The sequence below is a fragment of the Falco rusticolus genome, chromosome 13 (genome assembly GCF_015220075.1).
Source record: "Falco rusticolus isolate bFalRus1 chromosome 13, bFalRus1.pri, whole genome shotgun sequence".
Classification (NCBI taxonomy): Eukaryota; Metazoa; Chordata; class Aves; order Falconiformes; family Falconidae; genus Falco; species Falco rusticolus.
The window spans coordinates 21,043,974-21,188,152 of record NC_051199.1 but is presented as its reverse complement, the minus strand read 5'-3'; the positions used below and the strand labels follow the sequence as shown (position 1 = coordinate 21,188,152).

The window sequence follows — 144,179 nt, the reverse complement described above, 5'->3', positions numbered from 1 at the left end:
GTCAAAATGCCATTCCCCCACCCCCCGCATTTTTTCTTTCTTTGAGACAAAACCCGTTCAGCTTTGGTAAAAGTATGCTATTTTAATGGGAAAGAAAAGAAGTTACAGAACTGGTGGGTGACACAAGATTTTCTGCAGGAAACATTTAGCCACAGAATTTACTCTTCTGAATTTAATAATCTGGAGAATTTCATCTGGATTGTAAATTGCTTGACAAACAGAAAGATTACTAAGTAGGCTTTATGTTAAGGAAACAGAGAGTTAGAGACTAAAGACTGTTTGAACAAGATTGAATTTGCTTACAGACCCTGAAGAAGTACTTCAGTGTTACTTGAAGATGAGGTAAAATTCAATAGTGTTGTGAAAGAATGAAAACTGTAGGTAGAATGAACCAGTAAGAATGCAGTATGTAGGTATGCTCTAGATCTAAATAAAACTCAGGAAGAATGAAATTTTGCTGAAAAAAATGATCATTTAAATATAGTGATAAAGATGATTCATTAATGAATATTCCTTGGGAGAGAGAACCTTGGAAATGAAACCAGAGAAAATTATGCATGGATACCAAAGAAACATAATGGTCAGCAATAATTATTAGATAGTGTAGTGCAGTAGTCATATGTAGTGGTCATCAGAAGAAAGCCCCTTGACATAGTGTATGTAAAGCTGTAACATCTAAAACTCTCAAAAATATAAAGAAGTAATCCATCTCTTTCTTTTAAATATTTTTTTTACCCATCTGTATTTTTAATCTGCTTTATCATAAATTATTTTGTTCTTGTATCGGTTTTGTATTTCTCTGTGAACTGCATTACTTGAAGTGAGCTTGTCTTATTCTGGTCTTCATCATAGATATCTGATTGCACTAGCTTCTCTTCTCATGAGGTGTAGAGGGAGGAAGCCCTCTACCCCATGATTAATCCAATACTGACTTCATAGCTCTAGTAGGGCCAGCCCTATTTCCATCATTCTTATGTGTATACAAAATGCTAACTTTGTAACTCTTTTTCCTTTAGTGGATGAATTGCAATCACTCCATTTCTTCCTGTAAATTCCTCATATTTAGAGTCTTTCTTGCAGTCCCGTTCAAAAAGAAACTAATGTATGTATTATATGCAGAATGGGGGGCTTAAAATAATTTATGTTCACTGACAGTAGGGATCAAGTAAAGGCTTTGTTTTGGTTTCGGGTTTTTTACTATAAATTATTTTGCATTGGTAACATGCGAATTGCAAGCTGGGTAGTGAAAAAGGTTGCAGTGAAGTCTGGACTTGGGTAAAGGGAATTAAAGAATACTGACATTTAATAGTTCACATGCATTGCCATTAACACATCCTTTCTTTTTGGCAATAACATGTGACCAGGAGAAAGAACGTCTCCTGTCTGATACAGCTGTTCTCTTTAAAAGAGGCAGGAGGAGTGTTCTTTCCCACATCCAAATGGCCACTATATGGCATGGAGTAAATGACAGCCATAAGATATGGGCTGCCCACTTGCCTGAAAACAGGTACAGACTTACAGCTTACATTGGCTAGAGGCAACTATTAGTCCTTCAGCTGTGGAAGTGCCCAAGAACTAAGAAACCTCTGAAAACCAAAGTTACCTAGTTTATGGAACTTAATTACGTGTTTTGTTTCTTTTTTTTAGTAAATGCCCAATACATATTTCCTAAATTATACAAAATCATTAATAGAAAGAATTTTCCTTAATCTCCTCTAATCTTTTACAGTCCTGTGAGGTATCAATTCAATTCCTTCAGTTGCCTATATCTTTGTAAAGAGACTTCACTGAGCCTGATAACTTCAGAGCGTTTATACCTTAACGCATCTGGAAACGATAATTTGTTTCCTTATGAGTTGCTCCCATGGGTCACTTTAGTACATCTCCAGGGAATAAGCCTTTTCAGCTGCCAGTGAGGTCAACAGAAGCTGAGGCAGTCCAATGTTATTAGCCATGCCCTCCTGGACCGAGACTGTTGGCACCTTCAGGTAATAGTGATTCAGAGCACCTTGGCAATTTGGAACCAAATTCCACTTTCACATTCAACACCTTACTGATACGTAAAAGAGTTTCAAGTACATACCTGAGGGCATAAGCTGACTCTGTGTGATTAATGCATACAGGTTATTCACAGAACCTATTTGAAAATTTTCATAATCAGTATCAGAAAGTTTGGATAAGTGTATACTCTGCAGTATCTTTACCACAGAAATTTTCTGTTGCAAGCTGTGATGCTCAAGTATGCATTTCTTTTATGAATGAAGGTCTTTTGTGCATCAAGATTAAAATCCTCTGCCTCTCTGCTATGAAGGGGAAAAAAAATCTCTTTGAGAGTGCAGTTCATGTAAACCATTTCTTTAAAAATGGAGCCCTTAAATAGCTCCAAGTACATTTCTGTGTATGACACATAAATGTCCACTAATTGCATGAAGGGAGAACTGAGATTCCAATAGCAAATTCTGTAAAAAGTAGATATACAAAGAAAAGTGGAAGCATCTGTTTAATATATACGACATTAGAATTTAATTTTACCTCTGTGATGCTTTTGTGTAGCTGCAGTGTTACAGAGGAGCACATAAGCATAGTAGTGCAGTGTCAGCAGGTGCATGCCACCAAATTACTGCTTTTAATTTGCATATTCATCTGCTAAGAAGCATGTCATTATCATATCAAAGGGATACTAAGCAACATCTAGCTTCGAGAGATGTGGCATAGTTTCAATACGAGCAATTAATGCAAGATGAGGACTCTCTTTTTGTCATGTCTCCTAGGGCTAGCTGTAATCGGGCTTATTATTGGATACCAATAAGACTGAGGTACCAGTTGGCAGAGAATGAGAGAAGTACAGAAAAACAGAGCTGTATGAGGCATCTTAACTATACACTTGATAGCAAACCAATTCTCTGGTCACTTTTAAAAAACAAAAGCTGCTGCTATCTGATGAATAAGTCTGATCAAAGATAAACATTATATGTAACATATCTTTAAAGGGAGACAAGAGAAAAAGTTAAACCAAAATAGGCTATATTTTCTGGGAAATGAATAAGTAAAGCTGACTAATGAAATGTAGAATCAGGGTTCTTAGAATTCTGTGCTCTTAGAGAAACAGATTTATAAGTAAGCTTTTATTTCTAAGATCCTTGTTGCAATAGGTCACTATTCCGTGAGACAAAGGAGGTAGACGCATATCATATGTTCAAGAAGGATGGAAGGTTTTGTGTCACTGTTTTCTGTGAGGCATTGTGCTTTGTCAGCTCTCACAAATAACAGCAGGAAAGTAGATGGAATCTTAAGTGTTGGACAAATTAGTATTCAAAAACAGTTTCCTGTGGGTGAAGATCACTTTCTCTGGTGGACTGTTTTTAGAAAATGTGCCAGGAAAAAAAAAAATACTTCCTCTAAGGTGAATGAAGTGATGTACGTAAAGATACCTTTGGCCAGTCTAGGGCCTGCTGTGCCCAATATGTATGGAGAAATAGACGAGCAGGGCAAATGTGCAAAGATATTTGCAGGCGTATGTTTTGAGCTTTCACCATTTTGCAGGGTCCTCCTAAGACTGATTTGACATCTGTGTTCAAAAGCTGTGGGTAAACTTTGGGTAACAGCTTATAGTCTGGGAGAGACAAATGGGTCCTGAAATGTGATTGATGGAAGATTCCTCAGAGTGGAAGGGTTCTCAGACTGGTATTTCAGAGGGACAACTTTATCCATGAACTGGGTAATAACATTTCTGATTTTGTTCAAGAATATTTCTGCCATCATCTGTCTCTTGTAGTTTAGCTCTTTTGAGGAACCTAAGCTCCACAGCTGTCAAAATGTGATCAGTTTTCATCTCCACCGTTTGAGAACCTGATCCATAAATATGGAGAGTTTGAATTTTGGTTTTGCCTGTGTACAAAGAAACCTGAACTACACTGACCAACTTCACTTTTTCATGGAGGGGGAATCTTCTGATACATACGAGGTGTATAGGAAGTCCTCCTTTACATCTTTTAGTACTTTTAACTTCATGCTTACCTCTGAGATATATCAATTTGCATGGATTATTTCCAATAATTTCAGTAAAACTGGGATTTTTACCCTCTTTAGGCATTATTAAATTGGATTCATGGCAGTAGCTGCCCCAGTCTCATGATAATAATCAGTTGCTAGTGGCAGTTAGTCATTATATTGTGGGAATGAGAAAGCAGCTGTAATGTTTAAATATCATGATTATAAGGTTAGTAGTAGTCTTTCACGATTTATGCAATTACGTATAGGTACAATGACATGTGCTTCATGTCGGCACTATGCAGATAAACAAATAGATGTGTCACATACAGGCTATAATGGCTATTGTTAACTTTTCTAAACAACTTTTTTTGTATTTCAGAGGAGGTGTTAATAGTCAGCATTTTATGAAATATCTTGGTACACTTCATAGAAGATAACTTCATAGTCCTTACTGTCTCACTGAAAAAAATGGATAATCTTAATATTGGTATTTCCCTGCATTTTGAACACTTGGGAATTGGCTGTTAAAAACATTTTCTGGTTTTTATATCTATATATTTATTTCTGTCTATTATATCTATAGTAGTGCTTGTTGTGTTGATTCACATAATGTTTGACTAATGGAAACTAAAACTTAAAACTTGTATTTAATAACCTTTGTGATATCTCGTATACTGTTTCAGTGTATTTCAATGGTTTCAAAATCTCATAAGCAAAGCTTAACAAAAATTTCTAAAACACTTCCAGTGTTTTCATTTTTTTTTATCATTATACCATTTACCATTCTGGTGGAGAAAAATAGAAACTAAAGATTTAGATATTTTGAAATAATCATAAGAATTCAACCTGAAATGACAAAAGGAAAAAGAAAATCCAGAGGATGTTTAGTGGTCTCTACTTCACTGGAGTTCACCAAAAACAACATCTCGCTTTCTTTTTACAAAAGAATCTCTGAGGGAACTCTGGTGAAAAAATCAAACCAAATAAAACCCTAATTTTTCTAAACTATTTTAACCAACACCAGTTGGTGGTATACAGCCAAGCTAAAGGAAAATTCTAGGGGTCTGTTCATCTTCTCAGAGACTGATATCTTCCAACAGAGAAATAACCCTGCAAAAATTTTTAAAGAACTGGAAGTTGCCACTGCCATCAATCGTGACTTTGGAATAAATATTGATGCTTCATAGTGAGGAGTGGAAGAGGCATTTGAAGTTATTTCAGTATGTATTTTTTTCCAAAGCAAAGTTCTGTTTTATTATAAATCCTAATTTTCTCAGCAAATTATTAAAAAGCTTTATTAAAATGAAAAATTAACATTGCCCTCATTAAAATGTATGGGCTTTTCATGAAGTGCTAAACTTTTATCAAGCTTTTAGAGGTGTGAATCATATGCTATAGTCTTAACCTAGCTGTTTTCATTCCAGCAAAACTTTTTGTAATAAAAGAAAATTGTATTGATGGAAAAACCACATAACTGGGTTTTCTTGTTAAAATCTGCAGCAATAATTGTTGTTTTGGGAAAGGATAGATTAATAATATACTGGATTGTTACTCTTCAGACTTTGCAGTTAAGGATTTATAAAGTGATGTTGAATACTTGATTGTCCTTGTAGCCTGTTTCCTCATCTGTAAAATGAAGTGATTATATTCTCAACTTCTGTGAAGTGTTATAAGCTGTTATTATTTACTATAATGCTAAATAACATAAATTTGAGAAGTTGCTATACTTTTATTGACATAACATCTACAGAAATCAGGCAATTGTAACTGATACTTTGTCTTCAAGAGGTGACTCAAGAATGGGCTCTACATTTTGTGAAATTATCTGGTTTTGGTAGCACTAAAAGAGATACTGCAGTAGTTAGGAACAAAGACCTTTTTGAACGACTATTACTTATTTAATTTCTTGGGGTTTAATGCAGTGGAAACCCTATGTAGTAAATTTTTACAAGGTAAAATAGAGATAGTAAAGAAGAATGAAAATATTGGGGGTTTTCCTTGATATAATAGTATATAATTTTTAATTCTGCTTATCATTTGGCAAACTCCTCTCTATAATGCTAAACCTTTATAGCACAGGTAAATAACAACTCTCTGTACTCAAAAACTCTCAGATTATTTAATAAAATTAATCTAAACCATATTACATTATGCTTAGAAGGTATTCACTATGTAAAGGTAAAAAGTATTCAAAGTCTTACAGAACAAAACTAGACAGCCTCTTCCAGTCTCCTACGCTGAGCCATGTTTGCATACATACATTCAGTCTTGCCTCTCAGGTCACTCGTTTACTGGATGTAAAGAAACTGGTTTATTTTACTTTAGTAAAACATTAATTAGATGATACATTAGTAACATTCTCAAGTTTATTAGTTGGTCGGTGATGTTGTTTCTAATGTCACTGTTGTAAACAATGTTACACATGAATTTCATTCCTAAAATTAAATGGAGCATTGGTACAGGTCATGCCTTTACCAGCATTTCTTTCCAAGACTAAAGGTATGGTGCAAAATATATGTTTAATTTTAGCATAGTGTGTTTTTACTGATATGTAAGTATAATATCAATGTACAGTTAAAAGCAGTCAGCTTTAATGCAGGCTGTACCATGGCATCATACATGCAATTTGCTGAGGAAAAGTAACAGATTATGAAATGCATCTATGAATTGTAATAGATTATTTGTGCACATTTTTTTTGATGCATACTGTGATAGAAGGACCAAATTAGCTAAACTCATTTTTCCAATGACATTCTAGACTTGGAGTTTGAAAGGGGAGAGTCCTGACTTAAAAGTCCAAAACCCTATCACTGCAATAATCCCTGAGGTTATAGAGTAAGATTTAAGCTAGCTCTGTTACTGCAAGAAATGTTCACTGGTTGTGGAGCATTTTCCTTACAATCCCAGAAATCCCAGATCTATGTATCTCTCTGATGTCAGTAACAGGGTCTTATTGTTTAGACTGCTGGTTGGCTAAAGCCAGCCCATGCTTACACGCGGCTTTCTGCTCTCTTGGGGTCCAGTCCTGCCTGGCAGTGAGTACCCTTAGCTCCTTTTGATGATTTCAGTGGAAGCTGGAGGACCTCACAGGAGGGTGCTTGATACCTTGCAAGATCAGACACTGATAATTGAATCAGGCAGGACAGCGGTACAAGAAAATTATTTTCTTTCCAATTTTACTCTGCTGAAGTCAGAGAGACTTTCCACAGCATGTTTGTAAGTGCCTGGGGCCAGATTCTACAAGATGATACTGAATATTTGCAGTTCCCAATTGCTTCATTAGGAACTGAGGGCCCTTAGCCTGTCACTGGGTTGGACCTTTCTTAACATACTTCATTATTTCTTACCATGAGCAAAACTGCTATTTCTCTCCAAATCTATTGAAGGCAAGTATTGTTTCCAGCAGAGACTACAGATCATCCTCAAAGGATGAGAATGGAACAGAAATGACACTACAGACTGTGTAGTATTAGGTATTATTTTTTATAAATAAAGTTTAACGTGCATTTAGAAAGAAGCAGAACTTAAGTAAATTATAGCCCAAACTTTTTTACAGATTTATTTAAAACACATGGATGTTAAATGGTTTGAAATAATAATTTGCTGGTTAAAATGAAAAGGTTGATGTAAGAGTGAATTAAATGACATAATTTTAAACATGATCTTTCTAATACGAATAGAATTCCTATAAATAGACTGTGGTTATATTGTCAAGTAATGCGTTCAGTTATGCTAGGCTAATAACTCCTCAGCTATGTATTTAATCTACATTTTTTTAATGTCAGTAAATGTTCTAATCAGCTCAGTTGTAGCATGTAGCTTCTATCACAATGGCTAACTATGAAAAGTACATTTTAACTTACCAGTTTTCATTTAATGTTTACGTTTTTATCCTCTATATAAGACATATCAGTACTTCTAATAACTTTTTTCCTGTAACGTATCTCTAATAATTCTGTACAGTAGAAGCATCTGATTTTTCTACGTCAAATTGTTTTGCTTAGTCTTTCATGTATGAACTTGTCAGTTAATAACTGAGAACTTGGTGATGATTAATAGTTTCATATTTTCAGTCCTCCATATTGTCTTTTCTCTTTAACCAAGACTCAGCAGGTGAGACTGCATATTTTACTTCAGTCCACCAATACAGGGCTCTTTTTCACCAAGAATTACTACCTTCCTGCTGGCTGTGTCCTGCTTTCAAAAGAGATGTGAAGCCATTCTGGAACTTGAGACATGAGTAATTCCAAGGAGAAGAAGAAAACAGAAACTGCCTCTGCTGTGATCATTATAAATCACTCACAAATGAATGCTCAGAGATACTTAACCCCTATATGACTTCATCAGTTGTTCCAAATGTTAATTCTGCTAGTGCACTGATGACTTTATTCGCAGTTTGTGGAGAGCATATTGAAGCGCTTAGTTGAAGTGATTTAATCAATGCTGTACATTAGACCATGCCAGAGCTAGTGTTAGATCCCGGGAGTTCCTGATTCTTACATGTAGACATTTATAGTTCTGGAAAAAAGGACTACTGACTGAATAGGTATGTGGAAGACTTGCAGCCTTCTAGGAGAGAGTTGAATATAATGTAATACAGACCATTATGAGTCCATACTGAATAGAATAGTTATACAACAAGATCTTTTTCCCTGCTGGCACCATAAATGCTAGCAAAGATGTTGGCACTGGCATGCATTTCTCTGCTGGCGCTAGGTGTGGTAAATCTTGTAAAGAATCACAGCTTGAAAGCATCTTGCTATGCCTTTCATAGGAGGGCTAAGACTACCTACTTCCTCATAGAAACCAGAGGGTCTGGAGACTTCTAAGGACTTTTTTTTTTTCTTCTTTTTTTCTTTCTTTCTGGGTTTTTTTGTTTTGTTTTGTTGTTGTTGTTGTTGAAAATGTGGTCAACTGAATGTAAAGGCTCCATACAAGAAGTGATGAAAAATGAAGATCGGATTCTTCTGTATGAGAAAATTACAAGATTGGAAAGGAGTGAATCATATCTATCATTACATGTGAACAGGAAAAATTGCTTAGCTATTAATGTGTATGTTAGGTATTAATGTATACGGCTTGAGCCAACAATAACTTACTGGATTTTCCAGAAATACAATCTTCTCCTTCCTCCCTCCCTTTCCAAATTTCAGAACAATGCCATCAGTATCGGAGCCCAGAGGCAATGGAGGAATGTTAGCTAAAGTTCTTCTAAGTGAGCCAGCAGAGCCCATTGATGAGGTATCTCTCATCATTTAGCAGTCTGACAGAGGTGACATAGCATTAAGATGTCCCCAGGTAACTGAGAGGCCATATTATCTGTTCATATGATCCAAAGTTTTGTGATTAACTATGAATTCTGAATGTATGTAATCCTTCCTCTGTATCACTTTTGCAGTTAAATATGATTTTGGCCCCAGCTAATAATGCCTATCAGGTTTTTCATATTATCATAAACTAAAGCTGCTTACATTTTCGTTTGTGAATGGGTCCCACACTCTTCTCCCTCCCTATTTACCAAACAAGTGGTCCATTGCAACAGAAAATAAAATAAAAACCCAAAACAGAAAATCCCAATCCTCTCCCATGTGTTATCCATACAATTGTAACAGTGACTTAGACATATAACAAGAGAACAAGAATTTCTAGACCCCATGGGGGGTCAATTGCAATTATTTTTTTCATATTTTTGGGTAGTGAAAAGAAATAATAGCACTAATGCTATAAAATTGATCAGTGCTGCCATGATGTGCAGCTGCTCTGTGCACATCTCAAGGAGCCAGCTCTGTGGTGGATTACCTTGGCAATACACTACCTCACCTTTGAAATGCTGTCCATATCTACACATAGTTTCTTTGTCCCCACCTTAAAATAAACTTTCATGAAATTGTCAAGAAACTGCCGTTATTAGGCTCAATAAGGAAAAATACCTTTGTAAATATTCTTATGATACTAATGATTATATAAACACACCTGTCAATGCTTAGGTGAGCTACTTATTTATGTCTAGTCAACAGAGAATTACATCTTTACAAGCAATTCCCTTTTTTGGGGTCTTCATAACTTTTTGAAAGATAAACTGAACTATTCTAAGCACAGAATAACATGCCATTATTCACTGTAAAACTGTACTTGGTGTTCCTTTGATTTTGTTTTACACTATATCAAGGATTTTCACTGTTGAAATTACCTCTGAGTTATTTGCATCCTTGGCTTTTAGTCCACACAGAATCCAGATGGCAGTGTTTGCGTTTCCTGTCTGTTTGACTTGGAGTTATTGTTGAGATTACTGAAAGGAGAAATTTGAGTTCATTCTACTCCAGTGTATAGTAGAGTTGAAAGTAAAATCCTAAACATGGCACATGGTAGCCTCAAATACTGTAACTACTGGGATTAAATTGGTACTTTGGAATTGGATGCTAGCATTTTCAGCATTTACTTGTGAAACAGTAGCTTTCTTTTTTAATATTTTCTTTCATGATATAATCATTGACAGACAGAGAATATGAGCTACTTGACCTTTCAGCAAAATATGCTTCTTCTACTGTGAAGGGTTTTGAGATTTATTGAGTTATTTTCTCTAATCACTGGGAATAGGATCCCATGTAAATTTCTTACAATGTTGATGCAGCAAAGATGAGGGCAAAAGTGGTTAGCTTCTGCGTATTGAAAGCATATGGAAAAGTCTCTGAATGTATGTATGTGGATGAGTAGACTCTAAAATGTCCAGCACCCATGAACTGGGGTTCATTTGTGTTCCCTGTGCATCAGAAGTAAAGATCTATAGTCCGTCTGCCAGCAAACAAATGCATTTCTTACTTTGCACTGACATACTGTTTCTCTGATAATAGGTCTCTTAATAGCATGAATTTGTAAATCAAAACTACAGTAAATATATCAACTGTACAATACTTTCCATGTCTAAATAAACAGAGTTTTTTCACTTTCACTTTTATCTTCAGGATGTTAAGCAAGAGATTAGAAGGCAATTTTCAAACTGAAGGGGGGGAGGGGAACCATGATGTTATTCTGTAGAAGTTATTTGATTGCTCTTCATAGTCTTTTCATTACAATTGGCATTTAGAAACTCAACCACACATGCCGCTCCACACCTTTCTACATGATACTGTTTCTTCCTGTTCTCCTTATCTGTAACTGTGATGATGCACAGCTTTCTCCTATTTCTTTCTTGTGGGTTTGTGCAGTTTCTTGATGTTTGTGACAGGCCACGATAGGGGAAGCTTTTATCACTGTGGGGTTTGGAGGCCTCAGTAAATTGAAAATTGCAAATGAAATCCACTGGGCTTGAATTCATCAGCTATTATGTCAGATGACCTTTGGCAGCTGCTGATAAAAATGAGAGAATGTTAGCTCTGATCCAATTTTCAGCACTAACCATTCCTTTTCAAATCCATTCACAGTCAGGCAGCAGACACATGGGAAGTGAAAATGATAGGGTTTCAAGAGAGCTGCATTGTGTTGCAGATTAAGATTTTCTCCCCCTATTTCTAGAGGTCGGCCCCCAGGCCCCTGTCTGGTATCTACCTATTGTCCAATCAGTTTCAATATCTGCTTCAGAGGACATGTTAGCCATCCTTACAGATAAGTGCTTACAGGAGAAAATGTTGGACTTAATAGTTTTGCTTAGGAGGCATCAAGGGTCACAGTGTACCAATATTGACTGGCACATGTTAGTTTAATCTGACATTCTTAGGAATGCAACGCTAGATTCTTTCAGAGTTGTTGATCTCTGAGATTTTTGTTCCCAGGTCTAGGTTTTATAAATTTTCTTTTCCTGTAACTGTTTATATTCATGAGCTACTGGTATTCATAAAAAAGTTTGCCATACCTGGGCCCAGGTGGCCCTTACCTTATATCCCTACCTTATGGGTTGCATAAATTATGAAACCATGCATGTTGGTACAATGCTTTCTCTTGTTAGAGAATACTGGTGAGATGTAGCCATTTTGGCTGCACTTTCAAACTATGCACAGAGGAAAATTAAACACTTAAGTAAGCTTTCAAACCAAAATTAATGTAATACTTATTTTTAACTTGGACAGACTTGAATTTTGCCTTCAAAGACCTCAGAGTGTGTGCAGCCCCTCCCTCTGCCTTTGGCTTCCTGAAGAATGAAGGCATTCAGCACCTCCAGAAGTTGCTCATGAGCTCAAGGGCTGAACCCTAGTTCAAAATGACCTTTTTAAACCAGTATGATGTTCATGTGCGCATCCGATTCCCTATCAGCTTTTTTCTACCTAATTTAATAAGGAAAAGAATGAAACTCTGGACCATTACCTTGGAAAAATAATGTATGTCATTAAAATTTCAAAGTTTTAGAATAGTACCTTCTACTGCTTAGTTCTTCAGTTTTTACAGAGGCATAGCTCCCATTGAATTCTGTTTTTAGAAGGCAATAATGATATGTAGATTGGACTTGTTTGGACAAGAATTCAAAAATCACATTCCTTGACTGATCACACTGTCATTCTTCAAAACATTGCTATTAGGTCTTCATTGGAAAAGATATTCCTAATATTCTTACTAAAATGTTTCAAAAGCACAATGCCATCTTAAAATTACTTACGTTTTATATTTAACACTTCTACTGATTCCTTTAGCTAGAATGTGAGAAAATACTCAGTGGCTCAGCTTAATAAATAGATTAAGCTTCATTTATATGGTAGGGAAAAACATGCCTGAGAAAATTGGTATTAATATTGTTAAAATCTAAGTGCTAATTTTTAAAATAACTCCTATTGTACTAATTTTTCTAAATGTATTAAATAGTGGAAAAAAGATACTTGCTTCTGTGTAACTGTTAGTGTTTGAACAATAAGGAGCAAACTCACTGTTTTTGAAGGTTAATCTGGAATATACACATGCATTGAGTTTGTTCTTCATAAAATTAAGGCTAAAATCAAAGTTAATATAATTACATTTTTTTTATTTCTCTATATAACATAGAAAATAATTTCAGTCAGTTATAAGTCCAGCTGTACCCTTTTACCGTGGGCAAAATTTGTAGTTGCCTCAAAGTAATCACCTATTTTGCATTAGTACATTGTCATATTTTACACGTCGTCATCTTAAGATACAAAAATTTGCATAATAATCACTATTATCCTTAGATCTCTTCATGTCTGAATCTTTAGGAAATCTAGCTGCAGATCCAAACTTTTTCTCTTCTCTCTGTCTCTACAGATAAAAGAATAAAAAAGTTCTGTCTCAGTTTTCTTGTCCATTCACATGAATTCCTGACCTCTGCAACAGTATCACTAAACCTTTTGTGGTTTTTTCCTACCATGAATAAGGAATTTTCATGAAATGTTAGCAAAGCTGAAGCATCTATCTGTTAAAGATGTGCTTATTTGAAATTGTGATGTTGATTCAAGCGATATTATAATTAGATTTCTTAAAAATAAAATTCCCATGGAAGCAGCCATTTAGCAAGCCAGCAAGCAAAAAGGGCTGGAGCTGGCAATAAAAGATGCAAGGACCAGGCTGGCTGGTGGTGTGGAGAGTGCTTTAATTTCATTGGTTTTGGTGGCTTTCCCTGGGAGCAATATGGTTGTGTCTGTTCACACTGTCCAGGAGACTGACTTTTCTTCTAGGAGTCCAAAAGTATAAGGAGCTGCTGTTGTTCATTCATTTGTTTGCTTTTAAGCATCATTGTAATACTTTCTGTTTACCTTCCTTTGTGGGGAAAAACTGCAATTTGTTTGGGTAGAGGAAAATACTCATCATAGGTGAGATTTGGCTAACTTCTTACGTATCCTTCAATTGAACCTTATTACTCACGTTTTAGTTTTACTCTTTAATAAGTCAATGAATATTGCAATTAAAAACAGTTACTTGGAATTGCAGCAAGAAAAAACAATTTCAGATCATGCTGACAAAGCATGTATTAGTTCAACTTGATTTAAACATGACTACGCCTACTATTCAAAACAGATACTAAATTGTGAAAGGTATTAAACAATATTCTAACAAAATTTAGCATGATTCTTTGTAAGTTGTTCCAGAAAACAGAGAATGCAATAATAAAAGCAGTTATTTTTTTACAAGGGTTTTTGAATCTTACTTTTGGATCTGTATTTTCTATTAAACGTTCCAGGACATCTTAAAGTGTTTAATATTTTATTAAACTATATGACATTTTAATTGCTGTTTTCTACTGCTTAGAACAGAATGCTATTTTGTACCAAACTTTTACAGCTTTTATTCTGATTGTTAGGCAATTAAACAGTATTAAAGGAACTTTCCTTTAAATCCTTTAAACCTGTTCCAGCAGTATGTTTAAAAGGTGGCGTTAATGACTATGACACCTTTAAAACAGTTTCTATGAAAGTGAAAACAGTTCACAGCAAGCATCTGGTGAAATGCAGTCCAAAATGTGTCCATAATCCATTATGTTTCTGAAATACTTGAAGGGCTTGAAGTGCCTGGAGTGACAGAACAAATGGATTTCTCTTTGAATAAGCAGTGGTTTCTGTGCAGTTGTCTAAGGGCTGTCTTCCCTATTTGGCGCCTCCCTGCCCAGCAAAGTGCAAGGGCTCACCCAGGGACCACCACCTCTGTAACGTCCAGTTTCTCTTAACGTCCTTGTGGCCGTAATTCGGCTCCTCATGTTTCCAAAGCTTTTTAAGTCTCAATACTAAAAAGTTATATCCGTTAAAATGTTTTAGAATTTAACTTCCTGTGGTTTACATATATTAGTGATTTTTAACAAATGTTTAGTAATTAGCTGTCTAATTATAATCTAAGCAAGCACAGTTTGCTGATTTCTTTGGTATGTGTCCCTTTTATAGTGTGATTGTAAATTAGGTTAAAACCTGATGCTGAACATGTATTAGGGAAACTATTAAAATTCTGTATTAATATCCTTTTTTTATTACAACAAATTTTGAGGAATCATTGGTCAAAATGAAGACCAAGTTCCCCAATGCTATTTTCTCAAGAGATATGTGATGAGAAAGAACAGAACGTTGGTCCTGCTCAGCTTACAGTTTCATTAAGCAGAATAAAAAGGAGCGGCCAAGAGTCTTGGTGGAGAGGAGAAACACATATAAACTTTTTTTTACACTTCCATATAAGTATTGTTATTCTAAGAAAGTGCTGTGGACAGGAGAATAGGTGAAGAACATGTGTTAGAATAGGAAAAGCCCATATTTTTGTCTTATCCATCTTACTGATTTGTTAAAGGACCTATTTGATTTGCTATTTGATTTTGTATTGTGTTTGTGTGTCATCTCCTAAACATAAACACCAACTGTGTAGCAGATAAGTACTATTTTATTTTGGTTTTCTCAGCTTCTGTTGATCCATGTATTGATTTTCATAAAAATATTGTTTCTTAAAAATGGATGCATAATCAATGTTTATTATGGTTAAGATAGTTTTTCAAACTGTTAGTCATTTTCCCAGATGACTTTTTCCTACAGTGTCCAACATGACTCACTTCTGGAAAACCCATTTTATAAACAATGCTTTTCTCATCCTGCTATTGAAAAAAGGAAGTGTGAAGAATTATAAAGAATAAATAAAGTATCATTTGGAGAAGATTTATCATATGGAGGTTGATATTTGTCTCCTTAGGCTGTTTACTGCTTAGGAGAAAAACTCTAGATGTGTGGATGAAAATCCAGTATAACTTCACCGAAATCAGTGGAGCTATTCCAGTGCATGTTGGTGTAACTTAGATTGAATTTTGGTCATTTACTGCTTCCTGTATTTTTCACAATGTGAGATAGGCAGTTACCATTTTAGTAATCATGCATACATTCACCAGGAATTTTACCAGTGCCGTGTCATGTAAGCAGTCTGTCTGCTGTATTATTCCTTGCTGTAGTGTGTTTAACTGCTGACTCCATCGATGAGCCTTTCATGTGTTCATGTCTTTTTTGAATGATGCATCAATGATGACACTTATACTGAAGCTTGTAGAGTAATTAATGTTGCTGCTGTTAAAGAAAATGTATTTGCATCTCTTTAATGAAGACATCTGGGGGAAATGCTGATCCTTCTGTTTAAAAATCTTTCTTTGAATGTTCAACTTTGAAGGGTTATAGATAACATTCCTGGATGTGCAGATGGAAGATACACAGGAAAAGACTAAAACATGCCAAAATCTTATTTCACCTTGGAAGTGACCACTCACTCAAAATTTGATAATACAGTTGACTTTGTCTCTTCAATTAGTTAGGAGTTACTAAATTGGACATTAATGTACACAGAACAATCCTTTCTTATGGAAAAATCGCAAAGGGAAAAAAAGCAGTTGGCTTCCTGAATATTTATTCCTTTGTAGAAAGTATATTACTCTTAAGATGGAAACTAGATGGATTCTTTAAGAAGTCCAAGATGCTCGTAAGTTATGCAGAGAAAGTAGGCAGCTATCTGACAAATATGGTAGTTTGGCAAAGTTTTGCCCCAACATTATTCCCTTGGCTACCTTTCCACCATGGTATCATGTATTCCTGAAATGTTTACTTTCTGTGGGTTTTGGGTGCATCTACCCATTCAGATTTTCTGAGATGCAGAAGGTAGAACTTATTCATGTACATGTACTTGCAAAATTGCTGTTGACAATGAAGTGGACCAGTGGGCTCACACCACTCAAAGGCTTCAGCCTATATGGAGTATCAGAAAGGTCTTGAGAAAAGGAATGCGTATATCAAATCTGCTGTTTCTTCTTCCTCTTCCCTGTGCAGTTGTGCACCACAGGCACACGTAACATAGTGCAGCTCTATATTATTTTATAAACTAACTTACATAGTTTTCAGCAAGCTGTCTTACTGAAATTATAAAAATTGTTGGATGATCTATAATTATAATTTCCTATCTTCATCAGGTGAATTGCAAATTTTTTTCTTTTAGAGGATGCAGATGCTTTGCAAATGACTTCTGAAAAGGAATTGTACAAAGGAATCAAGTTAATAACTTAGAAGTCTTATGTGTATGTGATGCTGATATGCTGGTAAATTTACATGGTTAACAGTGTAGGAAGAAGTGCAAAAAGCCAAGATGTCCCAGAATACAGTTCAACAATCAGTATTTGTAATTGCTTTTTTTAAAGTGGTAAAGGCAGATACCTGAACAAAAGAGAATGAGAGAGATGCTTGTTCCTTCTGCTCTGATTTGATGCTGGTTGTCCTTGCTCTGTTGTGCTAGAAATACCTATAAAAGCAAGTAAGATTTCTAAAAGATTTATAAGATTTGTGACACCAACCTTTGACAGGTGTTTTTCTTCATATTAGGAAATGAGTGAAAGGAGAGCAGTTTGGGTCAAGATCATCTGCAGCTGACTTTAGTTTTTTTGGTTAATTCTTTGTTGCTCTTGTGTGATTTACAAGACAAGAAAAGACTTGCTTTTGAATTCAGTATTTTTGCTTCATTTACACATTCATACACACATTCATTTACACCTGAAATTCAGTGATGTACATTCTTTAGATCAGTGAATAATCTGCAATACTCTTACAAAATTTGCTACTCTAAAAATGTTGGCGAACTGTTGCAAAACATAGGGATGTCTATCTTGAAGCCTATCTACAGAGGATTCGTAGGCCAAACAGCATGAGTTACAGTCATATTGAATTTTAATCCCAAATTTATTTTAGTTAAATTGAGTGAGATAGTTCATAATGACTGCTTTTCGAAATTTGCTTAGGTTTTTTATCTTTTGTTACCTTAAAGAATGGATGAGCATTACTTGATGAATCAGATTTGCAACATATTAAGTGAACAGTAATAACAAGGTTTATTATTTACAGAGAAATCAATAATTCCTCTTACCCTGGTCTCAGGCCTTATTAATTTGCTATACTATTGTCTTTTGGCAGTTTCCATTATTTTTTTTTAATCGTTTTTCAGATTATGAATTGTTCCAAAGCACAGTAAAAAGCTAATTGATCCCTTCGCTTGAATTTTATATCCAAACTTCATTTTAAAGAATGAACTTAGATTTCTGCATATATAACAGGGAATGTATTCAGTTTAATAAAATTAGATTAAAACGTAGTATTGAAGCATGCAAAATCACCTTAAAAAGTTGGTAACAAATGCAGCGTAAATTTTGAGAATGTATTGGCTCTGTCTTTGGTTCAATACAGTGATAATGCAATTTCCAGATAGCTAGCAATTGCTAGTAGGAAAATGTTTATTTTAAGATATCTTTTATTGTTAGATTTTTATACTCACTGGAATTGTTTCTGTGTGTTATTATTATTTACCAGTAGAGAGCTCTTCAAGGTTTCATTCTGCTACAGTCAAATGTTGTAAAAATGCATGGTGAGCCTGGCAGCTGGGAGCATTGATGCCACACAGTGTCTCTATCAGTGGCATCTGGATGTGAGATTGGCCTCCTTCCTAGGCTGTTGGCTAGCTGCACTGATGCCTATTCAGATGTATCTGTACTAAAGCATAACAAATTTACATACGTTTTGCATAAAGCTTTAATCTTTCAAGCTATTACTTCTGTGTTTCAGGCTGCAGACTGCTACATTGAAGATTAATCAGTAAACAGAAGTATTATACCAATCAAACTATTATTTACGACATATATTTCAATTTCTGTGCATTTTTTATAAATGGATCCCTTGGGACTTTTATATTTCTGGTGCAGGAATAAATGAAAATGGGGAATGGAATGACACATTGGTAAACAAATTTAGAGATAATGTTTCCATGAATTGTAGACTGGAGGCTGTTCCCATCTTCTTTTATTATTAAAGGGCAAATATTAGATGTACTTAAACTGTTATTCAAATGGGTGGGGTTTGTGGAGCTAGTGCTCATATTGTTTTCTCTAAGTTCCTTCACTGTCTTCCTTTCAGCTGTAGAAGAATGACTAGAAAGTTCATGGGATGTTGTTTCATATGGAGAGCTTATCAGGTGGCCTAAACACCACCCATTTATGAAGTCCTTTCCCACAGTTGTCCACATCTGAAAGAAGAGCCCATGCAACAGTTTATGCTCAAACACAGGTTTCTGATCAATCAGGACCAAGAAATTAAATCTTTTTTTTTCTGCTGTTATTAGAAAATATTGAATCCAGTTCGTTGATACAGGTGTATGGCTGTGAGGCTGGTAGGAGGAAAAACAGGCCAGTTTCATGTGCTCAGGGTTTTCCTTTAAAGGTTCAAATGACTGGAATTTTTTGTGCTGTAGGCAAGGATGTATTTTGTAATTTCTCTCCAGGAGCTGATATAAGCAGTAATTTCTTTGCCTTTTTTTCCCTCCCATGTCTTCTGATGTGCTAAATGATACAGGTAAATCTCTTCACGTACAAGATATTTAATTTTATCTATTTATTTGCTGCTGGGTATATCCAGAAGTTGTTCTGAGGAGATATTGGGCTTTATTTTTCTAACAGACCAGTCAATGTACAACATATCTGAGCTCTTGCGTGGACAGAGTGATGCATTAGGTGTGGCTGACCAACTCTTAGGTTCTTTCACATGCACATGGGAAAGTCTGAAGTCACGACTTCTGTTTTGTTTCATTTTTATTTGGCCCAGTAAGGCATTTGTTAGAAGATGACAGAGATATTACTTCATGTTTAGGGTTTGAGAATGACATTGGATTCGTGGCAAAATCTGCGTTTACTGGCTTTTCTGAGTCTGTGTTCATGTCTTTTCACTTGCTGTGCATAAGCTTTCTAATACATGTCTTTTTGCATAAGAATATATATTTTACCTAATCAGCATATCTGTAACTGTGCATGAGGATGAAAAATGTGTTTTATGCTATCCAGAGAGTAATCTGATATATCTCTAGTTGTATCTGGGGACTGATTAGATCCTACTGTGCTGAGCACAGACCAATCCCATAAATGGATAACTTTCATGCTCCATTATTATATATTACAGAAATTTTGTAAGTCTAAAACTAATGAGATCCAAATTGTCCTTCAGAAGAAATCCATGCATCTTTGGTGATGGAATGAAAGAAATACTGATTTCCCATAGCATTCAGGTATATGTTATAACCACTGACATAAGAAATAAAACTGAGTTGACTCTGAGAGTTACAGACTGAAAATGAATCTATATAAATATATATATGTATATTTAGACAATATTTATGTTTTTATCTATGTAGGCTTGTATATGTATATACTTTAAGTTCCTTAAAATAATATTTGGGAGCATTTCTATGAGCCAGACATGGAACAAAGTATTTATGACTATTATAAATTGGTCTGCAGTTTTGAACTCTGCTAGGTCATCTTGTCAAAACACAGTTTTGAGCTCTGAAATAAATTAACAGAAAAGAAACAAATATACTGAATTAAAACACTCTTCCAGTGTTGTCAGATAATTACCAAAATGAAAGTGCCTACACTGGAAATATCAATAACTGTAATGTGCAAGATTTGTTAAAACACGCAAACTCGCTCTCCACTGACTGTCACTAATATTTATTCGTCCAGTGACTGTTAATCACACCAAGTTTACAGTCCCGTATAGCACCTGTCACAGGTGTTGATCATTAATCAGCTATTACAGCAGTTTATTCTGCTGCTGACAACTTGCAATTTTCTACTGATTCAGCTAGTTTGTCAGGTGGGAATTATGGCATAGCACATGTGACAAAACACATCACACACTTCTCTCTCTCTCTCTCCCCTCTCTCTCTCCCCCCTTCTTTTTTTTTTTCCTTTTTTTTTTTTTTAATTTTCAGGCTTCTCTCTCTTCCTCTCTCTCCCCCTTTTTAGACAAACAATATCTGGGAACTCAGAAGTAATAAGGCGGAATGTATAATTAATTACCCAGCTTGCTCTAATTAGGGATGAATAAGTTGTGTCCCTCTCATCATCACAAATGTGGTGATGGGTAATACCAGTTTATGCTGTATTAACTGCAAATATGCAATCCTTCTGAGAGCACTTTTGTTGATGAATTTGATGAATGTGACAATAATTAGCAGAGACAGATGAGAGCTAAATTACTACTGACAATGTAATGCTATCCCGCTCGAGGGTCTGAGAACGTGGCAGGCTAACATGGCAGGGACCAGGGCCTCGTTTCTAATTAATAGTCGTCTTTTTTTTCTTTTTTTTTTCTTTTTTTTTTTCTTTTTTTTGCCAGTGGGGAAAAAAAAAGGAGGAACAGTAATTGTTTTCGTCAAAGGCTGCAGGGAGTTATCAGGGTAATAAAGTTAATTAGCAGAACAAACATCCTTTCACTGCCTTACCAGATTGAGGAAAAGAGGGTAATTCAAACTGCAGAAAGATATGACTAGATGAGATGATAAGGAGAAAAATTTTACACAGGAGGCTAACAGAGAAGAATCAATTTTTTTTTCATTTCTTTTGGCTTAGTCCATGGAAAGGAATTATACATTCTCTTCTTTCAGCTCATAAAGTTGCTTATGTATAAAACTTTATTGTTATGATTTCTGCAATGGATGGGAAATGAAGTTAAGAAAGATCATATTACATTGTTCAATTTTTCCAGGGCCTTCCAAATAACGATTGTTTTGTTACATTATGTGCAATTTCCTTTTTATTAAAGTGACTTTTCCTAATATCCACGGTACAGTATTGATCTTGTAATGTTCTTCAAAAAGAAACCTGTTTTTACTTCGTCTCCAGGTCTTCAATGGACTCATTGAGTGTGGCCATTGTACTTGGGTTCTGAAGTAGCTAGCTCAGAGTTTGAATTAGTTGATGGATTTCTTTGAGCAGCATTTCTTTTACTATCCTCTAGTGTAAGTATGAAAAGAAAGTCCTTGTTCCTGGCAGCATTAATGCATGTGACTAGCTTTATGCATGAGTAGTCCTATTACATTTGCCTCCATTCAGTTACTTGTACTCATAGGCAGGGCCAAGGTCCAAAAGGAAAGACTCTTTCAAAAGTAGTAACATTGAGATTTTTAGGTTGCTTTGGATGGCAATTCTTATTCTCGTATATATTCAGTGATGTTACCATTTCTCTTGCAAGATTTTGGCCTACCTCCATGATATGACTAGCATCATGCTGTACTATGTTAGCACAAACTATTGATAAATACAGGCTTCCAACAGGTTTTGTAAACCCAGAAGGATCAATCAAAGCAAAAATTAATTCACAAGTTAAGGTACTGGAAATATTACTGCAGAATACCAAATCAGGGTGTCTGACCATGTTACATGCTTTACTGTGCACAATAAATACAAGGTCACTCAAGGTAGTCTACTGTCCAGGGAAACATAAGCAATCTACTGTGAATTTACTGCAAAATAAAAGTGAAAGTGTGAGTAGTGACTGAAGACCAGCTAATATCCTGTAAGTTTACACCCTAGGTTACCCAGTGATATAATGTGCTTCTGTGTGTACCTTTTGGTTATAGCTGTTGAATTGTCCTCTTAAACCATTGTGAAATAACTTCTGACAGAGATGGTTAGCCTCCTCCTGGCTTGTGTGGTGGATGCAGTGTTGGAAGTTTATGCAAGGACTCTGTGGGTCACAGTGAGCTGCTGGGCTCACTCTTCCAAAGAGGAGATTCAACTTAGACTGTGCAACATTGAAACAGGATGGAAGTCTGGCATTTTGGTACAGGTGATAGCCACAGTGCATCCAACACTGAGTGCTCCATATTTCTACTGCTACGCAGCCTCTTCCTTCAACACAAGGAGAATGATCCAGAGATAAGGACTAGGCTAGGAAAACTCTTTGTGAAATTTAGTTATTTGTTAGAGTTTTCCTGTGTGACTGCACCCAAGTTCCTTGGGTTGACTTTCTGAACCCCATGTAACACAATTGAACTTAACATCAGTAAAGCAGGATTTTCAGCCTTTGTCTCTCTCTGGATCTCTCTCCCCTTTAATAGGTATTAATACACCCTGCCTTTATCTACATCTACTGAATGTAAATACACAAAGACTGTGAGGCTCTCAGCAGTGGAAACATGTCATATAACTACTTACAGTAGACAGGGACATAATCCTAAGGTTTCCCATGAACTTTTCTCATAACTGAAGAAGCCTCAACTTCTGTAATTGGTTACTGTCTCTTCTGTGGCACTTCCTGTCTCTCGGGCTGACCCGAGCTAACCCTTTCTCAACCATTTCAGGCAGTGTGATCTTTCTGTCCTTTTTCTCTGTGCTCATCTCTCTCCTGTTTTAACTTTCTTCTTCCTTTTTCTTTATTCTGGCAGCTATCAGGTGGCAACTTGTGCTATGTCAACAGTGGTGGCAAATGCAATTATTGTCATTGGAACAGCAGAACAGTTTCATTTGTAATCATGTTGGTGACACTTTTTCTATATTTGTTAACAGAACTTGTAAAGAAGAGATAAAATGTAGAATAGAGATTAGATAATGTTTTTTCATGGTTCGTTAAGCATGTGTTGGCTACTGCAAAGGGCTTCATATTTTAATAGATGCAGAATTGGAATACTGGGACTCTAGCAGAGTGGGTGAGGCAGTTAGTATGGAGCTGCTCAGGACCAGGTGCTTTTCCACAGTCCTGTTCCTAATTAACAGTCTATGCAGGCAAAATTCTCTATCACGAGGTAAAAGCAACAAACTATGAATGAAGTATAACCAAATTATTAAGAATGAACTATGGATTGATTATCTCCTTTAATAACTCTTCACTGTAAAGATAATGTATTAGTTATAGCACTGTAGAGTCGTGTATTCCATATGTTTGCTTTCTGTCTTCAAACTAAATGATTGGTGGAGAAAAATGTAGAACTCCAGTGGCCATGTTATTTTACAGTCCCGTAGTTTAAGGCTGACTTGAACATTATCCAAGTAATTTAAAATAGCCTCTTTACAGAAGACATTTTACTTCTGTCAGAGAGCTCTGTTACTGCAGGATCAATGCTAAAGGCATTACTGAATGCAGTACCAGAATACTGTAGTGAGGAGTGTGTTCATTTCACATTTAGCTGCTTACTCAGTGGAGCTTCCTGGACACATCTGCACCTGACCTGAGTCTCTCCTGTCTGTGCAAACCCACTGTTAAGATCATCCAGTTGTTTTGCCTATCCTTGAAACCCTCCAAGCATTGTCCTACACTAGTGAAGCTTTCTGTCCATGTGCTGTCCCGCATGACTGTGCCTTGCCCTTTTCACCTGTTGTTGCCCAGTCACATCCAGTTGCTTCCCCTGTCCATTCTTCTCTTTGCCCAGTTCTCAGCTTCTCATATGCAGAGTGCAGCCTCTTCTCTCCCAGTCTCTATACATGGAATATTTTTTCCTGATATCATGTGAAAAGTCCCTTCCTCCTCTGCATTCATGCTTCTTCCCTCAAAGATTAGAGAAAACAGAATTAACACAGTTTTAACATGAAACTATTATCAGAATAGCCAGCCACCACCTCAACCACTCTTAGTGTATATTGTCTCTCTCTTTTCAATACTCCCATGTCTTCCCATTATAATGATCTGGAGAAAAGGGACCGTGTGCTTTTCTTTCTGAAAAGTGCCCAGAGAGCGCCACTGTGTGTGCTAGCAGGTCAGCAATAACTGAGAGAATATTTTCGCTCAGTAAGGCTAATGTTCTCTTATAGAATTTTTCATATGAGAGTGGGAAACTGCCCTTTTATTTCTTTCTTGTTTTTCTTCTCTGGCTACCACACTTGAACCTAACTCTGGTTTTCTACCTGAAAAGGGATAAAAAAAACATCCTGTCTAAATCAGCTTGATATTATGGGGTTCTTTGGTTAGTATTTATATGCCTTATAGCTGTACCTTTTTTCATCTGGCTCAGGAATGGAGTATCTCATCATGCTTATTGACTCAGGGGTGCCTTCTAGCCATGGATGAGCTGAATTTATGCTTTCAAAATCAGGTGTGTTGAATGTGAGGAAATGTGAGGAAGTTGGAAGTCCCCCTAAATGTAACAATCCATGGTTTCTCAAAAGAGTCTTTAATTAGAAAAGATGCTTTAGAAATTAGCTGAACATACTTCATTTATGAATCTTACCTTAATTAGTACTTTTGGAAATATATTTACCACTGCTGAAATCCTCTTCTGTTGATTTTTGGCTGTTTGCTCTGGTAAATAGTGTTTGTCCACAGTGTGTAGAAGCTTGCTGTTAATCTTAACTCAGATGAGAATAAGAATATAGCAAAACAAACTCAAAGGGCTCAAAGTAAAAAGATTTTTTAATGATAAAATTATTTAAATGTTCTTTTGTGCAGCTGAAGTTCTGTAGTGCTGTCTAATGAAATTACAACACTGCCTGAAATGATTAAAAACTGCATGCGAACAAGTATTTGTACACAAGGTGGTGATGTTAGCAACCAGCTTCTTTTTATTAACAACCCACAATAAATAACAACAGATTGTTTTGCTCTGAGGTGCCTTGAGCTAACTTTGGGTACTTATATAAGGACAGATCTTAAATATCAGCAAGAAACTGTGAATTGGTCTCAAAGTATCAATGAAAAATAACTGTGGAGCTTGAAAAGTCTTCATATCTTTCAGGGCTTCTCATTTTCTTATGACATAATTGCACCATAAGAGTCATATAAAACTTCAAATATAGCAACATGTATCAGAAAAGGTAGGTAATGCAACCTTTTATTAAAGATATCTCTCATATTTAAAATATTTCTTGTTCTACAGCTAACTGATTTAAAAATAGCAGCAGTTAAGACTAGCTGGGAAGAAATGAAAGTCTCTTTTTAAACTGACATAGAACAAGGATAGAGCTAAAACTAAGGAAAGGGGTAATAAATAATGACAACAGATGTTTGTAAACCTTTTGCTCCTGTGTTCACTGTTTCCATGTGTTTTCTTGTCTTGATGTGCTGTCAGCCTCCTCTCACCTGGGACTAGTGATATCTTATCAAAGCCCAAGCAGTTCCTCTTCACAACAGGCAGATAATAGTGCCTTTCAATTTATCATACTAGAAGTCTAAAAGAACCATGGGAACGATTGGTCAGGTGACAGTTTGATGGACAGTTTGACAGCCCTTAAAGCATCATGGGAAATGGTTGTCACCTGATTTTTCAGAGCAACTGGGGAGATAACCTTCAGCATGACAGGAAAAACAAAAATCTGAATATTTGTGTAGGGTTTGCTAACAGCCGTAATGTTCACTTAAGTGATAATGGGGATGAATTTAGATTACTTGAAATGAAGTTATCTGAGCTGGGATCTGTTTAGCCTGTAGATGGTTTTGACATCTTTAGCTGCTTTTCAACACTTTTACTGAATGTGTAATCCTTCAAACAGAGGTAACGTAAGGAGTGCAGATAATTTGTTTTGTATTTTGTCAAACTCTCCACATATCATGTATATTGTCTGCTGAATGACATAAGAAAAAATCAAACTCCTAAAAAATTTTTCTTTTTGCTTTGTACATTATTGTTCTGACTATCCAAAAATCAGTCCTTACTGTGAAATTTATCTCTCTTCCTGGCCTTATTTTAATGTAAACCAGACAGATGTTTCCACCTGAAATCACCCTCGCAATGGTTACCGCTGTGGACTCCTGCTGAGATTAACAAACAGGTCAAATATTGACCCGACAAAGACAATATCCTACTCTTAGGTCACAACTGGGCCTTTTGAAAAGAAAGCATGTACGTGCTGGCATTGCTGCCACCCTGGTTTTACTGCTGCGGATAAATGCAAGATGCAGTTTTCTTGATAATGTAGTTCTGGTACTTCTCAGGAACACTGAAAATAAAAAGGTTTTGAAAAATAAGATCACAGCTGTAGGTTTTTAAGCAGAAATTGAATGGAAAAAATGGTTAAGCATTTGTGTTTATCTCCAAAACCTGGATATATGTTGCATCTGTGATACATGAAATCAATGTAGAGGTCTTACCATTGTCCTCCGAGAGGAACAGAGGAGGTTGATGTGATGGGTGGACTCCACTTGGGAAAAGCTTATAATGCAACTCAACTGATCAGTGCAATGAGGAGGAGATGCTTTGGAAACCATTGCTATACTTAATTTAAAACTACACGGTTAGTCTGAGAAAGTTATGGAAGTTTCTCACCTTTTTTTTAATCATATTTTATTGCACATTACAGACTATTTCTGTTTGATTCTCCCCCCATCAATCTAACCAAGATGCCATTACATTATTTCACTCTTCTCTTTGTGTTAATGATGCCCACACCACCTTCAGCTATGTTTGTAGTCTTCAACTTACCTTCTGTCAATAAGTCTTTGGTTTCAAGGTCCTGAACCGAGCTCTTCTTGCAGCTCTTATCTTTTTTTCTCCTGTTCCCTCATCTCTGTTTTCTCTGTTGCATGAAAAATGACAAATGCAATGCCTTCGGTCTGCAGAGCCTTGTTCCATGCAACTCTCATCTAGTATCCTCCCGTATTTCCACTTTAGATTCCCTTCTTTAAAACAGGCTTGAATGCTTTTTCTAGTGAAATCTGTAAACTGTGTATTAGTTCCACAAGAAGTCATAATGGCAATATTGTTATTCACTCTCTCTCCCCTGCTGAGGGAGAAACCACATAGACATATATTTATGGTCACTGACTGACACAGAATAACAGATAAATTAAGTAAATAAGAGGGTTTTTTCAGCATTAAATACATATTCTCTTCTTCTTGTCTTGCCAGAGGCAAATCTTAACGTATTGTCAAAAGTTTTAACAAGCTGCAGACACTGTTGGAGTTCTACCATTAGAAATTTCAAAATTTCATTCAAAGCATATTTAGTATTTTTAATGCTATGTAGAATCTATTCTTAATTAAATTATAGATGGAAACACTGTTGTCCAGATAATTTAACATTTCCTACTATAAACTATAACTACTATTTTTCAGTAAAAATTACATATTTCATAACCTGAAGCCAGCTTATTATTGAGATTGCAGTTTAAAAATAGTAGTTTTCAATGTGACTGTGTGAAAGCATGCGTAATATGTCTACACACACATCCCACTCTACACTGACTGAATATCAGTATAGCAAGGTACAAGATAATTGCATGCTGGTTGTGTCTGTGGATGTCCACAATACTCAGTGATACACTGGCTTTGGGCAGGCCATGGCAGATGGTGTGTTTGGATGTGCGGTTTTCCAGATGAAGGTAGAGAAATCTCTCTTTAGGCTTTCACAGCTTGCCATGTAAATACTATTGTTCCAGTCAGCTCTGATTTATATCCAAGGCTATGGTAAGATAAAAAAGGGCCCTTACCCTTCTGTCACAAACTCCTCTTTGTTGAAGTTTCTTTTGTCAAATAGCTCATACTCTGACTCATCTTTTTTCAATACTGTGTTTAGTTTCAAGACTCAGTACTGTTTTACTCAAAATATACTTTAATTGCAAAGTTAGTATTTCCTGAGTAAAAATTGCAGACTTGCTATTTGCTTTAGATTTAGTATTTTAAACAGTTTTGATGTCATTTTTGCATATTGGTACTGAAAGAATCATCTTCAGTTGGGCTTTTCTACATTGCTTTTTTTAAAAGAACAGTAAAAACTCTTACTGTAAATGAGTTTAACAAAATATCTGAGTGTATCCAGAGCTTCCACAGAATGCAAGTTGCAACTGAAGGTTTTTCCCTCTGCATTTTCACAAACAAACAATGTGGTTGTCAGAGAACCTAATCAGTATTTGAGCTGACAAACAACCAAACAAAAAAGGTATTTAGCAGGGCCTCTGATTTCCCTAATGACAGAATATACCCATCAAGGAAACTCAGTAACAGCTGCTCCATTGTGTTAAAGATTTGAAGATGTCTTCGTTTTGAAAAAAGTTTGGAGGGTTTTCTTTACTTTCACCAGAGAATATGTAAAGAGGCGTTTTTCTTTTTGGTGTGGGAAGAGAGAAATCAGCTGATTAGCTAGCTTAATACTGCTTTCTATGACTGTATGTGCCGAGTTTTTCAGTTTCAAAATTACATCTTGCATGTCAATTGTGATCAGATAATTGCTGATAAGGAATACGACTTGCTCACTGGGCTCTCACATAATGTCCACGTGGAAAGATTCCAGTGTGCACCTTGGAGGAAAGAGGAGAACCCTCATCTGGTTATGGGTGACAGCTTATTTCTTGTACTTTTAACTCACATTCCCCTTGAATATTAATTATTTTATTGTGTCTGCTTTTATAATTTAAATCCATAGCATCCATTGCCATAATGTAATGAGGCTCCCAGATAGTTCTAATGAAATATATATAATATTTGCATGATTGGGTGAGCAGTTAGAACTCTTTCCCCTTGAGGTGGGAAATTGATCTTGTATTTAAGAAGATAGATATTGGTAAGAACATCGATATTGAGCTCAGCTTAAATCAATGTTTTCTCATAACTGATTACAGAATTCTGTGAGTAGCAGCTAAAGGAATTCAGTAATAAAAATGTGAAGACTTTAATCATCTGGATAAAGAGATGAAGTAGAGAGAAGTGGTGAATTGTTAAAATCAGAGTGAATGATTTGAACAAGACAGGGAATGCAGGATAAACCAAGAGTAGTCAATAAAACTGACACAGGGGAAATAAGAAGTGGTCAATGAGAATGAAACAGAAGATTAGAATGGCTTCAGTGGAGAACAGGTGTGTTGGAAATAATAAGAATAAAGATTTCCAGGCAAAATCTGGGAGTTTCACTGGGACAGAAAAGCATGCTTGTCTGTCATAGCCTTCATCCTGGAATTTTAGTGTTCTAGTTACACTGACTTCATGATTTCCATGTATTATGGAGATACGGACAGAGACTCCAGAGGTCCATTTATGCCTCTCTCAAACGGGCAGCAGTATTTCGTATCCAAAAGAATCAGAGCCTTCAGAGAAGTTTGGGAGAATGGTGCTTGCAATGGCAGCAGTTTACCCAGAAAATGAAAGACTGAAAGGGTTTTCTATGTTGCAGTGTTGTGTCATAAGTAGCAATTTTCAGATTGTGAAATTTATAATACCTTGGTAGAATTAGATAAACTTGTATTCAGCTGGTGACAGTGGCTTACTATATTCTGAACTTGCTCTGGAATCAGAGGGTGGATTCTTAGTTATAATCTGTGCAGCCAGGATATCTGCAGTATTGGTCGCACTTAATATTTGGAGGAGGAACAGGAGAGCTGTTCACCAAATGAAGCACTTGACCACTGAGTTGTAAGTGCTGATGATTCCGTGTAACACTTTTACCAGTCAAGAAGAGCGTAAGTAGGATTCATGCATCTTGGACGTGTATTATTTAGAATATTTGGCACTTTGTGAGTGTACTTTAGAAAGAAGAATAGAAGCCGCGTTTGTTTGCTGGCACAGGATGCAGCCTCACAAGAGGAGCTTTGTGAGTGTACGTATCTACCTGTTCTTTTTTTAAGTATTTCACTGCTGCTTTTCAGGGTTTGGTGTTTCACTGGTGACCTGCGGACACTCAGCTCTCTGATGAAGCATTGTCTACCAAGACAGCTCAAAAGACTTGAGTTCTTAGTTTCAGTAAGAGTTGAGCTATGAAACAATATGGCACAGGCATGTCAAAGCAGATGACTTCCTCACTGTTTCAGTCTTTTGTTACAGTTGCTGTCAATGCTCCTGCTTCTCTCTTTTCACCTGCTATATATTAGGAGAAAGCAATGTATATATACATATATTTTTTATATAAATAGATATACTAGTCCTCTGGATACTTATATAAACATTCTTTAGGATTTATTATAGAAGTTTATTCTACAGGATTTATTATAGGACTGAGTTCACAGGTCTGCCTGAGTGAGAGAAAATTCAGAATGGACTTAATGAGGCGATCATTTCCCTAAAACAGTGACTACATCATCATGTCTTGTTTGTTTCTATCTAATCAGAAAGTTATGGTCAAAATTTAAATTAATCTACTGGTTCATCCATATCTGCTTTTTCAGATCTGAGGAAAATAATTGAAATAATGCATTTGGGGAGTTTTACAGCTTTTGCCTTATCAACATCCCTATCAGTAAGAAAGTGTTAGCAAGTTCATTTATGAAGTTATTATTGTACCCTGAAGTGGACACAGAATCTATATGAATTTATTGCTGGAATGTTGAATTTAAATTAATTTATCTTGATTGAGATACTTTTTTTGGAGTTGATATTTGAAGATAGCATTAATTCACAGCCATCTGTTATCTTAGCTTGCCTTAGTTAATGATAGGCCCAGCAGTTTGGGGAAATGAAATGAACAGGCACAGGGGTCACTGTCATTATCTGAATCATTTCATGTGATGCAAATTAAGTCAGGTACATCACTGTAGCTAATACTGCATATAGTTCATTTAGTGAAGGCTCTCGCATTGATCAGTTTTAATTTCAGCTCAAAAGGCTCATATTGCTGTCTTCAAGGTGGTGTCTTAGGTACTAAAGAGTAGACAGTAGGTGGGGTAGCTACTTTCTTTTGTCTCTTCTTGATTCTTTAGGCAGTTTTTGCAGATTTGGGATTTGGTAAGGAAATAGGCATATTGATCAGAGATGTTCTGAAGGGAAGAAAGGTTACCCAGTTAGCCAAATATTGTTTTGAGCTCTAAATGTGCAACCTTTTTGCAGCTATAACTGGGACTGACATGCAGGAAGGTGTTTTAATTCTTGAAGTGGGAGTGGGAGTGCTAGAAGCACAGCAATATAGGGAGGGCAATAAAGTGATGTTAAATATATTGAATTCAGAAACTGACAATTACTATGCAAATTTCAACTGTGAATCTGCAAACACTTCCTTGACCCAGTTACACTTTTTTTTTTTTGTTTATTTTCCATTTATTTTCATATTTAGGGATATTTCTCACTTGCTTGGCCTCTAATACTCAGATTTTCTTGCCAAAAAAAAAAAACCAAACAAAAACAAAACAACAACCAAACAAAAACCTAAACATGAGGGGTTTTTTTTCTTTTTTCTTATTCTTTTTTTTTTTTTTTTGCTTCATTATACCTGTCTTTCACCACCTTGGTGATGAAAAGGAATCCCAGAGCCAGTGCAAAGCCCTGCCAGAGCTGATAAGTATCCTTCAGCAGAGATGAAAATTAGGCTTTGACATGTTTCTGGCACAAGCAGAAACTTTCAAACAATGTTGCTGTTATTATTTTGCTTATGTGGAGAAGTTTTTACTACAAGACTAAATCACTTATCAGATATTTAATTAAAACTTTAGTGTTTTGCAAGGTAGAAATCTTCTCTACTTAACAGAGTTGGGAGCTGAAAAATGAAGAGACTAATCGGTGCCCTGTGGCGAATCTTCAGCAGTTCTTGGACTTGCATGCAGGAATCTTGCTTCCCAGTCTCATCTGCTTAATATCTTCCTTCTCGTACTGACTGTAGCTATAGCAGTTCCACTGGCATTATCCCTGGCTTGCACCTGTTTTTCAAGTATCATCTCTAGTTGGGGATGTTTCATTAGTATGTTCACATTTTATTAGCTTTCTCTGCAAATGGCCTGTACAAGTATTTTAGTGTTCTCTTTCCTTGACTAAGTAGTTTAAGGCTGCACCACATTTATTAATATTATTATTATTATTTTGCTAATGCAGTATATTGCGTATTTGATAGTAAGCAGTTTCACATCTGTGGCTGAATGATAGAAGCTAAAGCTGATATGGATTTTCTATTTTCCATCACTCCGTATCATTTGTAAACTCTTTAGTTCTGTAAAAGATCTGCTTTAAATAAATAAATGTATCCTGACTAATCCTCTTTGAATAAGTGGAAAGCATTTAATCCCATGATTCTGTAAATCCAGGGTAGCTGTCAAATTGTGTGTTCATTTTTCTGTATTATCTAAATCACTTTGTATCAGATCTTTCATTGACAACAACAGTTTGTTATTTGGATTAAACACCTCTCATGCTCTATAACCTTTCATTTAAGAGTCATTTGCATCCCTTTTTTTGGCTGCTACTTCAGTCATCTGTATTTTAACAGTTCTTTAGGAATATTTGCTGCTAAATATTCACACTGTGTTTAAAATTGCTTTTTTTTACTCCAACACTTCTTCAAGTTCTGAGATTCAAACTATTTTTGTTTGTGTCACCAAGAGACTGAATTCATTTATCAGTTTTCAATTTAAGAAAATAAAAATAGATGATTCATGAACTTCATTTCAAAAATTTTAAAAGTGCTTCATTAATTGAACAGCAGCTGGGGGGAAAAAAACTAATCAGCTCATTTCAACTGGAATAGCTCATTATCATTTTGTCTGATGAAATCTTTCGAGGCTGGTTTCATGGGAAATGGGTCCTTCATACAGTTGCCCCCCAACTGCCTGGAAAAAGGTCAGTTGCCCCACGCACAGTAATTAAAACTCGTGTTAAGACACACACATTTTTTAATTTCTAGAGATAGAACCTTTCTTGTTGCCTTTTGACATGAAGGAAATGTTTGAGTACTTTCAGTTCTTCAGAACAGTTTTTAATGGCTCAGACTGGTTTCTAAAAACAGTAAATATGGGATGTCTTCTCTAAGTAGCTGAAACACTTCTTTCCACTGATGAATCTCTTAATTTTGGCCACAGGGATGTCAAGGATTGCATCTTAATTTTAGCTTGCAATATCCAGAGTTGGGCAAGACTTTGGGAATCAAAGAGTTTTGGAAATGGTACATATAAATCAGCACCGTATTTTATCTTTTGAACTTTGCAGTTTTGATACCATCGCTGTAGGACAGATAGACCTTGGTTTTGAATATGTTTCCCAACAAAATCATATAGACTCATAAATGAAAGCAAAAGATGGAGAGTTAAGATTCCTGGATTCTGCTCCCTGGTGTTGCTTGACCTAGGACAAACTTTTGACTCATTTTGATACTGTTAAAATGAAACTGCCCTATAGCCAATGTTACATTAAAGTTAGGTCCATTATTTTTTGAAAAGTGCTTTGAAACAGTGACACGAGATGTATGAGAGATGTGTATAACAATGGTAGCCATAATTTTAGTATTAGGTTTGTAACAATTTTGCCAGTGATCAATATCACAGTAGAGTAACAACACTCTGCAACTTGTAGGAAGTAATCTCTAGCTGTTATTTAATGTTAAGATATCCAAACATACTTTTTTGTATTTCCACTAAAAGAAGAAAAATCTTTTTATTCAATGGTAGCTTTTGACACTTGCTAATAGCATAATTATAAATAGAAAAACAAAATCCTTTTTTTCATTTCTATCAGAGACTAAATAGGTTTATAATGTAAGATATAAGAAAGTGATTGCATAGTTCCTCAAGTCTGTCATGGATCTATGCAGTTTTTCTCTTTCAAACTGACACCCAGCATAACATAATTTAGATCATGCATAACCAATAAAAATTTCAAAAAACCCGACACGCTACTTAGCAGTATAGTCTTTTTTTATGAATTAAATTTATTGTACATCTGCTGTGAAGTAATTGATGAAAGATCTAAAGTTTTCTAATTAAGAACTGCAAGCACTGAAAGTACTGGAAAGTACTGAAAAATAAATGTTTTGTTTGAGCTTCCACACTGGCACACAGTTTCAATAAGGAAATTAAGGTTGACTATCAAACTGAATTGTAGTTAAGATTGTTTAACTCAGTTATGATATGAAAATATTTTTATAAACTTTTTTCACAATAAATATTGGATTTCTTCAGAAAGAAAATCTGTATTTAGATTAAAAACATTTTTTTGCAAGTGATTAACTTTCTCCAGGAAAATGTATATAAAAACAATTCCTTTCTAATCTTACTTTTACACTGTGGGGGGAAATACCCACTTTAATAATCATACTGTGTGTATGTATTTTGTTTATAAAAGTTGGCAGTACTGCCAGCACAAGGTGAAAAACTTGAAACAAGTCCTTTCTTCTCAAAATTATAATGTCACTTAATAACAATACCAATTTTCCACAACTTTTCTGTTTATTTGCTTTCTAAATTCTGAACCAATAAAACTGGTCAATTGGATTATATTTTCTAGTTTCTCTCTGCCACCATGCATGCAAAAATTTGCTTTTCTAAGACAAGTTGCTAACTTAACCATACTTAAGAGCTGAAAAGTTGACAGTGCTTCATAAGTACATGCTACAACTCTTGGATGCATCAGTAGTATGATTAAATCAAGATCTCTGGTGAATGTTGTTGGCCTGGTTTCCCATCTGGTTTCTCAGTACTTGAGAGGAAAATCAAGGCTCTTCAATATTCTCTTGGAAGTATCACACAGGAAGAATGAGACTGTTTATCCTGTGCAAATAATAAACATTAACTCAGCCCTAAATCCAAGCAACACATACTGTTTACATTTAAGATACCATCTTCTCTGTAGTAAAAATAGGCTGAAGAATAATTATGGAGCAAAGCATTTGGAAACTATTTAAGTCTGTCCCTTTATGTACACATGTGATATGTTTGCCTGATATAATGTGGGGTTTAGCCTCTTCTGCTGCTTAGCCAGACTTACCAGATTTTACAGGCATTTTTACAGACATTTTAGTAATGAATGATCTGCTATGATTTTGTAAATACGTAATCTTATCCTACAAACAAGTAACTTTGAGCTTTATGTATTCACCATAGAAAGAAAATTGTTATTTAGCCATGGGAAGATGAACTAGAACTCAGGGGTATTGCACAATAAATCATTACATTTGTAGTAAATGGCTCTCAAAATAAATTGTCAAGTATCCTATGAGTTTAAGTAATTTGTTGCCATTGATATACAGTTTCATTGTTGCACTGCTTTGCAGCAAAGTACCTTTTCCACCTTCTTCCATAAATGCTGTAATTTGATTCTGCCCTCATATCAGCAGCTCTAAAGGTATGTCTGTTTTAGTTTAATTGTGCTCTTCGAAAGACAGCTTTGTGCTTTGAGCTTTTTCTAATAACTGTATATTATACCAATGTTGGTGAGACGAAAAACAAGCTTGAAAAGAATAGAATACAAATAAACGAGTTTTTCAGTGACTTTCTTGGCATGGTATGTCAGGGAGTTTAGTATGAACTTAGTTCTCCCCTTATAATTACCTTAATCATGGGTAATTCCTGGCTGGGAGAGCCATATTAGAATCAGTTCCATACTTTGATACAAGTGAGTGTTATGGGCATGAGTACCAAAGAGTGAAAAGGTCATATTTCAGAACCTTCAGGAAATAATCCTATCCCATGCCAGTGTTTGTGCAAATGAAATCCATTAGAATTGATCTCTTTTTTGCACGCAGGAATGTGGCTTAGTTCATTTTTTTATTGCCGATTTAGTGAAAGTTAGAACACTGTGCTTTTCCCTATGTATTATATTACTTAAATACAACTTTTACAGAATTTCTTAGTACAATAATTATATATTTTATACTTTGCCTTGGAAGCCCATAGTGACAAATTGGTAATGGTCACATGAAAAAATGAAGTGGCTTAAAATGTGCTGCTTATTCACTAAATATATATGAATTCTGTAAAGACTATGAAATTCTTTGAAGACTGTTCTCCTTTACCTATGGTTTAATATACCTCTTTTCTTTTAAATGCATGCCAAATTTTCAGTGTAAGGTATCTGTAATAGCTGTTTGTGAAGAGTGCAACCTCTTCTGCTTCAAATGCCGTCATGAAGTCACTTCAGCAATAGGCGCCTCTTCTTTCAAATAACAGAGGTGTTCTTTTAAGTGCTACTGAGGTGACAGACACCTGAAGAGAAGTGTCTGATTAAATGATGCAAGTGTGCGCAAAATCTCTGTTTTCATGGACTTTCAGAGCACTGTAGAAACAGAACTTCTGTGATTTAAAATTTCTGTAATATTCTGGTTTTCCTTTCATATGGCTGTATTTTTCAATAAGCCAGTCCTAGCATCAGAGGAATTGGCATGGCTGATGCTTGCAGTTTCGACTTCATGTTATTTGTGACTGTCCCTAAATGTGGCTCAGCAGCAGTCTGGCAGACCCCCTGCCATGCCCTCCTAATGCCACCACAATCACACTACGCATGTGAAACATCCACAATATGCATCTATGGAGTGAAAATGACAGTGACAGACTTGGAGTAGTGACCAAGACACTGCAGTGTGATGGTTTGATTAGGTGCCCCATTGGATAAAATGACCTGGAAGAAAATGGCACTTTTGTCCCAGGGAAGACGTTCAGAAAAGACCCCTTGGCTTAAGTTATATCGGTATTTTTCATTCATTCATGTGCTTTGGCAGGGATTTGTGGGAATGATAACTTCGTCCCCTTCTTCTAAGCTAATAGCCCTGTGCAGCCCCTGTGGCTGCCTGGCCGTGGGCAGCAGGCAGTGCAGGGGCAGTGTAGAACATGCTGTGGGGGCCACTCCAAGGTCTTGGTTGAACTCCCCAAGGAAACAACATGATATATAGGATTTCATGGCTGCAAAAGGCGCAATACCCAACTACCACACACTGCACTGGTCTAAGCAGTTAACTATGAATTTTAAGGATGTTTGCATGCTCAGATGCTCTCCATATTTAAGTGTTTTTTTCATTTTTATCTACAGACTTTGGTGGCCAACTCCATATCATAAAACTGTCAGACAGGAAAATGCGTGTTTTGAACTGAATTGGGACTTTCATAAAAATGTTCTGATGATAGACAGGCAAGGTATGCTCCATAAATCAGCTCCCGGTAGCTTCACCAAGCACTGAGTTGAATTAATGTCTCTCATTCTTGTCTTTCCCACATTAAATTTCCCAAATTAAATAGTTTGCTTTCCCACATTAAATCAGAAACCACGGGGTTTTTATTAAGATTTGTTAGACCAAATCCTTAGATTTTGTACAGATGAAATTTTGCCAAAGAAGAGGAGGAATGGAAGTTTCTATATTTTAAATAAAAATTCAGTGGACGTAATTTTGATGATTAATGCCCTACATTCTGTTTAAGAAACTGGAATTTAAACACATTGTAAGCAAAAGAAAAAATGTAATTTATAATTGTTTTTCAATCTGGGTAAGGAAAGAACAGCAAGATTTAAAGAAAAAGTTCAATTTTAACCAGTTACGATAGACATGAAAAATGGATATGTTATGGAGAAAAAGCTCTCATGCTGTTATGTTTAGCTGCGAAATTAATTTTGCTACATATTTATGTGGGGTTTTTTTTCTTGGGATATACTTCTTTCATTGTGTTATTTTAGGTGAGACTGAAAAAAAAAATCTGAAGTTTCTATATTGAAATAAAAATCATAATTAATAATCTAAATAAATAATTTGTTTTAAATTCTAAAAATTACAGGTTGATAGTTCCCTTTAATGAATTAGAGTCCTTTGAGGATGGAGCTTGTCATTAACACACATCATCAGCTGATGGATTTTAATAATACATAGAGCTGGAAGAGAGAGGAAGTATAAGCTACTGAAGCTTGCAAAACCAATCCCCTAAAGCTTTCATGTTTTATTTGAGCATATGTTTTGGAAGTGGTGGTGTTGACACTGGTGGCACTAATCTCCTCTTTATCTTGTTTTGATTAAAAGGATATTTGAATATTATTTTTGGCAAACTTTTATCTAGCCTCAGAGGGGTTCCCTTGTAGCAGCTACAGAGAAATGGCTATAATAAACACATTGTATGATACACTTACATCACACATTATAGCCACTGCTGGTGTACTCCAAGAATGCAAAATACTCCTGAAAAAATCAAATGAGCTTGTGTTCAGTGCCAAGCGTGTGAAAATATAAAATTATGCTCTATCATTTTTTTGTTTTGTTTTGTGAACCAAGCTGTGCAAATTACTTCAGCTGTGTAAAGGAAACTGTGCTTTAGATTATTCCATAATTCAGTTAGTAATATATATGGTTAGGAGACAAGGTTACAGCAGTTTTATGACAGACTGCTCTTTTTGGTAAAAGCACACATTCCCTTTTCATTACATCATTTTTGCCACCTGTCAGATGGCTGGGTTAACATTCTATCAAACCTCAGTTTTTTCTACCTTAAGTGGCATTAACAGTATAAAACCTAATTTTCAAAATATGCAACAAAATATTTTTTATCATTTTGCTTTATAGAATGTGCAGATGTATGTAACCGTCTGACACATAGCACACACTGCGTAGATCTATGCAGCCACAGGGCAACTTACAGGAAAATGGTTCATGCATTTGATAAAATACCACAATCAGGGAAGACACCTGTGTTTTGCTGTCCCTTTGCCATTTTTTCACTCTAAAGCCAAGGGCATAGAGGGCACAGTAGGCCTTCTTCATGTATTTGTGTATGACAAAGCCTCCAATTTCTTAGGTGCTGGATCAAGCCTGAGGTCTCCATTTGAGTGTTCAGCAATGTTAGCATATTACTTCTCTTCTTCCTCCCCGTGGAATTTGTTTATAAATAATATTGACTGGCTTTAAAGCTTGCTTTCCCCATGCTGCTTATTTTGGTTCTTAAATATGGATTAAAGTGTCTAATTTCAGGTATTAAATTGCATGTATACTTTTGATTGAAAGCAATGGGATTCACAGTCACTCAGTAAAATCAGATCACTTTTTTATCCACTTAATTTCAGCCAAGCCGTTTTAATCATCCAGAGCAAAAACACATCCTCGCCTAAAGCCTGCAGCATGGATTTGTTAATACTGGGTCTTACTCAAGAAAAGAAGAGAATCACATGGTGTAATATGGTGGAATTATTGGCTACAATTTATGTTACTTTCCAGCCTTCTAACATTGTTCTTGTGTCATTTTTCAAATAATTTTTACTTCAGCCAAAATAATTACTAATTCTTATTTCTTCTTCCAAAGCTGCAAGTGACACTCTCCTGTTAGTCATTTGTTTTTTCACAGATGGGACCTTCCTTCTGTTCTTTAACTTCTCAGGGGTCACAGAGGGTGATATACTTCTACTGGCTGATGCTTCTTTGCATTTGGCACCTCCTCGAAACCCTTCTTTTTGAGAAATTCAGAGTTTGTGTGATCTTGTTCTTCTGTTCTTTTTGAAGTTACATTTTGCTGCTGGTTACATTCAGGTATTCAGGTCATGTATGTTGCTGGGCTTCTCTATGTGACTGACACACAGTGGTAATGCTGCTTCTTTTTGCAGAATGTTTCCTCCAACTCGGAACTCTGCTGATTTTGTCCTTGCTGCTCTGTTTCACAGATTACTTCTACAGGCAAAATGTTCAATTGTTCTAGTTTCCTACACTGTTCTAACTTGCTTGATATGTTGCTGTAGTTATGCTACTCCTTAACTCGTATGTCCTCAGACTCCAAGCTCACATGAGCTTGCTTTTGATTTTCAGAGGTTAGGAGGAAAGTGCTCAAGTTTTCTGCTTCTATACATTTATATTCCTCCTCTTCTGCTACATCAGAGAAGTCCTGTTTGTCATTAAAAAGTGCATTCTGAGGTTCTGAACGCCTGTTGCCCTTCTCTTGGTTGTTGAGGGTTTTTTTTAATAGGTTAGTCCGAAAATCCAAAGTGTTGAGGATGTTCAGTGTTCACATTGTTGCTGCTCAATGCTTGGTACCACATGGTCTCCTTTGTAGTGTGCAGCGTCAGCATTCACATCCTTCTGTCTTGTCTGGTGTTTTTTGTAATAGATTTCATTAAAAAATTAAGTGTTTAGGGTTTAGGTCCCCAAGGCTGTTGTTCTTCTATAGGGGAGTAATGGCAGATTTTGAACTCATGTTCAGAAGGAATTTTGAATGAGTGGCAGTTGTAAATATTTTTGTCCCCTCCTTTAACTCATTGTTTCAACATCTTAACTATAAATGCTTTCGAGTAACACACTGAACTTATATCATCTCACTAAGCAGTCCTTGGCTCCTTCATCTGTGTAGCAAGGACTATGTTAGTCTCTAAGAACCTGTATTAAGTCATAAGACCCAATAGGGACTGTCGTGTTAAATAGCAACAGCACTTCCTTCCCTGAAAGCAGCAGACCCAGTAGGCTGCTAAATTTTCAAACAAGCTGCAGCAGTCCTGAAGATGTTCCTGTCTTCTTTATTGACAGTTGTCACTGGTAAGCCCTTGTTACACACGTTCTCCTTGTTCATATTCTCAAACACAGCACAACGCGGGAGCAGAATAAACACACTTGGTTTGATGGAGATGGTGACACAGAGAAGAGAGTTTAAGGGTATATTAATTTTCAAGTACTTTAGTATGATTAAAAATTAGTTCGTATTAAAATAAGAGCTATGACTACTGTCTGAACTTAGTTTTTTTAGGAGATTACATTGAATATCTTTCCATTAGTCTGTATCATGTTGGCTGAGTTGATGCTGATAAAGCATTTTAAAAAATCATAATGATGAGTGTTAGTAAAGGGTTTTAGTTAGATTGATAGAATCTTTTATAAAAATGTTTATAACAAAATCCTTAGCATTTGCAGAGAGCAATGCCTTCATTCTCAAAGCTGCTTTTGGTTTCAGATCCTTTATGGAAAGCTCTGTTGTTGTTTAGTTATCCATTTGACATTAAATAGTTTACTGGTATACTTCTAGGAGCAGTCATTGTACAAGTTACTTATCTACTCCACAAAGATGCAGTTAAAATATTTGCTATTCCTGCGGCACTTCTCTTCACAAGCAATTGCTGTCTTGGAAGTGACCAGACCCTTGAATTGTCTAAATGAACCCCAAACTATATTTTTGCCTAGCAAAGGCGGGGGGGGGTGTTGGGTTTTGGGTTTGGTGTGGGTTTTTCCTTTTTTCAACACCCCAACATTATGTACTTAGTTTATATACACAGATTAGCTGTCTTATAGGACATGTATAAATTTTATATCAATCATTAAACCCAATGAAGTATCCTAAAAGAAAACAGGTGATAGATGGTTTTCTGGCTTCTGTTCAAAATTCTTGTTATGTTGTGGAGTACTTGCTATGAATGCTTGGCAACAAAAAGGCAGAGACCCTATATTATACAAACACTTAAAAGCCTGCACCCAGAGACAAGAGAATGAAACAAGAGGTTGGTTTTATAGATGTAGTCCCTGCTGCCTCCTTCACCTCTCCTGGGAAGTAGTTATGACATAATAGGATTTGAAGGTTACTCTTCAAATTTCCTTTCACCTTCAAGTGAGTAACCCATGTCGTGCATTGCAGAAAGCTGTCATCTTGACACCTAGTGATGCAAAAATGGCTTGAAATAAGTCTTTCTGTTAGAAAGAATTAGAAATCAGACTTGTAAAAGTTAAAACTTTATTCTATTCTATTTTTTCCTATTTAAATTTTCAAACCATCAATCAGGTTAAGAAAAAGCTGAACTTAAATACATGTGCGTAACAGCACATAACAGCTTTGAAAGCCTCCAGTTTAAAGTTTTCTTGTGTCAAAATCTGTTGTATCTTTCCTTTCTTGCATCATGAAACTGTTTTCTGGCTGGGAAACATTAATGCTATATTATTTCAAAGCTATTAACATATAATCTCGTATCTTAAATTAATAAATATTACAAATAAATTGGGGGGGTTGTCCTATAAATTATTATCAGAGACTTTTTTCAGCCTCGGAAAAGATAATTGGTCTAGGAAATATTCCGGTTAGAAATACTCAAGAATAAATTTATATGTGGACAACAATGTTTCCTAGAAAGAATTATTAATCTGACAAAATGTATTTTAAGACAGATGTAGCTGATTTTTGTTACAGTTCTTCCCAGCACAAATTTGTATTACAATTGTGGTTAATTGTTTAAAATGCAATTTTAAATCAACTAAAGATGACCCTCACTCTATTTCCTTTTTATTCTCTGTTGTCCCTTTTCAAATCATATTTATATACATTATTAGCAGCCATCTTCATTTCTTCTAGTTAGCACGGCAGTGCACCAACTCTGTAATTTACTGATTTTAATACCAGATATTTCTTACTGGATATTGGTACATGGACATAGAATTGTTTGGAAAAGTAACAACAATGTAAGAGATGAATATGAATTATATGTCAGTAATTTTCTTACAAAGTCTCTAAGAGTTGCCGTAAAACATCTGAGATGTATAAGAAAATACAGAAGGTAATGCCTTTCTTTCCCCTCATAATAAAGGGTTCCTTACTCTCACCCTCATAATAAAGAGTTCTTTACTGTCAGAAGTCTTTTCAGTAACAGGTAATTGCAGACCATGGTTAGTCTTTTAGGTGAACGTTAGTCTTTTGTTGAAGGGTAGGTTTCTCAGATCAAATCTCTTCTGATTCTTTTTTGCCCACCTTTTGTGGATACTAGTACAGGGTAGAGATATCCAGAAGTAATCTTGCTGATAGATTCAGAGGGGGAAAAATGACTGAAAAGAATGTTTGAAAAGTGTTTGTTCTACTATATAACCTCCTGTTTAGATCTGGCATGACCGATGTCTGGTATAGAGGAGAATAAAGCATCCTCAATTATGGACCCACATCTTTAGGAAGAATCCACCCAAGGTGGCATATCATAAATTACAAGAAAACTCCTTTCCTGTAAAGTAAAGAGAACTTGAAAACTAGATGGCCCTGATGTTTGTTTATAACCAAAATATAGGAAAGCTTATGTTTAAAAGCTAGTGATACTGGTGACCTGAAGTGCCAAAAGTTCATAGATTGTCAGCCTGCAGAAAGTAATGTAGGTTTTAAAGGACATAATTTGAACTGGAGAGGATCTGCAAGGAGTTGTATCTTGTACTGTGAACAGACTTTTATAGCATTACAAAATCTTTTGGCCACACCAAAACAGAGTTAGATTTTGCCTTTAGCACTTAGTTAAATAACAAGAAATAATCAATCTATTTTTATTTTTAAAGTGCTCTCCAAGATGGAAAAAAAACAATAAATCATCTCTGGCTTTCTCAGCAGTATATTTAATTCTCTGAAAACTGCCCTTAATTGTACAGCAATCAAAAGTTTTCACTATCTTTCCATGCAGGAGCTAAAAATTCTGATAAAAGTAAGAGGGGTTTGGTTTGAGATAGAATTACATCTCTTTTCAGTCTCAACGTCACTAAAACCAGCTATGGGAATGGAGCCAAATTCTTATTAATACACTTCAACTATTGCAAAAATACACGGACAAATTTATTTTATTTTGTAGTGACAAATGCTTTTCCTTCCTAATTTTGTGGGAGTGTATTTCCCCCTACAAGGAATAAATTGTGCATTCTGGAAATAAGTTAGTCATTCTGAAGTTCAGAATTCATGAAGCTATTCCAGCAGAGAATGGATACGGAATTGCAGCAAAATCTCAAGGTCACTGGGAATATTCTTTGGGGTATTCTTATGTGGCTTATCTGTGCGCACATGCCTAATTTTTTTTTCAGTGCAAAGAATAGCCACTTGCAGAGAATGGAAGCCTTAGCCCGGCCCTGTGCCATCCCTTATTCAAGTTCTTTTATACTCCTCTTTTTAAAGAAGCTGTCAAGTTCTTTTCTGAAGCTGACAGGAAAGGCCAAATCTGCAGTACAGGAAGAGAGGCAAAAAAGAAACTTTTTGTGTTGATGTTTTACTAAGTGAGCTAAGGAGAATTTTAGAATCATGTAATTTACTCTGGAGGCATTTACTGTACATAGCTATAGTGATGGTAATTTCTTTCATTGTGGAAGTGAAAAGATAACCATCAATCAGTTGTCAATTGGTCAATTGCAGAAGTGATGAAAAGAAACTGGTAGGAACAATCACTTCTGTGGCTACCTAGACTATTTGGGGTTTTAAGGAAAATATGGGAACTGGAGTCTGTAGAAATGGAGTGAGGTTGGAAGATAAAAAATAATCTGTGCAGGGGTAAATGGATCCCCTATAAATACTGTAATTTTTAATTATTTTGTGTGTGTGTGTGGACTATAAGTGCTGCAAAAATAAACAAAGCAGAGTTTGCACTGAAAGACCTTTGAGCCGAGTGTGTTGAGAACTGGAGATGTGGTGTGGAGCAAGTATATGGACTGTTTAAATGGGGGTTTGAAAATGGAAGAATTTTTTTTATAAAATCAACAAACAGCTAAATTATTTCAAATATTTTTATACACCCAGCAGTAATTTCAGTTACAACTTTATGTGTGAAGGCAAATATGATTTGTGTTGTTACAGAACAAGAGAGGTATTATTATGTTTAAGTTTCAAAGTGTTGAAAGAAATAGTATGAAGTCAGGTATAGTACTGTTTTTAAATACTGAATGTGGAAGTTTTTAAAATGAGCCTCATGGTACAGAATGGCATGAATGCTGTGCATTTAACAGTTATTTAAGTAGCGTGAAAGGCACGTATTTCATTATATATGCATATTGCAGTGGGGGAGTAAGCTTAGGACAGAAGCGGAAAAAGATTAAATTCGTTTATTTATGAAAAGAGTTCAATCATTGATACAGGGTGGGTTATGCTGTGGTGTTTTGTTTTGGGTTTTCTTCCCCCCTTCTGTGGTAGGTAATAAAAAGGATTACAGGCCCTCCAGAAGGATGAGATATCATCAGTTTGTAATCCAGCCCATGGTTTCCTAGATACCGTATTGTCTATTCTGTTCCGCTATGTGAAAAATGTTGAATATCAACAATGGGTTTCAGTGCTGTATTGTTGAGTTTTGTATGAACTAATCTAGCTTCACTAAAAAAAAAAAAAAAAAAAAAAAAAAAAAACTACAGCTTTGGACAAAAGTCTATAGCCAGTGCATTCGTAACTCCCCATGCACAAGAGCTGACTGTGGCTCTGGGAAGACATTTTACTCATTTGATTTCTTTTTACTTGTAGTCTTCTTGTCCAGTTCTCAGGTGTTTACCACCTATTAGAATTTCACCTGTATGGGTCCTGTGTTTGAGAAAGTCCCAGGACTTGTCAGCTGTATAGGCCTCATAAAAGACAGCTCTGTTCAGGGTTTGAAAGGTAAGCTTTTGCCTAAGTCCTCTGCTGTCTGTGCTTTAAGATGCTAACTTTATTGGCCTAGTTCTGAAACTTCGCAGCTTATCACTCATTTGGAGCTTTCGTAGGGGGCGAGAGAGGAGCGCAGGTTCAGTTTAACAGGGAAAATAACCATTCTTGGAGTGAGAGGTGGTGGGGTGAGAGAGGGGATGGATTTGAATGAAATGTGCCTTTCCTCTTACAGCAACTGAATGGTAACTAACTAGTGAAAGTAAGGAGTGTATTACCTGCACAATGAGGTGTTTTGAGAGCAGGTATTCTGTAAATAAGTATGCTCCAAAGACTGGGTAAAACGGAAAGTGTTTGACCTGTGGGCACGGTATTTCCAGGACATGGGTAGCACAGGCAATCTTATGGTTTTGAACTGCCTTGCCATAAGTGCTGAATTGTTTTCTTTTCTTTCTCTCTTTCTTTCCTTTTCTCGTTCTTTTTTACTTTGCTCTCAGAACTGTCTTAATGTTTTGTAGAAATGCTATTGGGGGTGCTGTTTGCTTGAAATAAAGTGGGCGGAGAACAATTGAGGGTAAATAAGATTTGTGATCAGAAAGATTCTGTCAGTCCAATTTCTGAAAGAATTTGTGGGTTTATTCCTCTTCAATTAAGTTTTTCCCAGATTTATTAAAGCAATTCATCAAAAAGCAAAAGACCTTACAACAATAAGAATGTACATATGTATAAGCTGCAGTGAACTAGATTAGATGCACAGGAGATATTTATTTATGAATTCAAAAGTGTATTGTTAAATGCCTAACTTTAATATATGTATTTTATGTTAAAATATTTCTACCTTTTTGATTACAGATTATTTTCTATATATCTATATTTGTTTGGATCTTTCCAGTACCTAAGATTGTGAATTATTTTAATTCCTTGGAAAATTCACTTTATAGGCAAATAATTTAACACTTACTGTAAATGTGGGAGGATGTTTTTTACGGAATAACAGAATTTCACAACTGCTTTATTTATTTTAATATAAGTAATGTACTGATACTGCGATTAGAGACCAACTTCCAAAAATCCTCCAGGCATTTTCTTGTCTCTGCGGAAGATTTTTGCAGAAGGTATGCCAGCTTTCAGAGTCGTCTCTTTACCCTGCAACAGTGTGGATGTTTTTCCCATCCCCCTTTTAACCTAGGAATTAGAAGAAAGTACAGATGATGCTTGCTTAACCCTGCATTTAGTGCCAAGCAGTGATGTGCTCCCTATGAAACCATTTCTGACCCTCTGCTTGCAGTGGTGAGCCTGAATTTTTCCCCTTCCTTGCGCATCATTGTCGGTCAATTGTGGGATGGAACTGAACCAGAAAATCTGGTACAGTCTGGCAATTAGTACAAAGGGTTTCCAGTCTAGTGTGAAGACAGAGATGCAAGAGCCCCAGCAGCTAGAGAAATAGTTTTGATTGGCCATGGACATTGCCTTTTAGTGCTGCTTGGTTACTTCTTAAAGATATGGCTCTTCTACCCTACAGGTCTTCTCCTTAAAGTACTGCATTACGGACCTACTTTTTATAAGTCTTTTGGGAAGTGGGGGGGGCTTCTTTTTTTAGCTCTAGCTTCTCCCATTTGCAGACTGTCATTTTAACCCATCAAACAGACACATTTTGACTTGTGCAACAAAGAACCAAGTTATCAACATTCACAGAAACTGACATTTTTAATTCAGGCTTCATTATGTCTTCGGTTTATGACAGTGAGCTACAAAGACGTTTAAAGTTTTTTTTCTTTTTTTCATTTTAAATTCAGCATTGGGATGTTTATCTTTCTTTTAATGCTCATATTTCCCTTTCTACCTTTATTCTTTAGTAATATATAATTAGCATTATCAAAACCATCAGCTATTATCCACTGTGACTTTTGACCTTTGTTTTTATCTATCTAGTGTTTTCCAAAATAAATTGCAATACAAATTCTGTTTGTGTTACATTATTATAGTAAAATGTAATTAGCTAAGCTTCTAATACATTCATCAGAAAAATAATCTCTTTTGATATTACTGAGATTAAATGAATGATTATATATATGTAAACTTCTTAAATATCTGGTATCATAAGATAAGAATTAATAATGAAACAAAATTTGTGATTCAAAAATAACATACAGAAGTCAGGGGGTTTCCTACGTAACCAGCATTTTCAAGAGTTATCCTTAAGTCTGTAGCTGATATTTCCTGCTCTCCTAAGAGAGAACAAAAATCTTGTGTAAGTTTGACTGACGTTTAGAAGAAGAGCCAGTTATGCCAAATAAAAATTTGATTAGGCTACTATTTCCAGGGAAGCTGGTAACTCTGCTGGTTATATGAAGACAGTACTCAGTCAAACCTTGCTCAGAACTAAAATGCAATATAATCGGATAGCACTGCAAGCAGTTGCCAAAGTAATAGGAACATTGGGCACTCAACCATAACTGTAGTGTTTTGTTTGTGAGAGTTTTTGTTTTCATACGAGTCAGCAGTTTCTGGTTTATGCTTGGATAACTGTGAACTTGGGATGTTGTCTTTTGCAGTTGGAAAAAAGTAAATGTGTGATCTAATCTTCATATGTATACGTGAAATATTACAAATACACATTCAGAGTTTATATTGTCATTTCTTTCTTCGTTCTGTCTCTGCACAGTGGTACTATGGGAATCCCAGAGGGTGGCTTTAGGCACATGGTAGCAGAATATCCCATTCAGCAGTTAAATACTCTTTGGCTGTATAATGGCAAGAAATATAGTAGTGGGAGCTGTAAATGTGATGACAAGATTAGCACATTGCCCACTTCAGTCAGGTACCCCTTGTTTTTGTATTTATCACTCATCTTTCCCAGTTGACTGATGGCTGTCACTCAATAGCTTTCTTTGGTTAGAAGAGAAAGAGCTTTCTTTAAAGATGTCAGCAGTGCTGTTGAATTCCATAATAGGTCATTTGCACTGAGTCTATGTAAAGCAACAAATTAGTAGCTTCTCTTGTAGATCTTTTGATAGCGTACATGAGAAATGATGCGATAGTGTTATTACACTAGGAAGATGATAGCATATTATAGGTCAAAATCTAACCTGGTTACCCAGAAACATATTGCCCAAGGAAGCACTGATGGTGCTTTAGGCAGGAATTATGCAGAATATTTATCCATATATTAATATCTGCCAATTTCTGAGTTGTTTATCAGAGAAACAAACAAAATCATAACTTGCATTCAAGTGCAGGGGAAAAGAAAATTATAACTAATTGTGTCTTGCCTAAAGAATTGGTTTAAAAAAGCACAAGAGCAACAGAAATTTTTCACTATTTGCCATTTAACAGATAACCAGTAATGGCACTGAACAATAGACCCTCCAAATGTATTTTAGCTGGATTTTTTCCATTGTTTTTAGTTCTGTTTGTCTTCAGTGACCAAGAAAATTTGATGTTGAACAAGGACTACCCCATCTTAATTTGTAACTCCTCAGTCATGATATTATGGCCTTCAGGTTAAGTACTTGGGCAAACATGGTTGGGCTATGAGCTTTGACAGTGAATCACTGGGGCAGATTGTTTAATTGTGAAGTTTTTTTCAAGAAGATAAAGAACTGTTCCTAGTTTTCATTACTCTTCTACCATAGAACAATTTTAGTTCTAAACAAGTGTTTTCTTCTTTCCCTCCAAATGTGTTTTCCAAACACTGCTATGCCTATTAAATATTTACCTATAATTAAAGTTTCAAAGTGCCATTTTTCATATGAGAAAACCGAGGCATAGAAAGGCTGAGTGGCAGTATGAGATCTTGGTTATCAAACCCCAGTGCTTAACCTCCACAACAGTCCAGCTCTTGAGCCCCATTGTACGATAGTCAGTCACCCTACTGAAGAAGTTGGGCTCAGTTGTTGGTTTCATTGCTGTTCTAGGAAATTGGGCAGCATGTTAGTAGAGCTCAGCTGAGCAGTAGCTCTGTGCCATAAATGAAGTCATGGAAATGACATTATAAGTACAATATTTCATATATATATATATATAATAACTTCTATAACATCTATAACATCAGGAAACATCTTTTCTTGGCTTCTCATTTTCTGTTCTGTTTTCTGAGCTTAGGAGATCTCTGCCTGGAAAAAACAAAACAAACAAACAAGCCCACCACCATCATGAAGGTCAGGAGTGTGTAGCTGTGGTGCAGATTGGCTCACGTCAGCTTTTTTATGCACCAAGGAGGAGATCTCAGCCCTGACATGCTGAGGACCTTCAGTGAGAGCATAGGAACTTGTCTTCTCAGAAAAAAAGAGTCATTCAATGACCTGGTCTCCAGTTTGTCAGCAACACTCTCTCTGCATACTGCTTTTGCCCTTACTGTATGGTTAAATGTATCTGACAACTGACTGCTGGGTCTGTTGATTTGTGAAATGAGTTGGGCTAAATGCACTAGTAGAAAATTACAGAGGTTTTATAATATGGGAGAGAATGGGAGCTCAAGCCCACTGCCTGAGCCGTGGTATACCAGCTTTCCTGCTCCTGGAAGTTTCCTTTGCACAACAGGTCCTCCTCAGCCCTTCTACTCATGCCTGTTCCTCAGGGTGGGAAAAGCAGCTGAAAACCTCACCAGGTAAGAAGTTTTTCAGACATGTAACAGGGTTTTATACTTCCAGTTCCCATTGACTTTTGATTCAATTATCACTTAGATGAAATTAAATGGGAATAAAGTACCCAATTCGTTTATGCCATTGAGAACCTCCTGTCCTGAGTCTTACAGTAGGCTATGGAATAAGTAAGCATTGGCTGTTTGTGGGATGTGACAAGCATTAAGAAAAAGAGATTGAATCAGTGTATTTCATGGGACTTTATACAAACCTAAGCAATTGGCATTTCATATAAAATAACTGGTTTCATATAAAGGAGAAGGGGAAAATTACTAGCAAAGATATGGTGATAGCAGTTTCTCAAAGAGCAGATACCAAAGGCACAAGCAGAAACTATGCCACTGATGGGCTGTGTTCTGAGAGACATCTTTTGTTAACACATGAGCCTTAACCAAAGACTCAAAAAGGAATTTTACAGGAATCAGACTACTAATGGCAAGCCTAAAAAACTACTGTGAGCCTACAGAAGTACAGTTGAAGTAATCAAGATATAAAAATGAGATGTGACCAGCAAGATGCATGAAACTGAACTCTATGAGCATTCAAAGAAGTAGGGAAACCAAGGTATAGGATTGCTAGTCAGCAGAAGGAGGTGATGTCATTGAAAAATGAGGCTGAAAATGAAGAAGTTCTAATACCTGCAATATATAATATTTTACTTTTAAAAAAAAAAAAAGTCAGCTGTGAAGAAATTGCTAGCAGAAATAAGATAAATTACAAGAGTATATGGATGACTTGCAATTTTTTGTAAGTCATCTTCTGGTATCTTACATAGTGCATGGACCCTCAGCTAACTAATCCACTGATCACAGGCTGTGACAGTAAACAACAAGACCACCCAAAGTCCCTTACAGGCTTTTTTTTTTTTCTGTGATTCATTGGCATTGTTATGAGGACATGAATTCTAGAGGTAGCTTCTCCCTCACTCCTCTTTCACCCCTTCCTAGACTAATTCTTAAATTTTTCACTTACCCTCTGTGTCTCTTAGTTGCACAGCTGATTGTTATTTCTTTCTGTTTCTTTCTGTACTTGTAATTATCTTTTCAATTCAGTCCTATGGATTTTGCCTTTTCCAAATTGTTTAATTCTTCAGCTTAATCAGTATAATATTTCTTGCTGTCATCCGGCCCCTATTCATTAGAAATTTCTCATGCCAGTTTCTGAATTGAGGAGATAGCTAAAAGGTGGTGTTGGTTTCTGTTATGTTGGCACTGACTAGAGGAAAGATAAAGTAACTCTTGGCTTCTACAAGGTTCTGTGTATCTGTGAATATAAATGTGTCGATGAGGGCTAAGGAGAGATTTCATTCTCGATCCATGTAGCTATTCTGCTAGATACTTCAAAGACAGATGCAGATACTTCAGCACTTGTAACATTTTCTTTTTTTTTCTTTGTACTTTTTTTTCCCTTGAAAAAACAATATCAGAAATGCTAATAATTTCGTATTAGTAAAATGCCATTTTCAACTAGTTGCTTCTATAACTTTTTGGCTAAAAGTGTTCGAGAAGTTCTTTTAAAAAATTCAGAAACACTGATAGAATTTAAAAATTTTCAGATCCAAACTTTCCAAAGCACTTTATAATTTCCTTTTTCTTTCTTTGGAAGAATGTTTAATTTGTCAACGACTTCTGCCAGAAGTGTTAACTTCTGTATATTAGAGCCCTAATTAGATTAAGTTGGATCTGCACTTTGCATGTTCTCCCAAACTAATTCCCATGATCACCATGCTTTTAAAACCTTTATTAGAGGGTTTTGTTAAAGATGCATCACTTTACTGTTGTTATTAATCTGACAAGAAAAGTGTATTCAAATGTACCCTTCTTTCAAAGCTGTGTTTGTCACTGACCTCAGATGTTGAACTGAGAAGAGAATTTGTTTCTAAGCACTACACTGTGTGCAATGCCAAGAAAACTGGAGAGTTCTGACTGGCATCCTTCTGAGAGAGGTGGTTTGAAAACCTTATTGTCTCATGTGTTACATCTATCAGAGCCAAAAATTCTTGGGTGTTGTTAAAAGACATAGAGGTTCAAAACTGGCTATTGTCTCTCTGGCAAGGAATTGTCAAGATTCAATGAAAGACGCAGTGCTGTGGAGAAAGGAAACGGGATTTCAGTTTGAAAGAGAGGTTGTGCCTAGAGGTGTAGAAACTTCCTTGTTTGATTCATAAGGAAAGTGGAAAGAGAGCAACTAGTGAGGTGAGAGTCTGTTGATGATACCAGTTTTTTCAGGAAAATAAAGATGAGGACACTTAGCAGGACTGTCCTGGAGGATCTTAATGAAACTCAGTGAGCGGTCCTTAAATATCCCATGAAATTCTGTTTAGATAAGAGTTGAAGTGATGCACCTGGGAATAATCAAAACTCTGCAAATAAAATCATGGGCTTTCAGCTGACTTACCACCAAGGAATTAGATCTTAGGATTATAAAAGATAGGTCCATGAAAGAATCTGCTTAGTGGTGTTCAATGAATGTTAGGAATAAACAGGAAAGGGACAGAAAATAAGTATGGAATGCTTATGCCAGTGTATAAATACATGGTGCACCTACATCTTGCATATTACCTGCCCCTACATTTTCAAAAGATTCATAAAAGGGCAACAAGGATGATCATGGGAACCAGGGACATGTCCATTAAAAAGAAACTAAGCAAAGTAGACTCTTTGTATGCCTAGAAAAGAAGACTGTTGAGAGAGATGATAAAGGTATCTAGTCTAAAGCATCATAAAGAGGGTCCTTACATGCAGATTGTGCATAGTCTTTGCCAGGACAAGAAATTAAGGCTGGTGACAGATATGACAGATGGAAAGGAAGCAAAAGGTCTTTTAGACTTAACATAATTAAGCACCCATAGGGTACTGTCAGGGTTTAAAGTTTATATGGGTTCAAGGGAAGCTTGAACAAGTTCCCAAAAGAGAAATCCATTGAAGTTAAAAATACACATGAACCTTATCTGGTTCAGGTGGTCTTCGAGACTCAGATTGGTGGAAGCTGGAAGAGTACTTGGGAGAAGTGTTATTACGTGCCTGTTCTGTTCTCTAGTCTACTGTTTGAGACAGTGCTTGGCTAGATGGGCATTTGGTCTCACCCAGTACATCCATTTTACTATCTTATGGTACCATTCATTTATGTCCTAAGGTCACATTTCCTCTTCTTCCAAATGAAAGACAGGTCAGAAACTGTAGAAGTAGCCGGGACAAATAGTTTGAATACTGGAATCTCTCTATTCTTTTTGCATATATCTTCCTCTTCAGCTAAGCTAAGAAAAGATCTTCCACAGTGCACCTAGATGGCAATCAGAGGGAAATACTGACAATCAGAGGCATGTTTTTAAAGCTCTCAAGTTCAGATTAATATGATTTTTTAAAACGTGGGGAAATCCATGAAAAATTTATGGGTATATAATAGCTGAACAATCTCTCCAGGAGACTTTAATTTCTGCTTCTAATCTTTTCATCTCGATCTGCTGGGTCAGCTTTGCAGTTCTCCTTGTGTGCACAATGGGGAACAATGTTTAGCTGATGACAGAAGTGCAGGATGGGGATTAAGTACCCCCCAAGCTCTCTTTATTTTAGTAATGGTATTGAAAGTTCCCCAGCCCCTGATTTTTCTTCCCTCCTACTCTTCCAATAAATTAACACCGCAATCTTAAAATCAAGACATAACTTCACTGGGCAGGGAAAATACACCCTGCAAGTTTTCCTAAATACCCCTTTAGAAAAGGCTTAAGTTTGATTATTGTAATTGATTGTCTTAAGCCCCTGAGTGTCAGAATTCTGCATTACACTCAGCATGTAGTTTGATCAGAAGCTGGATTTGGCAGCAGTCTTAGGTGTCCTCACCTCACCACTCCCACCAACCCACTCATTTCTGACCTGTGCTCCAGATTTACCCCCCTAACCCTAGACACAAGTTCACAATCAAGGTAATCTAAATATTCACTGCTGTTAAAAGCACCAGTTACACTGTGAGCTTTATCTCTGTCTTCCCTTCTCTCTGTGACAGCACAAGTGCCATGGGACTGTGTGGTTAAAGAAAATTAGTTTCTTACAAGGGTTAGTTTTCAGCCCAATCAGCTCATTAATATAACTGAGCACTAGTGCCAGCACATGACAGCTGGAGGGAATTCATGGTTTGGGGATGGGAAGGTGGCCTTTCTTTAGGTGGTAACTCAGAGTTAGGAAAGTTTAAGCAGACGATGAAGTTGCACCTCCTGTAGTGTATTACTTGTAAGGCTGCATGGTAAGCCAGAGTCTTGAGTCAAGCTAAGTAACAAGCAATTTAAACAATCTCCAAAAGAAGTTGACAAACAATTTACACAAGGAATAAAAAGCAATAATAGCCTATTTTTCAAACACACCAGGAGCATGATTACTGCCAGAGAATCTGTAAGATGCTCAAGGCTTGAAAGGAGCATTCAAAAAAGATAAAGTCATAGCAGAAAAGCTGTGATGTTTTTGCACCTGTGCTTACCATGGGGGCTGTTGCAGACATTCCCATCTCAGAATCTTAATTTATGGAATGCATTTTAGGATTTCTTTCAAACTGAAGTGTCCATAAATAGTTTACGGAATAAATGGACAAAACAAGCTTTAACAACTCATCAAGAACAGACATATTCACTGGGAAATTCTAAAGAAAGTCAGGAGGGAAACAGGTGATTGTGGTGTACAGATTCTCAGTTCAAATAATTTTGAGCCAAAGGACTGAAATCTGACTAATGCAGCAACAGATTTTAAAAAGGGATTCAGGCAGATCCAGAAAACTGCAGTCCTATAAATCTGACATCTGTGCTGGGAAAATGAGCAGAAGCTATAACAAATAATAGAATTAGTGTAATCTGGATAATTATGACATATTGTGAAGGGCTGACATAAATTTTAAAAGAGAAGTCCTGGCTTTAAAAATATATTTAGATTCTCTGAAGGAATCTACAAGCAGGAGAACACAGGAGACCCAGCTGATGTTATGTGCTTGCATGTTCAAAAGATGTTTAACAAGGTCCACCTCTTAAAAGCCGATAAGAAAGTACAATGTGCTGGAACAAAAAGGAAGATCCTCACATCAATAAATAACTGGTTTATAGTTATAGTGGGAAGAAGATCATTGGAATAAATGGTCAGTTTTCACAGTGGAGGCGAGTCATCACTGAAAACCCCATGGAGATCTGTGCTATTCAACATATTCGTAAGTGATCTGAAAAATAAGGTGCATAGTGAAGGGCAAAAAATTGCGGATGTTATTAGGTTACTCAGAGAAGGACCTAAGAGAAGGATCAGCTATGGTGTACTGAGAAAGATCTTACGTTGCTGGCAATAATGGGGGGGCAGGGGGAATGGCATGAAATTCAGTGCAAAGAAATGCACACAGGAAAAATAACTCTATCTTTACATATAAAATGATGGGCTGGTAACTAACCGTCACTTCTCAGAAATGAGATCTTGAAGTTAAATGGATAGTTCTGCAAAACTGTCACGTCAAGAACAGTCGAACCAAAATTTTCAGAATAGAGAACAAAATAAAGCCATCATTATGACACTATATAAATCCATAGTACACCTGCATCTTGAATACTTTGTGCAGTGCCAGCTCCTCAACTTAGAAAAAACAGAGTAAAACCAGAAAAGCTTGAAAGACTGTTGGCAAGGATGGTCACTGTAACAGAATGGGTTCAAGGAATGTGATTAGGGTCCAGCAAGCTGGAAAGGATATAACCAGTGCTGGGGCAGGTTGATTGATCTCTAGATCTTGACCAGTTCTAAAGCTTGTTTTACGGCATGACAACAGAAACAGATTCACTAGCATAAGTGAATGGTGAACTTCCAGTATGAAAATGGGAATGAGACAGAAGTCCTAAAACAAGTGCCTTGCTGAGCTGCAACAACAGAAAGTTAGAGGAACAAAAAGGGTGCTAGTGCTTAAGAAAGTGGACACATAGAATTACTGACAAGACACTTCATTTGTCCAGCTGAGTCTCTTTAGATCCTTTAGGCTTTCCTGTCATCAATGGAGAGAGAAAATCTCTCCATTTGGGCAACGAGGAGCACCTAAATTAGGATTCTCTTCTAGGCTAGTCTCCAAAGGACCCTCTTGGTCTCCATTAGTTAGAAAGGTACCACAAGAAGACTGGCCAGCTGAGGAGATGAAACTGGGTACCTAACACTGGGTGACACAGATACTATGATAGGTCTGAGTGGCTGCGCTGTTCCTATGAAAGCAGCTGCTATCATGTTATGACTCCTGTTAATTGATTGATGTGGAGGATAGAAAGCTCCAAATCCTGTCTGGAGGCTCTTCTCATTGCAAATTTATACAGCTGTGACCAGGAGTTGAAGATTTTGTCCTGGGAGAACACATTGTGTAAAACTAGGTAGAGGTGTTCAGAATCAGCATTGTAATCAATCCACCAATTACATTCCATTCTTTAGGGATTCCTCTCACCAACAGCATTACAAACTACTGGCATACTCCAGATATGGCACATTCAGTTTTATTTTCTGTCCGAGCACTGCAGCAGAAAACAACCCATTATGAGACCCATGGAGGCTACCTGGAGTTAAAGGTGTAGCAGCAATGTCTCCAACTGTGTTTCATTTTGAAGCATTCACAAAACCAATGTGCGTTTACTAACTTCTTTTACCCGTAGTTTTAAGCTGTATATTTTTCAAAGGAGATTCAATTTTACTGAGTTTTTCTAACCGAAATAGGAAGTTTTTAGTATTTGTTGAGGGAACGCTCCCTCAGTCTCCAAATAATGTAGTGGTGCAGGCAAGCAACTTCATTTTGAAACAAATTGCATTTATTTTTGAGTAATATTTGCCTGGTTTCTTTTTTCTGTTTTTAACAATTGTGTTCCTTCGGTTGTTTTAATTCATTTCCTCTCACCATTTTTTTTGCTAGTTTTTCACACCTTTTCCCTTTAGTCCTTTTGCTACTTCACAAACCACAACAGAGAAAATGAGGGTGAAGGAAGTTCGAGATCAGGGCAGACTTTTGAACCATAACATTTCGGTCTTTGATTTAATGCAGACAATTTTGTCCATTGCTTATAGTTCTGATAGTATTTCTGAATTGGGGGCATAAATAATATTTTAAATTACACTAGAAGGCCAAAAAAAGATGTAAATCTTAATGCTTCAAGGCATGCATTAGTTGCCGGCAACACTCAGGCTGATTCCTCCTTTCTGCAGCAATACAAATAAAATGTAATAATCTTTCACGGTCACTATTAGTTTAGAAACTTAGCATCAATATTTTTTTCTTGGTCATTTTTTGGAGGCTTCTGTGGTTTTTGTAGAATCCTCACAAATGGTGGTGAAAAATGATGAATTTAGAGAAATTAAGCTGTGTTTTTGATAAAGCTGTGGTGAACTTACTACTATTGTAAAGCTTCTGTGGTTTGTTTTACTTCTCAACACATAAGCCTTCCAATTTAGACTTGCTTTACAGGGTAGGCCCATTTTTTTGCTAAGTTTTCACTACTAAACAAGTTTTTGCAGGTTGTGCATATTCTATGTTAGCATTTGTAATGGTCTAGGAAGCAGCTTTGTGACAATAAATTAGTCCTTACCTGATTTACTGCAAGAAAAAATAAGAGATTTTGTTACCAGATTTTTAGATCGTTATTTTTACTGTCTAATGTTGAACACCTTTACTGTAACTTTCTCTCTTTTTTTGTATCTAAGGAGAAGGGCACACTCTAATGAAGAAAAGTCTCTCTTGGCCATGCATTAACATCTGTAATGGCTTATTTGAGTATCAAAGAATTTATACACTTATATGTTTATAATTCTCTGAATTATAATTAAAACAGGTACTGAAATAATTTAAAGTAGCTCAAAGTATGATGTAAAAATCATGCATGGTATCTTTTTAAAAAACAACAACAACAAAAATCATTCAAATAAATGAAGCAATCACTTCTGGGCACTTGGATTTTCTTTTAAAAAGTTGAGTTAGTCTTAACTTACTGATTTTGAAGACACTATAATAAAGAATTACTGGAGGAAATATTGCTTTTACTGTTTTCAGATAATGCTTAATGTTGTTGCAAATTATAAAATTTAATTAGCTATATAAATGCCAGAGGAACAAATAATGTGCTATTGTCTTGATATCTTTCCAGAAATTAGTCTTTTAAAACAAATTTGCCATATTAATCATCTAAAAATATTTTTGATCACTGAATTAATAGTTTGCAGCCTGTTTTCAGGTATTCATTGCCATAGGTGATTGCCTCTTAATTACTACATGGGCGCTTTCTATTCACTCTTATTAATTCATGTTTTCTGGCACAGTCCCAAAAGGCAGCCTTGCCCTATATCTTCTAATTACTTCTATAATTGAATTTGCCCACTTTTTCTAACCTATTTTTTAAACTGACTGTGTTTGTTCATGGTTTATTGTGTCTTTTTTGTGTCAGTTCTCTGCAAGCAGAATGTACATTGATTCTTTCCTCGTTTCTCATTAATTTTCAAGAGCTTTGCTGCATGTCTGTTTTTTCAGCCTGTCAGACCTATTGCTAGACCAAAAAAAGATTCTTATTATTAAAGGTTAGGTAAAATAGACTGAAGTTAATTAATTCATTAGTAACTCTGAGCCAATTACTGAAGCCTTCTCTTATTTATATACTTGTTAACAAGACAGAGATGAGAAAGGCCTATTATAGGCACATGTCCTTCAGAAGTTGGGCAAACCCTCTGGAGCATATGCGTTTAGTTCCACCAAAGAAAAAGAATTGATTCCAAAATACTTCATAACCTGATGGACCTTCTTGTGGCCCTTCAAATGTTATTTTGGATTCTCTCTTTTGATCACAAGGGCTAAATTTTAATGATCAGCCTTATGAAGAGTACGCATAATGTTTGAATATAAATATATTGACTTACCAGATTCCCTAGAATTATTTCCTGGGATGTTTGGAAATAGTTGAACAAAGAGGAATTACTCACGCATATCTATGCAATTAAGACATGAGCTGCTGATTGTGTATCTTGTATTGATAAATTCAGGGAGAGATGTAGTTGGGAAAAAATGAAATTTTTGTAAATACTCTGTGTGTTATGAACGTTACATAAGAGCAGAAGTCATTCAGAAGCTAAAACCTCATAAATAAAATAGGGAAGGTATCTAGTGGGTCACTGATCAAGGTCAGATGTTTATATTAACGACATCAACACTTACTTTAAGCATTGTATTCAGTACCCGACCTTACATTTCTTGAGGCTAAAGCATTACAAAACACCGTTCTCTCTCACTGAATTCATAAGAATGCAACTCAGCTTGCAGTGTTGATACAAGATTCTTGTTTTTAAAAGGGTTACTGATACCTTTTTAGGGGGGAAAATCAAGCAAATCTTTGGAGTTTTCTTTTCTTCTAATTCAACAGCTTGATCAGAGATCATTAGAATTGGAAAGCCTTTCTAGAAATTCTTTGTCAAGTGTCTTGCAAACCTGGGCTGATATCTAGATTTAGAGAAAAATGATGCTACGATTGAGGAATATTGTATGAGCATTTTAAAAAAAGAGACAAAGCATGGATTTAGAAACATCTTTTACCTATATACTTTATAGAATATGAATCCAAATAAATTCAAACAGGAAGAAAAAAAAGTGTTGGGACCACTGGGGACCAGAAAGCCCAGTCAGTTACATTTTGAAGAAAAACTGGTCTGTAGATCTAGATTTAAAATCATACAAGAAGGGCAGTTACTAAACTATCTGGCAGTCCTACCCCTGTGCTAGAAGTAACTTGAGATTAAAATCTTCAGCTACTACTGTGGGAATTATTCTTTGCTTCAGTTATTTCAATCTTGAGAGACAATAGGAAGAAAAGGAATAAACTAATACAGCATCTGACAACATGCACTCCTCACCTGCACCTAGTCACTAGTGTGATGTCTGGGTACAATCACCATGCTGTACTGAAATATCTAACTGGCCTCTGCATACCTCCTAGAACACACACAGCTTTCTCACTCCCCCTTGCATGCCATACTGCTCACTGCAGAATTGGGGTCTTTATTTTTCAGTCTTGCTTATTCTCATCCCAGAATTAGTTAGGAAATAAGTTGCTGTTTGGAACTGATGATATCTCAATCAGATCATTATTATTTCTGGTATGAAATAAGTAATTAATTATGGAACTGCTCATACTGCTCTGTAGTTAAATAGCTTTGAGATTTGCACTTAAAACAGATATTCACTTCTTCATTGTGTGTGAATTACATGATGTGGGCTTGCCAAATTTACATTGTTTATTTGTGGAATGGAAAGTTACTGGTTTGGAGAACTTTTCAAGTACATCTTTTGTTTTATTTTAGTCATTGGCAGCTATTCTTAAGACTGCGTGACTAAGAGCCTCCTGATGTTTGGATCCTTTCAGTAGAAATAGTGCAAACAGGTTTTTTAAAACATTATGAGAAGAGTAGTACATTTAGACAGTTCAGAATTGTAACGAAATGAAATAAGTTTCCCTTAACACTTCATTTTTCTACTAATGAACTGTTATCAGAATGAATCCTAAATTATGTAACAGTATTGAAATAATTTTTGCTACTATAAAATGTATGTTAAGAGGAGTGGATTGCTTATCTGGGCTCCATGTTAACATTTTTTGCAGTTTTGGCAGAACTGAGGGCTTGCATTAGCTCCATATGAACAGACCCTCAAACACAGTCAGTAAGGTCTTAAGCAAATGAGAGATGCATTTCTGTATCAACAGTTGTGTTATCAGAACCAGGGTAACTTTGACACATTGAAATTCAAGCTGTTCATTGAAGTATGTTACAGGCTTTTTGATGGTGTGACAATATTATCAAACCAAAATTACTGACAGTTTATGGTGGTTAATCTGTAGAGAAGAAGTGCGGACAGGACAGTAACAGTCTTTTCATTTTTTACAAGACAATGCAACCTAACTAAAATTATAAGGACAGCAGTGAAAAAATGAAGGGTTTGCTGTCTGCAAAGTTCCTAGTTTATCATGGTTTTTGGATTTCTGGCATGTTTTACTGATTTATTTCCATCCTTTACTTATGTATATGCTATGCTAGATTTGACTCTACTTCTGTCATATATACTGAACTGAAAAATTTACTGTTAGCCATTTCCTTTCATAGTTATTCTGACTCTTCTTGACTCACAGTACCCTCTGGCATGCCTTGAAAATATTTCTTTGCCTGTTGTTCTTATCTCATTTCTCGTGAATGCATTTCGACTTCTGCACGAGCCACTGTAGTGCTTTTACTTAATTCCATATCCTTTCAGTAACTTCATGTACTCATCAAGGAACTTGTAAAGAGTGTATTGACTTCTAGGAACATGCCTGTTTCTTGTGGCATTTCCTTTATTTCATTATTGGTTCTACTTTGTTAGAACATCCTGTGATCATAGCAAGTGAATAGGCTGAGTTGAAGCTGTAAATCATAATAATCATTTATGTACAAGGAAGCAGGGATGCTGAGATTTCATGACTTTCCATATGTGACAAGGGAGGAGTGTGGCAGAGCCAGCAGCCCAGCACCTATTGCCTGTTTTGTAGTCCTGGGCTTTTACTGTTGGACTGCCTTTGCAGTCCTTTCTAGTACACGCTGTGGTGATTAGATGACTAATATGGAGATACTAGCACATATGTACATTGTTATAGTGAGTAAAATTGTCAGTGGCTTTGAAAAACCTTTTGTAAAAGAAACATTTTTAAATATTTCTGTCACTTTTCATGAAATTAGAGCTCAAGTAACATTGTTGAGTATCTTGGGTATTAGAACTTTTTTCTGTCTATCAGGCACTTACCTGAAAATGAGACATTGATTGAGTAAAACAGTGAATATCAGCAATGTTGATCAACAACATGTGTGTTCTTTGTCGACTTTCAATCTAACAGTATTTAATTGGAATAAATAGGCAATATAAAATAACACTTGGACATATTAGAAGGAAGAAGGACAAAATTGTGTTCAAAGATTTCCTTGATAAACACAGATGCTTTGCACGAGGCTCAGATACAAGGTAGGGAATTCAGCATCCAGTGCTGGCCTTTTGCCAGAGAAGGGCGATGGGGGACTTAAGGTTGTGTGCTGAAGCTGACCTTTCTTTCTGGATCTTGAAGGAAGAAAATAATTAGATCTCCCCTCCTTCAGCACTAGAAGCACAGCATTAGGGAAACTTATTTCCTAGTTTCACTCACCACAGCAGCAAGCTCAAGCATCAAGTCTTCCAAAAAAAGGGAGCAGTTCCTGTATTAAGATGTATTCGATAAGCTGTTTCTTAACTGACACTTCATTATCTTTCTGGGTAAGCTGCAAATGTTGTAAGAAATATATTTTCTCTTACTTTAATCCTGAAGAGAAGGAGAGGTTAGGGGATAGTTTTCTTTTACTTCCAGTCTTGGTGCTATTTCCTACACCTCAGAGTTTCAAAGATGACAAGAAGCTACATGAAATCTATTGACCTTTTAAAGCCTAAGACTATTCCTAGTCTTTCAGGTTACTTTGTAAGACCAGATAAGATATTGATTATTAAAGAGAGAAAAGATATAAATGCAAGTGGAAATTAATACTGCTTTTTAACAAAAAGTTTTAGTCAAAAACATCAGCCCCATCCTGATCATGTGCACCTCAGGGGGACAGGATCAGTCCTTGTGTTCGCAGCATCTGTTTCAGAACACCTAGAAATGTAATTGTGTTCCTTATGGTATCCAAACTGCTATTACGAAGCAAATATGAGTAGTTATTATCTGCATGTTGGCATTACATGTTTTACGTCTACAGTAAGTGCCACCACTCAAATGCCAAACCTGTGCTTAATGTTGTGCCAATAGGCCTTCTCACTGATAAACCTTGACAGTACATTGTTCTCTTGTCAAGGGGCATTATCCTAGCAATTCAGCAAAAATTTTTCTTCATTTGGACAGTGCATCTTTCAGACATTCTCTTCTTCTATTGATTTGTTTTCTCCTGTCCCTTTCTCCTTCTTTTGTTTTCTTATCATAGCTTCAGGTTATTAAGTGCAAAGTATTGATGGGAATGGGTGGTTTTGGTCGATGGAGAGCTAATGCATCCCTAATCCCACCATTGTTATAGAGTTATGCTTTACTCTGGTTCCTGATGGGGGAAAAGGTGCAAAGCTCTTGATCCTAGTTTTATTTGTCACAAACCCATCCATCAATCAAGCACAAGCATGTCTGAATGCTGAATGACATGTGGGTCTCAGCTGAAGAAATTCGATAACACTGTATTGTCAGGTTGCTCACTCTTTTTTTTTCGATAAGAAATACATTTGACTGAAATAGATAAGCATGCAACTACTAAAGACTTGAAGAGAGAGAGTGACATACATGGCACCAAAGGTTGTTGATCTTTGGTATTAATGATACTTATGAGTAAATAAAATAGAAAAAAGCTCTAGACATGCAACATGTTTAAATCTGAGGGGGGGGAGGTATTAAGTTGGAGTTTCAGGTTTTTAATCTGGACGTTAATATTATAGCCTGCCGCTTAGGTTCAAATAGTGATAGAATCTATGACTGAATGTAAATTTTTTTGAAATTACATTGGCTAATATAACAAATACTGATTAATAGAATATTATTTTAATATATGTTGAGAAATCTGCCCATTTATTATTTCTGAATAAGTATGAAGATATATATATGTAAGTATTTTCCTTTTAGGATTTGGAAACATTTTAAATACATAATTATAGTACATATACATAGATATTTTATGCTATGTAAGTACGTATGCATGTCATTTCAAAAATGTGCTTTGAAATTGTAATTGTATTCTCAAATATGGTTTTGGTATCCCTTTATACTAGTTATTGTGTGATGTACATCAATACATTGTTGAAAGCTTGCCCCCTTACTTATATACAATTTTCTCTACATACTCACTTAAGATAATTGCATTTAGGAACTGTTAAAATGTTGCAATATTCCATCACTCTGCACACTGTAAGTTTGGGAAAATTAATCAACAGATCAGAACAATTTAGAAAATCCTTTTTATTTTCTTGCCATAGAAACATTTCAGAATGGAGAACCACATTAAATGACCTAAAAAATCCATCAACAAAGGTAAACAAAAAGACAACTCAAATCAGAGGCTCTAAGATAAACATGATGTAGCCCCAAGTACTAGCGCACTCTATGAGTAAGCCATTTTTCCTCCGCTCTGTGACTAGGGGCTACAAAACTGCAAAAATCAATGTAGAAGTGCTTTAGATTTGTTGGGTAAATTACATGTGCTTGGCTGCTCTATTGTATCTGGCCCATATTCTATACCAGATACTTTTAGATGGAACTGTCACATAATACATATACTCAGTATTGATTTTTATAGATTTAACAGAGCTTGAACTGAACTCCGTGGTAAGCAAGGAAAAACTTAAGAAGTGCAGCTTCTGAAAATTGGGATGAACATGTAAATACAGAAATGCTACTGACATACTCCTTAATGTTTGTGTCTGGGAATCCCCTGGCCCCGTTTTAATTTGGTATGTATGAACAAAACCAGCAGTAGTAATTAAAAACCTCCTGGCATTAAATATTTGTTGGTTTATCTTCAAATTATTATTTTAACGGTAATTTGATTAAATTTATTTTGTATATTTTTTTTAAGTGTGTACCAAGAGCAAGTGAACATGGAGAGTTATAAACATTTTTAAAAGACATTCTGGGTACTGTCTGAATACCAGATGATGCCAGATGAAATCTGAAACACCTCTGCCAGCACCAAAAAACACTTTGGGGCCTCTGTATGTATCATGAATGAATCATTTTAGATCAATTTGAATGCATGCCATAAAGACTATGACTCTCAGATGAAGGACACCTAAGTCTTCATTTAGATATTAGATATGTGAATCAATGGTCTCATTTCAAGTAACGTATGACTTCTTACGGGGGGGGGTGGAAATAAACCAAACATTTATTCAAATGTCTAAATATGAAACATGGAAAATTTGGCTGCCTTTGAAAATCTCTGTGTTAGTTATCAAATATGAGGTAATTAACTGTAAATAGTTTGCTAGATTTTAGGTTACAAGCTAGTGTGACAAGACTGATAACATTCCCTAATAAACCTGAGGAAGGCTAATATTTTCTCGGGGAAAGCAAAGGTATTTGTAACTTTAAAAAGCTAAGTAAGACTCGCAAATGTTAGTTTGCCTTCATCATACTTGTGAACAGTGTATAACTAATGATATATGTTTGAGGCAATCACGTTTTTAAATACCAGTCTCCAGAGTCATTTGTGATCAGACAGTAGCTGCTGTAGTCCATAAAGAAACATTTATAGTTACTTTAAAAATGGATTCTTCTAGCTTCACATCCATCCAGCCACCAGTGCCAGTGAAACCCTGCCTGCACTTTTAAAGTCATGACCTAGTCTGCACTTATCAGTATTGCCTGTAACACAGTCAGGGGAAAAGCATACGGTGTGGGGGTCCTGTACTGAAGGACTTCTGGTCACTTCTGCAAAGAGGGATGCTGAAAATGTATTTAAAGGAAGGAGAGAAAATACATCTTAAATTTCAGGGGAATGCTTTCATGTAATCAGCACTGCTCCTTGTTCCTCACCTCTACCCTGATCTACTGGCATGTGATGCACATGAGGCTAAAACTGCAGGGTGGCTGAGACTCTTCAGCTGGTCTGCCTGCTTACAGCCTTAAACACATGGAGGGTAGGCGGCACGCAGTCCGTGGGTTATAGGCACCCTCACAAACTTCCAGCTTCAGCCATCTGCAATTCAGAACCCTACTTTTCAATTTTATAAGTCTCTTTTTGCTGTATTTAAAAATTGCAGGACATCCTCAGCTGGTGTTAATCAACATAATTCCAGTAATGTTCTTGTTAGGACAGCAGTTTCCACTAACGAATACCCAGCATTGTATCTCTGCTAGCATTCAGATGTGGTAATCAGACCAGCCAGCCTCTAAGAGTAAAGCAAAGCCTTGTCAGGGGGCCTCCACTTTAAAACTTTGCCTCTTGCTCTGTCAGTGCTTGATTTTATTATTCTAAGGGCATTTTGATAACCCCTCTGTGTTTGGGTCTTCATGGTGTGAAGGTCTGACTAAATAATGAGGATACTTTCTCTTTTATCTTTAGAGGGAGGATTTACTTATTACTGCCAATAATATGGGTCAGATTTTCAAAGATGTTTTAACTTCACCTCCATGTTTGTACTACATAAATACTTGCAATTGCTTTTGTGTCCAGTCGCTTCTACAGATGAGCATTTACTATTATTTTGCTATGGAAGTGATGCTTGTGTATGTATTCTTCTGTCTTGTTTCCATAGATAAATATACACAGGCACAGGGGTGTCATGCTTTTATATGGCATTTTGCAATGCTAAGTATTAAGTGGACAGGACAGTAACGCTATTTTCATTCTCAAGGTATATGATGGGCTTGTTTTGTACAGTAAGGAGTTTAAAAAAACCCCAACATTGTGAATTCAACCTTTTCCTTTAATTTTGTACTGTCTCATGTGATGAGAGGCCATGAAGGATGTCTGATCATATGTGAAATTCCCAATAAAAGGAGATGCCTCTCTATATCCTAACACAATCTGCTGTACTACCTAGTGGTTCTGATCCCTCGTTTTTATGAAACATAAATTAGTCATATGAAAAGGAACTTTAACTTTCATAAAACCAGTGTGGCTCTGTTGCTCAGACAATAAAAAAAGGCTTACAGAAACAGGGGTTACTTATTTCCTTTTGAAAGCAAAATGCATGCAGTTAGGGTGTCATCAATGAAAAGTGCGCTCTGTGTTCTAGAGTGCAATTCTACTTACATAGTTTTAGCCATTTAACACCATGACTTCTGACTGCTGGCTGTCTGAGAACTGGATGCCACTGAAGGAAATGCTCTTTTGTCCCTTGGTAGCAGCTGTGCTATATTTTCAGTTTACTCTTTGGTGCTAAGGTAAGAGTCCCTGATAGTATGCTTAGATGCAAATCAAGCACTGAAGTGAATGACAGTAACATTGTTGACATCCAGTATATATTAGAAGTCAGCACAAGTGTCATGTTGGTCTGTGTCTAGTGGACGTCCAGGACCACTCAAGAGGTTAAGGACTTTGTTCATCAAATGGGAATGCAACTTGAGAAATGTAAAGCCAACAGAATTAGAAAGAAAGGGCAAAACACCATATGATTTGTCTGTTTAAGTGCCATATGGCATCTCTTTTTAAATGTATAGTACTAGGGGGGAAAAAAGAGATTAGTGAGAAATGTAAGAGCTGCTTCATAGGGCCCTAAGGACCAGCAGTTCAAAACGCTAGAGTATCCAGACAGCCTCTCCTGCATCTTAAGGAATAAATGAAGTCAAGCTACAGAAAATGATGCATGTGGTACTTCTTGTTAGCTTGACACATGTCCCAGAGTGGAATGTTCAGCACAGTGCTGTTGCAAGATAGCTATGTGTGTGCTGTACTGTACAGCTATAGCTGTTGTACAGCTGTGTGATTCCGCTGACTTAGCAGGAGTCTACAGCTGAGGTGCCAAGTTGTAGAATCTCTCTAATAGCTTGCTACAAAGAGAGGTTACTAAGGTCAATTACTGTTTTCTTAAACTGCATCAAACTAAATTTTAGCTATTATAGGTGTGTGGTATTACTTCACATCTTCATGCTAGGGTGGTGGGATTTCATTTGTAATGAGAGTAATTGCTGGTCTAGACACTTGCAGCTCTGTAGTATCTTGTGCCATCGCTGCTCTCCAGGCAGGTACTAGTCACCCACAGCTGGGCCCTGCTCACTGGATCTCACATGTCACTGGGACACAGGACAGGGTCCTTGCTCTGGGTGTCTCGAGTGGCAGGATTTCTACTGATTAATCCTATGTCCTACTCTTCTCTTGTGAGCTGAGATAACATGGCTAAAACAGTTTCTATCACTTAGTGTGTGAGACAAGTTTTTCAGTTTTCATTTCCTCTTTGTATCCTAATTTGAGTATATGTCAATAGAGCAATGAAACCCAAGTTTGATATTTTGCAAATGTATATACATTTGCTTTATTTGTAAGACACAAGCAAGGTACTGCCAGTCAGCATTTCAGCATCTTAGTGGTCCCAGATCTGGTTGGGGAAAAAAAATAAATATTATTATATATTCATATATATATATATTTTATATATTGCTTTTCATCTGAACCAGCTGAACTGATGCAACTGAACTTGCAGCCACATGAACGTAAAACAACCAAAAGTAGGTTCTGATATTACAGTGTATTTCCAAACCAATAATTTTGAGAAAAGGAATCTAGGAGAGAAGACCCTTGCTTAATTTCCATACCTAAAGTTAATTATTCTTTTTAAAACAGGAGGAAAATTATTGACTGGTCTGGGTTTTTCATACATCTCTGAAGTTTTATATTAGGAATTTTCTTGCAGTATTGAAAGAGTTGTTTCTTCATTTAGCACATGCAGAATTTTAAAGCTCCATTTATTAAATATGAAAAACAATATATATTTGAGAAAGCTAGAAATTATTAAAAAAACTAAATCTTAACCAAAAAAAATTAAATAGCTGTTCTAAGCTGTTTGTGGACCTGATTCTGTGTCCTTTACTATTGCTAATTTGCCATTGAATCTTGCAAAGGTAAAGAACTCAAAAGAGGGTCTTTGAATTGGTCCTTACAGCTGTAAAACTTCAGATACGAGATAAAAACTCATGGAGTGCTGTACAGCATTAACTAAGAAGAGATGAAATTGTTCCATCAACCTGAAGCCCCTGAAAGCTATTCATTTTCCACTCTTTATTCTCATGTAAGTCCCAGTAATGTCAATGAGAGCAACTTGCACTCTCAAAGCAAAAATCCACCCAAAGGCAACAATTCATAATGAAAAGGAGAAAAGAAAAAAGAAAAAAAGGGCAAGAATAAAAGGAAAAAAAAAAGGAACAAAAAATTTCCATCTTGAATTAAAAACCCACAACTTCACCACATATGTTTGATTCAAACAATATTTTGTTGGCTGTAAATTGTTTGCAGTTGGAATGTTATATTTTTGGAGGAAATAATCCAGAAAAGCATTCCACCAAACTCATGATAATTTGATTGCACAGTCCATATTTGGAGCATATTAGCATATTCACTTGTGTGTACAAATATATAAACTGCCATCTCCCAAGCAGTGAGAAGAAAATTGACAGAGGAGGTTCAGATGGGGGAGAAGGGAAAGAGTTGCCAATAAGGCCAAAGGCTTGCCAAAATCCTGTAAGTGAAGGAAGCGAAACAAAACACAGAGAATAGACAAGGAGAATGAGTGGCTAATTACTGTACATCCCACTCAGCTAAAAATGAAACATAACAGGCACGAGACATCAGAGAGGCACATATTGCATAGGCACATCCTGACAGCAATGACAAAACAGTGTAATCACAAACAGAAAACTAGGAACCTTTTCCTCTTTGTTGGCAGTGTTGGTTGAATGTAGTCTAGCAGAGAGGCTGTTATTCCCCTGTCACTGCCGGTCCCTTTTCTTTCCCGTGAGGAAAGAAATGGCTCAGGAAAAAGCAAGACTCCGGATCTGGCAGGTTTCTTGTGCCTGCAGCCTGCAGGGTCCAATTTATTTCCCATCAGAGCCAGTGCTTTCCCTTGCTCTTCCTCAGCTCAGGTGGCACGTATGTTGAGCGCTCACACTGAGACGTGTGTAGATCAAGTGTTGATACAAATTGCCAGTTAGAAATCTGGGAAGGCTGAGAGATGCCTAATTTCGGCATGATTTACTGTGTCCTTGTGAGCAGGTGGCACCTCTTGGTGCTGAAGTTTGTTAAATTTTAAGATGTAGCCATCATGGGTTTTAAATCATTTGAGACCCCTGTATAAAAGGCACAGTGCATGGTCAAAGGCTTATGATCTTTTCAAGATTTAGCTGATAATCACCTGCAATCATTCCTGTAATTCACCAAACTGATACATTGCTTTGCATTGCAGTGACTGTGAAGTGGTTTAATAACTGGTCACTTTATTGTTTTAATCTAACTAAAATAAATACAGCCAAATTAAAGTACTCTGAAAAATATGACTGTAACTCAAAGTTGAAGAATCTGAACACCTCAGGAAATTACTAAAGCACTTTTGTAGGTGCTCATCTCCCTCCACTGTGTGCCTGCCTTGTTACTTGGACATGTACACAACTTGGAGTAGTCTCCACGTATGGGACTTTATTATCACATTTGGCTGTATAGTGCTTATGGTCATATGAATTGGCTATATAGACCAAACAATTCATGGGTGAGTTCAAAGAAGCATAGATTTGATGAAGGAAGGAAAGGAATTGCATTGTATTTCACAATAAACTCAAAAGGAGTATATGTTGCCAACTGAAATAGAACAGAATTACAGCTGGAAGCAATTAAGTAGATAGTTGAATATGTACTAGCTGGTGAGATTTGCAAAACTCATTGCAAATTGCTCCAGTCCCTCCCTTCTCTAAGCAGGTCAGGCCCTTGGTTTGTAGTAGATGCAGAAGGGTACAGTAGTTCTCTGAGGACACAGATGCAGCCTCACACAAGCTGATCCTGGCAGCAGTTAGTCTGCATTAGCACAGCAAATGCACCAAGCTAATGAAGGTACTTTATTAGGGACCTCTGTCTTTGGTTAAATGCCTTGCGGGTGATGTGAGAGTGAATCAAGAAACACTGTCTTAGCACAGAAATGTTCTAGTTGTCCTTTTTACAGAACACTAGTTAGAAGCTGAATAAAGGCAGACCTATCCATACGTGACCTCTCTCCATGGGTGTATCCAGCGCCTTCCCAGTTCTGTTTGGATGGGGTGAAAACCAGTCCCCCACTTCTGAGGCTCACTCGCTCCCAAGGAGAGCCTTGGGGTGTGCTCAGGGAGCAGTCCTCCTCTCCCACCTCCGTCAGGGCTCTATGCAGAAGGCTCATTGCATTGCAAAGTGGTTTCCAGGAAGAAATCCAGTTTGATCACCCTCTAGTATTAAACAGCTTCCCCAGTTATTTCGCTGAGGTGCACCATTCCTGTCTGGGGCAGAGTAACTGGTTTGTACATTAATGGCAAATGGTAGTTGTAACCAAAGTGAGGTGTTCTGTAATGTTGACACATGACGTAATCCAGTTAGTAATGACAGACAAACACCATTTCACTCAGAGGTTTTATGATTCGTACTTCATGCATATTGCTTATTGATTTCATTAGTAAACTGTACATGTGTCTACATGAGATTAGGGGTTCTTGGGAATATTTTGGAATGTTACATTTAAAAACTAAACCAAATTATTTCTGCTTAAAGAACACTGTGACTTACACTTAAGAAAGCTGGACTCTGCAGCTATGAAATGACTGCAAAATGTTCTTAATTTAATATATGGCATTTTTAAACACTGTTTTTTTGCTCAGCATTCTGTAGCGCTTCTAGACTAAGAGACCTGTTACAGTGCTGAATTGTGTCTGGATTTATGACAGAGATACTGTCTCTCCACCTGTCTTGCGGAGAAGGGTGTGTGATTGCAGTGAGTAGCATGGCTGTTAGACTGTGCTGGGTGAATAATCTGCAATTCAAGATTATTTAGTGAAAATGTGTTTGTGAATAATGCTTTCTGCCATCTTCAGTTGGGTACAATAATGGTCTGCTGTTGCTTAAGTATGGCTTCATTGCCTCTCAGTTGTACTGCAATGCAGCATGTTCAAGCATGAGTGTGAGGAAAACAGTGTAAATGTTCCCTCAGCAGTATTGGTTACTGATGACCTTAGACCTGTTCTCTGAATGCTATACTGAATACAAGCTAGCCCAAAAAATCAGATGAAAATTCTTAGTCCTCACGTCCATGTTTCTGAATCATCTGAGCACAGGATAACTTAAAAAGAAAGTCCCTTGAAGCTCTAGGAAAATGTTGGGAATTAATAATCTCACACCTCACGGAGACTGCTATGAGAAGAAAAAAACTGGACCATACAGAAGGCAATCTTCCCAAGGATTAGTCTATTGTTATGTGAAGATTTATGAGGATCTCAGTCAATAGCACCATTTCAAATGAAAGAATAATTTATTTTAATAACAAGGATAGTATAAACAAATAGAACTGGCAGAAGTTTGAAATATGTTCTATATAGCAAAGTTTCTTTTAAATTATTGGAAAGCCATACTATGAAAAAATATTCTAATTATTCTCAAACATACACTGTGTTTGTATCAAAGATCAAAAATAAATATGGGACATAAATGTACAGCTGTATTTTGTTCTCATTAAATTCCTGCTGGTGCTTCTAAACTAAGAAAAACAAACCTTTTTAATGAAACAATTGTTTACCTTAATTGGGAGCTTTATGACAAAGATAGAAGTTTGTTTCAAATCTCACGTATTAAGTATGAATAATTTTTCATTTTGGTTTGGATAAGCTTACAATCTGACAGTTGGTCATAAAAATACTATCTTGGCAACATCTGAATCTCTCTCCAAAAAAAAAACCAAAACAGTGGTGTTAACAGTATCACTTTTACTGATTTGAGTATAGAACTCTGGGAACAGGCAGCCTAGAAAAAATAATGCAACACCAAACCTGATCCCTTGGCTGAACAGACTGCTGGTTGGCTTCTGACTTGACATGGGATTGAGAAAAGGAGACAGGAGCTGTATAGCTGCCCTTCAGTTCTGCAAGGCAGTAGGACTCCAAACTTCTTCCCTGGGAAGCAGCTGTCACTGGATTATAGTGACTCAGTCAGCTCTTCTCATTTCTTTTAATTTCTGCTGCCTGGTACTGGAGGAGGGATAAATGAGTTTTCAGTCTGCTCCCTGCACTGCCCTGCACTCCTTGTGCAGAAAGGGAATCTTCACAGTGCCAACTCCTCTAGTTTTCTGTAGTTTATACCAGTAGAGTATCAACTAAATCACTGCTGAATATGCACAACTGAGTAAGTTAGCAATGCTAGCTGGTGAAAGCAATCAAAATTAAATGGTAAGTAACATATAGCAAGAAAGCACCTTTACAACTTCATCCCTTTCTGTTGCAGGCTCCTTATATTTTGCCAGTCAAAAAATCAAGGTATTGTGTCAGGTACAGTCAGGGAAGCTCTGAACCATAAGATGTGCTACTGTGGTGCTGGTCTGCAGATGATACACCCTGCTGCTCTGTAGACTTAATAGCTTAATGGTAAATGCCATGCAAACATGTGTTCTGGATGAGAAATGGTTTTATCTGACTGGTTCAGAGCAAGACCAATGTAGACACACAGTTGTCCATACCAGTCAGTACAAACATGACCAGCAAGTGAAGAGTATGCTCCGTGCACTTTTTTTCCTTCAGGATGTTTTCTCAGAGAGAGGAGAATTCTCCTTTAGGGGGAATATTTCCATGACATGATCTGAACAGCAATAAACTTAACAAGAACAAGATTTATTAGAAAAAGTAACTAACTCAATGAGGCAGGGATACGGACAAAGCCGGTTCATTCCAAATAAAAGTAATCTCACAGGAATTTATTTAACTAATGCTTTAGATTTGAGTTCACCCCTTTGCTTAATTTGACTTATATTGTCCAAATGTCTCAAGGTTGCCATGGCTAACACTGTATTCAAAAAATGTAAAAAGTGTCCTACTATTGTTTTCAACTGACAGATCGTCTTGTTTCAGAATCCTTTATGTTCCAGGAGGTGTTGGCAGGAGGAAGACCAACTCACAGCCTGAAACATAATAGTAAGAGGAAAAATACAAAGTACTTTCTGAGGAAAAATTTGAGAAAATGTTGCTATATCAGTAACTGCTTTTGCCATTCCAACCATATACAAGTTTGGCGGGGGGGCGGGGGGGAGGGTGTTCAGTGTCAAATGTCTATCCCAAGCTTTATAAAATACTTATTTACTGACAAAGTATAAATTCTATAATATCTCCTCATCTCAAAACCCAAATAAAGAAATGAACAACCAGCCACAAATAAAAGTGAAATCCAAGCCAGACACTCCCTTACCCAGAAATGTAAGCCATTCTCCTCCTCTGTTCCCAAAGGTTTGAATAGATGATGAACCAAAGATGGATAATATGATATACCCAAAGGTTCCGCAAGCTTTGAGTAACTTGGAACAAGGATCTGAGAATTTGCACAGCAGCTTCTGCAATACCCTATGCCCTAGGCAAAGAGCTTTCAGTGATGTTCTCAGAAATAAGGCCATTCAGTCCACTGATGGGAACATTACATTCTCTGTCAAGTCCAGTGGAAACTGTTTTATCTAACAGCTAAAATAAATTTTGAAGTTCCTCTGCTTAAACCTTTAATAGAAAAAACAGGAAGAAAGAGCAGCTGGATGATACGGTTGCCTACAACATAACTGCAGACAGACACCGAGGATTCCATTGCGTATTTCTATATCCTTGTTTATTACAGGCAGAAAAAACATTCCTTTCCAATAGCAAGTAAACTAAATTTTTTTGCCATTTTTGGCTAGCAAGTAACTGCACCCTGTGAAGCTAATTTTGCAAATAAAATCCTCCTATTGAAAAAAAATAAAAATAAAGGCAGGTAAGTCAGAGCCTTCTCTTTCAGAGCAAAAGCAGAGGCCAGGACAGTTGAGCTGTTTCCATTTACTTGTAAGAAAGGACTAAAGACAGTCTGTGGAGTAATGGCCACATCTTACCCTTCCTGCCAAGTGGTGGCCAGGTTTTTCATGCTCTTTCCAGCCAGCAAGCTGCAGAGAACCACCCACAGACTCTTCTTTCCCTCCCTGAGGGTTTCCGTGCAAATTTCTACTTGTGGGCGTGGCAGACATACAGGCACAATGACAGTGACTCTGTGACTCCTACAGTCAGGAGAATGTGCATGTGAATGTGTGGCTCTTCATGCTAGGAATATGCTGCTGATCTGGGTGAAAAGTTACCAGGCTCTTCTTAGCCTTGTTACTTGTCCCTTCTTAGCCTTGTTACTTGTCCCTTCTTTTCCTTCTCCATCAACACTTGTGGCATCTTCACACTTACTAGCATAACTGTATGTGTTCTGTCAATGTGATTCCGTTTAAAACAACCAAACAAAACAAAACAAAAAAACACAAAACCCAACCAAAGAAAAATTACTTGTAAACATGTTCAAGATAAACCAGATAATTTTAACAGAAGCTGTTCGTAGACTGAGCATATGTGTGGTTGTGTTGAAATTGAAATTTCAGATGGGAAGTAGCTAAGAAAAGGTGGTGGCAGTAACCTCCTAAGCTGAATCAGCAACAGCCAGAGCAAGGAATCAGGGCAGCAAAAAAAATGACTAAGCAATGCATAAAAAACCCCAGAGAAGTGGTTTTTCATGTTGCCCATCATTCACATGTGAAATTCATTGCCACAGAATTTCGGTAACATGATTAGGAAAAAAAAAAAAGGGGGGGGGGGCAAATAAAGGGAAGAAAAAATTATGAAAATCCTATTAAAAACTATCTGAGACTCAGAAAGTTCCTGAACTTCAAGCTGCTGGGCATGGGGTGAATATGGCAGGGAAATAACACTTTGTACTCGCTCTGTCCTGGCACTACTTTTTATACTTCCACTGACATTTACTGCTGCAGGAGGATACAGGGCTAGATGCGGCTGTATTGCAACCATTATGAATTCAGATTTCATGTAATCAGGTCTTGTAAGCATTCTGTGTGAACCTGCAATCACACATGCTAAATCCTGTGATGTTCTTAGCTTTTTCTGAATTCTGTGGAAGGTACTTGAAAAGTCTGGTTACAGTCCAGAAACTGCTAACCTGGCTTATAGATATTGAAAATAAATTGTTACTCACTCTCCCCAGTAAAGCACTCCCATTTCTGTGCTATTTTATAGTGGGAAGGAAGCGCAATTTAGCTCAAATCAGGGCTTGTGCAATCTGACCATTTAAGTGGCTGACTTTTTCCAATCTGCTATGTGTGTGCATGTATCATTGTGTTTGTAATTTGGCTTTTTAATGATACAGAATGTTTAGAATCAAATAAATGTTCTTTCTTATTTTCCTTTGAGAAAAGTAACTTGAGTTAGGCTGCAACAAGTATCCTGATTAAGAAAGAAATGTAAAACTTTTACTTTCTTGGTAGGACTTGATTTAGTCATTCTGAAATGTAGAATAGCTACTTCATCTATCAAACAGTATAGTCTCAGTTATCATCCACTGAAGTACACTTTTTTCCAGAGATGTAATGGAAATATAATGAAGGGGGGGGGGGGGTGTGTGTGTGAAATGAGTGTAAGGAAAAGAAAATTACACTAGGTCTTCTGAAATTGAACATTTTAATGGCAATAGAATGAGATGTATGTTGCAAAGGACTTTTCACTTGAATTATAATTTTTTTCCATAATTGTAACATCCTAAATGATATTACAATATTTAGTATGTGAGATTAGATTATTAGCATGAGTAAAAGTAGAAAAAGGACACAATAAGACAAATTTCAAGCATTTGGGACTGGAGGAGCGGTATGAACAATATGAATTGACTCACCAAGGCTCCAGTATAGCAGTTACCAATGTTCACGAAAGTGATTATTTCCTCTGGAACTATTTATAAACATTAGGCTAGACAGGATCCTAGGATCTTATAATACTGAGGCTAAATTAGTCTTCTACAGAATTCTGGCTTTCTAATTTAGCTTTGGTCACTACCTGAGTAGCACTGTGATGGGTTTTTAAGGTAATCTCAATTACTTTAAAAAAACAGAATTAAGAGTGCATTTCTTTTTTGCTTCTCTGGGTGGTAAAAAGTGTCCTGGACACTGTCACTATGCGCCTAATAGCAGCGAGGGCCAACATCAGCCCCATGTTGTGCATGTGCATTACAAATGATGGATAAAATCAAAGAGAGAGAAGTCGTATCACTGCTGATGATCAGCCAGCATCATTTCTATCTTATCCAGGGATCTCTGGTCATTTAACTTTGTTCTGTGTCCCTGTTCCTACAAGATGTAACATTTAAAAGAATAAATCAGATACTTGAGAAATGAGGCTCCTATGGATGGACGTATTGAGGACCCTAAGGCTCTTTGATTTCCCAGCACATTTGTGGGTCTGGACTGTCATGTTGACTATCATCAGCTCATTGTAAATAGTGTAGAACATACTTCCACTAACTATTTTATTATCCCTAAATGCCTACTGTGGAGAAGAAAAGACAAGATAGATCCCCACAGGACTCGCCATGGAAACACTGATCCTCAGGGGAAAAAGCCGCTCAAGATCAGTGCTGTCCACTCTGTGCAAGTACAGAGACATTCAGGTGTATTGTATGAAAAAATGTTTGTATGTGTAAGAATTATAAGCACAAGTATCTGATCATCAGCCACTGACAGGGTGAATGTACCCATTAACTAATTAGCAACAGAATTTGCATAGCCTGCAACTCTCAAACATTTTTATGAATAAATTGATGGTCATCCAAATACTTGCAAATGAATTAATTAAAAGAGATTATAGGATTCTACAGATAACCAAATGAAACTAACCATTTTTAGTAATTAAAACATTTTACCCTGATGATTACTTACCTAATTCTACTATTTTTGTCTGGTTCAGTGGAAAAATCATGACCTGTTACTATTCTTTTTTTTTTTTTGCTTTTTATTTTCTTTTATCTCTTGACTGTGCTGATTTATCCAATATATAAAAAAATAAGTGCATTAGCTTATTAGTGATTAGCTTCTTAGGCAGGACTTGTGAAAATTTAAAGCATTTAAAATTCTCCGGCTGGCTGCTACTTTCTATTTTGACTGCTACAGAATTCACCCATACTCACAACATATTTCTCTTGTCCTTTGGTAATTAATAGGCTAGAAGTGCCAACAAAAAAAAAAGTGAGAAGAAAAGGAGAAAAAAAAATCCCTGTTGCCCTGGCACAATTAGAACAGGAACTATGAGCCTCTAAAAAGTATGAAATACCTTATTCTCTGTTTAGAGGTGATAGTATTATTTGGTGGTTGTGGCCTTGAAGTATTTTGATTTCATCTTAGAAAACAGGGCTGATCTGGATGAATTCCAACTGAAGCTACAGGAATTGAAGAATTAAGCTACAGAACATAATGAAATGATTCAGTGCCATGCAGTCTGATGAGCATCACCGTGTGTAATAGGGGGTGCGTGTGGTTCTATCTGAAGCTGGTTGTATACCATTGATTACAAAAGTACCTTTTACACATAGTGTAAGATAATTACTTTGTATGAAAAGCAGACTATTTTAAAGCATTTATTTTAATAAATACATTTAGCACTAGTTTTCTGTATGTGGGTATATTGTTAGTGGGTAGTATTCAAGGCTAAAGTCCTTACCTTTGTGCCGATGCTGAAAACTATCAATTATAAAACACCTAACAATGTTCTACCAATGAGCGTTCTCTGTTAGCGGCACGTTCCCATTCCTCTCTTTAAAAGACAGATATTGCTGCGTGCAGGAGCACTGAGACTGGGGTACCATTGTTAGGGCTGATTAAGGGGAGGAGAAACTATTCAAATTTTAGGGTTCTTTTCTTATCAGACATCTATTGAACTGAATAGCATTTTGTTTTATATCACACTTTTTATGGCCTAGGTATCTCAGAGCTCTTTACAAAACAGTCTGTTTCAACAATAAATATTACTAGTATAGTGATTGTGTAGGCATCTATTATGTGATCTGCAATAGCTCACATACTCTTTGGCATTTGAACAATGCATTTAGGTAGTAGGGTGATGGGAATATGTAAGACAGTTTTATTTGCAAGAGTTAAAATAAATGTTTAAGAACCTTAGCATTGAAACCAAAAGTAGGAGGAAAATATTTATCCTGCAGCTTGTAATTTGCTAAAATCTGCTTAGCATCCACCTGGATACAGAGTTGCAGTAGGCAAGAAAAGCCAGAGTGGTAATTGGTGGAGGGATGGAGCTCTTGAAAGAAATAGTCACAACCTACAAACATCTCACAAGTGGCTTAGGACCACAGTAGGAACGGTCCTTCTCACCAAATCGTCTTTGTTAGAGTGGTGGACCTCAGACTGCATGGAGTAGGTCCACAATTTCAGCTAATCTTGACTGTTCATGAGGAGAAAAATAGGAGGGGGCATGTAATAAAGGCTGAAGAGGCAGTAAGAAACAGAGAAGGGGAAAATAAGAAAGCAAGACAGTAAGGTTTCTGTGCCTCTCCTTCTGAAACTGCTGGATCAGTCTCAAACTGTACTGGCGCAGTTACCCTCTATGGCATCAGTAAAATTACTGCATTGCTAGCTGGGGCTATGAAAAAAATACACATCTGCAACTCAGCCACCACAGTTCACAGTCCAGCAGAGTGGAAACTAGGGGAGACAGTGGGATAAGTAAAATCCTGTGTTGTCCCCAACTGTATAAATTGGCCTGAACATGGTCTTTCTTACAGGTACATACATATATGACAGGCTTACAGCTACGTGGATGCCTTTCTTTGACTGTGCACCTCAGATGCATTTTCTCTTTCTTTTCTCTAGATTTCTGGCTATCTGTGCCCTAGCTATCTTTTCCTGTAGTCAGCATCTCTCTCTCTTCTTTCTCAACCTCCATCTGCTCTCATCTCCCTTTCAGCTCTTCTCTGGCCCCCCTCCTTCAACCTGGGCAACACTGCACCTCTTTTCAAAGCCTTTATTTTTAGAAGAAAATAAAATACATGAAATCTGAATGACTTCAAAACCATATTCTGGTGCTTTCTCTTGCTTCTCAGTCCACTATTGTTGTTCAGACAGTATATACAGCACTATATCAAGTAATTGGGTATTATCTTCTGGACTGTAGTTCAGGCACTAAAAATAGCATATTAGTGACCACTTTGTTCTATATGCCTCCTTTATAAAAAGACCTAATGGCACTTTTTCAGGTTTTCCATGTTGGAACATTAACTTCTAGCAGAGGTGCTATTCTTTTTGTGGTCAAAGCAAAATAACTATGAGCTGGGGGTGATTGTCGCTTCTATGTAATACCGTAAAACTCATTGCCACATGATTATTTTCTGTCACCAGGCTCATACTTGCAAGTTCAGACCGATATGGTCTCCACTGCTGCTGTTTGACAGCATATTGCTTTGTTGTTCTACCATTCTTTACCCCGTGCTCTAACAGACTGTGTAGGGCAGTAACAAAATCACTCTCATTAAGGCAACCACCAAGTGGGCCACTGTTACCAAAGGTGGCTGATGATTTTTGGTTTTCAGCTAGCAACACCTCACAGGAGCCTTATTATCAAAAATGATAAGCCACTGCCCTGTGCAAACCATGCTTTTATAAAGTGTATCACCTAGGCCTCCAAAATTGAGGAACCCAAAATACCTGGTCACTTTGTGAAATCACCTCGGTGCTGTCCACAACTGGATAGATGATCTTCAGGACTGCACAGTGGTTTCTGTCCCTTGGTGTGTAAAAGGACCCAATGTGGTCCTGAAAAGTTGGCTTGAAGGCCAACTTTTGTTGGAGTGGCTCTTCCTGTGTACCCTTCTTTGTTCAGTTGTTGGGGGACCCTGAGAATATACTTTTATTTCTGAAAGTCCTGCAGGTTATTACCCCACTCGCTTTATCATCAGCCAGTGAGGTCGAGCTGCTGTGCATCACTGCAAGGTGATCTCTTTTTCTTACTGCAGATGTTGAGAAGAAGGATGACCAACTGACAGTAAAATTGCTTGGTATTGATGAGCCCTTGGCTTTGTTACTGTGGTAAAACATACATCATTTGACAGCTGCTTGTGAATGGAAAAAACCATAAATGATTAGCGGTTTCCTATCTTTTCTTGCTACTGATCTTCTTTGCTTATGACAGATGAGACTCAGATGTCTTTTTTTAAGAGACAGAGAGAGAAAGGGAGAATATTTAAACTTGTTCTCACCTAAGTCTTTTATGTTATCCTAAGGACCTTATTTGTGGTAGAGATTTTTTCTGAATTTCAGCTCTCCTGAAATGATCAGCTCTGTCATTCAGCTTTAAAAGGGAACATATATTCTTCCCCTTCTGGATTTTTTTTTTTTTTGCAGAAGAGTATAATGCTAATTTTACTTATTCAGAAATTAAAATAGCAAACAGTTTATATGAGGTGTTGATAATTACCTATATTACTGTAATGCTGTGACAGATGTTGGCAAAAAAGAGGCAGAAAATGCCTACAGCTGTGCACTCCATGACATCCAGTTTATACTCAGACAGAAGGCTAACAGATGTTCTGAACTGTCACTTTGCCTAAATGTTTTTAAAGTCTAAGGACCTGCTTTATAATTCACTAGGGCCTCGTTTGGTTTCACAGAGGTCCTCAGAATTCCCATCTGTGACAATTAATGTCGAAGACTTTTATAAATCAACCCCTGTCCTTATTAGCCCTCTGCAAATAGATACTGTGTATCTGTATACTCCTGAGACTTCTATTTTTGTGACCCAGTTATTAATTTCTACAACTTGTGTATAACATAACCCTCATTTTGAGTGGCGAGAATTGGATTACATGAATACAGCTAGAGCAACAAAGTCAAAAGATTGCTGATGTACATTTTACTGACCTCAGAATACCTATATTAAAATATTCTTTATTCTCTTCCTGAATGCTATGGTCATTTCTAAGGTGGCTGTGAAATGCTAACAGCTTCAAACTACTTGCTTTCCCAAAGGAAAATGTAAATGGTGGTGGTATTAAAATAGAGCACTTAAACAAACATGTTCAACTGCCAGAGACATTCCTATTCCTAGAGAATATTCTCATTCAAAAATAGTTAAATCATTTAAGAGATACTTTATAACACAGATCAAGTTTCATCTATTAAATTATGCTCTTTAATTTAAAAATTGAGATGTTATAAAAGTGGCATGTATGTAGCATGTGCATGTAGAAAAACTGAGACTGAAAATAGTCTTGGGTCTTCAAGCTCCACCCAAATTTTCCAGCATACCTTTAGATAAGCAAAAACTGTCTAGTGTAAAGCAACTTAATACTTTGTTGAACATTGCCATTTCTTTTTAAAAGCTGGATTCCTGTTATACAGTAGTTTAATAGTTTAAACATTGTGCTAACATAATCAGTGTTTGGCCTCTTCTGTTCCCCAATCCTGTATAGAAGCAGAACTCCAAATTGTACATCTTTCTGGGTTTGTTTCTAAATTACTCCCCACACTTAATTACGAGGATGAGAGGGATGCCTTATTCCTCTTTGTTATAGGCTAAGCTCTCAGTAATCCCAAACAAAAGAGCCAGTTCTGGAAGATATAGGATTTGCTAGCAGGATTATGGTCTCATAGATAATGATGTGCAGTCAGCAGAAGCGAAGCTTTATTTTAATTCAAATAAGCTAGTAAACAAACCACTGACAAGTCTGCTGGTGAGAGTAACTGGCTTCTGTTGCCACATTGGCAGCTAAATTATAGAAAATCTATTATACCCTGTTCACCATATGTTTAATTTAATACAGATACAAATTAAACTATCCACAGTGCCAATTAAAATAACAATACATATTTTTTAAATATATGAAAGTTTTAAGATACATTCCCCTGACCTTAAGAAGGCTAATGCTGATTTGGGAGACTAGAGCAAAGCATATGCTATAGTCAACAGTTTCTCTTCAACAACAACAACAACAACAATAGTGATTTGAAAAACCCAGAATATTAATAGTACAAATTTGTAACAGATAATGAGGTTAATTGGGGTGGTTTACCTTCTAAGCATCTGCTCTTACACACTTCCCTCCCCCTAGGTTCCTGGGCCTTGGATTTGATAGACGTGGTTGATATCTAATCCATTGTATACTTTTTAATTCAGTGACAGCTACAGTTTGAGGGGTTTGCCCTTTTCCTGCTGCAAATAGCTATCCCTCTTTTCTGCATATTCTCATTTATTAATGTTCTTTTAAATAACCTGGATTTCTTGACCTGTCAGGAACCTTGGAATTGCTACTCTGTGATATTGGTGGAGGGTTTCAGATAATGCAGAGGAATTCCTGCCCAGGGCCTATGTTGTTCAGAGGAAGAAGTGTTGAGGAGAATGTTTTGTGGCCCAATATGGACACTGATAGTTATCTTGAGTTTTGTAATGGCTAGAGTAAAAATAAATATTGGGGAAAAAATGAGAATAACAGGAGGCGAACATTGCCAGGGTCTATCTAAATCTGGCTGTTTCCAAAAAAATTTAACTTACCTCACAAAGTCACTAAGTCACTGCAGGCTATGGGGATCAGACGTGTTATAGTAATGAGGTGGTGATGGTAGACTTGAAACCGTACAGAAACCACAGAGAAAAAAAATAACTTCCCCAAATTCACCATATATCTTAAGTGATAGATGATGAAGAAACTGCCACTCTGCCAGTTCCAGTCTGTTAACAGCAACTATAAGCGTGTAATGAAAACCTAAGTTTTGAGAAATGACCTGCATGTAGGCTGTGGATTGTCATCTTACTCCATGGTAGTATATTCAGAATTTAGCATTCAAAATTATGCTTCTCACATCATTTAAGATGTAAGAACACATGCAAACTCCATGTGCATGTGCAGAAATATGTGTGAAGGGAGTCTCCGACTCCTATAAATGTGCAGTATTATATGCCATGTATGTACCAGGCACTAGATTGTATATGATCATATGTGCAATGTATAGCATGTGCATGGGTAAGAGAGGTACAGTGTAAAGTATATATACACTGTGTGCACATCATCTATTTATTTATTTTCATCACTGTTGTTATTTGCCAAAACATTTTCAGAATCAGTACGTATTTGTGATGCAGATGTAACATACACAGGAATGGAATAGTTATTGCAAACAAGTTTTGTTTATTCGATAGATCCATCTTTAGTGTGTAAAAAAAGTCCCATTCCAAATAAAGTTGCCATCTAAAGAACTGAATATATGAAGGCGTCAAGTGCTAGAGAAAATACTTACAGAATATTACTGGTGCTATCCTTTCTGCTCTTTTTCCCAGGAGAAATGTATCCTATACCATGTGGTCACCTTTCAGTAACGGCATATTCAGCACCGCAGCTACCCATAGCAAAAACATTGCAGTACATGTTGAGGTACTAAATGAGCAGGTCTCGGCTCTCCCATAGCAACCATGAGCAAAACTGGACGGCTGAAAAATCTCCAGTTTTAGGAAGCACATCTAAAGTTCTCCTGTACGTTGCTATACAGCGAAAGGCCTGCCCGCTGTGCAGCCCTGCAGCTCCTCAAGGGCCGCTTTTGTAAACTACAGATTCTTCACGTTAAACTGTGTTTTTTTACTATCGTGTCATGGAGGGGTGGGGGGAGCAACGAGAAAACCCTGCTCTCGGTGTGTCACAAGCGTTTTTCAAGGCCACAGGGTGGTGGGGAGCCTGTCCCCCCTTTCCGAGGGCTCTGTCCCTGCCCGCACGCCGGCGGCACACAGGGATTCTCACGCGCAGCTTTTTGGTTAGAAAAGCCCGAACGCTGTTAAAATGAAACGCGAGGGGAGAACTGCTGGAAAGGGTCATTTGGGAGGCGCTTTCCACCGGGAAAAAGCGCCAGAGGCAAAGCGGGGGGGCGGCCGGGGAGCGAGCCCGCCCCGTGCCCCCGCGGAGAGGGACGTAGGAGCCGCAGCCTCTCCCGGCTGCGCGGTGCGGGGGCTGCGGGACCGCTCTGCCCGCCGGGCCGGGCCGGACCCCCCCGGCAGCCCCGGGCGCGGTGCGGCGGAGCCAGGCCGCGGGGCTCACCGGGGCGCAGCGGGGCCGCCCGAGCCGCCCTGCGCGTCCCCGTCCGCCTCCGGTCCCGCGTGGCCGGGGCAAGGCGGCGGCTCGGTGCGCCCCGCCGGTGTTACACCTTAACCCCTGCCAGCAGGCCAGCGTGCGGAGCGCGACGTGTCCCGTTGCGGGTTAGCCCGAACTCCTCCGGGAAGATTAACTCGGGGCGGCGGGGAGCGGGTCCGGGGGCGGCTAGAGCCGGGCAGAGGTGGTGGCGGAGCAGCTAGAGCCCGCGGGGACGCAGCGAGGGCAGGAATATCGGCTGGGGGCGAGAAATGCCAGCAGCAGCCTGGCGCTTCCTCTCTCCTTTAAAGCAGGGTCAGTGGTTTGTCCTGGGCAGGAGCCCCACAGTCCAGAAATTCTTTTTTTCCTGGACACAGCTGTGGGGCAGACACCTGGCGCTCAGCCCCTCTGCGGGAAAGCGCGTCTGACAGACACCTTGCTGATCGTTTCTGTTTGGATATGCAACATAGAGATACAGATATATTTCGCAGATTTGGAGTGATCTGTTATTTTATCTATGCACCTGGGTGCAGGTGGTTTTGTTCCGAGTCTAAAATGAATTCTGAAAGCCAAAATATAGGACGTTCATTTCCCCATCCCGTGGGATCGGTCTCGGCACAGAGACTTAAGGGTACCGATGCCCGTGTGGGAGCCCAGCCCTCCCCAGACCAGGGCGAAAAATGCATGTTGAGATGCGAGTTTCTTTTAGAGCCCTTCCAACACTCTTCTTTTCTCCACCACCACCCCACCCACCCCCTCCAGAAAGTCTGAGATATTGCTGCTGAGCGTTAGAAAGTTGCAGCCACCCGGTCCACGCACTGATGATTTCGTTTCTGGTTATCTGCAAAATGAGCTTTAAGCCAATTTCGTGCTTCAGGCTAAAGAGAGGGATTCGTAGTTCCCTCCTAGATGCGTGGCATTCCTGGAATCTCTTTGTCAGCTTGCCGTAGGATGCTGCTGCAATTTGCCTGGAAACTCCAAAATTTTTATACAGCAGTTAAGAACCACGTAAAATTTTTGAGCCGTCGGGATGTTTTGTCTGGAAAGAGAAAAAAGATCATCTTTCCTTGATAAGTCGGTATTAAACTATTCAGAGACTGGTTCCCATATAACCCAAAGAACCACCGTAGGCAGCAAAACGCGCATTTCTACTAATACCTTTCCTTCACTGCTCAGAGAAATAAAATACCTCTTCAGGAGAATCGGTACTTTCTTCCCGAGTCTTCCCAGTTCAGGAAAGTTCTTGCACGATTTCCGGAACTTTGGCACGTTTGGATCTTTTATGCCACTTCCCCCCCCCCCCCCCCCCCCCCGGTATGTAAAGGCAAAATGACAGCAGGTTGCTTGAACTATGTGCGTGGAGGTGAGCTCTATCACTTTCCCTGCGAGCCTTCTCTCGGCGTTCAGCCTGGAAAGAAAAGCCACCCCGGCCCCTAGAGGCACGGGAGGCACGGCCCCCCGGTGCGGAGGCGTGCGGGGCCGGCCGGGAGCGCTGCGGCCGGGCGCTCCGACAGGGACCGGGACAGGGACCGGGACGGGGACCGGGACGCGGCCGCCCCAAGCCGCCCGGGAGAGGCTCCCCGCACCCTCCCCGCCCCGCTCCGGCAGAGCGAGCTGGCGGGAAGATGTTTATCCTGAGATGGAAAATGGGTTGTTGAAAAACAAGCCATGTGCAAATAGTTTAATTTTCCGTTTTGATGCTTATCTTTGTCTACCGAATTTCATCGGAGAGGCTTTAATTGGCGTGTGGGTAATAGTTCCTAAATAATCCCTTATTAGATGACTTCAGACGAATTGTGAACCAATAACGACTTAGACCCAAAAGTGAAAGTAGAATTTGAAGGCGCAGGTCAGTTTTTGTCAAAGGGCTCATTTGAGCATCTTTTAGTTTGCTGAAAAAGCTAATTAAAGAATGTTTGAAGGTTAAAGTCATTATTCCGTGCTGTTGTCGCGCTACAAGTGAGCCGAGTTTTGTGAAAACACAAAGGGCAGAAGTCACAGAGGTGGATTACTGTCAGTCCAGGCTACAGAGGCACAGAGAACTGTGGCATTAATTCCTATAGAAAGGTAGACAAACACAGTCACTGACTAACAACTTTCCCGCAGAGCCCTATTGTCTAAGCACTTTCTTTTGCTTTGGGGCTCTCTTCGAGTTGCCGCAGCCGTAACCAGATCCAAAAGTGGGTACCGGGGAGACTTTCGGGCGCAGAATTCCTGACCTGTGAAACAATTTCCAAGACAAAACCAGCTGTGGGGCTTGGCGTTGCCTTCTAATATGTGTTTCCCCTTTCGGCGGTGCTAATTTATTCATGACTTAGCAAAAAGTTCGCAACGCACGGGAACTCCACTGGAGCCCGCAGCACCCTCGGTGCACGCTGGCTGCCGGTCGCTGCTGTCCGGTGCGCTCCGCGGGCTCGGCCCCGGCGCTGCGGAGGGGCCGGAGCAGGAGCCTGCTCTGCGGGGCCGGCTCGAGGCGCTCCGCAACTTTGCGGGAGGCGGTGCCGCACAACAGCGGCGCTGCGCGGGAGTTGCGCGCTGCGGAGGGTGCGGGAGCGCACGGCCCCGCCGCGTGCCCGCCCGCTTGGAAATGCCGTGGGCTAATCCCGGTGGCCGGTAGCACCGGGGTGCGCCTTTGTGTGTGCGTGTGCGTGGGCAGCGGGTCGCAGAACACCACACACAAAGATAGGCGCCTGCACCGCACGGCCGGGGCTGCTCAGCCTCGCCTCTCCATCGCACGCTGCCTTCGCCTCAGAGCTGATTTGCCCCGCTCGCTCTCCAAGTCTGGATTTTTAGGTCTGCCTGCGACTACAGATCTCCCCAAATGCAAAGAAACAGATGTTTGGGCTGATTAGGGATGGGGCGCGGGGGGAGGGGAGGACGGATCCCTGCAGCTGCAACTCAAAGAAATATATTGATAAAATATTTCAGTGGTAATAAATACGCAGAGATCAGCTCGACCTTGCGAGGTCTTTATTTTAATTTTTTCCCCCTATATACAAAAATCTTTATCAAACCTCTATTCTATGGCTTCAATAAACAGAACCCATTACCTCACGGCAGCTTTTGTTGGCCTGTATACAAGCGAGAACAAAATGGTTATTCAGGAGAACGCTTTCGATTTTTATTGTGTGTAGTATGCACAAAGAGCAGTGTTATTGTATTAAAAAGAACCATCTGTAGCAGAAACAATGGCATCAAATTATCTTTGAATACCCACTGCAAAAATATAAAGCTTTTTTATTATTCTTCTGCTGTACGGTGGGGGACAGAGAAGTGACTTTTTTGTTGTTGTGGGTGCATTCTTATAACACACACAGAAAAAATCAGCCATTTGGATTTTTTAAGCCATAAACGATTTTTTCCCCTCTTGTTCCAGGGACTGCAGTTAAAAGCCAGGGCTAGGACTTGGAGGATGTGTAGGCAAACGGAAGGAGAGCCGGGGGAAGAAAAACCGAAATGGATTCATTCTCTGTCCTGGATGGAGGAGGAGAGGAGAGGAGAGGAGAAGGGGACGTGCGAGCTTCCTTCAACTGCCTCTGTCCGGTGAAAAGTGCTCAGACCCCCGGGGCTGAGCCGGGCTCAGGAGTCCACGCGGACTTTCGCTTTAAGCTGCCAATCAAACCGCTAACTAGCCACCACCCTGCGCTGGCACCGACATGTAAGTAGCCGCAGCACAACTTTGACATTCACAGTTTTTCCCCCCTCCTCCCCCGTGACCTTTAAAATGATCTGGAAATGTAGCTCCCACCTACGACCCGCCGCTCTGAGCTCCGCAGCGTTAACCTCGGGGACTCGTGTCCGGGTTTGGGCTCGGCTGAAATTGCGCGGTAGCTGATCGCGACCGTACCGCTGGGCAAGAAGCGCTCCCCGTCCGCAGGCTGCCTCTGCCCGCCTGCCCCACTCCCCCGGAGCGCACGGCCCGGGGGAGCTCCGAGCTGCTCCCCCGCCGCTCCGAGGCGTTCCGGACGGGGCTGCTATTTTGGCGTTCCCTCGTGGGGTGAGCCGAGGAGCGGGGGGGCAGCTCCCGGATGCGCAGCGCGCACCCCGCTCGGCGGCAGGCATTAAGCCATCTCGCCGCTCCGAGCGATGCGCTGGCTGTTTCCTTCGCCGGGAGGTGCCTCCGGCGGGGGCGCTCCGCAGGGGCGGCCGGGGCTGTGCGCGGGGTGCGGTGCGGCGGCCCGGGCGGGGGTTACCTGGGCGCGCAGGGGCGCGCAGCGCTGGCGCGGCGCCCGCGGCTGCTGTTCTCTGGCGCCCCCTGTCGGCGGCGCGGCGCGCAGCCTGCAGCCTCCTGCCAGCGAGGTGGCGGCGCTCCCCGCCCGCGCCGCCGGTCCCCAGCCCTCTCCCGCGGAAGAGGAGGCAGGGGAGGGGGGTGTCACCCCGGCGGGGCTCCCCGGGCCCCGAACGCTGAAAATGGGGTTGCGCCGGAGGGGAGACGCAACGCATCGCCGGACAGGGCTCTGGCTGCGCGGGGGGGCCGCGCCCGGAGAAGTTGAGAACAAATCAATACATGTAACTGCCTCGGTCTAACGCTGCCTTCAGATGCACGGCAGTTTGGTGTGGGAAGAGATCGATTTTGACGTTTCGGCTCGTTATAATGCTATTTAAAGGGAAGCTCTTTTTAGTTAGTTAGCAAAGTTGAGGTTGGATTTTCCTCCTCTTTTTTTCCCCCCTCTTTTTTTTTTTTTTTTTTTAGGTAAGAATTTGGTAGATAAAGGTTAATCTTGGGCTGAATGATAGAGCTGTGATTGACAAGAGAAAAGGTGTTGAGGGCAGGTCGAGCTGTCTTATTTACAGCCCACTGCTTGCTATAGAGCCTTTGTTAGGACTGGAAAGCTAATTTAGTGCTGATCAAAAGCACCACAGAGTTAAAGGACTGGTAATGACTGCTAATTTCATTTCAGCCTTATACATCCCCAACTGCTGTAATTAAAGACGTGCTATTTAAATACAGGTGAAGAGTTTTTGTAGTAGGGGGAAAGTGGGTAGCCGGTTACAATTTTATTTACGCTTACTATGGTAAAAGACCAACATTTGATTTATGATTTCAGTGGGTTGCTTTTGTGCGGTATTCTGCCTCTCCAGGGCAGGGCTGTGCGACAGAGGCCGGTCATGTAGAGGCAGAGTGAGGACAACGCGCCGCAAACGAGGGATGCGAGCCCCTATTTAGCGTGGGTTTATTTTATTTTTAATTATTCTCATCAAACGGCAGTCAGGAAACATCGGGAGCGCTAGGGAGAAGGGAGACGGAGGGGCATGTGTCAGCTTTTAAGTGCCTCTGCGGAAGCTCGGGTCCTCATATTATTATTATTTTTAATTAAATTATTTTACCACTCCACGGCTGGTTCGCTGGCTCTGAAACGATATAATTTCACAACCTATGTAACAGTTTCTTTCTGGGAAACATCAAAGGATAAAAGCTCTACATTTTCGTAGTTGGCTAAAATTGATAAAAAAAAAAAAAAAAAAAAAAAAGAAGAAGAAGAAGAATTTAGCCTTTAATCTCTTTTTATCCGCGAAGACTAAAGATCTGTACTCGACCCCGCTAAGCCCCGGGCTCTCCCCCTCTTCCGGGGCCGCGCCGGGCGGGAGGCGGTGCCGAGCGCGGGTGGCGGCGCCCCCTGTCGGCCGCATCGGGGCTCCCTGCTGCCCGCGGGAAACCCGCGGGAGAGGCTGCGCCCGCAATTAGAGCGCGAGCGCGTGCAAGGGATTAAAGGCGAGGGGGAAGCCGGCGCCTGGAAGTGGCTCGGAGTCGCTGGGGGGGCTTTAAAGTAAGCACGGTGAAGCAGGGACAGGCAAGGTGAGCAGATAGCCCAGCCCAGAAATCACAGAAGGGGAAGCCGCCTTCAGCTTGTGCTGTTTGCTCTGTGGATAAACAAATGTTAAAAAAAAAAAATAAAATTAAATTAAAACGTCACAGCTTTGTTTCTAAGCAGAGCTTTCCGAAAGCCTGCGTTGTCTAGAAATGTCATTCTGTGTTGCTCTCCCACGCCTAGGCAGAGCAGAGGTGCTGCTGCGGACCGCGCCGCCAGCTTGAGCTCTGCTCGCCAGGCAGCGGGGCATCCTCAAAAGATCAACTTCTTTACTGGCAGCATGAGGCACAAAAGTAAGGATGAATTTCCCCTCGTTCCTAACTTCGGTGTTCCAGTGCTGTCAGTAAACGCCAGCCTTTCAGAAGATTGTGCTTGTGTTTTCCTCCCAAGGTGTCTTAAATAAGTCAGCGTTGACAGGTGTTACTTGTGAGCAGCGTTGAACGTTTCCTTTTCATTAAAGAAAAATTTTCTAAATGGCATGTGTTTAAACCCGAAGCAATAAAGTTGTCTCACCTCCCTCCACCCCCCCCCCCCCCAAAAAAAACCCAAACGGAGCAAAATAAACACCCCCCCTCCCCCAATTCCTGGAAAAGGAAGAAGCTTTATCTAAAGTGAATGCCTGGAGTGGGTTTTTTCTTCCTCACTGTGGAGACGACAGATTTAAAAGAAACCTGGGTGATATAAAACGATTAGCCAAAATATGTGAACTGCTGCATTGTCACCAACTTTTTAGATAAATTAGCTACTTATTTTGTAGGCATCTGCATAGCTCTGTGTAGTGCATTTAATGGTGGTGTTTGCGAGTTGCGCTGCTACCCAGCACGGTTTATGCGTCTTGCGTGTGAAGAGAAACACTAATGGAAACCAAATTATTTCTGCTAAATTGGGGTTATTTTATAACTCCTGTGGACAGCCTGGATGAAAGTCATAACTCCGCAGTTTTTCTATTAAATGAATCCTATGGTTGTTGGTCTCACAATAAACTTTTCACTTTAGAAATTATATACGAATAGATTTTTATGAAAGATTAGTGTTTGTCGCGCTGAGTATACTTTCTCCATTCTCTCAGTTTGATCTCCGCTTGAGACTCTTAATAAGGCAATTCTGTAGTAAGAGCGCCCAAAATAAAGACATAGCATTTTCTATAAATAATAGCAAGAGCCCCGCACAGATTTCCTGCACAACGGAATTCCCAGATTTCCTTTACTGTTTCTTTAGTTAGCATGCGTTGAGTATATATAACTCTGAAATTAAGCACAAATATACATCTGTATAGATCTGTCAAGCTAGCTATAAACAGAGATATTATATGTCAATTACCACAGGAAACGGAAAAAGTACAGAGCGGTTGGTACACACGGTTTAACGTCAGGAGGCACTTTACAAAAAATTTAGTGACTCCTGCTGAAAGGTGAATGATTAACCCGGTTCTAGGAGAGGGGCTGTTAGTGCTCCCCTTAGAAACAGCAGCCGTGAGGGGGGCTGTAAAGGGGTCGTAAACTCCCCCCTCCTAAGGGCAGAAGTTGGCACATAAAATCAAGGGTCCCGAGCGATCGGTTTAACCAAAATGCGGTTTTCCTGGGCTCGGTCCATAACTCAGCTGCCGGGTTTTGTGCTGCGGACGTTACTCAAGGGAGCAAATGCTGTAAATCTGGGATCGGGTCCCAGGCTTGGCAGACAGCTGGCAGCAAGGGAGGGGGGGTTAGCTCTGTGCTCCTTCTCGTTCATCTCTACTTGGAGGAAAAATGCATTTTTAGTTTATTTATGTCTTTTGGAAGGAAGTTTTGGAAGCCGACATTTCCTACAGCTCTCTCTCGGGCGAGGGAAGGGGAGTCTGGAAGAAACATACCAGAAAAGCAACTTCAGATGCGCATTTCCCTCGTCACCTTTTTTTTTTTCTTCTCCCTCAGCTCCTCCGTGGCACCTGCTGCCCTAAGCACCTGCCCCGCCACAGCTCTGCCCCTGCCCGTCCCGCACCGCAGCCCGCCCAGCCCGGTGGGCACCCCGGGGCCTTTCGCCCACGTTCCTCCGGCCCCACCGGGAGGGCTCCCGCGGGGACACGCGGGGTGCTGGGAGAAGCCGCGCTCACTCGTGATTTCCAGGGTAAAAGGGCTGTGACACCACCCACCCCACCCCCCCCGACACCCCACACACACCCCTGACCCAATCCAGAGGTGCTCCAGATCTTTATGTGCCTGAACCGCTTCCCCTGCCCGCGCTGCTGGCACACGCGTCCGTGGGCCAAGCCTGGGCAGAGGGTGGCGAGGAGGCAGCCCGGGTTCCCTCTGCTGCCCCGGGGGCGCTGCCTGTCCCCCCGCGGCCTGAGGCACCCTCGCCTCCCCCCCGGGCACCCGGGCTTCCTCCAGCAAAAGCTCTTTCAGGTCTTTGGTTGGAGGACAGCGGATAGACACATGGGAAGTGTTGTTATTATTTATAGCACCGTCTCTCTGCTCCGATTAAGCGCCGTCTAAATATGAATTCACAGTATAGACAGCTAGTCTATAATTTGAATTAAAATCCCCCCAACGAGCCCGTCGTTGAAGAATTCTGAAATCACAAGCCTAAGTTGACACAATGAGCCCATGGTGTCAATAAACCATGGGCGAGATGGAGAGATTGTCACTCTAGACCATAACAGTTCTGAAAGTGTCATTACCGTCTGTCCTGTCAATGAGCTCCAAATTAAGGACTATGAGGAACAGCGAGATAAAAGTCACCGTCTTGGCTCCATTATGGGCGATCGTGTCAGTGATCTGAGAATCATTGGAAAGGGCTGCTTTTTTTTTTTTTTTTTTTTTGTAATGTACTTTTCAACCCATGCCTCGGGATGCCAGGGTTTGAGGTGCGCTGAGGAAAGAAGCAACCTTGAAGCACCCCAGGCTGTGCCTCAGGCGTTCCCATTGAAACTGCCAGAGTTTCTTTGGGAAACGGTGTGAATTCAATGGAGGAGACGGAATAATTCCATCAAAACTGCGCTGGGGCCAAAGAGGACTTCATTTGATTTGGGCGACACGTGTGATCCCATGAACAGACACTTTTTTAGACCATTATTTTCTTAAGTCAACACAAAGATGGTGAAGGGGAAAGAGGGAAATAAAATAGAAGCCTCAACTTTAGCAAAAGACAGTACATCTCTATTTGAGATAGCCCCTTCCAGGCATTAAGACTTTCAGAAAATGTCCCCAATCTCTCTCTCCTGCGAGCCTGAGCGAGTTAAGGGGACTTATTCAGGAACTGGAAACCTTCAATTCTGGAATTTTGTGCTTTTGTGGGTTTAAGCAAAGCAGTTAGCGTTCTTCAGGAGGGGTTTTGTGTTTAATATACATGAGTTCATTCATCTACAATGGGAAAAGAAAACTCATTTGTTCTTATAAAACTAGGAAGGAAAGATAACTTTAAATAGACTGCCAAAAAGGATCCTGCTCGAGGGAGCTGCCTTCCCGCTAAAGGGCCTACATTCAACTGTAATTTCACCCCGTTATGTTGTGCAGTAATTCCTGAGTTTACCCTCGCCACTGGTGTTTGATTTTCTGATTTATTTTAAGGTCATGTAAGAAAAAGTACGGGCTTCAATTATACTCTCCTCTGGGAAGGAGGTCCGGGGAATGTTATTTCAGATGCAGGGGAAAAATCGTGGAGAGTTTGAGAAGGCTGTTGGCTATTTATGAAGAGTCCTGGAAGCGTGTTTGGACAATCGGCTTCTCCATTTATTGAGAAGCCTTTTGAAAGCGACTTTGAGAGGTGGTGTGTGCGGGTCGGGTTTTCTGCTGTTTATTGTGTCCGTTAAACTAGTCCCAGGATCTAAGCTTTTTTTTATTATTTTTTTTTTAATTTCGCTGCTCGTAGCACTGGAGAAAAGTAGAGCCTGTTCGTTTTCTTCCCTCTCTTTCCTTAACCTCTCCGCGTTTTGTTTTTTAACACCCGAGCCCCCGGCAGCAGCGCGCTCAGTCATGCGGCGGTGGCCGGGAGGGGAGGTGGCAGCGGGGCCGCTCGGAGGGCACGGCGGTGCCGCCGCGGCCAGGCTGGGGCAGAGACCGGCGGCCGGGCGCGCTGCGCCCGCGTCCCCCGCCGTCCCCCGCCGCTCCGGGCCCCGCGGCTCGGAGCAGGCTCGGGCCGTGCGCTGGCCGCCCGGCCGCACGTGTGCTCGCCCTGCGGTTTCATTAGGGAGAAGGAGGATGAAAGGGGAGGCCGGGAGGGACGCGGAGCTCCCTCTGCATTCCCCGGCTTTCAAGGGTCCTTAGAGCCCTTGAATGAAATTACTGGGCGAAATGGGGTCTGGCGGGAGCGGTCGTGACTCGCCCCCCTCGTTGGTTTGTACATGTAATGCCACTTCTGAGAGCGACAATCGGGCTACTTGCTGGACAGGCAGGGACAAAAAGGAGATTAAACCGTTTTAAATAATAATAAAAAATATCCAAAACGTAAGCAGAGTGGATTACACTTGCTCCAGCGTTTCGGTTCCCCGCAGACCCCCTCACAGCCGCCCTCGGGCCTCGCAGAGAGGGTGGCCCGGGCCGGGGCAGCGGCGGAGCCCCGGTGGGGTGCGGGGTGCGGGCCGGGCGCGCCGCCTTCCCTCGCCCCCTCCAAACTTCTCAAGTTCATGTGAGCTCTTCCCTTCCGGGCCCGGCGGTCGTCGGTGGGTCTTGTCCGTCGCTGTGTGAGATATTTATTTGGCTGCAGAAATGTCGCATTTTGCCCACCTCGGGAGCGTGCAGGAGGCTGGGGAAAGGCGGCCCTGGCGGGTCGGGCAGCGGGGCTCCTCCTGCCCTCCTGCCCCGGGCCCGTCCCCACTCGAAGTGTGTTTTTTATTCTAGGGCATTCCAGAAATATCTGACCCAACTTTTTCTCGGGACACTACCTCAAAGTCACCATGTGATATTTGAAATTCCCCAGAGACTGGGGTAGAGTTAGTGCGGCAAAACTTCCCTGGCTAACTTGGGCTCCTGAGCGCTGGGCTGCTACAGCATCAGAGGGGGAAGGAGAAATTTCTTTGTACATTTTCGTCTTCGCACTTTTTTTAACGTAATGAAATTAAAACTTTTGGAGCTCACAGTTGACATTTTGCAGAAAATTGAGTTATCAAGGCAGTAATTATTTCACAGGGAGATAAAACTCTCATAGCCCTAACTGTCAAATAGGGCCCTTTTCAGATTTTAATTACAAAATAAAATTAGTCTGCTCTTCCTCGGAAGGGTTTGTGAGTGGCTAAACAGAGCTTTCCCCAATACTGGTGGTCGTCAAACTCTGCTAATTAGCAATGCTGAGAAATTCCAGTTAACAAGGACATTCTCTAAGTCTCTGCAGGTTCCCTGCCGTTCGCCTTCATTTCCATAAGAAGATTAAGAGTGGAGGGGAACACACTCAAATGCAGATGCAGAAAAGAAGCGTTTTTAACAAGCATCATAATAGTAAGATGCTTGGCTAGTTCTCACCTAATTACTGCAAGTTAAACCTCTATTTGCAGCTAAGGACAAAAAATGGAGCTGCAATCTCCCATCTCCACAAGACTGCTTAATAGTTTGCTTTAGATTGGTTACTAGCAGGTTCAGGAAAAAAAAAATAATATGAAAATGTGTATATTCTTTCCGATACAGTTAACACGATAGGTTGTATCCTTAGGGCTTTTAGAGAAATCGGCGAGTATTAGAACAATAAATACATGAAATCCAAGTAGTTAACATTCATTTTCTTTTTAAGACACTCATAACCTGGAAATAAGAGCGCGTGTACCGCAGAGCCCATCACTGAGAACATTTGCAGACTACTTGTTTAATGTAAGCACTTTTCATTTCCATAAATTATGCCAAAGGCAACGATTTTTTAAATCCACTCAGATTAAACCGTCCCTCCGCAGGCCTTCCTTCCAACGTGGCTATATTCTTCCAGAGAGTGGTGGTATTATTGTCATTAATACAGAAAATCAGGGACTATTTAATCTTTTTTTTATTTTATAGCTAGCATCCCGGTCTGCCTTTGCTCCCGGCCGTGCATGTGTGTGTATTACACACCCCCAACCAAGCACACCTCCATACCCAAAGGAAAGGCAGAAATGCCCCAAAAGAGCCATTGCCCTCCCCTTATTTTCTGTGGTGCATTGTTATGTATATATGCCAGATAATTAATAGTTTTAATTATAGATGCCATAAACTAAAATAGCTCTGTAAATACCCGCCATGGCACAATTGCTAGGCATTTCCCATTCCTTATATCGCACGATAGAGGCAGTCAGGAAGGGGCCAGGCCCTGAAGGGCCTGCAGCGTGCACAGGGCCACCCCACGCACCTTCTGCAGCTACAGCTCGAGCAGAAATAGCACCCTGCCTCTGCACCACCAGCCCTCGGTTCTCAGTGTATTATGATGAACAAGCACCACCGCCACCCACCCATCCCCCCGTTTTTTTAAAAAAAGTTGATTATCCCTAAGGGTTTTTTTTGGGGGGAGAAAGAACATTATCAACTGCAGACCAAAGGGAGAACAATAAGAAAGTAAACAGCCGCCGTGCCCTCAGGAGTGTCTGGACAATCAGAATCCGTTTATATCCCACATCGCGTAATTTGCACCTATTTTTCGATGGTTTAACCTATCACTTATCTACGACTTATATATACATTTTCGAATTAAACACATTAAACCCGATAGGATTTATTTGCATAATCCACACACAGGAAAAAAGATGCGTTCTTGTTCGTTGGCGGGGTTTTATTATTATTATTTAGATTGGGTGTAATTGCTTGGTCCCTTCCCCCCCGCCCCGGCTCCCCGTCCCTCTCCCGGCTCCCGGAGGTGCCTCCCCGCCCGGGGCGCGACCGGGCCGGCAGGGGGCGCCCCAGTGCCGCGGCTGAGCCCGGGCTCTGCCCCGGCCCCCCCGCCCGCTCCGCGCCGCTCCGCGCCCGCCGAGCCCGCCCGCGCCCCGGCCCCCTGCGTGGCGCTGCCCCGCCGCCCCTCACCCCCTCGGGCGGGTCGGGGGAGGGCGATGGCACCGCCAGGCGGAGCGGCCCCGGCGGGGCGGGGGCGGCGCACAGCGGAGCGGGCACCGCGGGCGCGGCGGTGCGTGTGGAGCGAGGCCGGCCAGCGGCTCCCCCCTCCCGCTCCGCGGCCTCCCTCCCCTCCTTCCTTTGTCGCCAAGTGCGTTTTAGCAACAAAGGTCCCAACAAGAGAGTGGAAGTAAACTTAGCCGGGGCTTTGTGCGGCCCGTGTAGTGACAACAAGAGAAACAAAACTACCTATTTGTAGCGGCCGGCCGCGCTCCCCTCGCGTCGCCCGCACAATGGGCGCGGGGCAGCGTTACACCGCGGGCAGCGCTCCCGAGGGGGTCCCCGCCCCGCTTTGTGTTCGGCAAGGGTGGCATCTAGGGGACCCGTGTGTGCACTGGACACCCCCATCCCCCGGGGCCGGAGGCTGGAGGGAAGGGCTCCGTTGTGTGCCGCGGCCGGAGCGGAGCAGGGCCCGGGGGACGGCTGGAAAAGGGCGCAGCCGCTCCCCGCGCTGTGTGGTGCGAACGCGGCTCCCCGGCGGCGGCGGGCAGCGGGAGCGGCGCGGCGCCGGGCCCACCCGCGGGCTGCGCTTCCGCGGGGACCCCCGCCCGCGGCGGCCGGCTGCCGGCGTGCGGGGCCGAGCTGGGCCGGCACTGCACACGCAGGGCCCCGCGCAGCCGGGAGGACCCTCTGTCCCGAGGGGGACTGGCAAAGGGGGGGGGGGGGGGGGGCCGCGGGGAAGCCGTTCCCGCTCCGCTCCCCCCATGGCTTCTCCCAGCCCAAGCCAACACCAACTTTAAAAAAAAAAAAAAAACAACAAAAAAACCCAAAAAAAAACCCCACAAAAAAAACCCCACCACGTAGCAACAATGCTGTTTACCCACTTCCTCCAAAAGGCGTGTGTGACCTGTTGCTGGAAGGGGCGATACAAAGGCTTCCCAGTGGCTGCCTGGGCCGCCTCCGGGCCCGCCTCCCCGCCGCGCCGTCCCGGCGGCTCCCAGCCCCCGCCCCGTTTCATGCAAAACCAGGGGTAGAGACTTGTCCTCAGTGGCGGAGCCGCCGCGCGCTGATTGGCCGGGGCGAACACATTTATTCCCTGACAAGCCCCCATCACATGGATGGTTGTCTATTAACTTGTTCAAAAAAGTATCAGGAGTTGTCAAGGCAGAGAGAGAGAGTGTGTGTGTTTGCAAAAGGGGGTAAAGTAGTTTGCTGGCTCTTTAAGACTGAGGTGGAGAGAGAGAGAGAGAGAGCGCGGCAGGCAGAGAAAAGGGAAAAAGGAGGAAGAAGAAGTTTTTAAAAATCAAGGCTCCGGCGGTAATAATAGCAGTTATTAGCATTATTAATCCATCAGCGAAGAGGAAGATCCTGATCTTGATCCAAGTGTGGTTTTGGGGAGTCCCCCTCCCCCCTTTCCTACCCCTCCCTAGGAAAAAAAAAAAAAAAAAAAAAGGTCCGGCTCGGGACTTCGCTGCGGCTGCTCCTCGCTTCTCTGCTCAAGGCTGGTTCCAGGCAAAAGTAGTTTGAATGTACAACATGATGGAAACCGAGCTGAAACCTCCCGCCCCTCAGCAAACTTCGGGGGGAGGCACGGGCAACTCCAACTCGGCCGCGAACAACCAGAAGAACAGCCCGGACCGGGTCAAGCGCCCGATGAACGCGTTCATGGTGTGGTCCCGCGGGCAGCGGCGGAAAATGGCCCAGGAGAACCCCAAGATGCACAACTCCGAGATCAGCAAGCGGCTCGGGGCGGAGTGGAAACTTTTATCCGAGGCGGAAAAGAGACCCTTCATTGACGAAGCCAAGCGGCTCAGAGCTCTGCACATGAAGGAGCACCCGGATTATAAATACCGACCCCGGAGGAAAACCAAGACCCTCATGAAGAAGGATAAGTACACGTTGCCAGGGGGCTTACTGGCACCGGGCACCAATACCATGACGACTGGGGTAGGGGTTGGGGCCACCTTGGGAGCTGGGGTGAACCAGAGGATGGACAGTTACGCGCACATGAACGGCTGGACCAACGGAGGCTATGGGATGATGCAAGAGCAGCTCGGCTACCCGCAGCACCCGGGTTTAAACGCGCACAACGCGGCGCAGATGCAGCCCATGCACCGCTACGACGTGAGCGCCCTGCAGTACAACTCCATGACCAGCTCGCAGACTTACATGAACGGATCGCCTACCTACAGCATGTCTTACTCCCAGCAAGGGACCCCGGGCATGGCCCTGGGCTCCATGGGCTCGGTGGTCAAGACGGAATCCAGCTCCAGTCCCCCCGTAGTCACTTCCTCGTCTCATTCAAGGGCTCCTTGCCAAGCTGGGGACCTTCGGGACATGATCAGCATGTATCTACCAGGTGCTGAAGTACCAGAACCAGCTGCCCCAAGCAGACTTCATATGTCCCAACACTACCAGAGTGCACCTGTTCCTGGCACAGCCATTAATGGCACACTCCCTCTATCGCATATGTAAGACAAAGGGGCTGGGGGAGGGGGGGGGCGGGGGGGGGAAGGAAAACTAAACTAAACAAACAAACAACAACAAAAACTTTTATTAGAAATTCTGGACTTTTTTTTTTTTTGGACTATTTTTGTACAGAGAAAACGCGGGGCGGGGGGGTGGGGGGTGGGAGGCAGAAATTAAATCGACAAGGAACTTGTATAGATCTCGGAGGGGAAGCAACTACACAAAACTTTTAAAAAGTTCTAGTGAAAACGGTAGGAACTTTGCAGAAAGTTTGCAAAAGTCTTTACCAATAATATTTAGAGCTAGACTCAAAGAGCGAAGAGGAAAATGTTTTAATATTTGCAGGCAACTTTTGTACAGTATTTATCAAAAGAAACATGGCAATCAGAATGTCCATTGGAAATACAGAGAAAAGGAAAAAAAACCTAAACTCGCGAATTTGCCAATTATTTTTTAAAAACAGAGTCTACTTGGAGCATTGTGGATTTGGCAGCTGAATTTATTGCAGCTGCGGGAGGAAGGGAAATTATTTTACAGCATTTGGACATTTAAATTGTTTTAGAAATTGTACAAAAGACAAAAAAGGTAGGATGAGTACTTGCGAACCATGGGCTTGGTTTGCTGTAAAAGGGCAAACGTTTAGATTGTACTAAATTTTTTTTTTTTTACTTCTTGTTAAAAAGCAAAAATTGCCATGCAGGTTCACACGCCGTTTGTTAATTTATAATAACTTTTTGTTTCCAGACTTCATCCTGTTCAAAGAAAAGAAAAAAAAAAAAAAAAAGAAAAAAATACCAACCTGAAATTACTGTGTTTGAAATATTTTCTTATGGTTTGTAATATTTCTGTAAATTTATTGTGATGATATTTTAAGTTCTTTTTTTTTCCTCTCATTTTCCGTAGTTGTATTTTAAAGATTCGGCTCTGTATTATTTGAAATCAGTCTGCCGACAGTCCATGTATATATTTGAACTAATACCATCCTTATAACAGGTACATATTCAAGTTAAGTTTTTACTCCATTATGCACAGTTTGAGATAAATAAATTTTTGACATATGGACACTGAAGTTCCGCTTGAGTCTTGGATTTATTTTTGTAACGCAAGGTGTTTTTTAAATAATTCATGCAGTAGAAGGTATCATCGTAGCTGGCCGAGTACGATAAATAATGCAGCGATATATGTAACGCAGGACTATTTTTTTGTATGTATATATAGAGAGAAGGACGGATAGCTCTGGTGGAACAGCTGCCCGTGCCTCCTGCCGGGGGACGGGGACGCGGTGCCGGACGCCGGTTCCCAGCTCCCTGCCCCCCCGGGGGCGGCGGGCAGGGGGCTCGGCCGCGGCCGCCTGTGCCCACTTGTTGCCCGCGGCGGGGCCGCGCGGGGGCTGGCGGGGCGCAGGAGCGGGGCCCGGCCCGGGCACGGCGGCCGGGCGCCGGGTTTGCCTATGCAGATAATGTCTTCTTCTCTTTTCCCGACGGTGCCTTCCCCCGCCGGGGCACGCAGGAGGGCAGCCGGCCTTCCGTGGCTGGGAACCGTCAGCGGCCAGCCCGGCGGCTGCGGCTGCGGCGCGGCGCTGGCAGGGGGCTGAGCGCTCCCCGCTCCCTTTGTTCGGGACTTCCCAAACTTTCCTCTCCTGGCTTCTGGGCAGCGCAGGAGGAGGCGAGAGGTGGGGGTGGGGGTGGGCTTGGCCGGGCAAAGGTAAGAAACAGCAAAAAGCGAACAAACAAACAAAACCCGTCGAATACCAGAGGCTTTCACGCTTTGTCACAGCTCTTTCTTGAATCCTATTTCTTAAATTGCCAGCGCGGTGTAGCCCCGTTTCGGACACTCTCTGCAGCCGGTCACAAACCCCACAGAGAAGCGGTGGCGCCCGCCAAATAGGAGGAGAGATCCGCCATCCGTGCCAGGTAGAGTTTTACTTTGTACAGTCGCGACCGCAGCGGCCGAGGAGCGGGCACGGCGCTGCTGCGCGCTCCGGCCGCGGGCCGCGTTCCGGCCGGCCGCAGGACCCATCGCCCCCGGGCCGGGCCCGGGCAGGGGTCGGCGGGCAGCAGAGCTGAGCAACCCCTGCGACAGCCCCTGGTCCTCCCCTTGGAGCCCCAACGTTTATTCGGTGCTGCTAACGCGGCCTCCGGTTTCCCTTGGGAAACGCGCGTGAGGGAGATGCTAATAATAATAATAACTGGGGAAAGAAGAAAAGGGGTGTGAAACGGGGGGCACTGTGATTGCAGACTGGTCGTGTCTTCTGCTAATGGCGTGTCGTGCATGGCAAGGAAAGGATGTGATGGTTGGCTTGGGCAAGGCACAAAGTGGACACTCTGGAATGGGGGCAAGTGTTGCTCAGCTTTTCTCTCTAGTATTTCTTTGTCGGTCACTGGATTTCGCTTTAGCTCAGGGAGGAAGAAGGCAGAAAAAGAACACCCACCCACCCCCCCCAAAAAAAAAAGTTACCTGCCTGGTTGTGGCTTTTATTTGGTAGTGCTATTTCCTAAGCTCAGCCCTGGCCTCCATCCTTGGAGCCTGGTGTCCAGATGAAAACTAACCATGCCAGAGTAGGAGATGTGGAGTTTTGCTCGCTGCCTTGTTTTGTAGTTCAGCTCCCTTTGTCCCTTTTATTTTTACACTGTCGCAGTACTTGGGAAGCACAGCGATTCCTGCAGATTCCCACTCTTTCTTATTTCTTTTACGTTAAGGCAACGAGTAAAATATTCTTTTTCAGAGCTGCGAGCGTTTACAATTCGTCTGGGGATTATTCACGTGGTAACGAGCCCACATTCCCGCTCGCCTCGCGGAGAAAAGAGAACCAGGAATAAAAGCCCAATCGATATCGCGATTCCATTTTTTAGAAGGGAATCTTAGCCAATTAACAGCAATAAAACCTGGCCCCTTTTTGAAGTGCTAACTAAAATATTCGAGGGGGGTAGTTGGAAATGTTGGTCCTTTTACAATTCACATAGAGAAGGCGAGCTAATACCATTAAACAAAAGGCACTAAGCCACATATTCAGGCTTAGTGAATTCAGCAACTTTTTATATGGGCAATTTGTTTAAGCTTAGATTTCGGAGTACGATGTGGAATATATGTGGTTGAAACCTGATCTCTCTTGGACAGATTCCTTACATCCATCCATCCATCCATCCATCCATCCATCCATCCATCCATCCATCCATCCATCCATCCATTTAGAGAGGATAACCCAAAGCGTTTTACACGTACAGCTGAACGATTTTATTATATTTTTTTTTTAGTGTTACTTGGAGGAACGCCATTGTCCGCTGCTAATTTTAAATTCAACACATTCAGTAACCCCATTTACACCTAAGCCATTATCCTGGGCTTTCGCTTATGGCAGCTGAAACGTGTCGCAGAGCTCGTGGATATGTTTTTATTTTGGTTTTTGAAGACCTTTTGGGTTCTCCTTGTTTTCCCTCTCGTGAACTGTTGTTGTGTGCTTTATAGCCAGGGTGATGCTCAGTCCAAGAGCGCCAGCGTAACGTTTCGCTAACCTTCTACAGAGCCAAAATGAACCCAAGGATAAGATTATAGTTTCCCCTGTGATTTTTTTACGGTGTTTTAAGGACTGGGGTGTTAAAATATTTTGCGGAACTGGAGAGGTAGATTAGCAGGGTTTCTTGCCAAAGCTGGGAAGCTGGTATTACTGACTGTCCCAGGGGGAAATCGCTCACATTAACCACTAAATGAATATTTGACAAGGGCTCATTCGGGGGTATTATTACTACAAACGGGTCCCTACTGGACTTTCCAAGGGTCAAAGTGCAATGGTTCAATTAATTATTTAGACTGTTAGTAGATTTGGTTGTAATAGCTGTACTTATTTCTGCAACCGACAGCTTCTTGTGGCGGGGGACCCGGGGAGAGGCGCAGCCCGCGGCGGGCGGCCACGGGGCGAGCGGCTGCCGGGTGCCATCGGGCATTTCTGGGCTGAAAACATATTTTTATTCCTTGAGATGCCCACCGGTGCCGTGTGGGACATCAGGGGTGGCGGTGATCCCCGCAGCAGCGTGTTCTCTCGCAAGATTAATTCCTCCTGGTCCTCAACGGGCAGCAGACGTGTATATCTGTCTCCGAATAGGAGGTAGATAGCTCAGCAAGTTAATAGTATATAATATAGGTCCCACAGAAAGAAAGAGGCCCATTACTGATAGGTGTGATTAGATACACTTCAATTATTTAAATCCTGATCTAACTCAAATATTAAAGCCTAAAGCCTGCTTCGCTGCGTTCGAGATTTCCGAGGATATATGCAAAATGCTGCCAGCCTCGCCTGACACTGTCGTTTCAGCATTTTTGTTGTTGTTGTTGGGGGGGGGGGGCGAGAGAAGGGAGGATTATTTTGTTTAATTTCTACAACAAACATGTCCGCAGTAGTAGATACTAAAAAAAAAAAAAATCTTGGGAGTGTGCGATTAGGTGACAATAATATATGTTGAATGAATAAGAGATAAGCTGCAAGGGGGGAGAGGGAAGCAGTAATTACAAACCCAATTCATTCAGCTTTTCAGGACTTTTGTTGTGGGAGCTCCATTGACGGGCTTCGAGCTGCCAGTTTTCTCACATTAAAAAGAACTGATCAGCGCCTCAGGGGGACAAGCAACACCGCTTAACTGCATAGTGATGGGGTCCTCATTTAGAGCCATTACAACAAGAAAATTAAACAGAGCCTTTGTGTGCACCAGGTTTACTTTTCAATTGCTGACAGTTTATAGCTAACTGCTCAGAGATTGAAGTTTGATTGCGGTTTGATCGCCGGCTAGTTAGCACCAGCGCTATTTTAGTTTTGGTAATTAAAAGCAGTTTTTCTGACGATGGCACGGGGAACCGCCAGAAGTTCGGTACTGTTCTGCTTTTGAGGAACCGGTTCCCTTGGTGAGGACGTGCAGCGGTGAAGTGAGTGTGGGGGCTGTTTCACTCGCGAGCTGAAAAGACAAGGAACCCAGGGATGGAAATTCTCGGAGCTGCACGTTTGGCTGTGCCAGAGCGGGAGGGCGGGCTGCGGCCCCCGCCAGCCCCGCTGCGGGCGCCTGGCCGGTTCTGCCCGGGGCCGCCTCTGCCCGGGGCCGGCTGCGCTCCGCGCTGCGGGCTGGGCGCCGCTGCCGGCGGGGCAGGTGCCAGCCGGCGGGCGGAGCGGGGCGGGAAGGGCGCAAGGCAAGACCCCAACCTTGCCGTGATGGTTTGTGAGCTTTGCTTTGCCCCTGGGCTGTGCAGCGGGTTTGCTGTGGCTAAGCCCGGTGCGCGCCTCTGTGTGTGTGCGCGCGTGTGCGTGTGAGTGTGCGTGTGTGTCTCTCTGTGTGCGTGTGCGTGTGTGCGTGTGTCCGTCCGTGTGCGCCTGTGCGTGCAGGGGGAGGGGGCGCGCCGAAACGAGCTGCAATTTTTCACTACAATTTAGCACGGTTGGTAGCGAGCCGGGCTCGGACACTTGCTGAGGGGGATGGTCCGTCCCCGCCGGTCCTCTGTCCCGCGGGAGAGCCCGAAGGGCTGTTGGCAGGAGGGGGGGGCCCGCTTGGGGGTCCCGGCTGGGGGGGGGCAGCGCAAGTTTCTCCCGGAGTTTGTCTGCGATAACTCCGGCTGCGGGCATCAGTGCGGCGCGCCGCCTCGCAGGTTCTCTGCCGTGTAGACAGAGAAGCTTGGACAGCGTGTTTTTATGTCTTTTTTTCCTATTTAATTTTCTTAAAAAAAAATATTTTAGGGTTTTGATGTGTTTTGTTTGTATCCCCGCCCCCGCCGGTGAAAGAGCCTCTCCCCCCCCTCCAAGTGCGTTTCAGACTGAAGTCACCGAGCGCTTGTTCCAAGGCAACCCGTTGACTCCTTCAGAGGAGCGAGAGGGCCGCAGCTGGGGGGGTCCCTGTGGGGCACCCCACGGGGCGGGGGCCTGCCAGGCCGCTCCCGGGGGGCGGGTGGAGCTCGGTGGGACCAAAGCGGCGATGCCGGCGGTTCCCAGAGGCTCTGGGGGCAGCGAGACCACAGCAAGCCCCGGGGGAGCCCGGCCAACCCCGAGGCACAGAGCGGGGCCGCGGCTCCTCGGCCCCCCAAGGCGCGTCCTCCCCCGGCGGCGGGCATCGGGCTGGCTCCCGGGCAGGCGGCGGAGACCCGGGCCCTGGGGCGCTGCCCCGGGGGAGCGGGAGGGGCGGCCCGGCCCTCTGCGGGCTCCCCCGGCCCGGGACCTCGGTGACCCCATCATCTCCGCAGCGGTTAGGGCTCATGACGTAATATGGGCGCTTTTTTTGAGGAAGGTCGTGATTAACGGAGCGGGGCGGGGGGGGGAGGCGGGTGTGTGTGTGTGCTGCAGAGAATCAGGCCTCTGCGGAGCTGCTCCCGCGGGACGCCTCCGGAGGGGTGCCAGGGCACATCCCCCAGGCTGCGGGCCTGATCCTGCAGCCCTACCGCCCCTCCTGCGGGCAGCTCCCGGGGCCCGACCGGGCGAGCGGAGCTTACCCGGGCCAGCAGGGCCGCCCGGCGGCGGGGCCGGCTTCCCCGCCCCGAGCCCTGCAGCCCCGCGCGGGCGGGCCGCTGGCTGCGCAGGGGGCTCTCGCAGCAGGGCCGGGGCTCGGCCCCCCTGTCCCCGTCTGCCGGGCTCCTGCCAGGGTCGCGGGGGCCACGGGAGAAGCTCTCCGACGTGTCCTGGCATTTCTTGGCATGATGGTTCCTTTAAGCTCTTACAAATTGCAAAAGTTGCTGAAGACGGAGAAATAATTAATGTATTAAAACAAGCAGCGAATTCCTCAGGAGGCACCTTATCAACTCCAGCCACACTGGCTTCATCCCTCCTCGTATGCTAATGCCCCGTGACGTCACCGGCGCCAGATTGAATGTGAATCAGTTATGAAATTATTAGTTTTAGCTTAAAAAGCAATCCGGCTCTCCCGCGAGTGGGGTTTGCATTGCTGCGGGTTCTCTCTCCGTGTCCTCCCCACTTTATACACACACAGTAGTTGCGACTTTCCTGTCACATGAATCAATATTTCCAAAGCACACATCCGAACAGGGGTTGATGTAAAGAAAACCATAGATTAATTGGGTCCCGTTTCTGAGACGGCTGTGTCTTCCTTATCGATATACACATTACACCCGAAACCAGACAATCGGATTTCCTCCTACTTTTCAGGTAGGCAAGAGCTCCTTGTGATTTATTTCTGTTAAGAGCCCACTGAGGGGGTGTGATTCTTTGCCAGCGTCTGAGAAAAAATACCCAGGAGTGTTTGCTTTTGCTCGCGATAGAGGAAAATGGGCCAGAAACGGGGGGAATACAGAATTTTATTTTTTTTTTGTTTGTTTCAAATAGAAAGATTTTTAGTTTGGATTTTGAAAAGGAGAGAAGCCCAGCGGTGGAGGGCCAGGGGATCTGAGCGGGGAACAATGGGAATTAACACCGTTTCAGTCGCTGAGGCCACTCTAATTAGATGTCTGGATCCGGCGAGATCAAATACCTGAATCTAACCCCCTCGGCTCGGTTTCTTTCGCTTGCAAATGCTTCTGAAAAACGGTTCTTGAAGAAACCGAACTAACCCGAAATTCACCGGAGCCCCCTTCGAGGAAGTTTTGCCGATAACAACTTTCTCCCCGGGCTGGGGGTTGGGCGGGGGGGCGGCGCGTCCCCTCCCCGCGGGCCCGGAGCTGCCCGCGGCCCCGGCCCAGCACCCCCCGTAACCCCCCGCGGCCCCCCTCGAGTGCTGGCGGACACTTGGGTCTGTTGGGCCGTTCCTCTCCGCCCGTCTCCCGAGAGCAGGCTGCTCTGCTACCATGAATTATGAATAAACTTGTGGCTCTTGCTCCTGGGGACACCGCCATCGGCCCCTCGCTCGGCTGGCGGGGGCCGGGGGGCCGAGCTGCCCCGGCCGCGGGGCGGGAGGTGGCACCCGCCCCAGCTCCTTCCTCCAGCAGCCCCTGAGCAAAGGAAAGAAAGAAAGGAAGAATGAAAAAGTTGTAACTGGCTAAGAAGTGAGTTTTCTGACTAATGAAATCCAAAATGAGTGGCGAATATAAAGTATTGTAAGATTTCTTCCCTGCCCCCCCGGCACTGATTGGCAATACTCCTTTTTTTTTTTTTTTTTTTTTTTTTTTTTGTGTGTTGGTTTGAAAAGCAGGAAGAAATGTAATGAATTGAGTGCTGTCAGAGATGTCTTCTCTGTTGATGTGGTGAATGGCAGTAGCTCCCTGATCCAGTGCAGGTGCAGTAGAGCTGGGGAATAAAAGAGGGGGGCTCTCTGTTCAGTGGAAAAAGCACATTCCCTACAATAGACCACACACTGCCAGCCAGCACGGCATCAGCTCACACTCTCAGACTTTTTTTCGCCTCTTTCCACAGTCCTGAGCTCACAAAATGGCTATACATTAGCACTAGTTAGGGTTTGCTTTTAATGAACAGTTGTGACTCCTTTTGACCAACATTTAAATCTGCTGTGCTCTCTCTGAAGACAGGTCTGTTTTGATCACAGTTTTTTAAAAATGGCCCGTTTCCTCACAAGGCGGCTCATTCAGGGCCATCAGTTGCATTTGATTGGGGAGAAGAAAAAAAAAGACTCTCGATTAATAAAACGCGTTTTCCAAGTGCTCCTAACGGAGAAAGTTTTTTTCTTTTCTTTTTTTTTAAATATATATATAATAAAATGATATGAGGAGGAGGAGTGGCACTGTTTTTAAATGGATGAGATGGTCTAATCCTATACATGAACGCATATTAATCCTGTTTAGAGATAACCTGTCTCCTTTTTGACTTAATATATTAACCTTATACAAGGATAAAAACTTTGCACTCCTATTAATTCGGTCGATTGGCTTTTCTTGGCTTATTTCCGTCACTGGTTTTTTTTTCTTCCTTTTTTCTCCCCCCCCGCCCCCCCCCCCGGGCGATCCGTTCAGAGGAAGCTAGATGGTTACACTTGGTTACTCAAGTTTTATTCGAAATTATTTCCAAAGCGAGGGCTCACTCCTCAGCCAAGGGGGCTGATTGATTCTGTCCCTCTCCGCCTCGCATTTTATGTGCCTCGTCCTATCGCGGCCAAGCCAATGAGCCGGGATTTTCATGGCATCCCGGAGCAGCCCTTGCTGATTCCTCTTGCACCTATCCTGCAAGAAGTAGATTAAGCTCTTTTGGATATACTTGCTGATGCATTACGCTGAGGAAAATTGCTCGGCGTTTGCTTATAAAAAACCATGTTACTGTGAAAGTTCTTTTTTCCCCCTAATCGTGGTAACAAATAGCATCAGCTCCTGGAACAGTTTGGCAAAGGCATTCTTTGCCTGAATCCTGCTAAACGGCAGAAGTTGACAGCTAACCAGTTATTACCTGAGCTCCGAGTAAACTCCCCCTTCCCCCCCCCCCCCCCCCAACTGATAACAAAACGTATTGGCAGTAAGTGACATTAGAAATAACAGTCAGATGCCCGTGGGTGCCTGGAGCGCTTTTCCAGGGGTCAGATGTTGTCATTCCACGCACAAAAGAAGGGATCTTGTCTACATGGGAGAGAAGAGATCATATCGATGCGCCTATATGAAAAATACAGATCGTTTACACTCTGTTTTCGGGATGTTTCAAACGCGCCAGAGCATCATCACCTGACAGCGCCCTATTTACTGCCAACAAGTTGGAGCTCTCCCAGCGCCAGCCTTCGCCCCGTTGCAGCTTGATAGTAACAGAAGGAAGGCTGGGGCTTTGGGGGTGCCCAGTCCCTCCCAGGCTGAGGCTGCGCGGGGTGGCCGGCAGCGCCGGGGGGGGAGGTGCGAACTGCCCTCCCCCCCCGCTCCGGGTTTCCCACTTGCTTCCCCCGCGCCACTTGATAGCCTTTGTGTCCTCTTGCTGCACACACCCATAATTAATCCTCCTTCTTACCGCTTACATCCCGGACCCAAGGGGCAACTCAAACCTATTTAGATCGCCTTGGCTGGTTGCACAAATTTAAGTGGCAAATGAGTTATAAACCTAATAACTGCTTTAATAAAAATAATGATTTGATTATGGCAGGGGAAAATTGCTGGAGTGCAAGGATGCGGCTGGGTTTGCGTTCTGGTGGCGGTGAGACTCGTCTTTGGATTGAACTCAAACGCCTTGTAAAAACATTGCTCTGGGAAAAAAAAAAAAAACCACCCACAAACAAACGCAAACGAAAAAGCTCCCGAAAATTCCAATCCCAAACCCAACCTTACATCAACAAAAAATCGTGCCGATTCGAGGAGCGTCGTGGAACATTTACCCATAATATTCAGAAGAAGAATTAATTTGCAAACAGAAAAATCAATATGAGATTTGGATGGCTTTGAATTAATTAAAAATAAGCAACATGGGGGACCATTAATCACAAACGCTGGTACCTCTCTCACTTTTTTCCCGTTAAGGATGAAGTTTCTGCGCCTCTTTCAAGTGTATTTATGCTTCTAGTTTTACAAGGAAAAGTGAGGATGGAACAAGACCGGTCGCGTTGTCCTCTCTATACTTTTAACGCTAGCATATTGTTTGATTACTAATTCGAGTTAATATGATCTTTATGGCAACATAACAGTGGATAATTGGCCCTTTTTCTGAACAACAATGTAAATCACAATCGCTTTATTATTTAATAACGTCAAACGCTTCGTTGGATTGGCCCCGACAGAGAAGACCTTTTCTTTCTAGGCAGTGTTGTTGAGAAAGAACAATGCAGATCTAATTGTGGAGATTTCAGAAGTTGGCTCCTGTAAATGAACAGCTTAGATATGGAAGTTCCAGCAGATGTCTGCACTTTTCCCTGTGACAAACCTTGTAACCCCCCTTCCTCCCCCACTGCCCCGTCCTCCCCCCTCCCCGACTTATTGAAGATTTTTTGTTCTCACATCCTAGCAACAACCTAAATCTTCCAGTCGCAAGTACACCCCTTTCCCCTCGTTGCTATACAGCACTTCACATGGCAGGCTTAAGCGTACACACCAAATTAGTGCTTGGCCCAAGGCGCGCTCGCCCCTCGCTCACTCCGAGCCCCGACCCCCCCCCTCAGCTGCGGGCTGGGGGGGGGGTGTCGGGCCGGCGGGGGGGGAGGGGGGGGGGGAGGGCGGGGGCGTTGGGGCTCTCGGCGCTGCGGTTCTCCACCGTCTTGCCAGCCCTGTAAACGTGCCGGCGGTTTGTTTTGCAACAGTTTGGAGGTGACTGCAAGTTGCGCACGCCGTTATGTGGCAAGGAAACGTGCCAGAGCCTGCTAGCCCCGGGGGGGGCGGCGGGACGGGCCCCCCAGCGGACCCCCCCATGTGCTACCCGCTGCCCTGGGGGGGTCCTGCTTGTCCGACCCTCCTTGTCCGGCCCAACTGACCCAAACCCTCCCGGCTCCACCGAGACATCAGCAATGAGCCTGCCCGGCGCGGCGTTGTGGGGCACGACTCCGGGGACAGGGATCCCCCCGGGATTGCTCCGAGGGAGAAGGTGCGCGACTTTTGGCGGGGGTGGGGTGCGGGACGCGCATCCCAGCGCGCATTCCCTCTCCCGGCCTGATGCCCCGGCCCTGGGCTGCGCGCTGCTCTGCGGAGCGCTCCGCGCTTCGGGCGTTGCGCGGGATTTTCCCCTGCGCTTGAGGCGACCTGGCCGGGATCAGTCGGCTGGGGCAGTGGATCCCGCCGGCCCCTCCGAGGGCAATGCCGCGGAGAGGAGCTGATCTGGCGAACTTTGGCGCTGGCAGCGCTGCCGAGCCCCTGCCCCGTCCTGCCGGCTCGCCCCCAGCCCCAACAATGCGCGCTTTGATGTGCGCTGAGGGCCCCGCCGGCGGGGGGTTAGGGTGGTGTGTCCCACCCCTCCGCGTAGCCGGGCGCTGCCGAGGGGCCTAAGAGATGAGGCAGATACACCGCATTCGGGATATTTCCCTTTCCTTTTCTGTTTTTCTGTCACTCTTTTTGTTAGGTTTTTTTTTTTCTTCTTTTTTTTTTGGCAATTTTTGACACAAACTAGCTAAATCTTCCTCCGCAGCAAGCGCGGCGAAGCCCCTTTCTGCTCCCTCCCGGGGTGCTCCCACAGCTGCCCGGGGCAGGAGCCCCCCCATCGCAGACATGCGGGTCCCCGGTGCTGTGCCTGAGGGCTCCCCGCCCCCCTCCCGCCCCCCCATCCGCTCAGCCGGGCCGTGGCGGGGCATCGCCGTCCCCGAGGCCGCGGCCACCAGCCTCACACATGCGGTGGGGTGAGGGGTTTGTTCCTTTGCAAGAGCCCACGCGAGGAAAGTATTGAAAACCAGGTGGGGTCACTGAAATCCCCCCAAACAAACCCAGGTTCGGTAACTCGGGGCTGCAGCCCTGCCTGCGCCATGGGAAGCGGTGGGTGAATCCTTGTTGACCTTTAGGCCTTTTTCTTCTCGAGTGGGTGGAAAGTCTTGATTTTCTTTTTTTTTTCTCTTTATTTTTTTTTCGTTCTACCCTTGCCGGATTATTCGTTTGTTTTACAACTTTCCTTTCCCCGCTGCCATCACCTGGCGGGGGGAGCACCGCGCACGCTGGATGCGGCCCATGGGAGCGCTGGGGGGACACAGGGCGGAGCGGGGGTCGCCGGGGCTCTCTCGTCCGGCAGCAGCGGCCCTGCGGCGTGTCAAGGGTTAACTGCACCCGCTCTGGGGCTCTGCCAGCGATGGATGAAACTGCCGCGACTTCCCCCAAAAAAACATCCAGAGGAGAGAGATCTCCCGGAGCCCCGGGGTACGGCGGGCCGGGGGCGGGGGAGCCCGGGCGGCTGCCACTCCCCCCCTAATGAGCTCATTTCCATGTCTGCGCCTCCCGCAACTGTGAGAAAATCCGCCGGGACACGCAGCGTGCCGATGCGGCCCGGGCTGCCCCGGTCTCCCCGGTGACAGCGCCCGCCCGGGAAAGCCGCGCCGGCTGGGGGCGAAACTAGTTAAATAAAACAAAATAAAACTTCTCCCGGCCCCCGCACCTCGCAGGTTTCCGCGGAGGGGGAGGGGGGCACCCCACGCCCACGCGTGTCTTTCGTGGGGCCGGGCTCCCTAAGCACCCGCCCGGAGCCCTGCGCGGGGGGGCGGGCGGGTGCAGAAGTGCCCGGGGACAGTCCGGGAGGGGGAGGGGAGCGCTGAACAGCCCCACACTTATCAATAACAAGATGTATAAATATCAAAGTGAAGGAGCCCGAATAAGTCTTTCTAGAAGCGAGGAGGAAGCTTAAGCAGCTTTCTTTAATGGTGATTTGTAGCTCTGTAAGGGGCACGGATAGCAAATACCCTGCAGGTGCATGTTGTAACACTGCCATCCGGACTTTAATGTAGATTACTCTCCAACTCGTTTGATCGGTCCTTTGAAACCCTTTACAATTGCCTGTGACGAACCGCCAGTCTCAGGTTTTTTTTCTTTGAATAATGCCTTAAGGGTAAGTCCTCGGGGCTTTTAAAGATCTCCAGCACATTTTAAAAAAATCACGTTAGATTTTTACTTTAGAGCGTGGGTCCACGTCTCTCAACTTGGAGCTGTTAACAGGCATCTTTTAAATCATTAATCATCTAATAACCACTAACTTTACTCTAGAAGGGAGCTAGGGGGGTCTTCTAAAGACCTCCAAATTTCTATGGCTTTTGGGATCATACTGTTTAAAATTTAGGAGTCAAACACCCCATCCCTCCTGCTGAAGCCCTGGAGCTGGTGGGTCTCTGCTCTTGGTGGACTCTGCTGGGTGAATCTGTGCTGAAGGCCTTTCTGCTGGCCTCTGAGAAACGCCCGGCGTGGGTTCAGAGAGCAAAGCCGGAGGGTTATGTAGGGAAGAGAGCCGGAGGGTTATGTAGGGAAGAGGCCCGGGGGGGGGGGGGGGAAGCGGGGAGGGCACCCCGACCCTGCCATGGGGTCTCTGCCCGCTGCTGTGCCGGTGCCTCCCAGCAAACAGTGAGCATTTGGGGGGGGGACGAGGGGGACACACACAAGACGAGAGGACGCAATGAATCCCTCAAATGTTTCCACTCTCTCGCAAATAACGTTTAACCTTTAATATTTATTCGTTACTACTAATTCAAAAAAATAATTACTGAACTTTTGGCCCTTCGACTTCCACAAGTGGCGCTTTGTTTCTCTAAAATAAACTTGGGAGAAGCGATTCCTCCGTATCAAACTAGAGATTTGAATTAAAGGCCCATTTGGGACACTTGAGACTACAAAGGGTTACACATAAATAAATGCCACATTTGCCTACTGCAAAAGTTTTCTCTGTTCTTTCTCAGTCACAACAGGGGAGGAAAAAGCCGTCGTTTATTATCTAGCGCTGGGCAGGAGCAGCCCCTCCAGAATGTGCTCTTAGATTTGGCCGGCAGAAGAAGGACTCCCCCCCCCCCCGCAACAGCAGCTCCTTTTGTTCTCCAGATCTCTTTCCCAATTTCAAGCTTCACTTGCAGATCCTAAGTTTGTTTGTTAATGACGCTATTACCATCTGGCTCGTCCTACTTTCCAAAAGATATAAATCTCCCCAGTTTCATTGCCTACATTATCATTTAAGTGCCACCATAGCTGGAAGAAAAATATGCTTTCAAGGCTGCAAATTCTCTTGCACGGAGGAACTTCCCCGGGCGCGGAGCTGCCGCCCGCCCCGCCGGCCGCGGGCCGCTTGGCAGGGATGCCTCCAAATGGATTTCACCTTGCAGCGATGCTGGGAGAGGGGGAGACAGCACGATTTAAGTTTTCCACCAGAAACTTAAGTGAACCTTCTCCCCACCCCCGCCCCTTATTGTGGCTGTTTAATGCATCTGGCTACTTTGAACCGTTATCTTCGGCGGGGAACGGGATGCCCGGCGGGGAGAGGGCAGGGTGGGCCCTGCCCCTGACAGGCTCCTGTTTTCCCTCACCCAGCGTGAACTCCCGTCTCTCTGCCATTAAGTACATCTTCCATACGTGTGAATAAACCTTTCCTACAGGCGTCGTACAGCAAAGGGAAGAAAACTTTGGGCTCCTCTTAGTGCAGAGCAGTTGCAGATTTGTGTGCGTTTAAGCATAAAGGGACGGGGGGAGGGAGAGAAGGGGTGGGGGAGGGAGTTGGGTCGGTTTGTGTATGGGCTCCACAATGACTCTATTTATTCGCTGCAACCAGCCTGGGCAGATTGAATAGGCGAGAGACACTCAGCCTTCCTAACGCGTGGGCTTTGTGGGATCCCGTCCCCACAAGCAGATCCCGCCTGCTAATTTCCCGTTCTGCGGGGGGACGCGGCCGTGCCCACCAGCTCTGTCTCCCCCAAGCACCAGCCCCTCGCCTCTCCGCGCACAACTTCAGCGAGGGGAGAAGTTTAAACCTTTATCGCTGGGTGTCCGGCAACGTTGCTGCCGAAAAAAATCCCCAGAGCAAACCCCCAAACCGTTTTATTTGAATACATGCATGGGCGCACGCACACACAGGTAGGTACACACAGCGTTGGCAAGCGAGGGAAGAGATACTCCTTTCATATGGGAAAGAAACCCAGGGATTTTTTTTCCCCGAGTGATCTAATTGTTATAAATAATTACGGGTGAAAAGAAAACTCACTTATTATGCACTTCTAATACTGTGATTGCAGAGGAGAGAAAGGGGGCCAAACCAGTGATTAATTAATATCGCACTGGCGTAGCTGTTTGCTCGCTAAAGGCCTTTTCCCCCCTCTCCGCTGCCGAGTTATCATTCCAGCTCGAGTCATGTGTAGCCAGGAAGGGATCTTGTTTATAAATTTATATGACGACCTTTTCTTTGTGTGTGCTCTAAAGTTGATATGGACAAATTGCAGAGGTATACAATTTAAGTAGATGCACTTTTAATCACCGATCATTAAAATGGTTATGTTAAATATACTCAATTACATGCATGACTTCACCCCAACAGTACTTTCTATTCTCCCAGCTGCTCACGTATTCCTTAACTATAGTCAGCAGAAGAAACTCGATTATGCTGAATCCATACATTTCTATGGATTTCATCAGCCTAATTAATGCTTCAGTGTGGTCCATGTGTCTGAATGGTCCCTTTGCTATTACTTGGGTAAGGAGGCAGTGCTGGAATGCAGAGGGTCTTTCTTTCAAAGATACCCATGGGGGTCACTCTAGGACTCTAATGGCAAAGGTAGCAAGTGTTAAATAGCAGAAACATGCAGAGAAAGGGAAGGCAGCGATGTAAAAGGGACATTGATACTGTAGGTATGCCCAACAGGTCAGTGATGATAATTAAAACGCTTAAAGAAGAAAAGGTAAATGGAAAGCTTCCACAATTCGTAGCGTGCCTCTTTAAAAGCAAACAAATCAGCCCGCAGAAATGCACCTGGTGAGGGAGAAAAAAAAAATGAAAAAAAAAAAAAAATTGACGGCAGATTTTTAGCCTAAATAACTACCAGGGCAGCCTCTTCTGCGAATACCGCGTCTGAATGCCCAATCTCTTCTCTGGTTTTCTTGTTGTCGAAATGCAACATGTCACGGCGAGGATGCGCGGCCGGGCGGGGCCGGGCGCTCCCACGCTGCCGCGTCCTGCGCGCCGGCTGCTCCTGCGGCCCCGGCCGTGCGGGTACCCTCGGCGCTGGCAGCAGCAGCTCTTCCCCTCCTCTCCCCAGCCTTCTTCCGAAATGAAGAAGCAATTAAAATAAATGGGATGCGTTGCAGCTTTAGCGCAAACAGCCAATGGCTGCTTTCATAACACATCCTCCCGTCTGAGCCTTTAGTGGGATCTAAAAGGCAAGGGCGCTTCCTGCTATTCAGACAACATTTTTAATCGATGAGAAATGCATCGAGATATATTTAATTTTTTTTCCCACCTGTTGTAGTAGAAGAGCATCTGATCACACCGTTCTCTGGCTGCTGGGAGGGGAAACCAGAGATCTTTCTTGTCACCGACTGCACTGCCAAAAAGGTGGTGATGGAGCCCGCATCTCTTCCCCGCTCCTCCACCGTGCGCTCTGCAGCTCAGTTGTCCTAACTTCGAGTCAGTGCCTTGCTGCAGCCTTCATCCTTCAAGTGGAGAGAGAAAGCAGGGAAGATTTCAGATCTATAACCAAATTATAACCTAGGAACTTTATGCTTGTCATGCTAATTTAATGACTTTTATAGCAAGTGTAGACTTTCTGTCTTTTGAAATTAGCTCTTCAAGACGCTTTGTGTAATGACAGACACTAGACATAAGAGACAAATGCACAGGCAATAGTGGGATAATAATCTGGCAAACACTGCACCATTTAATATTAAAATGTAGAACAAAGTGCATTAGATCTTAGCAGAGATGTATGTCGTTGTCCGATGACATTGGTCCATGTCTGGGCCCCAGACTGACCCGAAGGGAGGGTGTCCTCCGGCAGCCGCTGTGCCTGGGTTCACCCAGAAAATGAGCAAATACCAGATGTTAAGTACGAAATCGTATTTCGTGCAGTGTGGTGCCCCTTTGCTTTCCTGGGGTGCTCACATGCGCCTGAGTACTGTAAATATCCTGATTTTGAGAACCCGGTTCTGCTGGGCCTGGCCTCTTGCTCGGTTCCCAGCGGGAGGATGTACATGCTGCGCTCGCGTATATGGCTCTGAATGTACACATCCCCCCTCCCTTAAGAGCGTTGCTGTGCACCCATGTTATGAGTGGTCCAGAGATCCGTCTTGATGGTGTTGATAACAAAGGGAGGGCTAAAGCCAAAGCTATAGGTGTATTGCAATCTGGGTGACTCACTCATTGTCTATAATTGTAAATAAGGTAAGTTCACACGACGATCGGGTAACGAGGGAACAAGAGGCCTATTTTAATCAGGTGGTTATCTCTCCTTGGTGGAGATCAGAGCTCCATCGCTCCTGGCCTTCTCATTGTGTCCCCCCTGCAGGAAATGACAGCTCCTTCAGAAAAAGCCAACTTGGACCCTGGATGGGATTTCAGCTCTTTTGCACTACACATGTACCAATTGTCATTTTACAGGTACAGCAAAACCTCTAAATTATATAAGTGTATAAACTCGGCCTCATTAAATCCCCCCTTTTGGATAGCCTCAAGGTTGGAGGGTATATTACTGTGAGCCAGAGGAGACTTAAGTTATATCCAAGTGGGGATTGAAACATCGCGGTGCTTAAGCACACTCCTTGTCTCAGTTACAGAGGTTTTATTTTTCCCCTTTAGAGCGTTATAATATTCCAAATGCAACAGTTTCTTTATGTCAAACCGAACTATCTGAAATCCTATTTCTTGAGTCAGCCTACAGGTCCCTTTGTGGCGGGGACACAATCACAAAGATATGATCAAACAGCGTGGCCCGACTGAAGAGAAATTTCTCGTTCATCTGAGGGAGCTTCCTAATTTGAAGCTAAAGCCCTCCCCTTCCAGAAGGCACCTGAACACTGTATACCTTGTGTTCTTGCCCGTGTGCCCGGGTAGTAAGTCGGGGTGTGCAGAGGGACAGGGGGCGGTGGGCAGCGGTCACCCCCCTTGGAGCGCTCCCTGCCTGCAGGCCGATATCCCACCCGGGCCCACCCAGACCTGGGCGCCTCGGTGGGAAACTCACGCCCGGGAGCTGCGGCTTCTCCCCGCCCTGCGGTGCTGCGGCCCAGGGGGCTCTGCCCGGGCCCCCCTCGGCCCGGCCCAGCTCTGGCCCCCTCGGCAGGGCGCTGCCAGCTCCGGTCAGAGGGGCACGGCGCTGCGGGGACCACCCTGCAAAGCCCGGCGCGAAGCCCCCCGAAGTTGGGATTGCCGGGAGGGGGTCGCCTCCCCCCCCGCTCCCCCCTTTCTGCAGCCCTCGCAGGAGGGTCAGTGGTTTAACCAGGCGTCACCAGGGCTTCGTTTTATTCCCGGCCCACTGAAGCGTGTGGCTTTCAGTGACTGATGGCCGCGGTGGCTGTACGCAGCACAGTTGCTCTCACGGTGCGCGCTCCAGATGGGCACGTCCCGCAGGCTCGGGGCGGGGGGGCACGGTCGCTTTGGAAAGGCCACCGAGACACTGAGATTTGTTCTGGGTCAACCCTCCACAAACGCCAAAGTTGGGAAACAACTTTCGCAGCGTGTGTCGGGGAGGGCGGGAGCGGCGGCGGAGCGGCAGCGGGTGCCGCGGTGCGGGGTGCCGGGGCTGGGGGCCGCCGGCCCCGCCGCCCCCCCCCCCCAGCGCATCGCCCCTGTCCCTCTGCCCGGCTCTCCCTCCCCGCGTCCCGGACGTGCAGACAGCACGTTTCCAAACTTTGAAATGCCAAATCACGTTATTGCTGTGGCAGGAGGCTGCTTTCGGATCTGTGACAGCTGAGTTTTCCCTATCGATTATGTGACACTGCAGTTCATTTACACAGCTCAAAAGCTTTAAGACACTGGAGGAGTCCCCGGTTTAACCCGAAATCCTAACAGAAAGTGAATCAACTTTCTGGCCAGTGTCTAAACTGATAGATCAGAACTTAATTCGGAGAGACAGAAAGGGAGAGAAACGACAGCACGGATTTATCTTGCCCAGCGTCCTTCGCTGAAACTTCAGGAACTGCGGCGCGGAAAGCCCAGGGCCGAAATGCTAATTAGGAGCAGCGCGTTCGGTGTCCGGATACGTTATAGATTTTGGAAAGCAGAATAGAGCGCTTGGGGGCTTGTGCGGGTGCGCCAGGTACGGCCGTGGGTGGCGGCTGCCCGCGGCTGCGGGGCGCGGCGGGGCTCGGGGTGGCCAGGGCCGGGGTGCGGCGGGGCCGGGGTGCTGAGGGACTCAGGGTGCTGCGGGGCTCGGGGCGGCCGGGGCCGGGGTGCGGCGGGGTGCGGGGTGCCGCGGGGCCGGCGAGCGGCGGGACTCTGGGCTGCCGGGGCCGGACAGCAGCGCCCGGCGCGGGGCCGGCGCCTTTCGGGCTTGCCCAGCCGGAGCGCTCCGGCCCAGCGACCGGGCGGCGGGAGGGGTGGGGGAAGGGGGGCCCTGGCATTTTCCTCTCTCACATGGGGTCGGGACCGGCCCCGTGGTGCTGCCGGGTCCTTCACTTGGCTTCTTTAACCGGGGGCTTTCCAGGAGTCAGCTCAGCTCCCGGTCCGGGCTGGTCCCTCCCCCTGTCCTCGCCGAGGTTTCATTACTTGCTGTTAGTGCCTGGAAACAATAAAGGATGTGGGACTGGGCTTTTATTGATTATTTGTCACCCTGTATTTGTCAGTTTCAATAACTTTTCCTGAAGTTTTACTTACGGGCACTTGAGCTTTCGGATTAGGCCAGCTCTGCGGATTGCAGTGAGGGGTAATTATCCGCTGGCCTGCTTCCCTGCAGCCGGAGAGAAAAGAGCATTAATGTATAGAATGGGCAGGATCCGGCCTGAGCCCCCCCTAAAGCGCTGCCCGGGCGAGAGGCGGGAGCAGCCCGGAGCTCGCCGCGGCCCCGCCAGCTGCCCCCCGCCCCCGCCCCGCTCGCCCTGCGCGGGGTGCGCCCAGCCCGCCGCCCGCTGCCTCCTGGCTGCTGGGAGGGGGGGGCTCACCTAGGCCCCCAGGGCCGTGTGTGTGTCCCTCCCCCGCCCCGGTTTTGGAGGCGAGAGATCAACCCTCGAAAGACGGGCCCGCTCACGGGGGGGGCGGGGAGGGGGGGGGGGGGGGCACGGCTCTGGGGCCCGAACCGGGGCTTTCGGCATCGGCCAAATCCCCGGGATTCAATTAAAAAGCTGGCTCGCGCCGCTGGCGGGGAGGCGAAGCCGGGGGATTTGTATTATGAAGATCGACTCTTCAAAACTGCCCGCCTGGCAGCCCGGCCGCGGCCCGCCGGCGGAGTGGACCCGCTGCCTCGGGCGCCCCAGCCCCGGCGGCGGAGAGAGCAGCCGCGGCGGGGACGGCCCCGCGTCTCTCGCAGCCTTTTCAGAGAGGGGGGTCAAACCTTCCTCGAGAGAAAAGACCTTATCTCGGGCCATCTTCCTCCTCTAATAACTTTCCTACGTCTCCCAAGCGATGCACGCTGCTCCGGACGTGCTCCAGCTATATGCATTTGTAAGCACACTAAGGCCAAGCTAGCATAAGCGTTCCCCGGGCTGGCAGGGTGCCTATCGTGTACAGTATAGCGTTTGATGTACTGTATCTCATACCACTGCAAGCTAAGAGACAAGCGAACACAGAGTGCCCAGTTACACAGGATTTAATTACAGCAGAATGCATTCTCCATGCTGATTAGGAGCAAAAGCAATCTGGGGCTTATTTGCCACAATGAACCAATAAAAAAACAATTTATTAGAGCAATAATCTCAGCCCCAAATGGTCTAAATATTATTGTTTCAATTGCATTGAGGGAATTCAGACTGAAAGTGTTACACGGAGAGCATCAGGGGGTCCTTCTCCATGAATTCAGCAAGAGTTTCTAACCTCCTTCCAGGGGCTTGCTTGCCGGCTCAGAGATCTTTGAGACCAGGGGGTGAGTCCCCCCATTCCAGGTCCAGGTGTCGGCATTGCTGCAGCACCTACGAGGCAATGAGCACTGCGGTCCGCAGCTGTCTGTGCTGAGGCAGACACAGCATAGAGCCTCCCACTAGGTCTTACAGATTTCCTGCTTTCCAGTGATTTATCTGTGAAATTCCTAGAAGAGGGGAGGCCACACAAAAGACCCCCAAGCCATAGGCCGAGATAAATGCCTTGTTGTAATATCGTTAGAAAAGCACCCTGTGATGTGCCAAAAATTCTCTGGTGGGGATGAGAGAGAAAGGCATTCCCTCGGGAGGGTGCTGAGCACCAGGACCAGACTGGGGCATGTGGGGAGGGTAGGGGGGCCGCTGTGCCTTTGCTTCCCCTCTCCCATGTGAAATGGCTCCCTTCATGGCAGGGTGGGCGTGCAGTCTGGCAGGGTGCTGCCCTGGGGGGGTCAGTGGGGGGCCAGAGGGCGCAGGCGATGCAGCGCTGGTGGGCCAGGTCGTGCCGGGAACGGCGGGGTCCCCTAGAGCTTAAAGCCTGTGACTCAGGGGATGCTGATTTTGCTTTACAGCTTTCTGTAACTCCAGTCATCTCTGTCCCAAACCGGAGAGGACCTCATTTCCTGCTCAGTGCTCTGCCAACCACAAGGTCTTTTCATAAGGCTGCCAGGGGTGCCTGGCTGCGGGAAGGACAGTCAGTGTTTGTCACCAGGGAATGAGCTGGCATCATAGCTCTAATCTGAGTCAACAACCTGGCTAGTCCTGAGCATGACTTCATAAATCATGCTATCTAATTGAAAGGCACATGCTTATATATGCAGGGTTGTTAAAAAAGGATGCAAAAAAATAAAATGCAACAAGCACTTCTTTTCTTCCCACTAGCCTATTAATCAGTCACCTGATTGTTTCAATTTACATTATTTCATGCAGGAAAAAAAAAGGAAAACATAAAACCATTTTGTATAGCCATAATAAAAACACAAACGAAAAAAATCATCTCTTAATGAGAGGCTTAGCCTTTTTCTAACACATCCCTAATAACAGGAAAACAATCTTTAAGTGTTTTTAATTTAAATTGTTTTCATGTTTAATGAAAAATTGCTAAATAATATTATCGTGTGTCTATGTATCTATTTAGCACCGAGGTGTATGATATTTCAAAACAATTGAACCAGTCTTGAAAGGAGAGAGTCCTTTACCATGCCTGCATTCACTTCTCTCAATATTGGTTAATACACACTCGCTGGCCTGCCTTTCTCTCATCCTTCCAGCAGAAGTGCAAAACAAATCTGGGACAAAAGCTCAGTTACGTGCTTTTTGCTTTTCACACCCAAATTTCTTGCTTTATTTTTTCACCCACAGGATCTGCGGGATCTCCCCCTGTGAGAGGCAACTCAGGCAGCTCGGTCCTCTCTGCCATCTCAGCACTGCCAGTGGAGAAGCCCAGGAGTGCAGAGCAGTGGCTGAGCAGCAATTTGAATATTCATATTTAACTCTTCAAACAACAGAAGATACTTCAAAACCATGCGTGAGACAAAATGCCATTAAACTTCCAATCATTAAACCTCTGTTTGCTGTACTTCAGAAATGAGCAGTTCATAACAACTGGGGAATTCTGATTGACAGTTTGCCATCAGGAGCCCTTAAGTAGGATTTTTCCAGCTATAATGCAGCATACTGTTCAGTGCTGCCTTTCGCAAGATGCTATTTCAAGTATAGGAGCAGGAGGAAAATTTACATAAAAGCTTCATATGTAATATGTGATTGCTCTGAAATGAAGAAGCACTAGTTTTCCCCTTATTGTTTTAGAAATGAAGAGTGCACTTTGTTTTCTTGTTTACTTAACACGCTCTCTGATCCCTTGATTTGTTTCAAGCGTTTTTTGTCAGCATCACGAGACCTTGCTTACCTGGTAAATTTTATGTGTGAAGTGATTAGTGTTCGAAGTTCCTGAAAAAAACAGCAGTAATGATGTCTGACAACTTTTCTTTCTTTTTTTCCCCCCCTCTTAAATAATATTTCATGGTACATTAAATGGGTTACGCAGTCTCTTCTTTAGAGACCAAAGCAACGTATTGCCGCTTACTTAATGTTTCATCAAGCAGCTAGTTTTTAAAAGGAAAAAAGCCAAAGGCAGCATGGAATCCTTCCCCGAGCCTTTTCTCAGTTCGTTCGGGATTTGATAAGGGAATGGTAATAATTTGGAGACAGATACAGAAAGAAAAATAAATATTATTTCACAATAAACCTCTTAGTGTGTCATTTGCTATCACAGGCAGATACTAGAAACGCTACTTGCTAAATCCACTGAACATTACTTTTTCAGAAGTCAAAATGTTTTTAACCAAACTGCTTTCTTGATGTTTGCTTTGGATGTACCAGTCAGAGCCACAGCAGCCCAAGGAGAGAAGCAAACAATTAAAACATTTACGTATTTGATTCTTGATAGACATCCCTACAAGGTAGGTTTTAACATATTTTTCTTCTTTTTTTTTTTTTCTTTTTTTTCTTTTTTTTTTTTTCAGTAAGAAGGATAAGCTTGGAGTGCCCAGTCACCGTGGTAACTGCCAGAAAAATTCTCCTGAAGTTTGAAGAGGTCAGCTAACCGGGTCAACAACTCTGGCCTCTCCCTGAGCTGGGCCTGGCAGGCTCCATCCTGCGGTTGGGGTGTTAGCACAGGCTGAGCCCTGGGAGGTGGACCATTCCAGCTCTGATATAAATTTTTTGAGTCAGTTCACGGCCTGGACTCTCCAGGTGGCCTCCAAAATCGATTGTGACCTTGTGACCCTGTCTAACGGAGGCATAGCATCCAACCTAAGTAAGGATTTAGCCAGGAACGACAGCTTTCCACTGAGTGTTATTGGGGACAGTACAAACAGTTTTGGAAGCAAGGAGGTAGGTATGAGGAGTAGAGGTCATTAAAAGCATATTAAAAAACAATTTTAAAAATCCTCGTTAGTGGAAAGTTTTTATTAGCAGTAACTGTTCCTTAAATAAACTCTTCTGGTAACAATTTTTTTTTTGCTTCCCTAACAACATTATATCAAGTAATTCAGTGAATTAATATATGAAAAATTGGCACTTTATATATTCCAAACCAGACAAATATTTTATCTGCCTCTGGATTTTGAACTTGTAAATGAAGCTGACTGGCATGTGTTAAACTAGATGTCTGTGAAGCATTTTTTTCCTCAATATCATAAAAACCAGGAGGCTGTTTATTCAATCGGGTTGTTTATTCTTTTTTAATATGGTCTATATTTTTTTTTATGTTTTAGGAAGTATCTTCCCTAATATGTGCATTCTTTTTAGGTTCAAAAGGCTCTTAATCCCTGTAATTTTATTTTTAAACTAGGAAATCAAGTAGCATTCAGAATAGTGTGGAATGAAAGTGTAAGAGTTTCACAGGCTAGCTCCTTTACTGATTTGTAATACAAATAGGGAAGCCACAAATGTGGTTATGCATTTTTGCAGAAGAAAATTGTGGTCACACTAAGATTGTATTTATAGAGAATATGATATTTTTTTCCTTTAAGATTTTAAGCAACAAACTATGTGGGGGAGAAAGGCTGCTGCAGATGTCTGGTTTTGTTATCAAATCTAGAAACTTGCCCTTCTGAGTGAAAAGATGCGCTCATGTTTTATTCCGGCTTCTGCAAAACCTCAGCTCCACAAGCGTTGCTCAGATGAATAAGTGGAATTGCACCGAGGAGCAAAGTCCAGTCTCCCAGGTAGAAAATGCTCTCCCAATTTAAGTGACTTTAAAACTGCTCTGAAGGAAGAAAATTGCTTAATACTTAATACTTGCTCCAGTCTTAGAAAATTTACTCAAACTGATTCCAGCAGGAATCTTGCCCCAACGCTTCTTGTACCTTGCAGGAGAGGGCCTGGCTCTGGCATCCTTCTTCCCAGTCGTTTACCTGTTGCTCAGTTCCCCTAAGGTTAGAGGGGCTGTGCAGAGATGGGGCTGTTAAATGCTGTTCTGGCTGAGAGTCTGAGCTGCTCCACGTGCTGAGTATCATTGTACTGCTGAAAAGCCCCATAGGTTACAACAGCAAGAGTCTCTGACTTTCTATTTGCAGTAACACCTTGCTCTGCAGAAAGTCCCCCAAAACACATGGATGTCTGTTGGCCAGAGTGTCGGCCAACCTCTTTTAGGGTTGGTGTAACCTGCTTGGGTGGATTATCTGAAGAGCGGAGCTTCATTACTAGGAATAACAAGGGTGGCTGAACTGTGCCCTAAAATAATTTAGGGCTCAGACCTGCACATGCAGATATCAATGGTGACACTGTTTAGTTCCACCTGAATATCAATCATAGTTTGTTGCTGTCACTGGGTTTTTAAAAGAACTATGCTGCAAACAAGTTGTTCACATTAGCAAGCGTGTTGATTCAGGGGAGTGCCTTATGTAGCTAAGCTTGGCAAGGCACAGCCTACAGTCCTCGGTGAGGACCAGCACATTTGATTGGTTTTCAGAAGAGAACATTTTAAAAAAAGGAATGGTGAGCAGCTTGGCAGGTGAATCTTCAATATTTTCAAAAGCATCTGCAGAATTTTTAGCTAGGTTGTTTTCTTTCTTTTTTTCTTTTTTTTTTTTTTTTTAATGCTTATATCTCCTTTGTAATGTGAACAGAGTTCACCAGTTCTACCTGACAAACTGAAGGGGATCACTTCTAAAACAGATGATACAACTATTCCACTGGAACTTTTGGACAAAAATTGCCCCAGATTTGCCCCAAAGCCTGAGGCCTGAAATGAGAAATTGTTGGCAGAGGGAACAACAAGGGATCTCAGGAGCTTGGACTTGCTGCAGTTTTCTTTAGTGTTGATTTCTGTAAATCCTACTGAATTTACAACCAACTGCAAACCTACAAATGTTACTTGAAACAGGTCCTGGGCTTGCATCTTTTGTACCTCTTCATGTTCAGTTGTTCATCCCATCCTGGGATGTGGAGTGCCTAGAGGAGCATATGTTAGTGGTAGCTGCAGGTTGCTGCAGTGGGACTATTTGGCACCTTCCCCTTCAGCTCAGTGAAGTGCTTACTCAGTTTCGTTTGATTCTTTGAAATATTTTATGAAGTGTTGACTGTTTTAGTTTTAGTGGAGTGATATATATGAATGGGCTTAATACAGTGTTAGAGATGAACAGTCTGAATCATAAAAGTCTCTGGACTGGTGGTTCCCAGCCTCTGTCCTATGGATCACTGATTATCCATGAGGCCTCGGCAGGTTTGCTGCAGGTGGTCTGTGGAACTGTATTAAATAATAATGTTCACAGTCATCAATTAAAATTTTGATGAGAAGACTGTGCGGCAGTCTGCAAGAAAATCTGAGAGCTGAGAGCAATCTACTAGCCTTAAAGCTCTGAGGATGTCTGCTTTACAGGAATGCGTCTCAGCCTGTGGTCCATGAGGCATTAGAAGGTATTTTGGGAATGTTTTCAGATTAAATACATGCCCAGTTAAATGAACACACTTTATTACTCATGCAAGCAAGCAAAAGAAAAACAACACCCCCCCCCTCAAAATAAAGAGAAGAAAATAGAAGTAATAAATGAACACTGATGCCTCAGCCTAGTTTGTGCTTGCTTGTATCTAATCCCTGTGTTTCCAGCGCTCTCAGAGAGCCAGAAGCACTGCTCTAGAAAGCAGCACGTTGCCACAGCCTGGATCAGGGCTGGCAAAGGTCTGCACACTCCGGAGGAAGCAGGCAGGGCAAGCGAGCGCTGGGACGTACAGGTGCGCTGGCAGAAGGTCCTGAACAAGTGCTGCATTTCCTTCTCCTTTTACCTCTCGCCGCTTGGAGTGTGTGCGCGGCTGGCACGTAGTGGAAAAGTCAAACTAATTCTGATGCTTTTCCCTATTCTGGGTGGACTAAGTCAGAGAAAGCACTTACGGCAGCCTTTGTGGAAGGGTTACAATATAGTTGATACTTTAGGAGCTATAGGAAGTTCTTAATCCTTCCCTGCCTACGGGACTGTCATTTATAGACTTGCTATTGTCTCATCTTTTATAAGGATGTTTCCTTACATTAAGGTTCCAGGAGCAACCGGACTTGGCCATTGTTCACAGCTATTTTAGTTTGTGGTTTAATGCACATCTAGTATTCTGTTTGTGCTTTCACTGCTCTCCTACGCAGCAGACTGTACCTACACACTGGCTTAGGTGACAGCATTCTCAAAACATTCAGTCCTGTGTTTCTTTTTTTTCCCGATTTGTCTGTGCATCTTGATTTTGCATTAACCTAGTTTATTACAGAAAACACGATAAAGCACACATAACTTTATGCATTTAGTTGGTCATTTCATGTTCAGTTCTTGTTTGATGAGCAGGCATACTTGCTTATAAAAAAGCTTCTATGTGTTGCTTTTCTACCAAGTTAAATCCTTTTAATAATAAAAAAAATCTCTTACTATATAAAAAGAATGAATTCAGCCATAAGCAGACAAAATGGAAGTGTAGATTATTTTGCATGTATAAAATCTAGCTTGAGGTTAGTGGTGGTTTAATTACAGGATTTTTTTATTGCTATTCATACAGACGTCCATTGTTTTCTGCTTTGATTTATCTCCAGCTTAGCCCTCTTCAGAACCCCATTTCTGGCAATCTCAGCAACATGTGGGGGTCTGGCAGCTTCTGCAAACATTGCCATCTTCCCTGCACTGCTCCTTCTTCTGCTCTGTTCCACCCGCGCCACAGCCTGTCATTTCTCAAAAGCCCTTAATGATGCCTTTCCTCCGTCATCTGCCCCATGGCTTTTCCAGAATCAGACGTTTTTGTCAAAGTTTTTCAAACCAATCTAGAAATAGATACAGAAATAAAGGCAGGTGATCTGGTGATCGGGTGATGGGGTGACGTTCTGCCACTGCCTTCCTGCCCTGCCTTGGGCAGATTACAGACCTCCGGAGCTCAGCTCTTTGTCCACACAATAATAATGATAATAACAACTTTTCAAAGTGCTTTTATATGTCTGAAAGCTTTGATGCAAACTAAAAGCTACCTGGATTTTGTCAAGCCTAACTCTGCCTAACACTTTCCACCTTCTCCACTGCTGTCTTTTAGCTGTGAAGGTTTGCTGATAAGCCTTTTAGACTCAGTTTTTGCTTCATGCCTTGCATATAGTGACATTTGGGCTTTTAAATTACCCGTACATTCGTAACATACATAGCAGCGCTGATACAATTTTTTCCACATGTGTTCTGGCTTTGCTGAGCCCCCACCCCTGAACAAACTACAAACAGCCGGATGATGCAGGGTTTCGAGCACCCGGTAACCCTTGCGTGCTCCAGGCTGCACCCAGCTTTATCACAGCCATTAGTGGGCCAGTGCCCATCCAACGTGTGCTCCAGCCCCTCTGCGCCCTCGTTACACCTTGCGTAGCAGTTCCTCCCGCTGGTGAGCTGCTCTTGTAGTTTCCAGTTATGTAACACATCTCATTTTGTGAATATGTGAATTTAACAGCTGTCAGTGTCAGCAGCGGTTGGGGTGGTGGTGTGTGTGTGTTGGTTTTTTTTTTTTTTTTTTTGGCAAGCTGGCATTACTCATCAGTCTCATGGTAGTTTTGTTTGAAAAATGCTTATGTTAGAAAAAGTGGATTTATCAGCTCAGCACTGTATGGTGCTAGCATGCAGCACAACAAAAGACAAGTGCTCATTTCAGTAACGCTTGCAGCATTTCATGGGGCCCCCAAATAGGCTGAACAAGGCTTCTCTGGCAACTAACCCCAAGTACAGTGGGAAACCGTTAAAGTGGCAGTGTCACTGCCGGCAAAAAGGATTTGGTTTTCTTCCATCGTTTATTGCTGCCTTTTTTTTTTTTTTTTTTTTTTAAATAAAGACTATGAACTGCATTAGGAATTTCACTGAATATTAGTGAAAAAAGGGCCCTAATTGAAAATGTTGTACTCTTAGCAGTCATTTTTTTTCTCATGGTTTCTTGGCGCATAGACCAAACTGTCTGTCTGTCCTTCTGAAGCATGTGTCTGCTTCATGGGGGAAAATAGGATACTTGCAGGTTTTTCAAATACTATTACAAAGTCAGTAGTGTGCAGCCTTTCAGGGAGGACGCATTCTCTCTTTAAATCAGTTTATTTTCAGAATGATTTGCTGCACTTATACTTTCTTTTGTAACTGCTTTTCCAGAATGCAAATACAACCTGGAGAGTTTTCTGTATTTAACTGAATGTGTCAGGTGGTTAAAATCATGTTTTAAAAACAGTATTACATGCTGCAAATGTGTTAAACCCTTTGTTCATATCTATTTAAAACAAATGTATTTTTCAGTATTTATTTATTTATTCTCTCTGTTTACACTCTGTACAGAGAGTGAAGATAAACAAGTGAATTTCATTTTTGCTGAAAAATTGTCTTTTACATTTTCAGGTTCTCACAATACTGTCAAGATGCTACAAACCCCATGTGACAGAGATTAGAGGGGAATACTTATTTGAAGAAATCTTTGTCTGTAGCTGTATTGTAAGTTTTATAAAAGGTTCAATTTTATAAAATGCAAATTCTGACTAATTGTTCCTCTGCAAGCCTTCACGGTTTCTGTAGCTGCACGGTTAATCTACTACCTGCCTCTACCCAGGTATCCGACAGAAGTCAGAGCTGGGTAAAGCATGTCTTCACAGATCAGTTACATCTATTTTAAACTTTTATTTGCTAAAATGTGATTGTTTACCGTAACTTGCATCCCTGTATTTAAACATGCACACTTTTAAGGCTGCACAACAGGCAAATGCACCACCCCTGGACACAAACACACACACACATTTCCCTGTGTTCAATTCCCACACGTGGGTGGGCTCCAGACGCCACTGTGGCTGGGTGGCTAGGAGGAATGGGTGCACGCAGCTCCCATCTCATCCGCCGGGTCACCGTGGAGAGAGATGGCCACAGTGAACTGTGCTCTCTGCAAGGACAGGGGTTTGCAGTTGTGGCTGCTGGAAGCCTGGAACACCTCAGGCAGAGATGTATAGGCTGGAGGCATAAATGCATCCTGGCGTCGCGTTGTGTCTGCACGCGGAGCGCGCAGCCCCTCCATCCTCCCCACCCTTGCCCATGGTGTCTTGCAGCATCCATGGGCAGACATGAAGCAGCCACCTCTGAGCTCGCTGTGATTAACCCATCGGCTTGCAAACCCGTCTGAAGACAGCGCTGCGTAGCTGGTAAGATGCTTGCATTTCAGCTCAGTACCCAGAAAACTGGGTACCTTCTAGGGTGTTTCTGAAGTAATGTAGACAAATTGGAGACCCTTGGTCCTTAGCCAGAGCAGGCACAGGTAACATACCAAAATGATGCTTCAGGGGAGCAGGGAAGATGTTCAGTTTTTTGTCCTTTGACTGGAGTAAATTTGAAAGCTATGGAGAGGCACCAAGCACAGGCTGGGGAACCAGGCTTTGAGGGCATGGAAACCATGGAAGAACTTCCATCACTGATACTCTGATGCCCTCTATCTTGTTTCCACCCAGGGCAAAGCTCACTGCCCCACCACCTGGGCTGTAAGTGAATGATACTTCCTTCATGACTCACCATACCCCCACGTTTGTAGCTCATCCCCTGGTGCCTGTCGGAGCACCCGGGGCCAGGCACACTGCAAGACCCTGCTGTAGGAATGTAACTAAGAAATGCAGTTGGGAAGGCCAAGGAAGGGTTCTATCAGTAGCTGTGTAAAGGTAGGGGTAGCTGTTCCAGCACAGAGGGCAGGTATTGAAACGTTTCACCCATACCTACCGCAGCAAAGTTGTGGTCGTTAACTTGAGTGACGGGAATGGGGAACTGGGATGTCTCAGCCCAGACTCCCTCAAGCCTTGATTTGGTGGTTGAGATCTTGAACATAGCTAGAGCCTACGACATTAAAGGCTTTATAAAAGCAACAGTGCCAGTTTAAAACCAACCTCCCACATCACCAGCAGCCCCAGCAGGTGTAACGTGATCCAGGCAGCCCAAGCCAGTGAGTAAACAAGCTGGGGCTTTCTGAAAGAGTTGCACCAGAGAAACACTCCTCACTGGGAATTACAGTGGGTGTTTGTGCTAAGCGATCTGCGCTGCTATTGAAAGACCTGTGAAAATGGACAGACTCCTATGACGGTTATTTCTTTTTATTCCATACAGGTTTTTCCCTCTACACCCAAAACGAGGTAGGGGAAAAATTGTAGGTGAAATTTTCCCTAAATAGCCTGTAAAGTCTAGTGGGATTGTGCATGATGTAGCTCCTTGAACTTCAGTGGGGTCTGTTGCTGGGTTTTCCAGAGAAAGCCAGAGAAAACAATCCTACTGCTTCAAAACTGCCAAGCCAGTCAGTGGCATTTAATATTGTCCCCAAGGAAGCTGCTTCCTTTTGTTGTGTTCCCAGTCCCATCTCCAGTGAGCAATATTAACTTCAGGGCTTTTTACTTGGCTCCAACATTGGTTACTTTTTCCTCCTTCAACGCTGACACTTAAGCCTCCCGGCCGTGGTGAATTCACCCTCTGTAGGCAGCCCTGCTGCCCTCAGCTCTTCCCTGGCGTTCCCCTGGGTCCACTGAACGGAGGTGCACCGCACCATTTTAGATCATCTTGGTGTTACTGCCTGGCTCCCTAGCTGGGAGAAATGCGTAGAAGTTAAAAAAGGTGCTAATCTGTCCAAGTAGAGCCTGGAACTTGACAAGTATTATGGGTTTGGCAGGCTCTAAGGCTCGCCGCAGAGTCCTTGGAGCATGCAGACGGTGGGCATGCTACGCTGAGGTCCCGGCAGTTCAGCTCTGCTCCAGCATTTCTGCCTCCCAGCCTGGGTCCCATCCTGCCCCAGAGAGCCTCTCCCCCCTCCCCATGCCCATGCTCTGGTTTCTCATGACTTATGATAACATATAAGCAGCTTAGAGAATTTTTTATCAGAATAAGTTGAACACAATGCAACATTTAACTCTTAATGACAGCCACCTCTGACTGTGAGTGACATGTTATAAATTATGTTTGAACTGAATTTTTTTTTCAGAGGCAGATATTCCCTCTGCCACCCAGTCAGCCCTGTAACGTTGCACTTGTGGCCTTAATCCCACTTGGATGTGTGCCCTGCTGCCTCCACTTTCCGTCACTTGGGTACTTTAGTATTCTTGAACAAGTGAACAATCTTTGTTTCTGTACCTTATTAGGCCAAAGACCATAGCAGCTCGCGATGGCATCAGCAGGCCCTGCAGGCAGGATTCTCTGCAGACACAGCCAACCTCCAACAAACCCCTTTTTATCCTCCTGTTTCTAGGAAGAATTATGATGGTGGTGCCCTGCTGTTGATCAGTCAAATCTGTGGTAGGCCTAGAGATAAGTCCTGTAAGCGTGGTGTACTGTAAAACAGCGGCTCCCATTCATTAGTAGCTTGTGTGTAATAAACCACCCAAAGGAGGGGGGTGGGGAGGGAGAGGGACGAGCAGCTGCAGTATGCAGGAGCAAACAACACAACTCATTCTTGGGAGCCAAAACTTTCTAATTTGCTGCTGGGCTGCTGGGAGCACTCAAATTCTTTCTGATAATGCGCTCGTGCCCTCAGTGCTTCTCTCTGCCTTTCCCGAGTCCTGCTCCCTTGAGGTCCCTGAGTCTGGGATAGTTTTGCTTTGAACCCAAAACACAGAGGGTAGCTGAGCGGGGAGGAGGGGAGCCCATCGGCTGCCCAATGTTTGCAGACTCCAGCGTAAGCAAGCGGTGTACTCTGAGACAAGTCGTTCTGCCGCGGAATGGCTGTTGCACGTATCTGCTTGTGCAGTGAGTAAACAAAGCATCACATGGGCTGCAGAGCAAGCACAAGATGTGGAGCGAACCCATGCGTATCTGAGGCATGCAGGAGGAACAGAGTATCTCAAATGTTGATTTGAGAGCCTGATGGTGTATTTAGAAACCTGTGTCTCCCAAGAGGCAAAACACCCCAAGCAAACCTCAAATCATTAATAGCTGAAGTTACTTGGCTTAATTTCTACTGTTTTTTCACACGTTCCTGTAAATATGTGACTGTGATATTTCCCCATTGAAAATGCTTATAGGCATGTGAATTTAAATGGAATCTGCCAAGTGTAGCATAGGATGTTGCATGTGTTGAGACGTCAGTAGTCCCTAACACTTGCATAGCTGTGAATATGTTGGTGCTTCAGGATCTCAGCCTTGGACCCTCCAACTGTCTGTAAAGCATTTCAGACCAGGAATTGAAATTACTGTGTTTGCACAACTGCTCTAATAGACCGGACCTTTGTACCAACATTTGTACTGTCACAGGAAAATGAATTTATTTTCAGATAGATGCTGCTCCAGAGGAGGGCTGTACCCTTGCAGGAGATGACAGTGACTGCTTTTTCACAGTGATGTGCCAGGCTGTGACGGTGCTGGGACTGCCTCCTAACATTTGTGTAGACAAGGGCTACTTTAATGGCAAATTCAGGCTTGGGCCAAACTGCGAGTACTCTTTATGTGGCCAAGGCAAAATCACAGATTTGAGCTTTTCCACTTTCCTGCTGGAGATCCATCTTTCTTTCTGCTCTCTGGGAGGAGCTGTGCGGTGTTGCCAGATTCTTAAGCTCTGAAATGAGAGGTGCTTCTGCCAGACTGCTGCTTGGTGAGGTTACCCAGTGGGCTGAGGTAAAAACGTCTCAAAAGAGCCCTTGTGTGCATCCACAAAATGGTGTTAACGAAACCTGGGTACAAAATGGTTTTCTCATCCGAAAGTTTAGGTCATGCAGTTTAGCTGGTCCGCCACTATGAGTTCTGATTGTGGCATTTCAGCATGTCTGACAAAGTCAAATCCCCCAAGCTTAGGTAGGTAGGTAGGTAGGTGGGCAGATACCTTTATAATAAAAATTCTCAGGTCAGTGCCAATTTCCAGCATGGAGCCTGACTTCACTATGCTGTTGCCAGGATTTCCAGCTAGAATTGCAGTGAGGAGGATTTTATGGGAATCTCTCCATGACTTTTCAAAGAAAATTGCAAGGTAACATCTCTGGTAATTGTTGCATGTCTTCACTATGTGAGTAGATGTGTCTGTAGCAGAGAAGCACCAGCAGGAAAGCTCCAGCGCTGGTCAGGCAGACCTGCTCCCCGATGGCAGGCAGCGCCCAGCAGTTACCTGTCTGCGATCAGGTTGTCAGCAGAAGGTTTGAAGTTACAGATGAGATCAGAAAACTGAGTGACTGGGCTGGGTAGGTATGTAATCAGGGGAGGGAGTTTTTTTCTGAGGGTTTGAGCCCCATCTCCAACACAAGCAAAGCCATGTAATCCTTTCCTTGCAATTAGAGCTGCAAAATAACCCCTGGGCCAGAGCACTCACGCAAGGACCAATTAGACAAGCTAGACAGTGGGAAAAGCTAAAAATAGCAAATAATCTGCCTCCACAAAAATACCTTGAATTGTTTGAAAAGGATGTTTTCTGAATTTCCTGGGAATCATTTACTGTTTTTATATTTTCATAGTGTTCTGCCAGAAGGGCTGTATTCTAACCGTTGTTTGACAGGTAAACATGAGTACCCAACTCTCTTCTTACACTTGAGACACTGAACAAAGCTGAGTAAGTTCTGAGATTTTAATATCTAACCAACTGAAATTGGGGGAAATGAATTTTTTCATATTGAACTGGGGCAAAATATGCCTTAGTGCTCTTTCAAGAAAAGCTGTCTAATAATCTGGGGGTAAATAATGACTTATTTGGAGTTGTTTAATGACTCAACCCAGTTTTCTTTAAAAAAGGATGTATGAATCAATTATATTCAACCATTAGTTGAATCCAAACTATTATAATAACTCCTTTTGGAAAGTATATTATTTGTGAAAGGCTGACAATGGCTGACTTATTTTGCAGCACTCCTGAGCTGGATGAAATGTAAAAATAAAAAAGCTAATCAGAACAGAATATTTTTAGTCTTTTGCAGGGAACTATAGATGATGCTATGTTATTAAGAATGATCTTAAAGGATGATTTGACTGTTTCTGATGCATTTTAATAAATGTAACATAACTCAGACCTGAGGCTTGCAAGCAAAATGGTGTGTTCAGAATTAGCTGTTTACTAATGCATGTAAAAAAGGGGTTATAGGTTGCTATGATTATTATTTTTTGCTGGTGACTTGCATAATACTGTATGAAAAATGCTGTGAACAGTAAATGACATTCTGTTCTGTCTTCTCTATCTACAGGAGATAATTCAAGAGGAAAAAAAACCCCTATAAAATTAAACAGCAAACTCTGTGTATCTGTGTGCACATACACGTGTGTATGCATGTACTGTTGCTGGCAGGCTTGTTTTCAAGTGGAGGGTTCAGTGATGGATGTTTCAGCATAAACTTTAAGTGTGTGGCAGACTGTGTTTTGTGTGGTACCTGCAGCTTATTTCATGAGCTGCTCTTTCCCATTCCAGGCAAGCGTAACGTGTTGCAGCACTGTCAGCACCCCACCAGCCTCGTGACGGGGATGCTATATTGAAATTCCAGGAGCTATTTTCCCACTGCTGACTTGGAGCAGGAGTGACTGTGGTGGTGAAGGGGGTGCACCGGGGCCAGACGGGCTCTCGGGGTGCTGTGTGGTGGTGGGAGGCGTCGCTGGCCCTGGCGTTCCTGCAGGTGTGACCATTGGAAGGGTCTCTGGCCGCGCTGCATCCATGTGTGTGATGTGCATCTGGGCGTGTGAGCACGGCGGGTGTTCGCTGGCCTGGCTGCTGGACACGTGGTGACCGGGGCTGGGGAGAGCAGCTGTGGGGCTGCTCCGGGTGCTGGAGTTGCTGAGATCCACCCCATCCCTCCGGCTCGGCAGTCTCATGGCCTGTGTGAAACTGCACAAAGTTTCTTCTAAACGTGAATTTAATGTGCTTTCAGCCTTGACAACCTCCTTTTAAATGAAACCATTTATGTTGAGCAAAAGGCACATTTGCCTCTCCAAATAAATGGAATTATGGTTCCAAAATCTGACTTAATCCTGAAGCTCTTACACTGTACAGTAAGTAGAAAAGAAAGAGGATTGCTTGGAGGAGCAGGGGTTAGCAGGATCAGGCTCCATTTTATATAAACTCGCTTGTTTTCCTTCTGATATTTAATATATCTTTTTCAGAACTCCCACTGGCTGTTTATCACGAAGTCAAAGTAACTTCAAATCTGTTACCTAATGGTAAACAAACTAATAATTGAAAATAATGAGGGATGGTACAGAGAGTGCCCATCCAGCTTTCCTGCTAGGAAAATTTGAGGATTGTTAAAGAAACCAAAACTGCTGTTCTTCCAGATGTATTTTTATCATGAAGTCACGTCCTTTCTAAATTCATATCAGGACTTTTCTCAAATACATTGTAATTATTTGTTCTTCTTCTACATTGTTTTCTTTGTAAAACTGTATTTAAAATCTGCATTGACATTTCAAAGGATTTGAGGGAAGATGTTTACAAAGTAATGGTGCCATTTGGATTTGTTATATTTCTAAAAATGGAATTTCTGATCAGATAACATTAAAACATTTTTGTATTCATTTTTGTGTGTTTTCATGACATTTATATATTTCTGCTTGTGATTTTGGTACCTTGTCCCATGTTACCAGTCTAATTAAGGAAAGTGGGATCAAAAGTTCTATTGTTCTTACAAGTCAATCTGTTTTATAACCCACTGCTGGTCTTAGTATTCTCTGAATTCAATGATTTGGATTTTGATTTATTTTTTTTCATTCTGCTAAAGCCCTGAGGTACCTGTATTCCAATTGGTAGACTGCATATTCAGGACATCTAAGGCTGACAGAAGCCTGGGCAAGAAGAGTAGTTTGTTTAGTGGATGCATTGACATGAGTCTCCCACAAAGACTGAAATTAAAACTGAATGAAATTTATTGTGGCAATGTTTCCTTTGTGGGCTGCAAAAACATACATACAGAGAATTGCACAAAGAAAGTTTTGCAAGCTTGATTTCAAAGCTGAACCCTCTTGCAGGGAAGAAACTATTTAAAAAAAATCTTCCTGGAAGATGAGACTTAGTTTTTCCTGTACAAAGTGGATGGATACCTGGCCATCCATCCTTCATACTTCATACGCTGCTGTATTGTGACCCTGTAAGGGGGTTTTGTATGTGGACAAAAACTGGGCCCAGCAGAGGACGTAGTCAGTGATAGAGGCCAAGGTGAAGCTTTGTTTCTTCCTTCTGCCTAGGCTGAGCTTTCAGGGGAGCTCAGCCTGATGTAACTGGGGGTCTCTGCAGTCCCTTACTGCCCATGCCTCCCTGTCCCCTCACGCCTTGTGGCACCTTCCCGTCCCTTCCTATGTCCCACAGAACAAGGAATGGCTTTCTGCCAGCCCAGCCCGCAGACTGGCTGGGTGCGGGGTGAGAGCAGCAGGGACCTGGCTGGGGCTGCCACCTGCCCAAACCCCACGGGGACCCCAGGGACACCCCGCGGGGCTGCTTGGGCAGGCGGGAGCTGGTGCAACCCCTCCTTGTCGCTGAGATAGGGTGGGCGGTGGTGGCCTGCACCCGTGGGGTGGTCTTGGGCAAACGCCACTTTCTTGAAGCAGGTTTATCGGCCGTGGAGCCTGGGTTTGTGCACAGGGCCAAAGGGAGCCAGAAATACAGGGGATTTCCGAGCAACGCCTCCACCGCTTGCAGGTTCTGGCTTTTGCTGCTGTAATGCTGGAGTGAAATGAACAGTCCGTGGTCAGAAAATAAAGCAGTGTTTTTAACCTTTTGCCACTGAAAATGATCAAAAGCAACATTTAGATTTAAAATAAACTGGGTTTTTTTCCTGTCAGAGATGTTGCATGAAACATTTTAGCCAGTTCCAGGTTGAAACCAACTCACTTTTTCTTTTTACATTCAAATTTAAACTAGTTTCTATTCAATGTTTTTAAAGGGACATACACATCATCATTCTTCAGCATGACATTTGAGTCTCACCCCCTACCAGGAAGGGTACCTTAACCTCCCTGTTGCTGAAAAGACTAGAGAGAAAAATAGCTTGTTTTTTTGTACATTGCTTCACATGGTCACTTGGTACTACTTGGAGTAAAGTGAGTTCATTGTAACTCTTCTGCTTTGTGTTTCACCTTTCGGTTTGTGTGGGACTTTCTGTAGCTGTACAGACTTGAACAGAGAAAAAAATAAAAAAGCAAGGAAAAGTTTGCCCTCAGAAAAATCACTGTGTGGATTATATGGGCTACGTGGGCTAGACACAGGTGGGCTACATGAAAAGAGCATTGTTTTGTAGATGACTTCGGGGACCATCTGCTTATCAATGTCTCCCTAAAAAATAAAAATGATAATAAAAAAATCAAACTGATCAATCCCTATGGGCCAGTGTAACTGTACTACAAACTGGTTTCACAGAAACTGCTTTAAACACGTGAAATTGATGTGGGCAAATCTGTGAATATTTTTTCTCTTAAGTATTTTTAAGCAGAAATCAAGGAAAGGTCTTTCCTTGTGTTTGTTTGCTTTGTGACGGGGAAACAGACCACAGTTATGCAGAACAAATATATTACTGAAGTATTCCTTACATATCTCCCTATCTTAAGCCATTCCAACCAAAAGCTTTTGTAAGCGTGTGGGGGCAGCACTGACCTTTTAATTCTGTTTATATGATGACTAGAAAAAAAAATCCCTGGTCAAGGAGGGCCTGAACTCGTAGGAGTTGCCTCAAGATGTTTTAAGCAAATACAACGTGAGGCGTTTCTGCAGGCAGCCAGCCCTGCTCCAGCGCTCCCGGCTGGCAGCAGGCACCTGCCCGGTTGGCACTGGTTTAAGGGAGACACAGGGACAGAAGCACTTATCCCAGCAGGGCTAAGAGATGGACAGTACTGAGGTCCTGTGCCTGTGAGCACTTACACATGCCTCAGCATCTTGTCAGATGCAATTTTGATCGTGCCAGCACTGAGGCCCAGCGTGGAGGCTGTGGTGGGGCTGTCGTTCCTGGGTTGCTCTTTGTGGTGCTGAGGTGCTTGGTGGGTGCTCAACCGGATCCGGAACAACCTATGGGGTGCCCCACATGTATGGCAGGTCCTGCCCAGCAGTGTGACTCGAGGCTCTCAGCATGCAGGTTTGCAGGCTGGCTGTATTGGAAGCACCCTCTGCCCCACCAGCTGCCCGCTGCCAGCCACCTCCCTGCCGTGCACGCTGGCGGACAGCACCCAGCAGGGAAGCCATGCACGCAGGGTGGCACCCACAGGGACACAGCTCAGTAACCTGGGGCTGAGCACAGCTCTGCAGAAGGGGCTGTTCCATGGCCTGGCTGTGGCATGACTGGTTCTGAGCTTCCCTGGCTCTGGGATGGCTGCTCACACAGATCCACAACGCATGTTGTTGTTTGAGTTCACTTTCGGGTGGTTTTGCCTGCCAAAGCAGATCCTGGGGGAGCCTTTTCTCCGAGGGACAACTGTGTTGCAAAACCATGTCCATGGAGGGTGAGGATGCAGAGTTAATGCACAGCAGCAAAAGAAAAGAGGCATCTCACAGTGCTGGCACCCATGAGCTGGGGGACTGCAAGGCAGCCCATGGGTAGGCAGAAACAGGGCTGTGTTGGTATCTGTTCCGAGGAGTCAAACAACAGCTCTGAGCACATCCATCCTTTTTCTTCCTTTATTTTTTTCTTTTTTTCTTTTTTTTTTCTTAGCCACTTGCTGCTACATCACTGCATGAAGATACGAGGCGCAACCGGTGCAAAACCACAGCCACTACCCAGGGCTGCAATCCTGTCTGGTGCTGAGCCCCTGCACGGAGCCAGCCGGTGCCCGCTGCTGCCATCAGCGCCGGGGGAATTAAGGGCATTTCACAGCTTTCAGGCACAGGAACAAATTGTAAACTGTAGTGTTGCATCCATGTGTGAACACACACACACACAGACGCACAGAGAAAGCCAGAAAGCCGCCAGCAGCTGATGCTTCACACTAATCACTCTTATAAATGCCTCTAATTAGACTTATAAATACCTCTAACTTTCCTACAGGGAACAAAATGCCCAACAGGCTTAATGTAAACTCAGGGGAAAAAAAAGAGTTAAAAAGATGAGTAAAAGCTATTTTTAAACCTGGCAAGTCCTAGACCAGCACTCTTGAAAATTCAACCAGTGCTACAGAAATCCTAAATTGCAGTGCCCTGCACCCCCCGGAGCCCTTCAGGCTGCCGGAGGGGCGCCGCAGCATGGGCAGATTGGGGGTGAGCAGCGGGGGAGGGGCTGCAGCCCTCAGCCTTTGTAGCCGGAGGGCGAAACATTGGGATCCTGCAGAGAGGGAACACAGAAACCCTCAAGGCAGAGAGAAATAGGCCTAGACAAAAGCCCGTTACATGGTTGCAAATCACCCCACTGCTGTTATTTTATTTACCGCTGTCCGCAGGAGGATTGTTTTCTCTTGCAAAATTTTAAGGTTGTTTTTTTTTTCTTTCTCTTTCTTCTTCTCCGCCCCCCCCCCCCCCGCTTCACAACAGTGGTCACTTGTACCACAGTGCCACATACAGACTGAAGCCACCGCCGTGCCCGGGCAGGGGGGGTGTGCTGCCAGCCAAGGCCATTCCATCCTCTGCACCCACCGCCCTGGGTGCTGTTTTGATGAAAAAAAATAAACCTTCTTTTTTTTTTTTTTTCCCCCCCCAAGGAAACAGCCCGTAGGCGGCTGATTTTGCTGTCCGGGTGAGGAGCACAGCGCAGCCGAGCCATCCTGTGCTTGCTGGTGCACAGGCACTCAGCTCCCCTGAGCCCCCCTGCTGCGCCAGTGCCACCACCCCAGGATTATCATCAAACTTTGTGCATTAATCTTCTCCAAAGGATCTTTACATTATTTTTTTGAGGGTGTCAGGCACAGGAACAAAGGCCTCTGGGGCATCACATTCATTTCTTGGTAGTTTGGGAAATAAATTCCTCTTTCAGCATCTCCGTCTCCGTAGTGCCGTGGAGTCAGACTCATCTTCCCCATCCTGTTCAGCAGGTTAAGCTTAGGACTGTCAGATTTTAACCATTGTGGTGAATATGACTCCTCAGTAAAAACAACCTGTAGACTTTTTTGCTTAGAAAAAGGTGCTAGTATGGGCCGGGATTTGCTGGTGGATCCCCCAGCTTCAGCTTTAGGGTCTGTAAAGCACCTTTTGGACATTATCCACCCCGTGCATGAAATCATCATCAGTGTGGAGAGGAAGGAAAGAAGGAGAAAAGACTGAAGCTACGTAATTGCAGGGAAGAAATGACTCCCGCCCTTGCCGTAAACATTTTTTCGTGGTGGTAGCTGTGGTGGCCTGGCTGAGGGGAGCGGAGGGGGGTGTAGGGGGGACCCCAGCAAGGTCTGGCTGCCCCATCCCCAGCTAGCCACCTCACAGCCAGGCAGTGAGCTCTCCCTCCTCTGACAGGTATTTAATTTACAAGATGTTTGAACAGGTAATTAGCACCCAAACCAGGCTGCAGGAAACTCTCCTGGTCATCCCTCCGGAGCACAGCAGTGAGCTGCAGGGCTGATTTTCGATGGCTGATTTACCCTGAACAAAGACCCCAAGCAACACTGCGCGCCCGACTTGGGGCTAGTAACTTTAGAGCCAATGGGCTCCTTTCCCATCAGTTTAAAACAGTGTTATTTTTTTCCAAGCTGATAACATTTTAAACATATTGGAAGACAGAGTTTTCTTGGGAGGCAGGGAAACCTGTGGATTTGCTACAAAAGAAACTGCTGTGAGTAAGGAAACCTGTCCTGTGAATTCACCTGTTGCCAGCCAAGGAGAAATGTTTGGTGTTTTATTTCAATCAAGAATTTGCCGCGTATCTGGTGCTTTATCTAACCTCACTCTTTGGAAGATTTGATGTTATGCTTGGCAGAGCTCTCAAGTCCAAGCTGCTTTATTATGCCGCGCTCTACAAGTTTTAACGTTTTAGACTGGTGTTACTGTAGGAATAAAAATATAGCTTAGAATCCTCACAGAATGGGCAAGATGCATTTAATGTGGCCCAAATGAATCTTGGATTTTTTCATCAGGAGTTTATATAAGCACTTGATGCTGTTGGAATAAAAAAAAAACAAACACCACTTTTTTTTTTCTATAAGAAAGTTCTTAGAAATGCACAGCACAGCTGTGGCTATCTGAAGAACTTCTCTGGCCTCGATCAGCAACTGGATCACCTGCATGTCCTGCTCTGCAGGTGCAGAAACCCCCAAACCCTGTTGCCAGCTGTAGAATTTTGCCATGGCACTACAAGTTTAAGTCTTTGCCACATCCTCTGCGTAGCTATCCTGGTTTGAGCAATCCAGCTACTTCAGGTGAAGCACAAGGGCAGAGGGTGCCAGGCAGAGCCGTTTGCTGCACAGGTTTATGCCCCACACTCCCATTTTTATCAGCCTTGTCTACTGCCCTTTATTTTTTAACTTTATACAAAGACAGAGCTGTCTCGTAGCAGCTGGTTTTAATGGATAGTCTCAGCTTCTCAGTGTGTGTATAATGCCATTGACTACATGGACCGAAATCTGCAGTCACGGCCACTTTCTTCAGCCCACTGCATTTAAGGTCACTCCCAGGTGGGGTGAGGTGGGTGCTGAAACATGTGTCTGTACTCTGACCAGTCTTGTCTGTACTTCTTCATCTAAACCTGCTTTTCACAAGTATGGGGTGTTCGAACTGCAATGTCGGGGGCTGCCCTTCACCTCAAGTGGTGGCAGCTCCTGACAAAGGTGTAACATCAGCTAGCTGGGGACATAACCTCTAACATTACCACAGCTGGAGTCACTCAGGCTGCATCTGTCATAGCACTGAGAATGCCCATATACAAAATTAATTTAGGATTACCGCAATTCACCGGTCAGTGTAGGACACGGTCCTGTTACAACCTCTAATTAGGGGCAGTAACATTTTGAGCACAAGTAGTAGGATTTTATTCTTGTTGTGTCAAATGTTGGGCCTCGCTGTTTGGTGCACCAGCTAAGGCTGCAAATAGGAAACCTCTTTTGCAGTGAAGACCCTACTTAACCTATCTCAATAGGTCCCAGCTGTGGGTTTTATTAGTAGAAAAACTGTGCCACCTGCTTGCTTGCAGTCCCTCAGTGGAGGTCTGGTTGGTGCCCAACAGTTGCTGCTTCCTCTGCAAGTAAGGATTTTAACTTTATTGCTATTTTTATGGTTTTTATTATAATGTACAAGGTTTGTTGTTGTTCTTCTGGAGGATGGGAGTGGGGGAGAAAATGCCTGTTCTTAGAGAAGGATAGGTATATAGTAAGTTTTGTGGGTGGTGGTTTGTTTATTTAATGTCGTTGTAAGTGTACTGTGTGCCTAACCTGCAGTGTTTTTCTTGAAACAATTGAGTTTAATGTATAAGTTCATGCTGAGGTTGAAGATAATTAATACATTTCATTTCAAATGCTAGAAAAGTTAACTTTGTGCTCAAAAAGCACGTATTTTTCACCTGGGTAGCAGCTCTGTGTCATAACTGTAAGTGGCATAAAACAAAGTTTGCTGCTTTGATTACAAGTATGTCCTTCACCACCATACTACCTCCTGTTGAGTCCAGAGAGGTATAATGGTGGCCTGTGTTAGCCCAGAAACCATGATTGGCTTTAGGCGTCCCAGGGTTATTCTAAAAAGTAACAATAAGGAGTAAGTTAATTTTGTAAAAATAAGACATGATGTAGGGAGCTGTGGTCTGGTCCCTCTGTGGACAGTGAAGCCTCTCTGTGTGAGGTGCTGGAAAAGTGTATGGTAAGAGATGGTCGAGTTGCCCATCAAAAATCCTGGGTCTGGGTTATAGACCAAAAATGTTGAAGTGTTAATAACCCTTGGCTTGTTTGTCTACCGCTTTGTGCAGTTAGGGGTTGTCTTCCAGCTTTGTCTTTCTGCCTGGGCCTGGAGACATGTCCTT

General features: G+C 42.2%; 1 protein-coding gene and 1 long non-coding RNA gene across 5 annotated transcripts; both read left to right on the top strand.

Annotated features, from left to right (window-relative positions):
* The first annotated feature begins 45,489 nt into the window (after positions 1-45,489).
* Positions 45,490-136,821, top strand: LOC119157020. Of its 4 annotated transcripts, none has more exons than XR_005107351.1 (7): positions 45,490-45,599; positions 88,247-88,528; positions 122,747-122,912; positions 123,910-124,279; positions 129,766-129,858; positions 130,461-130,553; positions 134,814-136,821. It is a non-coding gene; the product is annotated as an uncharacterized LOC119157020 (long non-coding RNA). The 4 variants fall into 4 exon arrangements; XR_005107349.1 differs by having other exon boundaries at positions 130,461-134,908; positions 135,534-136,821; XR_005107350.1 differs by having other exon boundaries at positions 123,910-123,980; positions 130,461-136,821.
* On the top strand, positions 98,647-100,909 carry SOX2 (SRY-box transcription factor 2). Its single transcript, XM_037407527.1, has one exon. It carries the CDS (start codon positions 99,182-99,184, stop codon positions 100,127-100,129), a length of 948 nt encoding a protein of 315 aa, XP_037263424.1. The 5' UTR covers positions 98,647-99,181; the 3' UTR covers positions 100,130-100,909.
* Positions 136,822-144,179: the final 7,358 nt, after the last annotated feature.

What these genes read in the sequence shown, in the direction of transcription:
- SOX2 (XM_037407527.1), top strand. Translation starts at nt 99,182, where the DNA reads ATGTACAACATGATGGAAACCGAGCTGAAACCTCCCGCCCCTCAGCAA.